This window comes from Atractosteus spatula, chromosome 1 (assembly GCF_055471065.1).
Source record: "Atractosteus spatula isolate fAtrSpa1 chromosome 1, fAtrSpa1.hap1, whole genome shotgun sequence".
Taxonomy (NCBI): Eukaryota; Metazoa; Chordata; class Actinopteri; order Semionotiformes; family Lepisosteidae; genus Atractosteus; species Atractosteus spatula.
This window is the reverse complement of record NC_142706.1, coordinates 12370427-12514605: the sequence shown is the minus strand read 5'-3', so window position 1 is coordinate 12514605 and position 144179 is coordinate 12370427. Positions and strand designations below refer to the sequence as shown.

General features: G+C 41.7%; 1 protein-coding gene across 4 annotated transcripts; it reads right to left on the bottom strand.

Annotated features, from left to right (window-relative positions):
- Positions 1 to 63894: 63894 nt before the first annotated feature.
- Positions 63895 to 131469, bottom strand: rnf38 (ring finger protein 38). Of its 4 annotated transcripts, XR_016091341.1 has the most exons (13): positions 129602 to 131462; positions 98391 to 98449; positions 78643 to 78836; positions 75999 to 76212; positions 74918 to 75070; positions 72519 to 72683; positions 71290 to 71451; positions 70049 to 70152; positions 68492 to 68576; positions 67355 to 67476; positions 66764 to 66863; positions 65231 to 66006; positions 64988 to 65135 (listed from the first exon to the last, which is right to left on the bottom strand). XR_016091341.1 is itself a non-coding variant. In XM_088920836.1 (12 exons), exons 1-12 carry the CDS (start codon positions 130212 to 130214, stop codon positions 65073 to 65075), a joined length of 2034 nt encoding a protein of 677 aa, XP_088776962.1. In that variant the 5' UTR covers positions 130215 to 131469; the 3' UTR covers positions 63895 to 65072. The 4 variants fall into 4 exon arrangements, 3 of the variants coding, with proteins under 3 accessions (XP_088776962.1, XP_088776140.1, XP_088778184.1); XM_088920836.1 differs by lacking the exon at positions 65231 to 66006 and having other exon boundaries at positions 63895 to 65135; positions 129602 to 131469; XM_088920014.1 differs by lacking the exons at positions 65231 to 66006; positions 66764 to 66863 and having other exon boundaries at positions 63895 to 65135.
- Between the last annotated feature and the right edge of the window lie 12710 nt (positions 131470 to 144179).

Here is a 144179-nt window from a genome sequence, read left to right as displayed (position 1 = left end):
ACAGCTGAAGTAGAGTGATTTTGAGACCAGGGATTGAGTACAGAACCATCTGAAAAAAAGTCTTGATGTGCAAGTAGATGAACTAAGGGCATTTGATAGCAGCAGTTAATTCCAACTCTGTTGAAATGACAACCAGCAGACACAGGTGTCCCACAGGACTAGGGTTGGAAACTAGTGATCTAGAATCCACCAGTCAGCTGTTCTTTTACACCAGGAGACATGGTAAGAAGAAGAATTAATAAAGAAAACTAGAAGAACCAAAACTAGGAATGCAGGGAGGAGGTGTAGTAGTAACAAGCATTGAGGAGAGAGAATGTGATGCCAGATGTTGCCAACCTAGGAAATAAAAAAACCCTAAGAAGTATTGCAAAGCCAAGATGAAGCAGGTCATGGAGTGTGGCAGTATGACACGTAGGAATTGGTGTTCTGTTTCTGAGGCAAACCTATTCAGTGATTTAGTAAATATAATTTAATACACTTTGTTCAACCATAGCTATTTGTCAATGAACTCTTCATTGACCCTATTTAAGTGTTGTAGTGAACTACATTAAAGGGTGCTGTAAAATTGAACTGTTTTTCAATCCAAGTTTCTATGTTCTTTAGATTTGCTTTTTCTTTTCTTCTGTGTGCGGCTCCATTTGTGATCTGAGCAGCATTACATGTACGTACTTGGCTGATATCACATGGATTACATAACAGGGTTTCATTGCTGCCTGCTTCACAAACAAATGAAGATAACAGTTCGTATGTGCTATATAAGCAAAAGCTTTTCTCAGAAAAGGGGAGGTTATTCTAGAGTATTTTGGATCAGAGCAGCAGATTTATACCTAATCTCTTCAACAGTTTCAGCTGACATTCATTTGATCCATGACGTACAGCAAGAGCCTTCGATTTATTGCCCTGTTATATCAATGCAAAGCCAATCACACTTGAAGGGCATGTGGGTGTTCCAGTCGTGGCTTGTGTGCAAGTCTGTTTTCTCTCTGGCGTGTCGTCTTTAAAGAAATGCCTGTTTTCAAAATTTGACAAAATATCTTAAAAGACCACTTTCAGCATCTTCTTCACTGTCTGTACATTTAATTAGTAGGCTTTACCTTTCTGTGGGAGGCTGAATAATACAAAACCTAAAATGACTTTATTTACAACAGAAAAATTGAAACCAAATACTAATACCCCAACTTTCTCATGTGCATTGGAACAGGGATTTCCAGTTCTGGTTGCACCTGCTAGTTTTTAATCTAGATAAGCTTAATTACTTAACTGAATCCTTAATTGAACCACAGTAACACCTTGTTTGATTGGAACATTAGTAAGTTGCTTTTATTAACCAATAGTGACTAAGCATTTAATTCATAAGGAACTCAGTATGTTACTTATGAAATGCAATAGTTAAAAGGAATCCTCCAACATGTTTAAGGGCTGAAAAACAGTCAAGGAGGCCAATCAATCCTATTATAAAGTCAATCAAGGGTTCAATTGTGTGAGTTTGGTTGGAATTAAAAACCAACTGGTGTGTGGGTCTCCAGAACCATGATATTAGAATATAAGAAAGGTTACAAACTCAAGGAAGCCATTTAGTCCATCTTGCCCATTTGGCAGATGGCAGCTAATGAATATGAGGAATCTCATCCTTCTGTTTTTTTTTAAAGCAGCATTGGATCACCTTCACCAACGTGGCTCCTGTTCTCAGCTTAACAAGGTGAGCATGTACAGTGCTCACCACCTGTGACCTCTGCTAAGAATCAAGATCCAGTGCCATTCTGGATTATATGGTGGTGCTCAATTTCAAATATTTTAAAAATGTACAGGTCGTGTTAATGGCCAGTGATGCTTCTTGGTCAAACTACGGCACTCTCGATATTCTATGTGTGATAGTCCCATAATGCATCTGTGAAAAACGGATTCTTTTGCACTTTCATTCTGTTCTGTGACAGAGATACCAGTTGTTCAATCAGAACTACGTCTTCTGTGGGCACTGTGGGACTCGCATTGTATGAAATGGCAGTGGGTCTGACAAGTGCACTTTTTGGAGGAAATCATAAACAGTCGTCATTCCCTCTGTGCTGGTACATGGGTTATAATAGTAACGTTGTGTTGAAATAACAATGGCCTACTCCCAGCAGGGGAAATCTAACAGCTGATTGTAAATTCTTATAGAAAACAAATAAATGCAAGATGTCTCCAGAAGGAAATCTCTCACCTCAGTACAGAATCTATGATTTGTCCCATCTCAGCCATAGACATGAAAAAAAAAGTGTTCAGCAAATTCCTGGCTTTTATGTACTCCTCTGTGAACTCATCGATGTTTTTCTTTTTTGTATTTGCAGTAGATCAGCTTTGATTTGCGTCAAGTTCTGGATGAGGCAATTGTTGTTCAGAATTTATGGAGCACAAGAGAGACGGGACTAACATAATGCTCTTGCACTCAAATCTGAAACACTTTGGGTGTCCTGTCTGGTTTGTTTATGCAGGTATGTACAGTAGCTAATGGACTCATCTCAGCAAATGGTGTTGGTCCTGTCTCATTGCAGTGCAACAGAGCGATGGCTTCAATGCTGTCTCTGAATCTACAGTTAAATATTTTGAGTGCATCAATGTTTTTTTTACATGCACTCATGAACCCATTCTGCCTTATTTTGTGCTGGAAATTATTCTTGTGCTTGTGGTCCATGTGTTTGTTAATTTAAAGTGTAAATGGGAAGAATAAATCATAACATTTAGTAATGTTATAATTAATTTCTTTAATGAACCTAAAGTTGTTATGATGTTTTAAAGCACTTTTGTCCAAGCCGGTTATTATATTATTCAAAAGCATACAACAGACATCGTGTTCATTTAAAACAATCCAACCATAGGTGGGTGCATTAAAGGACAGATACATTGTCACGATTATAGTTCCCCCTCCTTAAGGGTACTCCAGCCCTTTCACTTAGACTTTATTCTGTGCACCTGTTTCCTATTCCCAGCCCACCTTAAAAGCCAGGTGCTGACGCTCATCCGGGCTCTGCATTCTGTAACGAACAGTTCTTTCCGGACCCTATGCGGACGACACAATCCGACGAAGTGGGGAAACGTCATGCAGGAATACGGGGCTGAAGACAGGGGGGCGTGTCCAAGGTGCGCTGGTGCACGGGGGAGGTGCGGCCGAGGCGAACAATCCAAAAGAGTAGTCCTTAGAGAGTATCCAAAACAGAAAGGTAAGTCCAAAACCAGGAGATCCATCAAAACGTGGAATTCAAACACGAAGGCCGGGCCGGAACCGGCGGACAGGGAACAGGGAACAGGAACGGGAACCGAGGTTAAAACCTTAACGGGACCAGGCGCTTCCAGGTCCCGGACTCGCACGATACGGAAATCAGATGCAGAACCCGGATGAGCGTCAGCCCCTGGCTTTTAAGGTGGGCTGGGAATAGGAAACAGGTGCACAGAATAAAGTCTTAAGTGAAAGGGCTGGAGCACCCTTAAGGAGGGGGAACTATAATCGTGACATACATTATATGAACACAAGCATTCACTCTCGCATATGATCTCTGCCAAGTAAGCTGTGAAATAAATGTTAAAGCTGTATTTGCACATTTACAGTAAAATACAGCAGAAGAGTAATCCAATTACATGCATTACATTCAATTATTTTTTAATTAAAAACATTAAAAATAACTCATTTCATAAATTGCTGTTATAGTGTACTGCACATGGACACCATCATTAACATACTCTTAACCTAGTCTTTAATATGTTCTTTTGGCTATTATTGCACTGTGCAACATTTCTTTTGATAGCTTTGGTAGAGTTGCTGGCATCCGTCTTGTGAAGTTTGTGCATTGCTCAGGAATTCCTTCAGGCTATTCTTCTGACAGCTTAACACAAAGCCGCAAAAGTGGATTTTGCAAGGCTGTTTCATGGCATGACCTGAATTTTGTGTTTGTGTCACTTTGATGGGTTGCGTGAGAAATTCTGGCAAGATGTGTAGGCTAGCTCTGACCAGGGTATGACTTAATCCACAAATTAATAATATACATTTTTTTAAATACAGGTTTATTGTTGCCAGTCTGTTGTGGTCACAGAAAACAAATTGATATAATCAATCTTCAGATTTATTGTAGAGGGTTGTCTTACCCAGAGCTCTGTATCTGTAATATCATTACTGCTTAATATTTCTATTTCAGGCAGGGCTGAATTTTATTATGTGTGTATGATTTGTCGCCTGTTTTGTAAATAAGCTGACGAAGAGAAAAATATCCCTAAATTATCATGAGCAGTACAGTAAAAAGTGAATCGCAATCAATGTCCTACAAATTCATGGTATAAAATCCAAGTTATTTTCAGACAAATCCTGCAGGGAAACCATGAAATTCCTTCAGGAAAAAAAAAAAATCAATTGATGCTTTTTTGAAAATACCTTTTTGGAAAGGATGGAGAAGTGCTTTAATGCTGAAAATCTACACTGTTGTGGGATTTTGGACCTGATACCCTGAGACTTCTGTTAAGAAGTGAGAGATCCCTGGATGAATCAGCAATTAGCAACCGATTAGCTAATAACGTCTCTGTAAAAGACGTTCACCTAGTTTCATGACCTTGTTTCATGTAGTTTTCTGGCCATGATGTATGATCCATTCTCACTCATTGGATTAAAGCCAACAAAGAAAGCACTACCTCAATCATGGGACTATCTTCCAGATTTTGGGCAGTTGACGGTTATTCTTCTCTAGAACCACAGCAAAACATCAACATGACCTTCCAAGACCCTTCTCCTAGTCCAACAGGGAAGAGAGCTGCTGACATGCATCCTTGAAAACGCAAATCTGCTTTGGTTTTCACACATTCTGCCAATGAAGAAAAGAGCAGCTCGGCATCAGATGATTGATAGCTCAGGAGGGCCACTGAAGTGCAGCAGGCCAAGAAAATACTGGCCTTTTATAAATGATCACACCAGGGCATTTGTGCTCTTCCATTTGAGAAATCCTGCTCCCGGTTGATGACGCAACGCACGTTTTGATCCTTGATCTCTGGATTGCAGAGTAGAAGCCTGGTTGTCAGGCACTTAGGTGCTGTTACTGGAGTTGTGCCAGTTTTGTCATTTTCATGTTTAGTGCGATTGGCAACAAACCAGCTGGCTGGTAGTGGGTTCAGACTGTCTGTTTAAAGAAGAACCTCGGCAACTTTAAAGTATTTTCTTCTCTTCTACCGCTTTTCATACTGGACTACCAAATACGCAATACGCAGAGATATAAAAGACAGACTTGCTTTGTGAGACAGGCCCTCCAGCCACATGAGCTGTGATGTAACTCACAGTGAGAGACGGAGCCTGAGCCTCTCAGCAGTCTGACAGACAAGGCCATCACACACAGGCAGGTACCGCTCCCTCAGTGACCCACATGGTCACCAGTCAGGTCAGACAACATCCATGGATTTACAAATCCTTTGGCTTAAAACAAGAGGAAAATAATACTCGATACAATGGAATGTAAATATGGAAATAAATAATTCATGTAATCAAGATTTGTTTTTTTTTACAGTAGCCGAGGATATGACACGATACAGCAATGTGCCTTACATTTGGGCTTGTTTATGACTAGGACTCTGTGAAGAGATTATTAGTGTCTGACACCAGTTAAATATAAAATTCCACAGAACTGTTTTCCATCTTCTGCCTTACAGCCCTGGGTTCAGTCCTGGACCTGGGATATGATCCGTGTGGATTTTGTATGCGCTCCCCGCATTTGCATAGGTTTTCTCTGGGTGCTCCTACCCGGTTAACTGCCAGAGACCAAAAACAAACTGGTAAGTTAATTGGCTTTTGGGAAAACTGGCCATGTGTGTGTGCATTTGCATGTACAGACTGGCATCCCACCCAGGATGTACCCTGCCTTGCTTTAGTTGCTTGCTGGGATTGGCTCTACCTCCCTGTGAAAGGTCTCCCTTTTAGATAGTGTGTTTTAGATAGGGGGTCTCCACATGAACCTTGATTGTCTTCCCTGGATAGCAGTGGCAATAACTTCTCCCGGTCGATTCTGGTTGATCCGGTGCGCTCATTAACTGTTTTCTTATTTACCGGCATCCCGACCCAGGAAACGACCGAGGCTGCTACCAGTTTTATCCCGCTATAATTCCTCTGTGACTTGTAGTACTTAAAATCATTATCTCTGAATTGTCTCCTTGAATACTCACTGTCTTAATAAATCATGTGGGTCCATAAAAAGACAATCACTGACTGTCCTAGGAACTGCTTTTATAGGGAGCTAAAGTCTCTGGGTGCAGCCAAGTTAGTGATTTCCCTGTGAGAATCCGAAGAATGTGATTCTCCTAAATGAGATGACCCCACCCCTGGGGACCGTGTTTCCATCCCCAACTTTGCTACAGACCCCCACAGCCCAGAACTAGAAGAAGCGGTAAGAACAGGGATGTGTCACGCCCTCTGCAGCCAGAGGGCGCTCCTTCTCTGTCCTGTCCCTAGTTTCCTGCCTTCTGTCCTTCCGGTCTCTCTCTTTCCCTTTGGCTATATATTTCTGGGTCTTTCACTCTGCCCTCGCTCAGCATTGACTTTGGATGTCCTGAGACCCGCCTAGCACCAGGTCGCCCCACGTCCGCTACCTGAGGGCAAAAGTTTTTATACGGCATTCCTGAACTCTTTGCACTAATGAGCCCGGGCCTTTTTCCCATCTCGCCGCTACGCATATGGGTCTTTTTCCGCTCTCCTGCTGCCCTCGGGTAGTCCCTTTGGACGTCCGCGACAGGATGGGTGGATCTACAGGTTTTTTTTCTATTAAAGGTAAACAGGTGGCTAAAATACTTATTTATTAGCAGCACGGATCTAGCAACTTCACATTTTGCTTTAGAATTGTTTGCAGGACATTTCACCATTATAACCTGCTTCATTTTTCAGATTAGTCACTCATACTGTGTGATCAGATCTCTTTTCACCCAAAGTGGGGTTCCATTAGTTGGAAATTCACATTGAATTTTGTCAAACTTATCTGACGTATTTTTTATTGACTGTGTTATATATAAAATTTACAGGTAACACCTTTAGCAATTGAACCTATATTTCTCATAGTCTTCTTGTGCATTATATAATACTGTATGTTTGATATTTCTGACTATTTATGTATTGTTGTATGTACTAAGGTATATAATGGAGTAATTAAATATATATTTTACAGAATGTTTATTTTTACATTTATGTGTTAAACAGAAACCTAAACACACTCCAATAAGGAGTGACATAATCCCCCTAACTTCTTAAATGGTCTTCAAGACAAAACAAGCTTTTAAAATAAAACTAAAATAACAAGGCGCTAAAAGCACTAAACCTTTATCAAATTGATATTGCTTTTTTAATTACCCAGACAAAAACCATCTTGAATAGTTTCCAGTTTTATTTGAATCAGTCCATCGGTTGCATACATCCTTATTTAAAAGCTGACATTTAAAATGTTTTCATACTAGTGTCCTAATTTGCACAGCCTGCTCATTAAAATGTATAATCAGATGTGCACTGTTCTTATTACAGATCAACACATTGGACTTGTAATCAGTGCAAATTAGGATAATACTTTAATCAAGACATGTCACAGCTCTTTTGCAGAAATAGATTTCTGCAAATATTCAAGGAAAATAGAATTCTAGTCCTTACTTTGATTTATTTTTAAATTTTGGGGGGTAAAACAGGTTATAACCCTAAGCAAGAGAAAAATCATAAATCAATCAAATTCATTGATTACAATGATCAATAAAATTTGCATAATCTAGAGATAGAAACACCATTGAATACTGACTTGATCATATTGACTGAAAGCTGGCAATGGGCCCATTTAGAAACTTTGAGTGGAGAGTGGAATACTTGATTTAGTTTCAGATTTTAAATGCACAGTATAACAGTTTAACACCCCACACCCCCTCCAATTTATATGAACAGTTCTCTTCAGCTGCATACCAAGATACAGAATTTTAGGAGTGAGCCAAATAGACAGTGATCATAAATAAAATGCTAACAAAATTTTAGTTTAGCACAGTCCCGCCACCTTTTATGCTGCGAAGTGGATAATTTAATACATAGTCACGTCCTTTTCCATAGGGATTTGGAAACTCATGTATGCTGTCTTAATGCATATATCATTTCACATCAAGGAGGATCCGAAAAGTCAGATATAATTAAGGATGGATCTATACTATTTAACAGAGCAGCACCACTCCTGCCACCTGCTCTCCATCGTTATCCCAAATAAACATCAAGAACCTAAAACTCCCTACAAAGAAAATGAGGGAAACCCCAACAAGGAACCCCCCCAAAATTCTCCCAAATCTCTGATTCCTATATCGTCATGACGCAACCCTGACACAGCCAGTCCAAGGTATCACAACAAAAAAAAGTTTTCCAAGAGTAAAAGTGAAATTCTGAGCCCACATGGGAGGGATCCTGAGTCATTTAAGCACTGCAGTCACCTTTGTAGGTTCTTCAGCTTTGCTGCATGAGTATTCAGGATCATTCTGTTACCTTTGTTCACTCAAGACCAAGGTGAGCTTTCTTCTGAAAGCAAGACATCTGGGCTTTTAAGCCTCAGACTTCATGAGATGTTCCTTTACCTGCTCCAGGCAAAACGTGCTCCATTTTAGCTTGCTGAGGAGTTACTTTCAGCATGTGCTCGACTGAGAGTATGAAATTCGCCTTTAATTCTTCTGAGGACTCTGAGGGATCTTCTACACAAATACAATAAAAAAGATGAGAGAAAAATAAATGAACATTGGGAGCAGGCAGCGTTACTATCCCAGCATACCAGTCACGTGATCTTCCAATAGCTTCCACTACTGTTTTCTTGATATGACAAGGAAAAGATCAAGTCTTATCTTATTTAAAAACACTGAAGGCTGTGCACATGGTTAGCTTGGTGTCCCCTCTGTGCGATTAATTATTCATGTTCATGCAGGGTTTTGTCTGTGTTTGTTCAGGCTACTCAAACCCAAATGTTAGGAACTACTCCATGTGGGGAATTACAGTACTTTACTGGAAAACGACATAGCATTTCAAGCAGAAACAAGGAAGGAGGAAAATCCTTGGGAGAAAGTGAACGGAGATTGCCCGACGCAACTGTCAAAGTAAGAAAAAGAAGCAGCAATGAAACTGTCTGACGGGGCAGCATGATTTATAATATAAAGAGCATTTCACTTACTTTCAAGAGACCAGGTTGACATCTGCTTATTGAAATATTAAACTGAGCCTCACGAAGATCAGTACTATGAGGAAGGACTTGATTGCATACTCCTTTGGTAGAAATGCCTCACACTCCCAGTACATGCTTCTTTTATTCTGTATTTCTGTAGGCATCCGCAGCATTTGAAGAAAGTCAAAAGAAACTTGTGACTTCATAAAGTACCTATGATAAGACTAACAATTTATGAAAAGAAGAGCTCAACGTGGAGTGTTCCCAATAGACAACCATCTTAGCTAAAGACAGTTTCATTTTTTTTTCTTAGTCCTGCAATTATAAACTGTAACATCATGTCATTCTCATTAATAGATAATAAGTGACTGGATGGGCAGTAGCAAATATTATCAGCCCTCTATAATAAGGGTACACGGGGCATATTTTCTGCATGCAAATAAACCAAACCTTTCTCAAGAATCATTCTTGTTGACACTGGACTATTTTTATCTCTTGCAGCACATAACTGCAGGACGTCACAGCCTCTGCTGAAGAGGAGCACTCAGTATTATTTATTTATTTGTTTTTCAGAGTCAAGTTAATGTATTTTCAAGCTCCGTCTGTAGAGAGTCTAACACTTGAGTCAGCGGGTACTGTGGCTATCATTTTAGCTCGAGCGTATTTATTAACAAGTTACTTTCCATGTTTGCCACAGAATTGTGCCACATTAGCTCAGCTGTCTGCAACGGCTAGATTGACGCACACATTTCAGAGAGAATCAAGAATCATGGGATAGTACACACTAGTATCGGTAAAAACACCTATATATCTGTCCACTTTCAGTCACTGTGAGCCAGAGACAAAGGGCATAAGGTGGCACTATTCCTTGACCAGTCCCTCACAAGCATCAAGGAATGTACACATGTATTCACTCACACATGTACAGCTTGTCTTTGGTGTGTGAGAGGAAAACACAGTACAAGAGAAACCCTATAAGGATAAAACTCAATAAATATTTGTAGGATGCATTAAATGATTTGAATTGTTATATTATATGAAATTGCCCACACTAAATTCAATATGATTGCTCATATTGTTCTAGTCTGAAAAGTACAATAAAAAATTATTATTAGAGCTTTGCAGTATAAATTATACTAGTATGTTGTTCACAGTTCACAATTTAGTCTCTGTTTTAACTTTGGAAGGGAAAAGAAAACATGCAAACTGCACACACAAGATGTACCAGCCTGAAATCAATCACAGACTCAAGAGTTGTGAGGCACACACTCTGACGTCCACAACACTTTGCCAGCTTAGCCAGCCCCAACAGCCTGGGTTTAATCAGTAAGAAAAATGCAAAGGGAACAAGTAAAGGTTTATTCGATGCTGAAAAGAGAAGATAAGAAACACAACATTTCGGCTGTGGAGCCTTCTTCAGGAAGGCTCTGAAGAAAGCTCCACAGCCAAAACGTTGTGTTTCTTTTAAGTAAAGTAAAGGCTTTTCTAAAGAAGAAGGTTTTGAGTCTGGATTTTAATGAGTTTAGAGAAGGTGACTCTCTGATATCCTTGGGCAGAGAGTTCCAGAGCTTGGAGGCAAAACAGAAGAAGGCCCTATCACCCATACAATGTAGACGGCTTGGGGGACAGTAAGGAGACCAGAATTTGAAGAGCGAAGGTTGCGAGGTGGGGAGTAGGGCGATAATAGTTCAGACAGGTATTGAGGTGCCAAGCCATGCAGAGCCTTATACAGTATGAGGATTTTAAAGTCAATACAGAATTTGACAGGAAGCCACTGCAAGGACTCGAGGATAGGAGTAATTTGATCACTTGCACTAGACCTGGTCAGGATTCTGGCTGCTGAATTTTGGACATACTGCAGTTTGTTCAAAGTAGATTTGGATACGCCAGAAAGTAGAGCATTACAGAAGTCAATTCGAGAGAACACAAATGTGTTGATCAGCTTTTCAGCCATAGTTAGTGATAGCATAGGGCGTAGTCGTGCGATATTTCTGAGGTGAAAAAAAGATGTTTTTGACAATATGCTGCACATGTGGGTCGAAGCTCCCAGTACAGAACCATCTACAGATAGGGTTAGAGGATTGGCTTCACAAAGTCGATGGGGGGTGCCAATAAGCATGACTTCAGTCTTGTCACAGAATGACAAACACCCCAGAATAAAGCGTCATGGAGCACAATAGTGGCTTAGCCCGTTTGGCTGAGGGCTGGCCTCCAGGCCATAGGACAGGGAGAGCATAATTAATAATTAATTAGCGCATTTGCTTAATTCATCTATAACTTTCAGGTGTTCTGATCTTTAGAAACAGGAGACCAATTAGAGTAATTGGAGCAGAGTATCAGGTCTGGAGTCCAGTGCTGCATTTTCTGATATAGCAGTGGAAAATATCCGTGGAAAATCACAGGCAGCCTTTGTTGAAGTACCTTTTTAACATTTTCTTCTTATATTCTTATATTTCTATTTTTAATTTCATTTCATTTGCTGTAGCACCAGATATTCTTTAACTGTACAACTTGTGACATTGTTTTTATATTGCATCCCAAGTTTCCAATCCAACTTCTCAGCATTGCACATTTTTCTAATGAAATTATGCTGTTGAATGTCAGCCTTCTTGTATAAAAGCGTCAAATGAATCCATAATTTTTTGTAAGCGCAATACGAATACAGATCAATTACTAAAGTCATCTCTCTGAAATTATTTTTTTACATTTTCTGTAAATCACCAGTTTTAAAATCTCAATCATTCAGACAGAAATGTGACAGAGGGTTGTGTTAGAACACACCATCACAGCTTGACTCTTCCTCTCCAGATTCATCTTTACAGCCTGTTAGAAGGAGACCTTCAAACAAGCACAACAGACAGAAAATGGATTTTCAATTTAGCACACCCAACAGCCAGGGGACTCAGAGTCATTGCTGGAGCTGCCCAGCACTTTCAGATGCACGCAAGCAACATTCAGTTCCTGTTGTAGGACAAACCAGGTGCAAAAACAGAATGTGGACAAGGTCAGAGCCTAAGGAGAAGGGCACCAAATGATTTAAAAAAATGATTTAGTATGCAGGACCCCCCAGGCTTCCACCTTCAGCTGTTTTTTGAATGCTACATGGGCTTAAAGACAGACTGCCTTACTCCACCATCAGAGAGGAACTGCAGCCAAAATCATTACTGGACCCTGTTGTTGCACTTGATTTCATAGTTTACTGCATTAATGGGGTATTCTCCTAGCAGAATGATTGGCAGTTCAATCCATGCCTTTGTTAATCAATTAGATTCTGCCTGTTTAACCTTGTGGTGGTCAATTAGTTTGCAAGCTGCAGCCGGTTTTCGTAACTTCTATGTCTCAAGCTCATTTTGAGTCACAATCCCCACACATTGATTGATTAATTGTTTATAGTTAGGAAAACGCATAATCAGAAAACTGACAGTTTGCCAGAAGCACAGGTTAAATAAGGAACAACACTGCCTCATGGCATGTGACAGCCCCTCCTGTTATTCCATATGGAGTCTTTTTATTTTTATGGCAAAAAAATAAAAAGGAAATACTTGAGTAATAAAATGGTAGAACATTAAAAAAAAACAACAAAACAATTTCCTTTTTTCGCTAAAATGACCAATTTAAAACACTTAAGCATGCTTTCTGTCTTTATTTCGGTGTTAGTTCAAGTTGTATTTAGCTCTTTAAAATCTGAAATGCTAGAAAAAAATCATGTATTGTTGTCAAGAGACATACTTTAGGGTGTGTGATAATCAAAACTAGGAGATGAATAACGTAAGCTTCTTCAGAGGCTCTGTTACTAAGATAGCAATACATTAGTGACATTGTGAATGACTTCAAAGGAAAAAAATTAAAGTACACTTAAGTCGGGAAACATTATAAAAGTGGGTTGACACAAACTATTGCATTAGATCATAAAAACATCATGCATTAATCTACTTTAGCACTCCATATTTTAAATATAAAATTTGTCCAATTGCTAAACATATAGCATAAGGCTACTGAAACATAATCATAAATATATAAAAATATAAAGGCGATTATTTCATTTTTCAATGTATTAATGTATATTATATTTATATAAATATGAATATATTTAGCTGATAAAATATGTCTGACCATACACAGTGAACATTAATCAACATCTAAAACTTACAGATACAAAAAATCCACTTGAGCTTAGCATTTATTAAAATCTGACACATTCATACAAATAAATTTGAAATATTGTTCATTAATGGACAAACCCACATTTCTTTAGAAAAGAAAAGTTTGAAAAAGTTCGATCTGCAGTATGTACGTCGACATTATTAAATCATGACCATAATGGGGTATATTATCAATCATTTCCATGCAAGAACTGTTAAAGAAAGTACAATAGTAACAATTTAAGATAATAGGTATCTTCAGTCTTTCTCTTCATCTACATTAACTCTAGATTAATAGTCTATATTATTAGATTAGTAATTCCTATATTAACACTAACACTAGATAAACACCATACACAACAAATTAAAACTGATTTGCACAGGTCAGAGATTTTAATTTTGTTCAATAGTTTTGATAATTATATTAATAGCATTAATTAAGTGACTCAAAATAAACTGTTATTTTATCATTAGCAAAGCACATGTGAAGGTCAGTAGTCATGTGATCATGGTCTTCTGCTTTTCTAGAAAGCTCAACATTTGGAGTAATTAAATTGTCAATTTAATTGTCTTCTGTAAATTAGCCCCAGTGCTTGTCTGTATCTGTATGTGTCCTACAAGGGATTGGTGTCCCATCCAGGATGTATAACACTCTGTACTCCGACTCAGCTGCGACTCTGAACTGGATTAACTCATTCATGAATCCATTCCAAACGAATCCATTCTGAAATTCCTGGCTAGTGCTTAAAACAGCTGTTTTTCAGGGGGCATTAATTTTTTTAGTAAGTGATGTTTTCAAGTTTAAGACGTGCACATTGCCAAACACATTGTGTGGGTGTACTGTTTCTATTACAGTGTAGGTTTTGAGTATGTCACAAAATGAGAAATATCTTGAAATTATCTTGAGAAAGGTACTGTATTAATTCAATGACAGAGACCAACGGCTGTGATCTTCCATCTCTTTCCTCACTGCTTAGTGAACAGACCTCCTGCAAGACTGTCACTGCTAATCAGTCTCATTCATCTGGTCTAGCTTCCCCCATCAACCAGATGCAATTGATTTTTCAAAGTAAAGACTAGGAGCTGTTTTTGTCCCACAACCACACAAACTGTGTAATATTGAATTGAATGGTTGTCTGCAACATCAGTGGATACTCCCTTGTGCATTATTTGTCATTTGGCTAATGAAGTACCTATACCTGTAAAGCAAGGCATTTATAATCTAATTCAGGCACACAATGCAGCACTGCTACCAATTAATTAAAAACATTGACGCAGCATTTACATTTATTGCAATGTTGCAATTCACTAATTGACAAAGAACAGCAGGTAATCTTTTAGATGGCACTGTTTATTTCACAAGTGATTATCCTTGAACAGCTTTTCCAAATCCTCGCTCAATGTTAATTTTATGATAATAGCTGTATGTAACTTGGAGAAGAGCCAATCTGGCAGGCAAGAGTTGCTTAGCAATCTTGCAGACTGATGTCACTGGTGAGTTCCAGAGGCCTCTGGGTTACAGGCACTGACTTTAGGGTGCAAGCGCCCACAGCGAAAACTCAGGGTTGGCTGAGTACCCACTGGGAAAGTCTTCAGCTGTGGCAGGAGACATTGAATATCCGTGTTAGAGGAAACACAAGAAGAAGCGACAAAAACGAATGAAGCTAATGAGAAAATATGTGCACACCATTAGCATGATACACTGGAAATTTGTTGAAAGGAAGGGATAAAATGTGAAACGTTTACCAAGCAAAAGACAAAAGAACACATTGTAAATAAGGTCAGAAATGAGAGAAGGCACGTCTAGCTTTCTTGGTTGTTAGCAGTTGATTAATCCAAAAACCTCATCCAGTCTTTTCTTGAGGAGAAAAGCCAAGGCATTATAAATTGGTAACTTATTCCAGACTCACCTAACCTTTTGTGTAATACAGTGTCTTCTCATTTTAAAAGGGCTTTCACGTACTCTGTAGTTCCTCTGCAGGTTTAAGGGCAAGTAAATATTGAGGAGGACACAGATGGTCAAAGGGAATCGTAATAATGTATTCAAATGTTTGTTAAAATGGTTAAAAACGAAATCACTGTTAAATCACTAAATCAGCCATATAAAAGAGTAACCTAGCCATCCTTGTGAAGTCATTAAGCCAGCCCCCATAGGAATGACCATAGCATAAATACAACTACAGACAGGATGTCTTTGTCAGACGTCTTTGGAGAATGAACTTCGTCATCCATCATCCTCCATTTCCTTGTGCCATGAGAAGCTGCCTCATAGAAATTAGTCTTGAAACCCAAATCTGTCCAGATAATCCAAATTCTGAGTACTAGACTCTGATCTTGAATATAGAAAAATATTTTTTGTCTTATTTATTTGGAAGTTCTGTTTTCCTTCATTATGGGTTCCCCAGAATAAACATGCCTTTCCTATTTTTGTAATGCTTTTGTTTACAATAGGCAAATTACTTCCGATTCCCATTGTTAAGATCTGGCCCTGATTATTACTCTATCATCAGTGTCATGTCAGAAAATGAAAGAACAGTACCATGTAGCAGTATTCCCTGAATTAATGGGGTGAAAGTATACACTTTTATTTTTTGCTTGCATGGTAAGATGGTGTCAGAACCTGATTTTCTCACCTTGTCCCAGCTTTAACACTTCCTGTATTTGTAAGACTATTTACAAAATAAAATACATAGCTTAAGCATTTCAACTAAATGTATACTAAACATAAATACCATCTGTACCTAAAATTGAATGTCATTTTTAATTCATTCCTGCACTGCTCAAGATAAATATTGCATTAGTGCTTAATTGGTTAATTTTATAAATATATATGGGTAGATTTTACATTTTAGCAATATAAATGGTTAGTTATATTATGAAAATGGCTAGGAATTGCCAACACATGCTCTACCTTAAAACAATATCCAGCGATGGATATTTTGGAGTGATTGCGAGATTGAGCCGTTTTGATAAGATGAGAACATGTAATTGGGACACCTCTGACATGCACCAAGATGACAAGTCATGACAGCAGAACTGCTGAGTCCCTCATGATGAGGACAAGAAGGAACATGGCTAGCAGAATCCAGACATCACGAAAGGAGAGACCTGCAGGGGCAGCATGGCAAGGGCTTCTGTAATGTCATGCCTTGGGATATTTTCAAAGAATTTAAAGACGTTCTATATTTAATTGGGTCTGAAAGATTAGAGAACTCCTTCAGTAGCATCAGCATCCAAAGAGATCATACTTCATCCAGCCCAAGCCGTCTGCTGAGTCAATAGCTGGCAGGGAAGTGGAAAACCTCTGACAACTGTAACAGGCTAGAGAAGAGCCAGCCACACATATTTAAATGTGTACGAACTGACATTTCACCCAGGCTTGTTCTTATTAGTTCTCCTGTATCAGTTAAAGATAGTGTGCTTTTGTCTTAGGAACAGGTTGCAATGACTTAGGAAGTTACAAAGCTAAGACTTTGCAACCGAGAAGTCATACATATCAAATAACTTGTTTCAATGAAATTGTGACATTTGCTGGTAATGTACAGTACAGGTTGTGCTTTCAAAAATATATAAAACCCTCAGCAAACATCCATCTTCTTTAAGGTTTTCTTCTCAGGGGGTCGGGGTGAGCTGTAATTATACCAGGCAGGCACAGGGCAGGACTAGACTGCAGGGCACAATGCCAACCCATTGCAGACACCCATATAAAAGTGCTTAGTGGGGGGCATATAGAGACAGAAAGGAGAGCATGTCTTCAGACAGTGGGAGGAAACCTGAGTACCTGGAGAAACCCCACATGAACATAGGATAAATACACAAGCTGCACCAGACCAGATTCAAACTCAGGACCTTGGGAAGCCACAATGCTACCCACTGTACCACTATTGTATCACATTTCCCATCTTGAGCTTTCTCCAACGTTTTCTGTAGCACTAACCACTGTGTCAGGTTTGGAGAATTAATATTTGTATCCCTTAATGTTGTCTTTCCATAGGGGTTGTGGAACTTGCTTCAATTCCACATCAAGTCCATATTTAAAATCCGACTTGGAAAAAGAAAAGTCATTCTATTAAAATAAGAGCTAAATCTCTGAAAACTTGCCCCCTGTGTGATTTGTTCCCCTTGAACTGCCCTACCTATCCCCAGCTCTCAAGGTCCATAATCAATGTCACAATCATAATGGTCACAGAACAGTGGTGTAGCCTTGATTTTATATTTGGGTTGGCAGAGTGGAGGCAGGGACACCTATGGGGGTGGCATTTTGAAATGATATTATTTGCCTTCTAAAATAGGATGTACTATTAAGAGGTGTCCTACTATTCTTCTCTGCACTGTAATTTATTTGTAACTTAAAATAACAGGACAAATGGCCATACCGTCACATCCCCACTTAGCTACATGGAAGCGATGTGCAATGATCAGATGCATACTTACAGACAACATTGTGAGGGGACTGATAAAAAGATGTTGAGATAACCTAAGACAAGTATATCAATTTCTGCACAAGTCGTTCACAGAACACGTCTCAGCCATTGCCAGCAGCCATATTACCCTGCAACTCACAAATGGCAGCCCACTGAAGCTAAGCAGGTGTGACCCTGGTCAGTATGTGGATGGGAAACCTCCTAGGAAAAACTAACTGAAGGTTGCTGCTGGAAGAGGTGTTAGTGGGGCCAGTAGGGGAAGCTCACCCTGTGGCCTGTGTGGGTCCTAATGCCCCAGTATTGTGACACCTCCTTATAATCCCAATCTATGAATTGGATTCATCACTCTGTTCTCCCCACTAGTAGCTGGTATTTGGTGATTGTACTGGTGCACTTTGGCTGCCATCGCATCATCCAGGTGGGGCTGCACATTGGTGGTGGTGGAGGGGAGACCCATTACCTGTAACGCCGTGCTTTGAGTGGAGTGTCCAGAAAAGCTCTATATAAGTGTAATGAATTATTATTATCATTCACTATCACAAAGTCTTGTCTGACTTTGAGAACTAGCCGAGCTTCTCTAAACATAACAATGTGTGAGAAGCTGCTGCCTTTTGATTTTCTTAATGGAGGAAGAAAAGCGATAATTCAGCTTCAGACCTCCACACGCTAAGTGGTGTTAGTTATTGAACTGAAGTTCAGGTGGAGGTCAGTTTCTAATGTTGCCCTTCCACTTCGTTTCCCATAACAGCCTCCTGACAGACCACTGCACCATCACGGATTCTCTCGAGCTCCACTCCCTCCATCCCAACACCACCTTCACAGCAATCCTCCCTGGTCGTATCTCCTAAGTGTGAGGGGATGTGACGGTGTTGGGCAATTATGATGCGCGGGTGGGCTTTTTTTTTTTTACCCGCACCCGCCCGACCCAATCTAAAATATTTTTTTTTTTAACCCGAGCCCGCCCGGCTCGTGGGTGTGAGTCAACCCACGCATCACTATTGGGCAAGGATCAGCCAGACGAGTAATAACATCCTAACACTGCCTCTTAATTCGTTGTCTCGTTAGAATTTGACAGCTGAACAGATAAGCTATCCACCTGGTCAATGTGACCCGGACTGGGAAAGCGAAAGACTTTTAGCACAAAAAGTTCTTACTGTTTCGGCTTCTCTCCATTCCCCCGTCCTCTTCTTCTCTTTCAGGACAACCACTTATTTTTAGTTTTAGCCTAGTGAAAGCTTCTGCATGAAGTTAACCCAGCTGTCACTGGAGGGAGGACCTCTTTCTTTAAAGTTATTTCAGAACATCAGCCTTGAGGACATTTGCTAAATGAGGCTCTGGCACTAGAGCAGAATAGGAGGAGATGAGCCAAAACATCTGGGAGCAAAATGCATTTTAAGAGTTCTGATCAAAACTTGGAAAATACACAGTTGGGGAATTAAGCTGTGGCCACTGAATGTTATAAGTAATGTTGGTTAACTAGGTTCCTGCTTTTCATTAAAGATAGAGGAGCTCACAGTAATAACTGACCTCATAACAGTCTATACAGTCCGGGCAACAAAATCCTTGCTAATTCATTAATCTCTCAGCACTCAACCAAGAGATTTCACTTCCATATTAGACTCCTCCATATCAAGGGAAATCCAAGATATGTCTTCATAAGATGGTAGGATGTAGGATGATGGAGCTAAAGACCTTACCTTCAGAAGAATACATTAAAGACACCCACAAGAGGCACAAAACACTTTATTGACTGAAAACAGAAGAAATGCAAAAAGCATAATTTGTTCTTTTTTAACAGGAGGGCACAAAATATTGAAAAACAGTTTAGAGGAATGGGATCCAGAGAATAAATGGGAGAGTTTACCTTATTTCTCTGAGGGTTGCCCAATCCTGACCCTCAAGGGCAGGTTTCCATAGTACCTTTAGGTGCCTTTAAATCACCAACTGCTTAAAACCAGGGGGAAAGGCTAATAATATCCAATTAGGAAATGTTTGAATTAGGAACAACATGGGCTCATTCCAGGCTGAACAAAAATGAAAAGGCAAAAAATAACATCTTAATTCTTGAGCCAGAAAGCTAAGATCTCTTTATTGGCAAAATACAATTTCCTGTATTAGGAATTTGTCTTTTCACATGCCCCAACTTGCTCTTCATGAGACACACGGACAGGAGAGAAGCTCGGGGTCAGAGCACAGGGTCAGCCATCGGTGGCCTAAATCAGTTTATTACAGGTTCCATTGGACCAAGTTCTCAAGTCATCCAGCTCTTCAGGTGTGAAGGCTTTACAGTTGGCTCAAAGACCTCAAGGCTGTCATTATCGGGACACAAAAAGAGCAATAGGAAGGAAAATGAACACTGTTCCTTTTGTGTCTGTAAAAGCTATTTTGTAAAACCTATTTAATGCAATTTTAGTACTGTAAAGAGTCCACTGTACATTGATCATCAAGTGTTAATGCTTAGTATCTGAAACACAGGTGGGTCACTTGATAGACTACTTAAGGAGAGATAGAATGTCTTGTTTTTACTACTCAGCTTCAGGTCTCATAAAGTTATTATTGCAGTGGCTATATTGTACCGCTTTCTCTTATTTGGTCTGATTGGTTTAATTTGGTTTTAATTCCTCTGGGTGCTCCAGTTTTCTACCACAGTCGAAAGACATACTGGTAGGCCAATTGGCTTTCAAGAAAATTGGCCCCTGTGTGAATATGTGAGTGCGTTGTGAGTACCCGGAGATGGACTGGTGCCCAGTCCAGGGTTTATCTTGTGCCAGTTGCTTGCTGAGAAAGGCTCTGGCTCTCTAATGACCCTGAAGTGGTAGAATAGATGGATAGGTTATTCACTAATTCCTTAAGATTAGTTCATATTTCTTCAGATTTACAGATTTATCAGTGTCACACATCTGTTTGCGAGTGGTAGCCAAGAACTCCAAGCAAATCAAACATTTCCTAAGATACGTGTATCAGATAGCTGTAGGTACAAACATTAGCAACGTACTTTAAATAATGTCCTGAATTATTTAAAGATTCTTAAAAAGTAGAAAAATATATCCTTTTTAATAAAAGAGCGATTCATTACAGAGTATTTTAAAATTCAGACAAAACATAGGTTTGCATTGAAATTAATGTTTGCACTAGGATAACATTCTTGGCAGCTGCTGTGCTGGAGCTGACTGAAAAATGGGATAGATGGATAAGTCATTGAAATCCATAAAAAAACATAGGATGTTTGATTTTAACAGAGACCAAAGAAGGACACAGTGACTACTAATTAAGAGGTTTAAAAGGATTTGTCCTGGTGTATTACGTGCTAGAAAGTAGTAGTAGAAGTTGTTATGCCCTAGATAAGATACAGCATATGTATATATGTATAACCTACATGTATATATAAAATATTTTCTTGTTACATTGCTGCTTCAAATAAAATATAAGACTTTGATATGAGAGACTTTGTAAAAGATTCTGATTCAACATAGTGTTTTTACAGTAGATTGACACAAACATTGAATTAACACAAATAATGAATTAACAAATGCATTTATTTTTAAAATATTCTGTTTCCTTAAGAAATGTCACTGGTATTTTAAAATATTTCCTTAAGACATTCATAAAATGCCTAGAGAACATAAAAGGCGCAATATTTAACAACACGTCGCATCAAAATTGCAAAACTGTTGCCCAGATTATGCTATTTCTATGTCGGTGAGGGTGCCTAGGATACAGAGAGGAAAGAAAGAGGTTCCTTCCTTTTGCGGCCTTTGAGACTCCCAGCTATTGTTTATATAGGCTTAAAAAAGGCCAAGAGTTTGTTTTTGTTTTTATTATAGCCTTTGGCTTTATCAAACTCCTGGCCTGTTCAATGTTGACAATGGGACCCAACTGAAATTTCAAGTAATAAAATAGGTAGATAAAATGAGTCTACAATGTAGCTGCAGAAAAAGAGACGAGGCACCAGAAGCACTGCAGAGCTGATACATGTCTAGAGGGCAGATTGAATAGTAAATCTGTGAGTGCCTTTTATTCGGTACAATGGAACCAGTTTTCGTAGGTACTACCAGAACAAGGCAAAGGAGGATAGTAACTCATGGGACTCATACAGCATTTACACAAAATACAGACACAAATATTTGCACAAATTTTATTTATAATCACCAAACGTTTACTCTTTTTACACCTACTCTGATCCAGATTTGACTTGTCAATTCTTACTCACCTTGGTTCAGCTGTCCTACACGCAGTTTGTCGGCTTTATGCATTTTAAATGTGAGGAAACCACTCTAGATTTACACACGTTATTTTTTATATACTGTCCATATAATGAACGTTTATCTTTTTGAAATAGAAATCTATGGCTTCCAGGGTTTTTCATTTAAATAGTGCAGAACCTGATTTTGACTCTCACAGGCAAACAACAATGTGACACAGTAGCGCTGAATATTAACAAAAAAAAACTAAAGCTTAAAGAAGAAAACAGTGGTGCGATGACTATCTGCGTTCCTGGTTAACAATACAAAAAATACTATATTTTTAATCAGCGGGCTCGATCGTAATTATTAATTCATTCATTGTAAAAATATTGGAAATTAAACATTAACATGTTTACATATTTTCTTATTTATGATAAAGAGCATAATGTAGGAAATGTAAGCATCTAATGTGGTGTTTTCAGTTTTATACTTTTTTCCTTGTGGAAATCACTGCATAAAAGGCAATATGGGATCCCACTGACAAGGGAAGAAATGTTGCTTAAAATGTATTTTTTCTGCCTTAAAAATATAATTATTTTACCCCACCCCCACTCCCCACCATTCCTAAAGCTTAGACTCACGGTCTGTCCACTTGAGTTGGGGTTTGTGAGAAAGCCTGTCAGTTCACTTCAGATCAAATAGGATGTGGTACACTGTGCTTAAGCAGCATTTTGGTCATGCAGTATATGCTTTCTGTGAAGCTGAGGGCAGTGGAGAAGATGAGCAGAGCAGAAAATACAGAATGCCGATTCTACTCCAGCCACTGGCACCACTTCAGAGTCTCCTCCTATCTGAGCTACCGCAAATGCTTAATGGACTCAATTTGCTTGGTGACATTAGGGTTTTATTTTCTGTTTTTATTTTTTATTTTTTGGACATAGTTTAGCAGCGACCATATTTGACAGCTTCATTTCCCACTTTGTAGTCTGATCTCAGAAGCTCCGCAAGGATGGGCCTGTTCAGTGGTGGGATGGAAGAACTCCAAGGAAAACCAGGTTGGTGCTATGTGGACATGTAGGTGGCGCTCCTTCCTTCTGTACCAGAATTTACAAATGGGTTTCCCCGTGTTTTGATTGGAAGCACTGTGCTGCTACACACTACACCAAATTTTTTAATCAAATCCACAGTTCGAAAGATTAAGGGTGTTAACCCTTGTATCCTGGCTAAATCTCACTCCAGGTTTGAACAATCTGGCCGCCTTAAAGTTTCCTGTAATTTAAACAGGTGAAATAACCTCTTACTTCAGTATCTCAGATGTTGTGTAGTGGGGCTGCCGCATGTCACCCAGATGAAAGAGGTCCTCTCATGTAAGTGTTGCACCACCCTGTTTAAAAAAAAAAAACACTTTAAACTGGCTGTGATTCATCACCTTTCACAGAACTGATACAGAGCTGACAACTCATGTCAGGATTCTGTCGCCATGACCAAGCTGCCATTCTTACCACAGAGCTCAAGAAAGTAACACAGTAACAGAACCTAATGAGTATGCAGCACCAAATCCAGCACGTCTCCCATTGCCAAATTAACTGCACCACTGAGAGCAAGATTTCCAGTTCTAAAGAACACACATACTTACCAGACCACACAGCCCTTCCTCTTCTCTTGGCATTCCAGCGATGCAGTTTAGAGTAGCCTTCTTGATCCCGAAATCCCCAGCTTGTAAATATAATCAACCAGTTAGCCCACCTGAGCAAATAATTAGTCTGCAGGTCCTGCAGGACCCTCCACTGTCACGAACCACTTTCCTACGAGCACATCTCTCCCCACCAACACCCGCGCACTAATTAATCAATTGTCATTCCTCATGCTCTCCCCTATTTATACCCTCTCACTCCACTCAGTCCCCGCTCACTATTGAGAATAACCCTTGACTTTCTCTTGTGCACATAAACTACTCTCAAACTGATTTCTGTCTACCCAACCTCGTGTTCCTCCTGCTTCCACTGCGTCTCGCCTCTCGTTTTGGATTTGGATACTCTCGACCTGACTCTTGTGATACCCGACCTAGCTCTTCTACCACGACTACGACTTTTGCCTTTGGGATTTGGACACCAATCACGAGCTACCTACAGTCTCACCGCCACATAGGGTCCAACCAGGTGCTCCTAACGCCATCCTTGACATCCACTCAAAGCGCTTTACAGGTAATGGGGACTCCCCTCCACCACCATCAATGTGCAGCCCCACCTGGATGATGTGACAGCAGCCAAAGTGCACCAGTACTCTCAGCACACATCAGCTATCAGTGGGGAGGAGAACAGAGTGATGAAGCCAATTCATAGATGGGGATTATTAGGAGGCCATGATTGGTAAAGGCCAGTTCGCGGAAGTTTGGTTTTGTAATCTTGCCTACATTGTGACGGAATGGCAGGTTCAGAATGAGGCAAGATGGCAGCTCTAGCCTGAACTACATTCCCCAGAAAGCTGTGTAGAATATCATGCCACACTCTGTCACCTGACCAGCTGGGACAAGATGATTGGTTAAGTGATGGCTTGAAAACCAGGAAGCAGAATAAAAGGTGTGAGTGTGGGTATAGGCGTGGGCATGGGCCTGGTTATTAATAGTGAGAGACACAAGAACTTAATGTCTCAAGGAGAAGTTTAGGTTTTTGTTTTGTGTGATTTTGGTTTTCCCTCACACTATACATAGAGATCGCAAGTTTTGTGGCTGTATTTGTGTCTGTTTTCCAGAAATCCATCTATCAAAAGATTCTTCCTGAAGGCACCCCAACCTGTGGGTGTGTCATAACATTTTTAAATGCTGAAACAGTTTCAGGTGATTTGGATGATCAAATCCCAATTAATCTGAAAATGTGGGTCTCTCGGGTTCTTCGCTAAAACTGCATTACAGCATGAGTCCAGCTACAGTATGTCACTTGCTCCAGTTTCTTACTCATGATGTCCTTCATGAGAGTAAGGGAAGGAAAAAATAATAGCTAGCAAAAAAACAGATAATTGGACCAGATAAAGCTCAAAGGCAAAGACACTCAGAAGATTGTGCAGGTCTGAAAATAGCCATGGCTGCCTTGGAGCCATGTCGTCAGAAAGGTGTATTTACACTCTAAAAGGGTTTTTCCAGTAGATGTACGTTTGCAGCACGTTCAGCACTTTGCCTTGAGGAAACGGCTGAAACAAGAAACGAATAAGACAGGAGAAGGTTTGTGTAGCTGCTCACTTAGTTCTGAAATCTGCTTCAAGGTGAACAGAAATAATGCTCTGACAGCCTGTATAGGAGGGAATAAAAACCCTTCAGCCGCATTGTGAGTACTAATTCTGGGATAGGTGTAAAAAAGGGCCTTCATCTCAAACACTGAGGGGTTGTGGGTGATTGTATCCCTAATTACTACATTAGGTATGAAAAGATATTTTTTTCATGTAGTTTTAATATTGTTGCCTAAAATAATGAAATGTCTGGAAATGTTTTGCTTTTTTTAAGAAAATTGACAAGACTATTGATTATTGAAATCAATATGGTCTTACTCTGCTAGGCAACATAGAGAGATTCAGTCAGTATAGCCAAATCTTCACTAACCTTAGTGTTGGTGACTCTACTGTATGGGCCACCTTTGATTCAACTAGCAGTGTTTTTGATGACAACCAGTGAGTTAGAATTTGTTTCAAGACCAAAGGAAAGCCTATCAGATGGTTAATAGTAACTGCAGAATGATAACATAGCTGAGAGAAGATACATCACCTGACCCTCACCACTGAAATTAAAATTTATGTTTACTCACAACATTTTGTGAAAAGAAAGTCAGTCAAGAAATTACATATTGCAGGTTTTAACTGAAGATTTCTGGACCATGGGACCCCACCTGTGATTTTTAGTACAATGTGGTTTTAGATACTTTTCAGGCTTGATTATCAACACCCCTGCCAACTAAATGCTTACCAAGTCAGCCTTTTATTGGAGTGCCAGATCTACAAGGTGCTTATCAGGCTTGAAAATGAGTTCTGACAAGGGACGTCAGCTTTTATATAATCTGCAAATTGAGTTGATTGAATATGATGGACTTTTGTTGTTAGAAAACAGTATTGAGAGGGAAATCCATTTAAATTGAAAGGTTTATCCACTCTATGACACAAGATTCAATACTATCACCTCCTTCCATTTAAATGATAGAGATAATTTCTAATCAGTTGATAGAACATCTCACTGATTTCTTAAATGTTTCAAATATTAAAAATTTGGATGAATTATTTAACATTTTTTTTAAGATGACCTTAGGTATTTAAACTTCTCTCTTTGTTGCAATGACCCCTTTTACAATATACAGTACAATACAATCAGGGCCAAATTATCATAGAGATGTGTTGAGGTTTCTTTTAATATAATCACTATCTATTTTGCCTGAACATCTAAATTATAAATTAATCTGTAACCCAGGATTCAGCATATTTGAAAATGATCCCCTCATAATTACAATATGGCCAGAAATCATACATAAGAGGAGGCTGTTCTGTCCAACTTTCTCATTTGCCAATGGAAACTACTTATTTGAGAATAATAATCAGATGGTCTCTTGAAGAATTGCATGGATCTGGATTCAACAAAATGGTTGAGTAGTTTAAGACACGTGACCCTCTTTGTAAAAAAAAGTGCCTCCAATGTTCAATCTGTCACGATCGTAAACCCCTCCTCTTAAGGACGCTCCAGCCCTTCCTTGTTCTGTATTCATCCCCTGCAATTGCCTCCGGTTCCTGCCCCCCATCCTATAAAAGCCAGGCGTTCCTGCCAATCTGGGGTCAGCTTTGGAAGATGGACGCCCGGAAGCCCGCCTACCCGCGAGTCCAGGAGCGACTTGGCAGCACAGGCTTCAGCACGGCGTCCTGACCATCTGGGTCCGGGACTGGAGCGTCTGGTCCCGTTTTATTCCCCCTACCCTCCACCGGATCCCACTCCGGCTTTTAACTCTGTTTGTCTGTCAGGAAGGATCTACCGGTCTTTGAATATTGCTTCTCTTATGGATTTGCCTCGGACTCCCTTGGACTGTTTGCCTCGGCCACACCTCCCCCGAACACAAGCACACCGTGGACATGCCCCCTGTTTTTCTTCCAGGCCCTTTGCATGCTTTTCCCCCCGTGATTTCTTCACTCCTGCCCAGATTGTGTTGTCTGCATAGGGTCCTGAAAGAACGCTTCGTGACACAATCCCTAACCTAAAACCCCATACCCTTACCCAGCGTACTTTATTTCTCTGTGGTCTTTGGTGTAGCAGTCATTTGCTGAAGAAAGAGTTCTTCAGGCTGACAGGTCTGCCTTTACTTGTTTGTCTATGTCTTAGACACAGGGCAGTGTATCTTTTCATTGTGTGGCTTGTTATTGTTATTTTGCTAACTGCTCTGATAGGATATGCCACATGACATCCATCTGCATGACCTGAGTACTGCAAACCCCATGTAATGTTTTTGTTCATCAGTTCATCATCAGTCTTGAGTATTAACAAATGCTCCCAGCTAAACTTACTCTGACAGTGTAATGGAATTCCCATACAGAGGAGATTGCACCATTCCACTTCCCTATCAGAGCAGGTAAACCCATCCCTCACAATTTCATGCATCTGGAGCGCAGTGGCAGCTGAACGTTAATTTCAAGTAGCCACTTGGGTGCTTCTGCGAGCCTTGAGAGTTGCTTAACAAAGTGCCTCATCTGTGCATTTGGAAACTATTTCATTTCTTCATTCTTAATGAGTTATGTCATATTTGCTGATATTCTGCAATATATTTGTATGGATGATTCTACCAGAGTGGAGCCAGAAGTGGATTTTAATGAGCATGACATAAAATGTGAAATAATTCTTAAGAAGTAGGGATAATAAAAAAATTCCTTGCATTTAAGTAATGCCTTTTTATCCTAAAAAATGCAAAATCCTTTGGCATATAGACCCATTTGGAATGCAGCCCCCACCTAGGTGATATGGCTGTCATTATGCACCTATAGTCTCACTGCATAGCAGATTAGGTGGAGAACTTAGAAACATCTCACCACTTAAGAAGTAAATTTTTTAGATTGTGCAAACCCAGGCTTCAATTTAGACCATTAACTCCTCTCATCTTCTGGTTTATTTAATGATGAAAAGGATAGCACCCCCTACAGCCTGGTGTTCCCTATCCCTAGCATACAGAATATTATTTTGGAACTTTTTGTCCAGAGTAAAGTGATATCTTTTACATCAGCAATCTGACCTGTCTTTAGAAATCTCCCGGTACTGACCAGGCCCAGTCTGGCTTATTTTCAATTTCTGAAGAAACAAAACGATCCATGCTTACATTGACCTGTATTCGCTTGGAAGACATTGTTTTTTCCCAGAGATGTCTGGCATGGATTAATGCATACCTCTGTAATAGACAGCAGTGTATAATTTTAGATGGATATGAATCTAAATTTCTTTATTTTCACAACAGGTGTCCCACAAGGCTCAGTTTTAGGTCCTTTTCTCTTTTCTTTACCTACCCTTATTATGTAAAAATTAAAGTATTCATTTATAAGCAGATACTGTGCTTTGCACCTATAGCTCACTTTTATCACATACTGTATGCATGTTTCTTAATAAACTGACTTTGGTTTAGTGCAAAAGTGTCTACAATGAATTTGATTTTAAAATTGGAAAAAAAACGTTATGTTGTGCAGGACAAAAGTGGAGAACTGTAAAGGATGCTTTTGTTATTTATGCAAGTCATTGTAAAGCACTTGAATAGTTGAATAGTATTTGTATAAAATAAGTGGGTTTGAGGATTGACTCTGAATTAAACTTTGTGAAACAAACTCATTTTCTTAACATAACATTTTATTATAAGCTTGAAATACTTTATAGGTCTAAAACCTATACAATGAACATAAGAAATACTCTTGTATCCCAGTTATTGTTGCTCTTCTTGGGCTATGGTGACATAATTTGTGGGAATGCATCTAAGACTCAGCTGTCCACCCTGGATTACAACAATCAATGTCTATTTATTCTTGAACATCCTTATGTTCATGGTTATCACTTTTCAATAGGTGTACTGGTATCAGTTTCTTTTTAAACATATTAAAGTAAATGTTCCTACTTATTTATAAAAACTTGTCAGTACAAAATATAGTGTATTATTTAAGACAATATGAGCAAAATTAGGTTAAGATTCTATAAGTAAATTATGAGGCTGGAAGGAAGGCTTTTATTTATAAGGCTCTGATCAATTGGAATAACTTTCTGAACAAAGATCACAGACTTTAATTTGTGTATTTAAAAATAGAATATTATAGTACACAATATTATTTTATTTACTTTAGTTTTTCATTTTTCTTTTATTGATGTCATATTTTTGTTGTATTTTGTTTATCTATTTTTATATAGATAAGTGTGGTATATGTACTGTATTTTTTGATCCCATTGAAAGCAAGATAATGCATCTCAAGGTGTTTTAACCTATCAATAAAAAAAGGGTGATTTTATGAAAAACGACTTTTTGTAATTATATCTGGTCAAGATATAACAGATTGTAATGTTTCATAGCCGTTCAGGGACGCCAAATATGTAACGTTGTGGCTCTCTGAAGGCACCAGTTCTGTAGGGTTTGGGCATTTACTGAGACAATTATCAATTGTAGCAGTAAATCACAAAGTTGATTCTTTTGATGGCTTTAGAATCCAACCATGCGACATAACTCAAACAACGCACACACACAGGTACTAATACACGAGGATACATTTATTAATACATAGAATATGCATATAAACCTAACAGATATCGAGAGGGTTATCAGAATACAAAAGGTATATATTCAATCAGTTACGAAGTGTTACACATATCAAGAGGACATACGTTCAGTATATCATTCATTAAGACCGTTTCATAAATGAACTTGGTTATAACTTCTACATTAGATACTCAAAACAAGTACATAACTCTTAGGAATTAAATTGATATCAACTGTTTGGGATAACAATTGAATTCTCGAGCTGTAATGCATTGAAGTTGAATATTCATCCAATCTCTGGGGATTCATATCTCCTGCAGGCACAAACAATCAGCTGCAGGCTTGTTGCTGTCCAATCCGCGCTCTCTGGCTCCGTGCCAGGCTGTGCTGTGCGGCTTGCGACAGTGCGCTGCTGATGCTCACTGACCGGCTTTAACTAGCAAAGTTTGTGCATAGGAGAAAAGATGACTGTGGGTCCCAGCAAGTCAGGAAGAGGACCGGTTCGTTCCTGATGAAGCGCTAGTTCTGAATAGTGATTCAGCTGTCCACAGTTCTGACCTGTTCACGAGGCCTGCTGCTGGTTACTCTCTGGCAACCTCCACTCTAGACTCTTAGAACAAAGGAAAGTTCTGGCACTCGGACACACTGGCCGTTCCGTGGTTGTCCGGGCTGAGTCTCAGGATGGTCAGGAGGCGCGCTGCGAGAATGTCCTGCCCTTGGGAGCCTTCTGCTCCTGGGCCGTCCTGCCCTGGAATTCTCCTTTGAATTCCCTTTAGAACAGTCCACAGAATCCTCTCCAGAATCTTACTGAAACTTATTGAATCTCCCGAATCTTGTTGAATCTCTCAGGCTCTCTGTGTTGCCTGTTTTTACCTGGAGGAACTTCAGCTCGCTGATTGGCTGAAAGTTCCATGGGCATCAGAGTCCCACGTGGGTTACTCGGCCCTACCAGTCCCTGATTGGTTGATCAAGGTGAGATATGAGTCACTTACTCCTGACACTTAGTAATGCAGTCCAGATGTCCAACTGGCCCTCCCTAGACAGATAGGCGCCAATGGATGACCATTGATCATGATAGCCAGGCTTAGTTAAGTGCATCCCCCTTTGGGAGCTGTCCTGAGAAACCTTAAATCACCCTGCACTAATGGTCTCTCTGTGGCTGCACCACAGAGATGAACAGAGAAATGGGGCCTCATTTGGGAAGCTCAGAAACACTTAATTCTGCCTTATTATTAAGCCTCGCCGCTACAAGATGCATATAACATTTACAGTAGCAAAAACAACAATAAAACTGCAACAAAAACAGAAAGATACTGAACTGTCTTTTGTGTTTTGCAGTTAGTAGGTTGGTTGGAATTTTGCGTTAATAGTGGCAAAAAACTGAGCTGTGGTAGCTCAGGTAGCAAGGGCATCTAGCTCCTGACTGGAAGGTCCTGGGTTCAATCCCAGGGAGGGTGAAGTGATGTAGCTTGTTCTAATTCCTTCCAGATGGCTCCCAGGTCTGCTCAGCCTGCTATCCAAATGACAACCAGGAGTTAATCCTTCCAGAGGTAATAAGCTGGCCGGAGTATGATGCTGACCACATCACCTCCACCTCCAGTGTCAGATGGTTGAGAAAAATGGTGGCCCTTCAACAATGCCTAACCCATTGGCAAATTCAGCTTTCGTGAACTTCAGTTATGACGTAGGACACCTTTCTTTAGTACATGACTAAGTCTAGTGTCAATGATGCTAAATCTATCTACAGAAATGCATTGGAGGATAAATCAGTAGGGATTACAATCCTTGATGGTTATCCCTGATTAAGTCATCCATGATCCAACAAGTTATCTTACAAGAGAGAAGTAAGTGCATTATACAACAGCACGTGTCAAGAGCATGGAACACAGACCATCCTTACAGCTGCATATTGTTTCCATAATGTCCTTCCTTCCTCATAAAAACCTCTTGTACAGTTTCACTGAAAGCACTTTAGTTAACATGGTTTTTATTAAGGATGGACAACCACATACCTGTCAGGAACAGTTCTTTCCGGACCCTGTGCAGACGACACGATCCGGGTTGAGTGAGAAAACATGAGGAAAAAAGGCATGCAGGAAGTGGGGATGAAAACGGGGGGGCGTGTCCATAAAGTGCTGGTGGTCGGGGGAGGTGTGGCCGAGGCAAACGATCCAGGGACGAGGCCAAAGAGAAATCCAAAAATGGGGCATAAGTCCAAGGCCAGGCGATCTATCCGAGACAGAAGATTAAAAACCAGAACTGGGTCGGGACCGGCAGGGGGAATGGGAACAGAAACTTAAAACCATAATGGAGCCAGGCGCATCCAGGTCCCAGGCTCGCATGATGTGGAAACCAATGCAGAGCCCTGATCAGCGTCAGCGTCTGGCTTTTAAGGGGGAACTGAAAAGGGGCTGGAACAAGGAACAGGTGCAGAGAATGAGGCAAACAAGGAAGGGCTGGAGCGCCCTTAAGAGGAGGTGTTTGCGATCGTGACAATACCTATACTATTTTTTCTACAGAAAAAAAAACATCAACACCTCCACTACCTCCACTAATCCTAACCTTGTTGTTACTATACCCTCAGACCTTTCCCTTTCACAGGATGAGCGATCTCTTCTCAGCAAAGGCCTAAGTTGTGTACCAGTCCCCAAGAAGTTGGACATCCCCAAGGGAGTTTGAAGCTCCCTTGACTGCCCTCAGCAATCATCCACACCAGTCACTTTCCCCTGCAACAGAACTCGCTGCATCACCTGCAAATATATATCTAACACCACGCTCATTCAAAGCCCCTCAGGACAATTCTGGATCACTCAGATGACATCTCATACAACCTTATTTAAGATGCCCAGCTATCTACAGTACATTGGGGAAGCAGGAAGGAGACTGGAAGACTGTTTCAGAGAACATGCCAGGGCTGTGAGGATCAAAGACTTCTCCAAGCCCACAGTTTCTCATTTCACCTCTAAACGGCCATGATCACACTGATCTCTCCGTCTGCATTCTCAAAGAGGGGAACTCCTTTCCTGCAGAAAGACATCCAAAACCAAAATTATCCTGAAGCTAGGATCACACCTTCCCCCTTCTCTCAACAACAGACTTGTTTCCTTCTATTCCTCTCTATTCATGTGCAGGTTTTGACTTCACACCTCTCTTCACCTGTCTCGACTCCACACCATCTGAGGGCCCACTCTGCTTCCCTCCTGCTCCCGCCTCCTCTCCACTCCCGGCTTTTGTCCTCCAATGTTTTATCAACTGCCGATTTTCCTCCTTCTCTCACACCTGAAGAAGAATCCACTGCCGAAAAGTTGTTTTTCTTTTCTTCTCTTTTCAGCATGGAACTAACCTTTACTTGTTCCTTTGTTACCTATACTAATGTGTGTTATCACAGTTATGACAGTGATGGTGAAACATAAAACACAAACTGTGCCACTCTGTACTTTCCCTAGACTAATTGATTCATTAACTGTACCATTTCTAAATCTCAAATAATTCAAGTCATATTTTGCTTGAGAGAAAAGAACCCTAAAACAGATTAATGGCTACATAATAATCAAATGCTAAATTTATTTTCATCAATGACACTTTTATCAAGTGATGAAGGCTCGACAAGCTATATTAACATAATGGCAAAGACTGGCAGAAAGTTATCACTGAATTAAAGGTTTATTTTTTAACAAATTGTAATGAATTTAGCTGAGCGGAATAGGATTTTTAGAACGAAAACATGGTGATACGCAGCATTTAATTATAACATCAAAGTCAGCTGGAGATGACTGATTGATTTGAACAGAAGGGAAGCAGAGTTGCAGTAATCAAGCCCACAGGACATGAGAGCATACTGTATCTTCATGTTTCTGGATACACTGTAATGTAAATTAAAATTCTTGAAACTACCACAGTGGGCTACATTTTACATCATTTCATGGACTTTTGGAAAAAGAAGAGATGGCTTGCTTCAGATGTAAAAATACAAGAATCAGTTGTTTCCCCAATAAATCACATTCAATTGATTAACTGTTGAATCAAAGTATCTTCCACCTGGCCTTTGTAACACTGTTAGTTAAATTTAAAATGTGAATTGTGTGAATACCTAATGATTTGTCAGACCACTTTTCAGTTGTGCATGTACACACAACCATGCAGACAGCGTTTCTTATTTAGTAGCTTGTTACTAATCATGAGGCTGCAGGGATCTCTAAAAAGTTTTTGAGAAAGAACCAAATTCATTTATCACCTATTCCGGAAACTTATATTGCATCTCAGTATATAGTATGTTGGAACAACTGCTTAGTCACTGTTCCTTCATCTAATTTGAAATGTGTACTTACCTAAAACATATCTCTGTGGCGAGTGGTTAGCACTGCTGCCTCACAGATCCCTGGGTTCAATTCTGGACCTGGGGTGCTCTCTGTGTGGAGTTTGTATGTTCTCCCCACGTTAGTGTGGGGGGCTTCCTCTGGCCGCACCAGTTTCCTCCCGCAGTCAAAAAGCAAATTGGTAGGTTAATTAGTTTCTGAGAAAACTGGCCCTAGGTGTGTATGTGTGTTTGCTTTCTGATGTGTCCGTTGCTTGCTGGGATTAGCTCTGACTCCCTCTTCACTCTGAATTGAGAGAAAGAGTGTCTTTATTATCTCCAGCAGGGGCAAGTTGTTTTACAGCCGCAGTGTTGGTGTACAGACGGACGGAAGAAAAAAAAAAACGACAGGAACAACAATATACTGTAAAGGAACAAGTAATAGATTTTTTTTTTACTTGTTCCTTTGCAGACTACGCATGCTGACGCAGTTACCCACCTGAACTACAATATACTGTACATATTTACATGGAAGGTCAAGTGTTAAGTAACGATATGGCTGCAGGTATGAATGAGAACTTGAATCTGTTGGTTTGGGAGTTGGGGAGCTGGTATCTGTGTTCTGATGGGAGTAACTGGAAATTATTAAACAAGGGGTGTGAAGGATCATTGTACTGTAGATGAATTTTGCTTTACGTGAATAATGGAGGAGAGGGCTGGAAGATCAGCGCCAAAGCGCCTTCAGACATATTTTCACGTCTGCCCAGTTTTTTCGTCCCTCTCAGATTCAGGTTGCCAAACCAGCAGATCAGGGTAAAAGTTAGAACAGATTCAAGGAAGGACCGGTAGAACAAAATCAACCATGAATCATCGACCATAAAATACTTAAGCTTCCTTAGGAAAAAAAGATGCTGTTAACCTTTTTGGAGGATCAGATAAGTGTTGGCTTTGAAATTAAGAATTGGAAGAAGCGGTTAGAAAATGGATGGGTGGATATCTCTACTGTATGAGTCAGGAATTGCCAAGTTTATATTGCATGTACAGTATAAGGTATGCAATACGCATCCGGATTAATATTAAAAGATTCTGCATTTAACATTTTTATGAGTTTCTTCATATTGGAAAAATAATAGTGCTGCCATTTTCACTTCAAGGGAGTTCTGTAATGATTACATTTTAAAAAGGTTCTTTAAAGTGTTTTTGCTTTTTTAAAATAATGAAATGAGGATTGCAGGTATCTAAACCCATTCAACTGACAGGAAAAAAAGGTACAGTAAGTCACTCAATACAGATTTAAAAAGAAATTTAGAATAATGACTTGAAATAGCACAATAGTAGCAATACAATTCTTGAGAGCTTTCCAGAGTGCTGTAAAAAACATACAAAATACATGGAAGTAACATTAAAAAGAAAAACAACAACTTTGTGGTAAAATAAAGTATAAGACTAAATTGTACATTAAGAGTAAAGGTTATGGTGATAAAATGGGCCTTTGAGTTAGTTTTAAAAAGCAGTGGCAGTGTCTCTAATGGGTGTGCATAGTTAATTCCACAGACAAGGTGCTGCACAGAGGAAGGGTCTGTGGCCTATTGTGTGGTCTTCTGTAAATCAAAAGGGCTTAAATCAGTAAATCCCAGATTACGGGTTAGACTATAGTCATAAACTAGATCTTTCAGTGCCTTGTGCATGAGTAGGTGAATCTGTTCTAAGTCCACTCTAAATTTTACAGTTAACTGATGGAATTAACAGAGGACTGGAATTATGTGCTGAAGGAGAGTAATTGCATATAATTCTGGACATACTGACCTATTAATCACCTTAGAAAATACTCCAGTAAGGCATTAGTTTAATTTAAAAACAGTATATTAAGATCACCAAGAGGTAATATACACTGAAAGCTCTTGTAGGAACCTAGTATATGATTTCTCAACAATAAACCAGAACTACTAGCAGAGACCGAGGTTGTTCTTGGCTAAAAATCAGAGCATGTTACTCATATCACTTAACGAGATAAACGGTTAATTATGATTAAGAAAAATACAGAACAAAAATATTTTCAGAAGCATTGCAACTATATAAATATGGACGTCTCTTGTGCAGTCTCTAGATAGAGTGTTAGTGTTTCCTGTCCCAGGACATTATTATCCCCACTGGACAACATGTTATAGCCCAGTGAAAAGCTGTGGCATATTTCAGAATATCAATTATTTTAATTGAATCAATGTAAAACATGGTAATAAGAATGCCCCTGCTGATTAAGAAAGCTTTCATTACAATTGCCATGGAGTTGTGGATCTTTTCAAATCTGCTTCACGGTCATGTATATCTGATACGTGACCAACTAATAATGAAACACTGTGTTGTACTAACAGCTCTGTCAGACTATTTCTCTCCCAATCCAATACAGCACAGGACATTCCAAAGGCCATGGGCCAATTATTTATCTACCAAATAATAGAATACAATATCTCCAAGGCCACGTAGTAAAAAAAGACCTTACTGAATGACGTTCGGACTCTTACTGACTGCGGACAAGATGATTGAGGGTTTTGTGGGCCCTTGTTTCATGGGGTAAATCAGGAAGGATTTATGTCTGACCATCAAACTCAATCAGATCATCTCCCAGCCCGTGGTTTGCTTACTTAACTATATTGTGTCCACCATACCAGTGCTTGTTTTTTAGTGAGAACATGGAGAGAAAAAATACTGTACAGCAGTTTCAAAGGACCAGAGGAGACAGGGTTTTAAAGGTGATTGCGTTACATCTTTTGACCCTTTAAGAACTGAACTTCAGGAAAAAATTGAAAGGATTAGTTTACCTCATTTAGAAAATTCAGAAATTCAATTGCATACATTATATATATATATATTCCTTGCATTCTAAACATTCAAAGGATCTGAAATGAGAATTCTTCTGAGACAAATTGAGAAAAAGGATAGATCATGATTCTGTCTCGGAACTGAAGTAGGTTACACACAGTATAAGGCGTAATTGACCCGGTTAATGGTGATTAAGCTGACGAGGCCTTGAACTGCACCAGCTGACATGAAGGAATCGAGGGATGGTATGGAAAACTGTGGGTGTGATCAGGAGGTAAGGCATTGCTGCCTTGTAGCTCCTGGGTCTTCAGTTCAATTCTGGACTTGCGCTATAAATTCAGCTCTTCTTTGATTTGCTTTTCTCCCATTTGCCTTTCGGTTGTGTTTCAGTCCTCTTTCTCCTTTGACAGATTATCACAGTATCAAAACGATGCATTATTTAATCGCTGATGTCTAAATTGCAGGGAGGTAATAGTACATTTTCCATTCTGATGTAATTCAAGCAGTCAAATACATTTATTTCCCCCCTGCAGCGTATACTCAGCTTTTTCACTGAATTTGAATGCATCGTCTTCATACATATACATATGTTTAATACATATACTGTACATATGTCGAATACGTCTAATACATACAGAGTTGCAAATAGGGTGTACTCAGCTTTTTATTTAATTCCCCCAGAGATAACTGTTGTAGTAGCAAATTGTGTATTCTGCAGTCGAATTTGTTTTATTGAAATGGGATTGGAGCTTGGCTACACCGACAGCTAGAAGATAAGAGTAATTATCACCTTTTGATCTGTCTCCGTTAGAAGACTACCTCCTGTCAATCTAATTCATTCAGGAGCCTCATACACCAGCTTCTTTATTAAGGGTGTTCGTTAATTCTGTGGTCATCGCTGCCTTGATACACGTACGTTGGGCAAACATCATATGCCATTTTGTATCGTTCTGTTCTTTTCAGTACATCTTTCGTTATTTATGCAGATATATTTATTATATATTTTTATAACTGGATAATGGCCTATCTTGATTTCATTTATGTGCAGCTCTCTACCGCTGTGATCCATAGTAACACGTGGGTGGGGGAAACACGGAGGTTTGGCATCCAGTTCCTGATGCAGTCAAAGCCTTGTGTCGTGGGATTTCTGCTGCGGCTGAATTACATTATTTTATGGGCCCATAAGAGGATACCTTAGGGAAATGAGAGGAGATGGGTGAGGGGTGCTATATTATTTTTTATGTTTGCAAATGTGGGTGCCTGTTGGCATGTAGTTTAACGCTGCAGACCCACAGTTCTTGGGTCCCGTGTTGGATTTTGGCCTGGTGCTCCTTATGTATGGAGTTTGCATGTTCTCCCCATGGTCCATGTTGTGCGATATCTCAAAATTGCTACTAATGTGTGTGTGAAAAAATGAGAAAACTCTCACAAAAGGAACAAACGATGATAAAACAAGACAAACACCCGGCAACGAGTCGATTAGATGTAATTTGTAAAGGCAGTGGATTAGGTCCTGCAACCGTTTATATTGGCTGCTCATGTACATTGTGTAATTTAAAACAGATTGTCTCAATATAGTTAAAGAGATGAAGATTCGTCAATGTTAATTAACGAATGCTAAATGACAAGCTTTGTTTCTTCTCACATTTTACTACAGCTGCCTCACAAGTGGGTGATTTAAAATAAGAGTAATGCAACAACTTTAAGCACCTCCCTTTTCATATTTGTATGTGTGATTAACCTCTTCATATTTAAGAGCAAGTACATTTTTTTTCCTATGTTCTGCCTGGTTAGCAGTCTGATGAGCCTCTGTGAAATAAAAAGTTAATAAATCGAATCGTCTCCAGCTCCTCACTGGTTCATGAGCAAAGACAGGCAGTTCCAGGGGGAGTTTAAGGTGATCACAAAATCACCCCTAATATAAAACCTGCTGGACAGGGGTTCTCCAAGGGCAGGGGTGGTGACCCTTTATTCAGAAATTGTATCACGTAGGAGTGGAGTATGGACTTGAACCAGCAACACGGGGTGATGTCGTCTCCTCCACACAGTCAGTCACTGGTTCAAGTCCAAACTCCACTCTTACATTTCTCTTCCCAGCCAGGACATCAGAGACTCGGCCCCAGCACGTACCATGATATTATTGCCTTATTACTTATCACTTATGACTTTTTCTCAGTTTTTAATCTGGAACAGACCAGACTGGCTGTACGTAGGAGAGATGTTTTTGAAGGTTTAGCACAATTGTATCCATCCCTCTGCAGCCTGAAAGGCGGAACACAGGTGTTTGCTTTGAAAAAACAAAACTTAATATGTGCTTTCAGGTTGTTTAGTCGTCTTTCAAATATATCCTCCAAGGAATGTACTTCTGCTTTCAGAAAGCTCTTCATGATGGGTTATTTTTTGGATACACTACAAACTTTAGATCACTCAGGCCCCTTATCTACAGTATTTGTACTGTATATCCCCTACATGTGAAAAGGGAGCCAAAATATCAAGGGAATTGATGTTTGACTCTACATCCTAACCAGTGGTGAGATGGTGCGGTAAAACGCGGTAACACTTTTATAAAAATATTTTAACTTGAAGTGGTTTATCATTATTTTCCAAAAAAACACTGAAAATAATAAATATGTAACCAATTATCCAGGATACTCCGGGATTGCATTTCTGGTCAGACTAAGGACTTTAATGAATGCAGCAGAATTAACATTCTGCGATTAACATTTAGGTCAACAATGACAGCATTTAAGCAGAAAAATCCAATTTCCTTTTCCAAAAAAGGGTCTTTAAATATTCTGGATACTGACCCATTATGGAAGTTAGTTTGACTAGCTGGGTGAGGTGAGCTCATTTATTATTTTATATTAATATAAATAATAACACAATGAGGAGAAACAAGACTACATTATTGGAGACCAATATTCAAATGGAGCTGACTTATTTCCATGAAAAATATCATCATTTGCTGTTTTATGTTTTTCCTAACATGCAAATGTATAATCTACCACAAGTGAATTTCATTTTTCATGATCACATATTAAATTAGTCAGTTCATATTAGATTAGCACTCTCATGTCATGATGCATTCAATAGTGAAACAAAGGCAAGGTGACAGTGTCTGCTTCAACAACATATGATATGTGATTATTATGTTAATGTTTATTTAGCTTAACAAGTTTTTTTAATGAACTTCCCTTCACTAACAGCCATTTTTACAGTAATAAGACCTTAAAATATTGTGCCATGTTGCCAAATTGCACATGTAGTATTTGCACTGAACAACTATATCATTTATATTTATATCACTTTTTTACTCTCTCATTAGATAGAACCAGATACGTCAGTTCATTAAAACTTGAGATGTTATTAGTGGCTGCTTATGGCCATACCAAGAAAAAAATAAATAAAGAATGCCTATGGTTAGTACTGTTATAAACAACATTACAGCTATAAAGAATGCCTACGGTTAGTACTGTTATAAACAACATTACAGCAATGACTACTTAAAAGGGCATCTGAAAACAGAGTTTAGGAAGAGGGTTTTTCCAGGTTTAGTAATAGCATGAGTTTGTTCCTAAAGGAAAATGCTTGAGAGAACAGCCAGAAAGGGCACGTTCTGTAGATACAATGATTAAACGTGCAGACAAGGACATGGCTGTACAGTTACCATTCCAATGCCGTTTCCTTCAGAAAGAGCTAAGTCACCAACGTAAGACCAAATGTGGGCTGAAAGGAAGAATGAAAATTTAATTGGCCTAATAAGAGTGGTTTCTTCATAGCCTTTCGAAATGTCTGATATGGCACATTCAGTTATAGTCAAGAAAGCAGTTAGTGCCACTTTACTTTTTGGATATGAGTAACAGAGTTCATTTGGGAGCGTATTACAGTGATGTAACCCCCTAGGTCATCCAATAGCAATGAATTCTGTGGAACCAGGAGGCTGGCCTTTTGGCATAGCAGGATTCATCACTATTTAGAAGAGGCACTGCGTGGCTTTGGAATTCAGCAATTGAATTTCGACTGAGGGTGTGTTGCACGTGCCATGTAGGTAGTTTTATAAGTTACTGAGAGTATAATCTAACTAATTGATTCAATCAGGATGAACAGAATAAATCTATTAACACACTACTGTGTGGCCTCTTGTTCAGAATGATCTTTGCCCAATTGTAACATCCTCAACTCACCTTTGACTGTGATAAAATATTTAATGGAATCATATGGAAATAATACCCCGGCCTAAGGTATAGTCAACCTGGATTCAGAAAAGGTACCGCAGGTCTTGTTTAATCAACTTGTTAGAATTCTTTGAACAACGACAAATTATTGGATTACAACAGTTAATGGATACACATGAAGAATGTGATATGGTGTATTTAGATTTTCAGAAGGCTTTTGATAAAGGTTTATATAAGGTACATTCTCAAACTGCAAGGAGGAGGGATTCAAGGAAACAAGTTTTTGAATTAGTTGAAGAGGAACTGCAATGCTAGTTTTGCATTTCAGGGTTATAATAAATCAGCATTGATGAGTACATTTCAAACCACAATGAAACTGCCAAATACACAGTAGCATGTACAACGTACAATTTACATCACAAAAGAGACAAAGGTTCAATGCATAGTGCCATACTGCTGTCATTGTCTGCGATTCAGAACAATGCAACAAAACTTCAGCTGACACGAAAACATCCCTATAAACACACTTTAGACCAAACAATTTCTGCTACTATATGAATTTTAAATATTTTCATGAAACTGACACATACAAAGCGGCATGTTTTTTAGATAAACTTTATCTAAGCATTGTAAAAAAAAGAGTAACCAGCCAATGAGCTTATATACTCTCACATTTCACTTATTGCAAAGGTGCTCTATCATTTTCGTTTAAGATCGTTTAAGATCTAGATATTGGTAAAAATTTGCAAAGAGTGTAGAAATAGCTAATTAACTTAAAAAAGCCACAGAAAAAAGTTCAAGACTTGGTACATTTCATGTAGGCAAGTGCAGAGTTTTCCATGCAGAAAGCAAAACCTGAGATAGAGCAGACAGCTTTACATCTTCAACACAATACAGGGAAGCAATGAAAAAGGCAAGATGCTAGGATATTAGTTAAAATCATAGAATTTAAGTTAAGGAATGTTATGTTCAAATTTCATAAAGCACCACAAAGGCCTAATTTAGAATAACTTGTATCGTTTCGGTCACCACATTATAGAAAAGATATTGTTGGAAGAGCAAGCAGATACATTTCAGGTCTTAAGGGAAAATTCTATACTGACAGGCTGAAGGACCTGAACCTTTTAGTCTTGAAGGGAGAAGACTACGGGGAGACCTGATACAAGTATTTAAAACCCTCAAAGGCATTGACAAAGTCAACTTCGCAGACTTAGCGCAGAGTGGAAACACAGCTAGAGGATACCGGTGGAAGCTACGTGGATGTGCAATTAGCAACTACATTTCCAAAGCAGCTAGATGGGCTGAATTGTCTCCTCTCATTTGTAGCATTTCTTATGTTCAAAATGACATCGTATCATCACGTCATACAAATAATCTTCATAAACCTAGTATTATGCAATTTGCAATCTGTTAAACTGACAAAAAAAAGAGCTTCTTCAGAATGAAAAAGGAAAACCTTGGAAATATTCCACACAATATAATTACATTTCTGGTCTTAATGTAATGTCCTATACTCAAAGACCTAAATTGATCTATAGAGCACAGAACATTGCAGGGTGACCAGATTCCAACCCAAGGTGACCAAACTCAACCCAATGGGCTTCTTCAGAATCAACCCTGAAACAGAAACTTCGACGAAAACAAATCCACATGTAAAACGAAATAACACAAGCACATATTCCACATTATTTAGTCCTCTGAGCTGGGTTAGCATTTTCTGTTCCCTTCAACGAAAGAGATCTCCAAGACATTTGACTGGATTTTTATGATTCTTTCCTGCTTTGTTATAATTGTGACAACGAGATTTCATGAACCACTAATTGATGCGGTTCATTTTCTGAATTGCTAGAAATATTTTAGCTGTAGCTTTTCAGAACAGAACGGGAGTCTGGTTCTTCAGTGTCCCTCTTATGTAGTTTGGATGAGCCTCAATTCACAAGTAAATATAATGTGCTCTTCCATTATGAGTTCTTCATGAATAAGGCTGTTAGGGGAACACCTTCAGAGAACTGATAACCATGATTGTGGAAGAACTAATTCACTTGAGTATGCAATGATCCAGATCAATATGTGTGAGTACAGGGAGAAAATATAAGCAATGGAATTAACATGACAGCAGATCTGATCCGATGCATTTAACCACTAGATAATCAAAATGAATTCAACAAGGTAATTATCCTGAAAGTTTACGCTGTGCAGCCAGAAACAGTGAGGCATGAGGAGAAACAAGACTACATTATTGGAGACCAATATTCAAATGGAGCTGACTTATTTCCATGAAAAATATCATCATTTGCTGTTTTATGTTTTTCCTAACATGCAAATGTATAATCTACCACAAGTGAATTTCATTTTTCATGATCACATATTAAATTAGTCAGTTCATATTAGATTAGCACTCTCATGTCATGATGCATTCAATAGTGAAACAAAGGCAAGGTGACAGTGTCTGCTTCAATGGAAGTGACTGGACACTATCCAGCAGAGCATTGCCCAGGGCTGGGAAAGCAGGGGCTGGCCATCATACTGTACAGCATTGCATATGACTGGTCTCATATCACAACCAAGCGAATGAGCTATCTACATCTATCCAAAACAATAAAGTCTTCTAATTCACCAAGATAGAGCTTGAAATGCAACTGTTCAAAATATTCCTGGATGCACTGACGTATTCAAATTTACATATTTCCAAATGCGAAATAATAAAAATACATTCTCAAAATCCATATGTTTACAGGCTATTGAACCAAAAAACAAAACGTAACAGAAGCGGTAAAGCACTTAAGCATGACTAAGGTGTCTTTATCCGGAAAAACATAGGTCCAGATTAAATCTTCCCTGCACCTGCCAATCACAAATACCAAAACTGAATCTTTATGACCACCTGATTCTTACGATTGTATAGGCATTACAGTAACCCAGAATAAAAGTGGTTTTCCCGCCCACAACAGCTGTATAAAAATGACCACTTCAATCCATGAACTGTACAATCGCATAGATAAGTTGTTATGCCAAGTAGTCATTGTATAGATACCAGAGGTCACTGGGACATAGAGTTTGTTATAGGCCATTGAGTGGACATTTTGTATTTATTTCTTTTCTGCAGTCTACATATTTCTCTTTACATGAGGTAAAGCAAACAATGACAAAGATGAAGAACCAGTTGAGTACTCTAACTTCATTTTGGAGCAGTTTTTTTTTGTCTGTACTTGTTTAGTCTCTTTATTCACTGTTCTCTGTTTTTAAAGAAATGTCTTCTATATAGTCAATGGAACATATGAGATATCCTAGCCTGTAGATATTCTATATATTTAGTAGGGATGTGTTGTTGCACTCTATTAATGAATGAACTGAAGCACTCTAGCTATAAAGCAATGGCCTAGATGTTTTGGGTGTTATTAGAAGAGTACACTCCAAACATCTTTAAAAATAAGCCATTTGTGACCTCATAGTATTCATTCATTGTTTTGGAATTCATTTTTAAATCTGTTTAATGCACTTTCCTATACAAAGCTGACATTTTCGTTTAGTAACAACCGACTGTGCTGCATAACTCTCAAACTGCTTCTTTAAACTTATTGTACCCATTAATTGATTAGCAAAGTTTCACCCACACAATTAGTGCTCTTAAGCGTGAGAATCCAAATTTACTCATGTCACTGGAGAAAAAGAACACACTAAGTAACAACTTAATTAAACCGGTGCCCCTTAAGCCTTAGTTCAATTAGATTTAAAAGAATGAGACAGGTTATCAGAACTTTCCCCAGCGTTCGTTGACTGACAAATTATAAAGTGCAGTTGCAGGCCATTTAAGAACCAATTTAGAAAGCAGTTTTCTGTCTAACTCAAATTATGCTCAACACAGCTTTCAGTTTATTCTCCCAATTAAACACTGCAAGCCTCTCACTGTGTCACAAGCAAGGCTCCTTCAGTGAAAGTGTTGTCTCTTGTGATTTATATGTGTATCAGAGGTAATTAACCGAAATTCTCCCTTGGGTATTATACCTATAGTGTAATAGTTATAGTTCCATTAAATGCATGTTGAGCTTGTTTCTAAACAATGTTCCTAAATTATCAACTAAGAGGTATTGTATGCAGTCTAGATATTGTTAAATAATCAACTCATCCATACTTGTGAATAATCTATACTTTATTGTTTTATTAAACAAAAGGTCTATAATGTAAGGCTGCATATTCATCCAGGTGGGGCTGCACATTGGTGGTGGTGGAGGGGAGTCCCCAGTACCTGTAATGCACTTTGAGTGGAGTGTCCAGAAAAGCGCTATTTAAGTGTAAGCAATATGTATTATTATTAATTATTCCTAGTGAGGGTCAAAGAATCCTGGAGTCCATCACAGAAGGTGCAAGGTAGGACAATATCCTAGATGGATGCCAGTCCATTGCAGGCTGTACTCACATCAGCACACAGGGATCAATTAGAGAAACCAATTAGCCTCACCAGCTTGCCTTTGGAAAGTCAGAGGGATGAAACAAACAGTGACCCAGTCTGGAATCAAACCCCAAACCTTAGAGTTGTGGGACAGCAATGTCACAACATCCACCATTGCCAACCCCACTCAGAATCATTTTTTGGATAATCTAGAATAAGATGGATCATATATTTCAGAGCTGCTCACTTATATCATGATGTTGCATACATAAATGTGTTTACAAATGTGTATATACTATTCCCTCAAGTACAGCCACAAGCCTTACAGTTCTGGTAATGGAGATACAGGATGTGTCCAGGTGTATAAATATGTCTACAATAATTTATAGTCAATTTCTACAACTATCTCAGTTTGATGTACATCAACGATAACATTTTCGATAGGGTGTTTTAACTATGTTGTATTCAGACTACCCCATAAAAGCAGCTGAAGTCTGCAACAAAAAGAACTGTTTTTCTGTCAAAAGAAATGGTGTTGTTTATGCACAAATGCAGTTTATGTAAAAATCACTTACTTCAAAGTGGAACATAAGAAAGAATAATTTAAATCATTCTCATGGCTTTTGTGTTCAATTAAAAAAGCCCCAAAGCCTTTGTAATGCATTTGTCTGCTCAAACTAAAAATAAGGTTAATGCTTATTGCCACCTCTTCTTGAGAAGAGAAACACAAAACATTAAAGTTGAGATAGGTGTGCAAAGTACTAAAACTCCCCCAAAAAAGTGTTATACTGTGTACGGCAGAGAAGTGGAAGATCTGAAAAGTGAGGCGAATTGCTTTATTCTTGTAAATTATTTGCTGTGTGATTTGATTTGACATCCCTGGCAACCATTATCTTTCCCATTACAGCAGGATACAGGACATGTTCTCCATTTCCTTCAGATCGAATATATTCTTTGCTCAGCAGATGTCAACACTTTGGAATTTATTGCCCAATAGACAGCGTTTTATCTTTCAACGTTCTTTCAAAGCAGAAGAAGGGAAATGGCCAAAGAGCAACTCGGTAAACCCAGAGCATCAAAGTCTTCTGTCTAACTGAAGTAAGTTTAAAATGGCAGAGGCACTGGAGTAGGGAGAGGAAGAGCTCCAGCGAATAATAATAGGCACGGCTGTGACCATAAAAACATACGTTTTGACAGTTGTCAGCTTACAACAATAGAATAATAAAAGCTTGCATTTGTATAGTGCTTTTAATAATAATCATTCCTTAAATGTATATACCACTATTCTGGACACTCCATTCAATGCACTTTACAGATAATGGGGACTCCTCCTCCACCACCACCAATGTGTAGCCCCCACCTGGATGCCATAGTGCACCAGTACTCTCACCACACACCAGCTATCAGAGGGGAGAAGAATAAAGTGATGAAGCCAATTCACAGATGGGGATTATTAGGAGGGCATGATTGGTAAAGGCCAGGGGGAAATGTGGCCAGTACACCAGGGTTAACACCCCTACTCTTTTCAAGAAATGCACTGGGATTTTTGATGACCACGGATAGTCAGGACCTTGGTTTTACATCTCATCTGAGGGATGGCACCTTTTTTACAGTATAGTTTCCCCCATCACTGTACAGGACCCACACAGACTGCAGGGAGAGCGCTCCCTACTAGTCTCTTCTAGCAGCAACCTTAGCTTTCCCAAAAGGTCTCCCATCCGGGTACTGGCTAGGTTCACACCTGCTGAGCTTCAGTGGGTTGCCAGATGTGAGTTGCAGGGTGATAAAGCTGCTGGCTGTAACTGCTGCTTTTGTATCTCAAATGATCTCAAAGCACTTAACATATAGGAGGAGACCCACGTCTTCCATCACTTCATCCCAGCAGCATCCACCTGCGAGGCACACAGCAGACCTGCCTCCAGTTATTATCATTTGTGGTAGCTTTCCTCCCTATATTTTCAAATTATCTTGAGAAAACACAAACCGTTTTTTACACTTACAATAAATCTGCTCAGCCTGTGATATTTTTCTAAAACCTTTGACCTAACCCTCATGAGTTTAGTAAAGGTGACTGTGTGAGGGACAAGAGCATGATTTATTGCCAGCATGTGAAGCCACAGCATGGACACGAGGAGAATTCAGCACTGCTATTACTGGCCTGTATTCTACATCATTCATCTCTCCAATTCAAAGCTACCCTATCTTTCCAAATGGCAAAAAAGAAATCAAAATGTACTGTAAAAGTGTTGGAAGACAGGCAAAAAATAAGCTCAAATAACAGGAAGAACTGGCAGAGAATATAAGAGGAGTTAACCAGGAGTTGCCTCTCTTTGCTCAACATCCTCATCTTGCAAGGAATCGTGGCTAAAGACAGATAGCTCCTGTCATGAATGTATTCTAGAGAAAAATACTTTTTTAAGTCTCCACTGGTAACTGACAAATTCTGCTATAACTCAGCATAAATGCAGCCCCAGGACCTTTACAAATATACTTCCCATGAGTTCTTTAACACTGGGCTTCAGGGATCACTAATCAGCCCATAGTTAACAGGAATAGGTTAGTGAGGACTCTTGACGTGTCACAAACATATGTAGGTGTACATGAGACCAAATGGAACCTCTTTCTATTATATTATAAGGGTACTATATAACTGCCAGTTTTGACAGTTATATCTTTTTTTCTGTTTGTATTTGGCTGCACTCCTTGCTGCTGTTTCAGTCCAAACGGATGATGATACAGTGTCAGTGCAAGAGGGCACAGGAAAGTTCTCGGCAGACAGAACTGCTCATCCAGAAGACTTGAGAGCATTAGAGCTGAGTGTTAGACATTGGAGCTGTCAAACTGTACTCTGACAGTAAGCCAATGTAAGCAGCACATGACAACACTCTGAAGACATTAGTATAACCCCCGATCTACACATTTAATGCAGGTTGCTAACAATCAAATTACTTCTGATGACAACTTACCCATGGCTGTTCAATAACAATACCAGTGGATTTTATGGGGAGCAGTTGTGAGTTCAGGACTAATCATCATAATATACTGTACTAAAAGAAAAAACGTTTGGATTATTCAGAAAGAGGAGAGCAGGATGAGAGTGTGAATCTGTGAAATAACTGTACTTGGTCACATCCAATATGGAAAAGAACATGGATACTACAGTATGGCTAAGTCTTTATGGTGCTGCTTTAACTTAATGCTTTCGTATAAGTAATGGTTTATGAAAATTGTGTCTCTTTATGTCTGATTCAGTCATGTAGCAAAACGCACAAAATTGTTTACAGCGGTACAGCGGTGAGTACATACAAAATAATAAGAGAAAAGGATAAATGCTATACTTTGTTTAGTTTTAAATTTTTTCCAATCAAATGACCAAACATTAAAACAGAAGAGGTTTACAAGTTTCCAACATAAGAGTACCAGGGCAGTGGGAAATTTAGTCTTTCACAAATACTATAATTTAAAAACTTAGACATGTATAAAATCATTACCTAACTAACTAACAAGACACTTAACCATGAACATAATACAGATGCATTGTGGGAGCATCTGTGGGACCTGCTGTATACTGTAAATCACAGGGAGAGATGAGATTCTGACCTCTGACAATTTGACTTTGAGTGACCGATCAGTCTACATCCCCAAAATACCTCTCAATGGAGCAGCTCATCGGAGACCTGGGATTAAACATACTGCATACTAGAGTTCATCTCAGGTTTGGCTATTATAGGACACGAGAGAGGAATCTACCATTGCTTGAAAGGTTTATTTATCTTTGAAGTGTATGAATCCCTTAATTTGTATGTTTACCCCTGTATGAAAACCTAAATGCAAACTACGGAGAGATTCAGTTAGGCGATTCAGAATGTTTAGCACTTGGAATTCAGTTATCAGGTCTGTCCTCATCTTTTTAAGGTCACTTCCATTATTCCCAAATAAGGAACACTGCCTTCTTCAGTCTTTTCAACACTCTTTGGTACAAGACAGAGTGTTAACAATGCTGGATGGCACAGCTGCACAGCTGGGGATCTGGGAGGAAAATGTGAATTCTGCCTGAAGATTGTGTGTGATAAAATGAGAAATGCAGGTGTTCTTTAATTTCTCTTGATATTAGTAACCAATGCCGTTAATTGTAGTGAATTGCAGAGTGCTTGGATGAACAGGCTTTGAAATATCAGAGTATCTTATATATCATACAGCTGCACTACTGTATATATCCCACAGTACACAGTACTTTCTGTTCTTAGTAAAATCTAATTACCAGTTATGGGACACAACATTTTTTCACGGATGAAATCCCACACTCCAATCTGAGCTCTTTTTCGCTTATTAAAGGCAATCTCCAGGCAGTTCACTTGATTCAGAACCTTTCTCACTGAGTACTTGATCTTTAATCCCCTGATGAAGTGTGTATGTTTTGCAGAGCCCTCCAGTCAGGCCTGCTGACTCAATGAGGTCATGCTTGAACAACAGGAAGATAGTTTGTTTTTTCTCAATATGTTTTTGCTTTTGACCAACAAATACAATTTGTGCTAATTCCATCTACTGTATGCCAGCTACGCAGATCATGAAGACGTTTATTTAAAAGTGTTAATGCGTTGAGCTAATTTCACCGATGTGCCTTAAGCAGAATTTCCTGAAATAGCACAGGATAATTCAAGGGTCGGCTGCTTTATGAATTGTGGAAAAAAAAGAAAGACACAGTTTTAGATCAATTTTTTACTTCCTTCCACCATTTGTGCTGTTTTAGCCAAATTAAAGATTCAAATATATATGATGCAGCCAAATGCAGAATCTATTTATTTCTATAAGAAATCATCAAATCCATAAACTCAAATTCTCTGTAAATTTAATCCCTATTCCACATCCAAACTGTGCAGATTGGTAACCATTTCCTTTTAAATTATCACCATTTTTAAAATTGGAAGGATCCTTCTCATGTGATAATTTCACAATGGGATTACCTGCTCTTTCCTAACTTTTTTAACCTACACACTGCTTTCAGTATTGTTACAGCAGTTGATAAAGAGAAAGCATATTCTAACTATTATGATAGTTATTAAGACAGATATTAACTGAATTGTTTCTTTGCATTTTGCAATGGGTTAAATTATATGATAAAGGCAGCACAGTGGCGCAGTGGTTAGCGGTGTAGCGCTGGGGCCCTGGGTACAAGTCCTGGGCTACTATACGTGTGGAGTTTGTATGTTCTCCCCATGTTTTGCATGGGTTTTGTCCAGCTGTCCTGGGTACCTTCCACAGTCCAAAGACATACTGGTAGGGCAATTGGCTTCAGGGAAAACTGGAGCTGGTGTGGGTGTATGCGTATCTTTGTGTGCATCCCGCCTAGGGTGTACCCTTCTTACACCCATTGCTTGCCAGGACAGGCTCTGGCTCCCCTGCGACCCTGTATCAGATAAAGAGGTTAGAAAGTGATTGCATGGATGAATAATATAACAAGACTAAATTCACGCAGTGGAAGCATTATGTTTGCAAATACATTTGATCTTCAAAGAGGCCTCGATCGCGAATCCTTCACTTTCTTTGCAAGCCAGTGATGCGAATGCCACCATTTTGATGCCCATCCCCACTTAGACATATACTTCCTGTTAGGCTCTGCAGCTGACATACCAGTGATGGGGCTCGTTGGTATCTGGAAAACTAGGGATGTCTCACTCCTTTTAGACATGTGCTGGCAGAAATAAAAAAAGATGGTAATATGTGCAGTATATGCTATATATATACACTGTATACATAACTGTTCTTACAATATTTTTAAAACAACATATAAACTACAGAAAAGATCAAGGCACACTGGAAGAAATCGTCCTCAGTGAAATGACAGCTATCCGGACAGGTCTGTCTGACTACCTGAGAAGTTCTGTCATACTCTTGCATCATGTAGGCCGAGTGCGATAAAGGTGAACACGTTGGTATTTGTGAAGTTTAAAGGTAGGTATGAAAGGAGTTCTCTGTAAGGTTTATAAGGAAGACAGGAAAAGTAAACAGTGACTGCAAAGTAGCAGCTATTTGCACAACACAACTCTATTTAATTTCCAATTCCCAAAGCTAGAGGTTCCATCTAATCCAAATCATGAAACAGGTTACAAACTGCCGTCAGCTTCGACATGCAGTTTGGTCCCAAAGTTAGAGCTTGAAACGTGGTGAAGTGCAGTTCAACTTGCCTGTGGAAATAAGTCCAAAGACTCATTTCACTGTCATTGGACTGCCTTTCAGTTTCTGGAAGGCTCAGTGAGCTGTGCTTATTTATCCTTCAATGATTTCTCGCAGGCTTGTCTTGTGCATGTTTCCGAATGTCTTGTTTCTGGGTTTAATCTGTTACTTCCAGCTCTTGTCATGAAACATAATAATGAGGCATGTAGTGCTTATTAAGTTTTTGCTTGTGAATTGAGGAGCAGAAGAGTCAGTTCTTCTGCATTTCTATGAGGACTGGGCACAGATAACAATGACAGCAATTAAATAGCCTTTGATCATGTCGTTATAGTGAAGGAACTATTAACTCTTAATAGAATAGCTTTCAAATCATCTGCAGGGCTCATGGTCCATTGTGCGGTAGGGTAAATATACAGTACATCTGTCTTGTTCTTGGGCGAACAGTGGTGTATCTCTGTCATGAAGTCCTGTAGAAGAGGATCAAGAATCCCTCGGAGAGTAAATTGTGAGAGGAAACAAATTAACATGGTGCAAAGTGTCAGAGAAAAAGAAAAGTACTAAAAGAAGAAATGAAAGGGGGAAATGGGTGCCTTTTGCATAGAGAAAGAAGCATGTCACTTCATCATTACTGAATAATTAATCTTTAATTCCTTTTCGAAATCACTGAGCTACATTTGTTGTTAAACTACCCTTAAATTTCTGCACCAATTACCGCAGGACATGGCCCTTTGAGTCCATGCACAGAAACTTACAAAGCCTGAACAAATTACTCATTCCAACTGCATTCCCAAGAGCTAGGTCTGTAATTAAGTGTTAACTGGGCACATAGATTTTTATGGTCTACAAGGTCATCCAAATGACAGTGCCGAACCATAATACTGCACATTAGTTTTAGGGAGAAAGCAGTATCAGCTCTTAACTGATAGAGAACCATGTATTAAATCTCTTCCGAAAAGAGAAGGTGTCGACAACTTTACCGAGAACAAAAATGACATTTCACTTTTCAAAAGAAAGTTATGTTTAGCCTCACAGATATGACTTTTATTCTCTTTGTGTGTGTTAATAGGTCGGAGTGTCTTGTAGATTCAATGCAGAGTTATGGCATGAAAGCACAGTATGCAAAAGTGATCTTGTTTTCACCGGAGTTGGGTCGAGTGATTTCTCTTTTTAGTGCTTCCCTAATGCGATTATGCTAATGACATTAAAACAACGGAGGAAAAGCGTGCAAATACTGGAAAATGGAAAACGACAAGCTCTGAACTTTGTGACTCTCTGGTTAATTTCAGTCAGTTGAAAAGGACAGACCCATTATACTCCAGTCCTGTATGGTGCAGTGTTGTCATGCATTTACGCATCAAACTGAGTTGAACTGCGGCACAGAAACAAATACTAGGGGAAAAAACACAGCAGTGCATGAATTTTTCATACAGTTAGACGGCACGTGCTGCTGCCCTCATCTGCGAGATACTGGAGCGTGAATGTCCCCCTTCACATCTGCTTTGTGTTACTGCACAGATGACTTACTTCTTGTGCCGTGTGTTTGGCATTACGTCAATACAAAAAAAAAAGACCGGACGCTTTTTTTTAAAAGTCGTCTCTTATACAAAGGGTGGGATATTAGAATTCCTGTGGTATTAAAGTAAAAGTGTTTTGTCACAACTTGGATTTGAATACGAGATGATCACTACAACAAAAAACCATTCAAATATGACACTGCAATCTCAAGAGACTTAACAAAGACACTAGGGGAGCACTTGAAGCAGAAATACCTGCTGCTGCCATTACTGCAGAGTCCCTGACTAGAGAACTTTGGTTTGACTCGTCACATGAAGCACAGAGCAGAACACCTTCTTCCCTAAAGAGCAGAGCTGTAGGAAATATTCTGAGAAGCCATTTCGCGGCCTATACTGGCATATATGAAACACTGGGGTAAAAATTGCAAGGCCTATCAACTTTACTGTTGTTAACAAAAGTCTGAGGTAAAGGCTTTACATACCTGTTTATTATTTTCTTACATCAACATTTTGTAAACTTGGGTCAAATATTCTTAGCTTATGTCTACCAGGATTCAACTTTGTCAAATATAACAAAAGCCTATCATCATAACTGCTTTTTTCTTAAATTCCTTTTGCTCACACTTTGCACATTCAGCGTATTTTATGACGTTTTTTTTTAGCTTGTGTGCTTCAAATTTATTCTGCTATTCCCATACCATATGGGATGGTGGTTCTGGCTTCTGTTTGTCCAAGTAACACGCGTTATTTTTTGTGTTCATTCTTTGTAGTCTGTGTAGCCTGCTTGACTTCCCATTCGGGGTTTCCAAAGTTTACTAGTTATATGATTTGCGTCTTTGATTCTAGTCAGTGATTTGAATTACATGATACCAGACACGTTTGAATTCTGCTGATCGCCAGACTCTTTTTCAAGGAGAGTTGAGCAAAATGCAGAACTGTTAAAAGCAATTGCACCTCTTGGCTCTCTCACTAGTGTTTTTTACAGCTGTGTCATTGATAAATTGAATACACATATTCATATTCCCCTCATAATCCAAGTCTCTCTGTTTTCAGATCACATAAACAAATGCATTCCAACAGATTTGCATTTTGAATATTTTGTTAACTGCTTATTAGTAAATTTTGTGAATTATTTCATACGGGTGTCCATCACTTTTTTGTGTGGAGTTATCAGATGCCATTGCCTATGAAAGATGGTCTATAAAATAATTTATTATCATTCATATTCAAAGTTCTACATTAGAAAATATCGATGTACAGCTCAACTCTTATTCCATTGCTGAATACATTTTGAATAATTTATATCAAGGGCATGGCTAAGTTCAGAGGCAACAGCGTGCATACTCTCTTTTTTAACCGAGAGATCGCATGTATCTGTACAAAGATGAAATAGCTAGGGCACCACGAGCCCCGAGTCGGTGTTTGTTTGAGTAAAGTTTCAAGTCCATGTGAGGGTAAAACTAAAACGATGAGCCCGAAGGTCACAGAACCAGCACACCCAACAGATGATGTTTGTTTAAAGAGGGTATTTGTGATTGGGACACTCTCTGCTAGTTCTAATTATGATGATATTTGGTTGATTCTTTTATAACCCGCAATATTCCAATAATGAGTTCAGAGCCCGACCTACAACTCCTTTTAAATTCTGCCTGCGGCCTCCCATAGTCCAGTTTTGGTTAAGAGGAGTCTCTAAACTGTCCCCTATATTAATTTGTACACATGCCTTATCTTGGACCGATGTCCCCTCCAGGGTGTAAGCTGCCCTGTGCCCTTTGTCTGCCAGACTAGGTCTTATCTCACCATGACTTCATATTGGACTAAGTAGTAAGTGAATTTGGATAGATGGAATTTCATGACCTAAGAGGTGTTTAAGAGCCCTAAAGATTTGCATTCAATATAATCATTTTTCTCATCATCCTAACAGCAGCATATTTGTAAAATGCCACAGCATCCAACTACCAAGATATAAAATACTGATTTTTTTTTTCCTTTGACCTCTAAAGTAATCTCATCAATGCAACAAATATAACAATGAACACATCATCTATCTTCTTGGATTACAGGATTAAAGCCGAGATTGGGTTGTGCAGATTTTCTTTTGACAGGACAGATTTTTTTTAAATGAAGTATATTTTGGGGAACAATCGGTTTACAACCTGCGAGTCTGACAGCTACTGTATTAGTATGATTACAGAGAGTCAACATTTTGTGATTGAAAAACTGCGCATGCAGATGATAAAAGATGCTTGATGGAGCAGTCAGGTACTGAAATAGGCTATTTTGATCTATAAAATGAACAGCAAATCTCAATCTTTTAAAATTCCTTGGATTATTCCCACTTATTTTAATAATACGTGGATGGGGCTTTGTTGGAGATTATATGTAAAATAATTATTACACAGCATACCTACAGTACTTGTTTCATAGTTTAGGGATTCTTAACCTATTACAGCCTACAGCACACTTTCAATCAGTTCAGTTTAAGTTTGTTTCAGTGTCATTGGTGCTCTAGCGGCTCTGGTACAGTAAATCATGACAAAAGCACGTTGGAGCCCACACATGTTGAAGTTTTAGAAATGTCAATAAAACCAGATCCTATTTTAGAAGGAGCACTGCTGTTTTTTAATGGGAAATGACAAATGTAAAAACGTTTCTTTAACGCACGGCAAACATTCATTTGTGCTCAGCTGTTTTCATTAGCAGAACGCCAGCTTCTGGCTCGGCGCGTACGTTAATTTTCATATTCTTAGTGAGTCACACGATGTACTTGTGAAGGTGTCAAGCTTCATAATTGTACTAAACCTCCCTCACGGCTGCCACTTCACAGAACCATCTGTAAAGGCAGAAGGGTGCGGATTCCTCGATGAAGAAGCTTGTTTCTGGAGATGATAGTGGATTCCTCGAGCTCAAAGGCACCTGATAAAAACCGAATCCTGCGCTGTGCGATGAAAAAAAAAAAGTAAGTGGAAGTAGAAGCTCCCTTCACAGCGGCTGTCACAGTGATTTAGAAGATGGTGTTTGGTCTGCCAAGTGTTGTGGCGGGTGTGGGACCTGGTCTAGAAAGGCATTCTGTTTTACAAGGGTGAGAGGTAAAGTTTCGCATAGAAAAGAGCTGTTTCTTTTCCAAAACTGAAATTCCTGCCAGGAACAGAAATGGCAGGAGACAAAGGACACAGATGAGCGTTGGAGTGTGTTCATGTTCCTTTTCTGCCGAGCTGGGCTTCTTGGTCCTCGTCCACTGGCTCCTGGTTATTTCCGAGTGACCACCAAGACTAAGGTTTTGGCAACGTTTACACCAGCTGTTCTCAGCTTTTTTTTTTTGTAAATGTTTTCTGCACTAAATAGACACTCGTTTTGCACCTTCTTTGACTTCTTGTGCAGTTTTTTATTACTTTGTAGCCACCCTCCTCTCATACCCAGGTCTTTCAAGTCACATATCTCAAACACTGAACACTTGGCAATTTTATGAAATCACAAGACTTGGGCTGAGTATGTCATTAGCCTAGGAAACAACATGGCTCGCACTTTCAACAAACCTGGGTGCTCACTATTTAATATACAAATACGATTATATGCGATAAATAATATTGATATAAAATGTAAGAGGCCAGTATATAATCTAGGTGGGTAGCTGTGTCAGCATGTGTGGGCTGCCAAGGAACAAGTAATACAGTAGGTTTATTCCATGCTGAAAAGAAGAAAGAAATCACAACATTTCGGCTGTGGAGCCTTCTTCAGGTGTAAGCCCTTACACCCGAAGAAGGCTCCACAGCCGAAACGTTGCGTTTCCTTTCTTCTCTTTTCAGCATGGAATAAACCTATTACTTGTTCCTTCGCAGTATATATTCTATATTTGTTCATATCTTTAAACTTTTCACCTCTGTCTTTGTTTTTGGAAGTATCCTGTTTTATCTGTATTGTTCCAATGACATTTAACCGACAGAGCTCTAGTCTTACTCATTCAGGCAGAACAAAACTGAGACGAGACTGGCCTACAAGGACCAGGATGGAAAATATCTGCTACAAACTGAAGAAAGGCAGACGCGGGCATAACGGTTGTTACTATTGTAAGGTCAAGTCATCTCTTCTTTTAAAGATTGATGAGGAAACACCAAAGATAAATTGTTATCTTAATTCAAAATTAACACTGAGGGCCCCTCGTCAACAGGTGTGTGTACTGTAAATCAAGAAGCATCTGATTTGCAGAATTATGAAAAATGCATTTAAGGAAAGAAGCAGATGCAGATGTTTCCCAGAAGTGAAACACAGCTTTCAGCAAGCAGCAACTTTCTAGAAAAACTAAGTTTACAGCAGGAAAAAAAAAAAAAGATGTATCAGAAGGTTTACACCTTGCTTTGGATACAGTGCCGCTGTTCATAATCCATTCTTTTTCTTACCCTATAAAGTGTGTAGTTGCTGTATATATATGGTGTATATATATATCATTCTTGCTGTGGGTGATGGGTAATTAAATACTATGACTACTTTCAGCATAAGCCAAGAGGATTCCAATGATTCCAAATGAAATAGGAAGGAGGGTTTAAAACCACTTGGACACACTGTAGGGAAAAAAGAAATCACACAGGCTTCTCTCCACTTGTATGTTGCCACACTTCCCTTCCGATTTCCATCTCTAACTCTTACGTTTCCATTTGTCTTCCCTAGCCCTTCCTTTCCACAGAAAAAAACCATTTCTTTGTAATGAGGAGGTTTTGCTTATGCAGCATCACACATCTGATATCACACTCCATATTTACTGTAGGCTTTTAACATTTCAAGTAGCTCGCACCACATTAAAAGTGGGAAAAGGGGCACTGATGCACTGTTAAAGAACTGGGATTTAGGTGATATTTTAATGGGCAGGAGAACAGTACAATGCCCAGTTTTCTTGGGCTTTTCAGTCTAAATCTTTGCAGTTCTGCTCTGCATCACCGTCTCCAATCGCCCTATCGGTATATCGCCGAAGAATAATTTCAGGTGCTTCTGCACATACGCATGTAAATTAGTAGGAATATATTCTTGCTGCTTGCAAACTAAGGAAATGCATTTCTGCGCAGGCATTTGGATCACAGTTGGAGCCTTGTGTGCTTGGCAAAAATTAACATTGCCTTTTGACCAAAAAGGTAGAGACAAAGTTCAAGAGCTTCTACTTTGTTTTCTTCACTTCTCCAAATTCATTACGGCAACTACTTTTTAAACCAAAGTATCCACTGCACTCTCATAAGAACACAACTTATTACTAAATACGGTTTTCCCCATTGATGCTAAGAACATTCTGAGAATTTATGGAAAAGGTAGTTGTCAGTGTGTTTATCAAAATAGGTTCGGAACATCTTATTTAGCTGTTACTGGAGTTTAAAAGCAATGTTTCAACAGCACTTAAAGCCATTGTCAGTCACACTGTCATTTAAATGTGATAACATGATAAAATTCAGATGAATGTATCTATAAACTTGTTTGTCAAAAAACTCTTACACAGCAAGTCTTTTTTTTTTTAAAGCAGCATGCGATATAGGTTACTGCACTGCCACAACATTTTATTTTTAGGGCATTTTCACTTTACAAATTCTTACACTGCCATCTAGTGGTCCAAAGCACCATTGTCTTTTAAAATGGTATCCTTGTAAAACTGACAGGGAAAACACTTAAATGCACTAGAGGTAAAAATATATAAGCTTTAAATACATTTATACTGGAAGACAGACAAAAAGGAGAATTCCTGTATTCCCATATAAATAAAAACACCTGGCTCAGTGAAAAATGAGTGTGCTTGGACAAAGGGCACTTTGTGTGTTACATGAGCCATTGGTGTTGACTGGTCCAAATGAAACTACTTGAGATTAAGTCCAAACATTAATGCACACAAAGCATTTGTTAATTTTCTGTGTAAATCTTCTTGGGGAAAAACGACACCACAGCAACATTTGAATTTTTCTAAGATGTAATTTCTAAATGCTGCTACTCTTTTGTAGCCTTAAAAAACAGCTTGTAGCTTCCAGCAAGAGATCCAGCCTCTTTTCTGTGCCTATTCTTGCAGCAGAGTTTATCAGGCGACTGACAGAAGTTGGGCCTTTCAAAACTCATTCCAGACAAGCCAGGAAAGCTACAGTCCAGACTGCTCAGCTTTGTTGAAAGGATATTTAATCTAGCTGTATTCGAATCATCTTTTCACCAACCACCTTTCAACAGTACTCCAGGGCTAGAAATCAATACGAATAAATGCTACGGTAGATTAGAGCTTATCAAGGCTAGTGTCAACAGCTTATTAGTCCTCTTAAACAAAGATAGTTGAGCCTGATGAATTGGAAATGCTAGGCTATGCAAGTTGATATTCCTTGAAACAGACAGGTGCTTTGCTTATACGGCACCTAAAGTCTCCAATAACATTTTATGCTCTACTCACCATCTTCTTATCATTGTGGTTGCAGGCGTTATTCCAGTAACACACCGACTGCTTTGGCTGAAGGCTTGCAGTAAAGAGTCAGTAAAATAAGACGACGATTAACACTAGGAGCTAATTTTAGCTTGAATCAAACGTCTCCTCTTGCGGCTCCTTCATACAGCTGTACATTATTATCCAATGATTCTGATCTCAAAGGAGTTCTCTGTACAGTATCTTTGCTCTTAGCACTGAGTCTCTATGTACTGAGGTCACTGCACTCAACACTCCTTGACCATCCTTCTTCACATTCTCTGGTGCTCTCCTGACACTTCCAATTAGACCTGTTGAGCAACAGACTTACAAAAAAAATCAAGAACAACATTTCTGCTTCATCTAATGATGACCAATAATCACCACCATTTTAAATTGACATTAAATTCACTGTTGATATATATCTGTTTCATTTTTTGACAGGTGTACCATACATTGTAAAAGACCTGGGTCAACCAAAAGCAGCTTGCTTGGCTCAACTTGGAAAATACGCCTTCATCTCCCAGTGAATGAGCGGGGATCTGTCAGCGAGCTACCATAAACTCCCAGAATGCCCAGTCGGCACGCTGAGCCGTGGGTAAGAGGTAACAGTCTGCTGAAGAGTCAGATGTCGATACCATGTGTCAGGCAGCCTTTTACAGGCCTTCAGGGCTTCCCTTTCATTGACTACCCCCTTCTGAAAAATCCCAAAATGTTGAAATTAAAAAAAGATAACAGAAATCCCAATTCACAGATTTTAAACCATCAGAGATACCTTTTGATAACCAAGTCGTGATTGTCGGGAAAGGCACATATTATAAGTTGGTAATATACTACTTCAAGTAAACAGTTTAGGACAGGGATTGAAGAATTACAAAACCTAACTACAGACTAAACCCCTTCTGTTAAAAATATATTTCACTCCTTCACAACCACAACTGACTGCCGTGAACAACACTGCAGTTAGCTGCTGAAACACACTTGTGTAACTTGTGCTACGGACGCAAGTTTACTTAGCATGGCAGGTTTGATAAAGAGACCCAACAATGTTCTTCATGGTAACCTGTCTGCCAATCCCTTTCACACCCCACATTATTTCGTATTAAACCTTGAAAATAACAAGCAGTTCATTATCTTAGAATTTACTGTCAGTGATCATCTAATCGTTCTCGCCAGAAAATCTTCTGGAAAATCAGAATAGGGATATTTCTGATTACGTTACCCAATCTGGGAAAACATTTCTCAGGTAACACTGCTGAAGTCCCCCATCAAATCAGGTCTACTGAAGGGGTGAGACAAGACTCAACAAACATCATTAATCTGTTAGAAAAAATCTGACTGTTCTGAACAAGAAACACTGAGCATTATGAAAACAGATGTGTTTATTGAAAGGCTTTGTTTTACTGGGCAATAATTATACATATTTTGCCCCATTCAGTTCTTCTACAATTTAGTGATTAAGGTTTTGTCTGGGAGGACATAAAAGGTAAGATTATACATAATTGTTAAAAGGCCTCTAATGTTTTGGTTATAATTTGAGCCAGAAGACATCACTCCTACACCCGTGTCTTGCATAGCCCACTGTAAAGTATCCCCTTAGCTGTCCCAGTCCTTAGATGCCAGAAGTGTCTAAACACACAGCTTCAATTAATAGCAATTTTAATGACTCAAAAAATTAGTGGCAGTCACGACTCAAGCACCATTTCAGTAACTGCCAGTGGATCAGCAACTCCTGTTTTGAGTGGTTTGTGATCTGTTCTCCGCTCTGACAGACTTATTTTTTTTCTGGGGTTTGCCTGAAGGTTAACCAGGTATTGGGACAACTTGAAGCAAAGGGTGTAGTAAATTTTCATCTTCACACGATGATCACACTGCCACTGAAAGGAAACTGAAGAAGGGCTCTCCTGCACAGTCTCATGACACACAAGAAGCTTTTCATTTCGTGAGTGATGATACATTCTGTCCTACTCTCTCAATTCAATGGCGGTTCAAACACACGACATTACTGAGCAAAAAAAAACATTCATCAGATGGAAACACTAATCCTCATACCTGGTTTTGGTAATGGTTCTTTTTCAGGGCAAGAGGAGAGTCACTTAAATACAATTAACGCTCGGCTCATAAACCTTTCATAGAGATTCAGAAAGTATTTTGCCGTTCAGGTTTCATTTTCAAACACAACAACACTGGTTTCAAATGACAAGCGTCAGCAAACTAGCTGATCTCTACTACTACTACTACCACCTTTTGCTGATGCTTTTGTAAACATCTGCACCCTTTTACGCTGCTGGGTAACTTGCTAGAGAAGAACCTTGCTCAAAGGCACAAAATCAATATCTCACCTGGGATCTGAGCCCACAACCTTCCATACTGTGTGCAGAGAAGACAACTAAATGAAGGGAAATACCAAAAGGGAACAGTGATACTGAACATGATGTTTTTTGGGGGGGCAAAAGACCACTGGAACTGGTTTGTTCTTAATTTCAACCCAGGCTAAATCATTTAAAAGAACTTCTGCCAAAGGTTATGGACGAGCTTTACGCCAGCTGGCTTGAAAGCGCTCTGAAAACCACAAAGGCATTTCAACAAAAAAAACTAGGCATTTATTAATTATCCTACGGGGGAACCAAAAAATGAGGCATACCCAGGAAAAGCACAAATGTGTGGGAGCTGAGGCATTTCAGCGGGAGTCAGCAGTGTCACTTCTGTCTCCAAAATTGGAGCCTTTCGACATAAGCCAATACCAGGGCTGGGAGAGAGTGACCTTGCCAAGAACAACAAGCAGGTGTAAATATGCACCAAGTAGTATGTGCGTCTCTGGTACATGAACTCAGACCAGGCTCTGCCCTTCCGGCTTGTACCGTCATTGCTTCCACTGCTTATAGGTCTTCTAATCATTCTTGGGGGAAAAAAAACAGAGAACCTGGATTCCAAATAGTGGGAAGAATCCCTCTGGCCTGCAAAATAAGGGGAAGCTGAAAAGAAGCTTGGTTTTAACTCTGTGTTTCCACCTTGCACTTATCTATGCCTTCAGGTAAGGAAGTCGGAATCTTCTGTTCCGCAAAAAAAATCAAGACAGACGTTTCAAAAACATAACTGCCAAAACAGGCCAACGGGTTTGTTGTAAAAATGTGATTAAGACATTTGCAGACCCTTCTTTGATAAACACCAAATTTGTTTTCCCTTCCTGAAGCAATGCTATAATTGTACTTTGTGCCTCTTTAATGTCAATATACCTGAATGTAGTCGTGTTTGTATTTTAAAACATAACATCATGAAAGAGATTATGCTAATATACAATTTAAGCTTCCTCTTTTAATTCTATCATATATGCACTTGTGGCCCTGTGTGTATTCACACATTAATATCTCAGCTGCGGTTAAAATACTGTGAAGAACATTTGTTGATTAAGCCAATGTGAACATACACACTGATACACCCCAACACGCCAATAAAGTGACTTAAGGAGATCACCTTGTGGGTGTTTTCCAGGTTTTTAGAAGTCGAGAACAAAGTCAAACTGAACCCACGACACCCTGAACAATTTACCTGTTCTACTCAGGTCATTAGAAACCAATTCCAAGCTGTGATATTTTAGAGACTTCAAAAACTGAATGCAAGTTAACATAAAGAAAACCCGCCCTAGTTGAAAAAGTGACCCAAGTGATCAATTAGCAATAATTAAATATATTTGCATTAACATTTGTATTCAATCGACATGATGGTAAAATAATTACATACACAGTTACAGACAAAAAAAAAAACTGATAAGACCATCCCGTCACCAATCTAAAAGTGAACTCTGAGCAGAGCTCTTTAACACTAATTTCTAAGAAAGGTTTTGTAGGTACTGTACTTAAATGTTCTTACTTTAGCCCATATGCCATAAGTAGTACAGGTCTTCATACTAAATCACAGTGGGTAGCCCTTAATAGCACATTATATTACTAGGTTACCCCAGGGTAAATATTTCATATTGTTTACAATACCCAAATATTTTTCCCAACCTCTGTGCAGCCTCTCCAGAATTCTGCACGTCAATGTCAAATAATGACGCATAAAAGACATTAGTTGTGTTATTCAAAGAAAAATGATTTGCTGCTTTTCTATATATATATATTTAGCCCTTCTGTCATTAAAAAATGGTCCTTGACAATATCATATTTAATGGAGATGTGAAAATGCAGGCGTTACAGAATTTTGGTTGCAAACAACACAATTCACTATAAACGTGATAATCATCTTGTGATAAGACTCTGGCTTTGGCATATGGGATAGGGCAATAAGAGCCCTCAGTGATTCGCATGCATTGGCTGGAATTATATGTTTGAGAAACCAAACCTATTGATTCCTCCTAGTGTTTTACTGTGACAAGGTTCCGATTTTACACGAGATGTGGACGCCTAAGCCTAAAAAAAGATCTGAGTCCTGTGCCAAAAGAACCTCGCGGGTAAGAAGAGACAGCCAAAACAGCAAAAAAGAAGTTTATAAAATCACAGACATACAATAAGTCACATTGCGGACAGTGGTGCCTTCCCAACACCCTGATTTCTTCAGCACTGGTCATTGAGAGTTTGAGCCCTTGAAACCAAACACGGTCTGCGCAATCCCAGAATGCACTGTGTTGCAAAGGGAAGTTTTAAGACATCCGTTCAGCTGGAGAGCAAACTTTGTATGGAGGGGAAAAAAAAGAAGAAAAAATGCTCTTTACATTCCTCGAGCAATTGTTTTTTCCCCAACAAAAGTTGTGATATAATGGCGAAGATAAAAAACATCATGCATTTGCAATAGAAATTTTCCGATGAGGCTAAAAATTCACTTTTTAATTCCATGCCTTCGCCCTTAGCATTCGGTGTGCAAAACATTTGAGAGAAACGGAACAAAACAAAGATAAAGACCAGTGTACTGTACTAGTACTGTATAAATATCACAGGATTATGCGTTGCTCCTTAATAAAGCACAGGCGCGCACGCACACACTTCTTAACGCACGCAGAGACACCTTGTCTCTCACCATCCTGCCAGCCCAGAAAGAAACACAAAGGAATGTGAGGCAGTTACTCACAGACGCATACCACTCGCATATACACATACGCACTCCACTCACAGTATTCCCATTCCATAGTATACATCGCTGTATTGTTTCAAGCTCCCAGTTTTGTTCCTTCTTAATATATAGACATTTTTATTATTTTTTTAAACATTTTTTTTTCCATATATAAAAAGCACATGCTCAAAGACCACCTCCATTGTAATCTTTTACAGCAACGCTCAAAACTCGGAATGCTCACACGAAAACCAGGGAATGTTAGTGCACACAAATCCAAAAAAAAAATTAACATTAAAAAAAAGATGCAACAGGAAAGAAACAAAAATAATCTTTGGAGTTTCAATCACACAGTTAGTATAACAATCCCGCAATTTGTAATTCTGAAGACTAGTATATATATATAAGATATATAACTCAAAGTCACACAGTGCAAAGGAAGGTTCACGGACCCTTGTGTAAAAAGGGAGAACTGGAAGCCAGAAAATGAAAAAAAAAATAAAAACGAAAATACGGAGTAGGGGGATGGAGGCAATGTAAAAGAGTCTGTATATACATTTGAACGGAGAGATCCGAGAGGGAGCTGTGCCATTGCTCCGGTCATTCCGAATCCCGGTGAACCTCAGAGGCGTCGGCCCGGCAGATAGGGCAGGTGCGGTTCGCCTGGAAGAGAGAGGGAGAGAGAGAAGACTGGAATCAGTCCGCTGGGTGGCAGGAAACCGTGCTGGGGGCACTGGACGTGCCCGGTAGCTACTCGCCTGGGAAAGGCAACGCCAACCTCTGTCCAGCTGCTTCCTTGCGAAACATCGGGCTGCGGGGCTCAAGATTAGGGAGGAAATCGGGTCGAAGCAAAATCGAGTGACAAAAACCGCAGTCCTCCTTCTTGTGTGTTTGAAAACCTTGCGCAGGCTGTGTCCTACAGCTAACCTGAATATCGCTCCCACAATGCTCCCTGTGCCTGTTACAGACTGACCCACTGATGCACCTGTGACTATAAACAGTCTATAAAAAAAGGGTCAAGCTGGAGCCTATGTCCTTATCCAAAGGCAACAGCACAAAGCACCAAGTGGACTGAGTGACACCAGGGGGTGTTTCAGCTGGTTGAGTTGGGACTCTCGGAGGCCCATGGGATCTGACAGTCCGGCCAACAAGAGCCACACCTCTCCTCCTATCAGCAGTGGCAGTAGTGATCAAGCCGAGTTGATTTAAAAATCTGGCAATACCAGATTGCGAGTTTATGTAAGCTCATCTGCTGCGGATCCTATGTACCCTGATAATACTGCACTTCACAAACGGCCGTTCTATATTTTTAGCAGAAAAAACAATGCACAAGCAGAAGACAGATTCAAATTGCAAGAGCTATCTATTCTTCTCTACTGCTGTTGCCATCATCTAAACTTACTGCATTTGGAGGATTTTGGATGCTCTTGATCATTGGCAAAAAAGACTCACCCAGAGGATCTGCGACACTAAATTCTATTTATACACATAGCTTGAGTATTCATACCTTTCCAAAACAATACGACAGAGCAAGCTAGAAAAGAAGAATGGGAGAAAAGTGCACAGGTCCAGTTTGCAAAGTTGATAAGAGACTTAGCCAAAAAGGCTCACATCTATAATTGCTGCCAATAGTGCTTCCACCAAGGTTTTTTAAATTTTCTTTGGTATTGCTCCTAATGTTTAACTTCTTTTACCCATAAAAAAAGTGTTCAGTTTTAGCAATCATTTAGCAATCTCAATGCTCCAATAAAAAACATACATTGCCATTCCTTACCTTTAACTCAAATAGGGACAACTGAAATAAAAGCCTGTGACTTCTGTTGCATTTCTGACAGAAGGAAATCCTCGAGAGGTTACTGCTGAGCAACAGGTGATATACGATAAGGAGTGATGCCTCAGTTCATTGTTTTCTCGAACAGTGGCTGCTTTTTCTATTTTTAGTTGAACGTTTGACCTATTCTGGGACTGAACCAGATTGCGCACTGTGGATCAACCACAGATCACAAATTCATTAACAGGCTGTGCATTTTCTCCATTTTATTAAAAAAAAAAACATTCTTTCAGATACTACTCTAATCAAAACAATATTTGAATTAAGATACAGAAGAACAGTTACAAATAAGGAAAGCCTGTCTGGCAGTTGGAAGTTAACTGATTCCACGATCTCATCCAGCTGTTTCTTGAAAGAAGCCAGGGTATCAGCTCTGACAAAATGGCTGGGTGGCTTCTCCCGAGCTCCCACAATCCTGTGCGTAAAGAAGTGGCTCCCCATGGTTTCCGTGGAAACTTACCTTCAGCCATTTGTCAACACACTTGGCGTGGAATTCGTGGTTACACGGTAGGACTCGAAGTAGTTGTCTGGACTCAAAGTCACACATACAGACAACACACCTGAAACAGAACACAGCACGTACACCGTGAACATCTGTCTACTAAGATGAATATTCTGTGCCGCTAACGAAAGTGCCAAGTGCACTCTGCATTTGTATCCAATCTTTAAAAAAAACAGTAATTAACATTTCCATGGGGATTCAAGTGAAATCCTGAGAAACTGCACTAAGTTCTTTTCTAGGCCTGAGTCTCTTCATATGACAGTGCTAACACACCTGAACAACGCTCACAAAGGTCGGCAATATTAATCTCAGTGACAGACAGCAGAGGTAAATAAGGAGATCCTGAAAGATTTGGCCCTCTCTTGCAACAACAACTTTTGCCCTGCATTCTTTAAAGTTGCCCTAGTTTGCATCATAAAGCACCCTTCTCTGGTTTCTTGGGAAAAATCTACAAAGAAAGAGACGGGCTATACAAAAACAAATAAATCAGCTGATTATCTGGTGTCAGATGAGCCGTGCAACATGTCTTTATAGTGCTTCAGTACTCACAAGGTCTGCTCTGACTGGTGGTTGTTGGGATTGAACCGATAAGATGGAAGCTGTTCAATATCGGCTTTCATCAAGCCTCTGGGTTTGGCTTCTCCAAGACGCTCCGCCAGGTTCAGCAAGGCCTGGAGTGACACAGGACGAGAGCCATCGTTACAAAAGCCTGTGGTAAAATTGCCCCCTTCCAAACGTGATGTGGAGACCACCGTGTCGAACGCCAACCCTAACCTTTTCCAGTTGCCACAACCTTTAGCAATTACAGCTTGTAACACCATTTCAAAAGTCTAAAAAATAAACTAAAAACCATCACCCTCGCTCCGTCTTTTGCTGGGAAAGGGCTGGTGTGTCTGGTATGAGGTCAGTGGCTGTCTTTCATCGTCTTCTGATTATAACCACGACAATGAAGAAGAACGTTCTAGGCCATTCAGAAGCCATTACATACTACAACTTGAGAATTAAGTTTCTATTTCTTTGTTTTTGAAATTACTGTGTTTTACATTATTATAATAGTTAGATTTTGTGAATGGAAGCTTGTAATAATTCTACAATTATACCAAAAACTGTTCAGTTTTGAGAGTAAACGTTTTCTGCTCATTTGAAAGTCTGACTTTCTGCATGTTATGCAGTATTAATGTTAGCTGCAACCCTTCACACATATTGAAATGCAGCCTAAGGCAATTTATTTCATATGCTAATAAAGGAGGGACTCCTAAGAGCTACAATCCTGGCTTTCAACCAGTACATTTTTGTTCTCATGCATGCATTTGAAATTCATCTCATCAATAAACCTTGAAAGCAAGTCCACACGAGAACATTGACATTTATGACAGCCGCAAAGCTGTGGGCTTACTGACCAACGGCCACAACCTCTTGACAACTAAAACAAATATCTTCGCCTAGCTTCAACTCTTAGTTTTGAACATTTTTGGTAGAACATTTTCATCTTAGAAGACGACTACAGAAGCAAAGAATATGAAAGTAAGGATACAAATGAAATGAGGCCATCTTGTTCACTTGGTTGCTAGTAAGGATTTCATCTGGCTTTTAAAAGCACCGACAGCACTAGTGAAAAATGCTTGTCCACGCAAGCATATTGTAATCTAGAAAAACAGAACAGAATGTAATGAGAACAAGCCTTGCCTCGTAATTTTCTACTTCACCGTCATCCACATCAAGCTCTAGACTAATGGCAGGTCCCACTGTGGGCTGTACTGGAAGCATTGAGCTGAAACAGAAGAGGGAAGGAAGGACAAGGGGACAAACAATTCAGTTTCAATCGCAAGTTGTCAAAGTCACGTTCTTTGGCTTGTGATGTCACAGGTCACGTGACTGCAAGCTGTCAGATGTTGGGAGGTTTACTGGAAGTGTGAGTGCCCCTTCCTGTCAAATTAAAAGGTTTGTGAAAATCATTTTTTTTTATCGTGTTGCGTGGTGGGGTTTAGCTAACCATGAAGCCCAATACTTCATTTTACCATAAAGATAGCTGACATAAGGCAGAAAAACTCAGAGAAACAGCTTAGTCATCCATGCACCTTCACTGCAAGCCAGATTTTGCTTGATGAAGCTGCTCTGTGACTGTAAGCAAAAATCCACTAAGCCTGTCATAAAATAACAGTGAAGTACCTCCAGGGGTCTTGAGCAAACTATCAACAAAAACAAACGGCGTTACGATTGATACCTTTTCATTCTTTTTTATTTCATGTTCCTTTTAAATCTTTAGTAATTAGTATTTAATTTTTAGGGTAAATTAGGGCTACTGAATACTTAATGAATTAATTCGTATTTCATTTGGGCGGTTTTCAGGGTTAATGCAAATTTTAAAAAAAATAGTATTTGAGGGGGAAGGAAATGGAGTTTAATAAAGAATGGGTGGTTATACTCTGGGCCGTGCATTATTTCGTGATGTGTAAGCAAAAACAACCTAATTTTATGTCTGAGACACGCCTGTATCAAACTGTTTATAGAATCTTAATCCTTCAATCTGAGACTGATTTGTTTGTCTGTTCTTTTAACTAACATTCTTATTTCCGAAATACACTGTACCATAGGAATTTGCTAAATATTTCCAAGGATTATTTTTAAACATTTACTTTACATACCCCTATTATGTAACTGACAAGCACCAGAAACGAACTGCCAACCTTTTCTGTTGAGACTGCAGAAGAAGCACAACAGCAAGAGCAATGCTCTGATCTGGAACATGGATGGCAAAAATGTCCTCTTGCTACAAAACTAGCACACATTTAAAGTTACTCTTTTAAAGACAGTGCTGTGTTGAAGACACTGTGGTAAAATGCTGGAAACTCGGAAAGTAGTATACGTGACAACAGGAAATGCAATTTTTGTTAACTTCAGGAACACAGTGCACAGTAATGAAACATTTGGCCTGTGCTGTCCGTGCCACTGATTGTTCTAGAAAATTAAGCTTAAAAGGCTCTAGTACCTCAAATAATTAAGATAATAATGAAGAGTTTATAAAGGACATTAAAAGGGAATACTGTACCTAAATATTTATGTTTTCACTGTTTTATATATAAATATACATTTTTTTACAATATTTATGTAGAGTGTGTTAAAATAGAATTGTATCACCTTTTGATGAGTATCTTTTGATGGGTAAAAAATATAAATTTAACAACACTAAAAACAAATCACCTATTATTAACTACCAGATGTTCACAATTCTGCTTTACTTACAGGAAGTATGGCAGGAAGCTGGGGTGATAAGGTGGAGGGGGCAAAGGCTGCTGGGATCGATATCTGCGCCCAGTGATGCGTCGAGGCATGAAATGTGGATAAGGCTGTTGGAGAGACACGAGACAAACCCCGTCACCCACTCTCCTAACACTGAAGCATCTTAACATCATGAGGTTATACAGCACAGCATTTATACTGGCTCTTAATGAGCGTAGTTCATTCAGTGTAGACATTTTTTTAATTGCTTTTGCCTTTACAGACAAGGCACCATACTTATGTTTAGATATGGGGAGTGGACAATTACACCGGACCGTAATCCAAAGCAACATGATTGTGCAGGAGGCTGTCCAATATACCTGGGTTTGCTGTATCCGAAATAAATTTCTCAGACTGTCTTTCATGATATTGAAACTTGCATGTCATAGAAACGGCTCCATGGTTGTTAATCCATAATCAAAACAACAGTATCAGGGGATCCAAGTGGCTCCTCCTGTAAAGGATGGTTATGTAGGTTGAGCTCTAGGGGTCATAGTTTCCTAGCTTAAGCCTGTTTCTAGCTTGTGACTGGGTAGTGTCACCAGCAGACTGCGACTAGAAGTCCAGGTTTTGCTTGTATCCAAACGGTTTTAGTCAAGCAAGGGCTCTCTCAGCTTAGCTGGTACCCACAGGTCTGCAGTGACCTCAGCGAGAGACGAGCCACTCCTCCAATAGGATCGAACTCTCCTATGTGCCGCTATGGAGCTCACTATGAGTCAAAAGACAAACGGCTCTGTGTAACAGCACCCCTACAGGTCTCATTGATGGCAGTTTAATGCCAGACCCCCAGTCACAAAAAAAAAACATCTGGTGGGTGAATCCGCAATGCATGGTTGCATAATAAATTACTGATTCTAAATTTTTAAAAAATGAACAGCAAACAAGGAGTAAACATCCAAGTAACAGTAAACCACACTAAAATTCAAAATGTGAAAACCTTCCATTTTTAGTCTTCTGCATGAGCCAGTAATATGGTACCAATCGGACCAAACAACAGAACTCAAACTCTTCTTTGATCATTCATTTTCGTTTTCCTCCATTTTATCACTATGTTGGTATTTTTCTTCATCTTTCTGCAGTTCTTTGTTCCACGTTCTGTCGTCTCAGCACATTTCCAGCACAACTCTACGTCGTGGTTGCATATAAACAGTACCCTAAGGCAAATCTACAGAGCTTTGTGAACTTAAGCCGAGTGGGGAACTTACAACTCCGAACAGCTCTTGATGCAGGGGGTCGTGGGATAGGAACTGGAGTGGTGTGGAAGGGGGCAGGCTGGTGGGGTGTGAAGAATGAGGGTAGTTAAACCCTCCCCCCACTGACAGGTGGTCACCCAGGAGCTCCACCTCGTTCTCTATCCTTTGTAGTGGCTGCAGAGGAACAAAGGCAGGAAGGCCCGGGGGTAAATGTACTGATATGGCACATTGTATAGACTCCAACGTACTGGACACTGTGACGTACTCCAACGTACTGTACATACCGCCAGCCCACAGACCTAAGAACTACTGAACTTCTTCCTACATAATATCTGAACAAATACAGCAAATTTTACAGAGAACCTCACACATAAAAAGCTCAATCACAACATAAACTTCCACTAAGCTAAGTATTCCGAATACAGGCACCAGCACTGTAGGTGCTGTGTGTGTTAACATAACCCCAGAATTTTTGGTCTTATTATTGTTAAAGCAGAGAGCATCCTTACTTTGTGTTTTGCAGATAACTATAGGATTGCAGTTCCACAGTGCTAATTAACTATTATGTCTCGTCTCACTGAGACAACTATCTACTAGCGAACCCTAAGTACTGGACATTTGATCTGACGTTTATCAACAATTGGAATTAAAGCTCGTTTAAGTAAAACTTAACAGGAGCCACAAATTTCAGAAACGAATATATTTAGAATTAGAAACAAAACCCGCCCTACAAAAAAATAAACCTGAGCTAAAGTGTTCTGAAAAATCCAGAATTACAAATATAACTAGAATAGTCCTAACGCTAAGAAGCGTGCTACTGTTACGATCCAGGTGGAATTCGGGATCCAAAGTAGGACATTCTCCACCTCATTAACACATCCATCTGTGCGTTTTCTAACAGATTCACAGCCACCCAACGAATAACAGGGTTGCAGGAAGCCTGAACCTATTCTGGCAAGCAACGGGCGCAAGGCAGGATACACCCTGGATGGGACGCCAGTCCAACACAGGGCAAACAGACACACACTCACACCAGGGCCAATTAACCTATCAGTATGTCTTCGGACCATGGGAGGAAACTGGAGCACCTGGAGGAAACCCACACAAACACATGTTTGGGGAGAACATCCACTGAATTGAACCCGGGGCCCCAGCTCCACTGTGCCGCTCTCCCCCCACGAACACATCTTCCCTTGAAAGACCGATGCGGAAACAGGCAGCACGCCCAGCGCAACACTCACCGATCTCGACTGCTGGGTCTGGAAGGGGACGAACTGGCCGGGGGGAGGGAGGTGGGGCGGGTGGTGCGAGAGGTGGGGCGGGTGTATTAGGAAGGGGTCGCTGGAGATCAGAGATGGGAATGCATAGGGAACGGGCAGGTGCTGAACAGAGCACGCCTGCAGCATCTGAAACAAAGCCGAGAGAGAAAGCACTGTTACTTTCAAGAGAACGGTGTACACCCATACCTCTTTTTACAAATGGCCTTTCAAGAAAATGCGATACCAGGACGCGTGTGAATTGTTACCCACGTTTCGAATAATGAAAGCCAGCTTCGGAACTCTGAAGAAAAATGCGATTGGAAGAAAAACTCTCTACATTTGGCAGAGGTTTGGAAAGTGAAGAGGAAGGCAACTCATATCAAGTGTTCACGTCACATTCCACTAACTAGTGTGGGTGAAGGCTAGCACAGAGCCTTCGGAGTGGCACAGGAGACAAGTGCGAGACTGTTTACTGCGTCTTGCTTCGTGCCCTGTACAATATTGTGTGCACTCGTACTTTTTGTGAGAATATTTGTGTCTTAGACTTTATCATGGACAGTAAGGGTGTTATGAAAATTGTGAATGGGTGTTGAATTGCATAAAAAGCAAACGAAGTGCTTACAGTACTGTAGTTAGTTATGCTGACTAACTAGATAAGTAGTGTTATTACTAAAAACACAAACCACGGTATGAATGTTAATTATTGTTGGTACTTTTGTCATTTTTTTGGTGAATTAAAAATTAAAAGAAGGGGTGGCATTTTTGGGGTCCGGAATGGTTCAGAATTTTCCCCATAAGAAATAATGGAAAGAGATTTTTTGTTTTAGAAATTTTCACTTTTTGAAAGGGTTATTGGGAACGGATTATGTTCGCAAAAAGAGGAACGTGTGTATTCTATTCACCTTCATCTGAATCACAGAACGGAGACCGATATGTTACAGTTCTAGAACACAGCCATTTCCACGACAGTGAGAGATTGTGTCACGGGTTGGTCAATGAACTGCAATCTTTCTTTTTCAGACAGCCTTTTTTTCCCAAGATGAATAACTACACTTGTTCAATCCAGTCAGGAGCTGTTGAGCCCATCTTGGCAAAATATTTTTTAAAAATATTGTATCTCCAGGTAGTTTGTTTAAAAGAAAATTCTCAACAGACTATAAAAGGGCATTCAAGTGTTCAACACTGAACAAGCCCTGAATTACCTGATAATCACATGATTTTCTTTTACCTTCATTTCCAAATATTCTTAAGACAGCTTTGAATTGTGAGACATTTTATCCTTTCGTAATAATATCATATAATAACATTGGAAAACCATGTGCATCATTGCAGAATGACCTGTGTTACGTTTTTAATTAGAAAGTCATTACCCCAGAATTTGCCAAGCTTCTGGCACAGAAAACTGTCCTTTGAATAATTCAGAAAGCCAAAACGTCTTTTTAAAATTTCAGATTTCTTAAACTGCCATGTCCTATGTGTCTTCGTTTGATAAAATATCATCTTGCTCAGAATCCTGTAAGTTTAAATACTATTTGCCTTTGATATTTTACATTTGACAAAATTCTACATAATAAGATACTGCTGAAGTTGAACAGGCTCACCCATCCTGAGAATTACTGTTGCAGGCCACTAGAGGACACCCATGTACAGGTTACTGAGAAAACTGCTATTGACTAGGAAGGGATTTGCTGTGGAAATGTGTCTTGAGACACAAACACTGATCAAAATAAGTGACATTGACCTCATCCAAAAGCACATGGAGCATCACAGCTAAAAAGATGTAAGCACAGTGAGGTACACTTTAAGGGAGGGAAGCAAAGAGATATTTCATTGAAAATTTTAAGCTGTCCCTGTGTGTAGGGATTCCATGGACATAGAAAAAATAATTACGTGACACATCAAAGGCAGAAAATTAGATAAGACCTTTCTGTCTCGGTTCAGGATTCCCACTTCTAAAATAAAAATTATATGAAATTACCAGCTCCTGGTCATGCAATTAGTACCATTACTACCTGAAGCCATAGGATTCTGTGTAATCCTCGTCCAGGAAGTACCAAAATCTTTATCTGGAGCTGGCGTTCCTCAAGGTTTCCTGTCCTTTAGGCCTGCGTTATGACAGCTCTAATGCAGGGCAGGAAGATCCCAGTCCTGTGGGGCTAGTGTGTCTGCCTCCATTTTTTCATTCCAGCTCATCTCTTAGCGACCTAAAAACCAGCTCGTTCCCTAGCGGCCCGACGAGATCAACCTGACAGTTTCTCCCAGCGCTCCCAGCATGCAACGAACCTGCAGACCAGAGCCAGGACCGGATACCCCTGGTCTACTTTGTCCGTCGACACGCTTGGTGTACACTGGGTGCAGGCGGCAGCGTGCGGAGGACTCACCGGGGGTGGGACGCTGCACACGGGATAGTGCTGCCCGCTGAAGACCACCGAGCAGCCCGGGACCTGCTGCGTGTGTTGGCCCGTGCACAGGGGGATGCCGTGAGGCGCCACAGTGGTGACGGTGTACGACACTGGCACGGTGCCCTGGTGAATCTACACACAAAGCAAAGGGTTAAAGGTCACGTACAGCCCACCACAAGAAAACACCGCCTCGCAGACGATGCAGCGCTTTCTTTCAGCTGCTAAGCAACTGCGTTCGATATCTTAACCGCTGCGCCAGAGCTCAACCTGTTGACCAATGAACAGAGCAGAAGCCTGGACCTCACTCGCCTGCCTTAATTAACTTATTTTTACCGCAAATCAAGCAGAGGAAAGGAAACGCAGGAACACGTCTACATAAAGCACTGCTTCCGATTTCACAGGAATGGCGAAAGTGAGAGCGGAAACGGGAAAAGAAAGAGTTCTTCAACGCATGTACGTTGAAGTTCGTCTACGTAAAGAGGACAGAGGTTTAGTAAATGTTTTTCACAGCTACACTAAGAGGAGTATTTCATAAAGAGAGAAGTGGGACAAAGTTTTCTTTTACACAATGTTGCAAACCCACATTCATAAAACAGAGAAGTTTCCAGAAAGGTTCTCAGATTTTTTACACCACATGGGGAAGAGATATTTCTCTTTGTAGCTAGTGGCTTGTGTGCCTCGAGCAGCTAACAAAGGGATGGGTGGAACTGAAGTACCAAAGTTCCCCCTCGGCTGGAAGAAGACATGAAAGTTCTCAACTAGAATGGTGCAGTCAAAAGCGTGAAGCCCTGAACATGATGATCAGGTGATTTTCCATTGACCTCCATTTCCAAATATTCTTAAGACAGCTTTGAATTGTGCAACATTTTATCCGTTTATAATAATTAAAAAAACACAAAAATGTGGGGGAAGGCTTTCTTTGACACCACGCAAACCCACATTCATAAACCAGAGGAGTGTCCAGGTTCTCACATTTTTTACACCACAGGCGGAAGAGTTCGTTCTCTTCTTCACAGTGTGTGGAGCGCCACACGACAGACCCCCCCCGTCCGCGGCTCACCTGGTCGTGGATGTCCACCATGACGGCGCTCTGCTGGGGCGGGTGGGCGGCGGGGTGCAGGAGCCGCGGGGACATGTTCGGGGGGTGGAAGGCGCGGGGCTCCTCCAGGCTAGGGGGCTGGCCGTAGGGCAGGTGGTGGAAGTTCTCGTCCTGCCCGGCGGCGCTGTGCCTGGACAGCCGGTCCCTGCGCCCCCGCTGCCGCCTCACAGGAGGGCTGAGGTCAAGAGGAAGAGGACGACACGGAGGTCAGAACAGCACTGCGCCTTGAGGAACAGGACAGCTTCTTCTGATCTCAACCTTTAAAACTACTCCCTCGCCATGGCGACCTGAAGAGTATCCAATACAATATATGAGAAGATTATTAGCCATATACAATTTCTTGTATATATTTATCCATGAGACGCACAGACAGGGAGAGAAGCTTGGGGTCAGAGCATAGGGTCAGCCATTTATACAGCGCCCCTGGAGCAGTTAGGGTTAAGGGCCTTGCTCAGGGGCCCAACGGAGTAGGATTCCTCTGCCGGCCGCGGGATTTGAACCGGCAACCTTCCAGCCACAGGCACAGACCCTTAGCCACAGCTCCGCCACCCTTTTCTTCTTTTGTACATACATTAAAAATATACAATAAAAGCAAAGGAACAGGTAAAGGTTTACCTGAAAGGAAGAGACATTTCAGTTTTGGAGCCTTCTTCACACCTGTGTCTTTTTTTTTTCTTCTCCTTTCAGCACGGAATAAACCTTTACCCGTTCCTTTGCAAGCCTATACATGCTGACGCAGCTCCCCACTCAAACTTCTACAATAAAATCATATACTGGGGCTAGGAAAATAGCCTTGCCCAAGGCTACAACAGCTGTATAGCCCTTTGGACTGGAACGCTAGACCCTCGTGTCTGGAGTCTCGAGTCCCAACCGCTACATCAACCAAATTCAAGACGGGCTTCAATACAGCCGGACTGTGACCAAGCGCAGAAAGCAAGCCTGGTACAAATGGACATAGTGATGACTGAGCACTAGGTGGCACTCCTTACCTTGTACCACAAATGAAAACGCCCAAGCACAAGCACAAACGTGTGTGACAGACAGTACAAAACACAATACTATTACAGCAATATAAATGATTACATTTTTGTTCCAACAGATGACAAAAAAAAAACAAAAAGAAGAAAAAGAACTGGTATCATTATTAAAAATGATTAAGGACGACAAAGCTACACTGGAGCCTATATTCTATAGAATCGGAGCTCAGAGCTACTGTTCATACAGAATCTGTGTTTTTGCCAGTAAATCATAAAAACTTTCTATTGGGCACAGTGCTGAAAAGCTTGAACTGGAAGTCAAGAATCTGATGTCCTCCAAACCTGAAATTGTGTAAAAAACTAAAAAAAAATCAAGAACCACAAAGTAAATACCAAGACAACAGCCCCCCCCAAGTAAAACCAAACTGTAGGGGGCACTATAACAGTCCCTTTCTCACCAGTCTTGAGCAATTGGTCAGATTCGGTCTTAATGTGTTGTCACAGCTTGTTACGGTTCAGCTTGAACCTGCTGTGGTTAAGATATGAGCACTCCTATATAGAAAGCACAAAAATCTTGGTTCCACTAAGAAAAACAAATCTCGGCAACATTTCTAAACTGTTTCTGCCAAACAACTACTAGGTTTCATTGCAGAAAAGTTCCTTCTGTAACTCTGATCAGGGCAGCCTGGCTTGTGAACCTCCAGGCCCTGTACATTTTAGGACACTGAGAAGACTCCACTGTGTCATTCAGTAGGATCTGGCTGTCTTATCATGCTGGAGTGGGGCTTGATTTCTGCACACTGCCAGTGTCACAACATTTCATGTCCTACACTGCTGGGACACCTGTTATTTATCCACCCTCCCATTTTCTAACAGCTTCTTCCAATACAGCGTCACGGGAGAGCCGGAGCCTATCTTGGCAAACGATGGATGGGGCATACCCTCGACAGAATGCCAGTCCATCGCACTCGCACATCGCACTCAATCACGCCAGGGACAGAATTCCAGAAGCCAGTTAACGTACGGTCTCTTGACTGAGGGTGGAAACCCTCTTCTCAGCCTGCTGCCTGTTACTTGTGCCTTATCAGCTCTTACTAGCTGATGAGCAGACACAGGTAGCAATGACACCCCACAATGGGCATTTTTTCCTTCTCCGACTGGTCACATTTCAGGCACAAAGACTGATTGAGGTCAGTTCTGAAGCTCAGAATTCAGTACAGGATTGATACCATAAAAAAAACCCCATCTGACCTCCTAAGACGCAAAGGAAAACTTACAAACGTGTCCCAAACAGAAAACGGACAACCACGAGGCTCGACAACAGCAAGAACTCGATGAGAGCATAAACCAGAAAGGGCGGTGAACACGAGGAGAACGTACAAACTCCACACAGACAGCACCCCAGGTCCAGAACTGATCCAGGGCCCCAGCGCCGTGAGGCAGCCACGCTGACCGCTGCGTCGCCATGGCGCCCCACCGGTCATTTATGGTGGAGCCGAACACGTGGACCCGCAAAGAGAGCTTGGCGCGCGCGCGCGGTCCCGTCCCTCTGTTGTCTTTAAGAAGGCGCAGCGTCGCCGAAAGCTTCAAAGCCACTGCAAACCCCCCCCCACACCCCCACCGCGTACCTCCTCCTGTTGCGTGCCGGCGTGTGGCACCTTTCCCCTGAGAAGTGGTGCTGGTTGGGCCGGGCCGAGGGGGGTCTCCGATTGGCTGGCATCTCCCATGGCCGCATCGGGGGCGAGGGGGCGGGCGAGGCGGAGGAGAAATCGAAGACGGGGTGCGAGAGCCGCTGGCGCTTGGGGCTCGGGCTGTCTTCACTCTGAAATGAAGGAGGGGGGGGGGGGGAGAGTTGGAGAGACGAGGAAATCAGGCAAGGCGACGGACTGGAAAACATTCCTGTCAGAATCTCACACTGCAGCTTCCAAGTCATAACACACAGACCTGTAGAGAACGGTTCACTCGTCTTAATTAACCTTTACCGCCCCGGGCTCACTGCCAGCCTGTTGCCTGGGGTTCTCTTTTCAGCGAATGGCTTGTGCTTTTAGGCTGTGGCGCAGTGACACCGCACTACAGTGTGAAAATGTTAAGCGGACGTCACCAAAATCTCGAACACTGCTCATATTTTTTGTCAGCCCCCAACCCTGTCTTCTCCAGCCCCCCACCACGCGATATGACACTAAGAACCACCCTGGTCCTGGATGAACACAGCCTCTGCTCGTTTTCATTACAGCAGAGCTCTACATCTCCAGTGCTCAGTAATGGCTTCATTTATCTGCTTCTTTGTTCTCACAAACTTTTTTCTCCCAGTTCCTGAGTGTCACAAACACCTGAATTCAAGGGTACTGCTTTGACCAACTTCGGCATTAAGAACTTTACAAAGCCTCTTCTCAACCTGCTGCCTGTTACTTGTGCCTTATCAGCTCTTACTAGCTGATGAGCAGACACAGGTAGCAATGACACCCCACAACGGGCATTTTTTCCTTCTCCGACTGGTCACATTTCAGGCACAAAGACTGACTGAGGTCAGTTCCGAAGCTCAGAATTCAGTACAGGATTGATACCATAAAAATAAAAAACAATTTGACCTCTTAAAACACAAAGGTAAACTTATAAATATGTCCCAAACAGAAAACTGAAATCAATGAGCCTCAACAGGAGTAAGAACCATCTATAAGACCATAAACTAGAAAAGACAGTGATCCCCCAGGGACAGGGTGGGAAACTACTGCTCTATGATATCAAGAAAAAAAATAAAGCTATTGAGAGCATAAAAAAATGCCGGAGCTGCAGCAATGCTAGACCCAGCAGAGCTTGCTTCAAACTCGGCAGAGACACCTGAATATCTCTAGACTGATTTAAGAGACAGAAATAAAAGACACGGAGCTGTTTATCATGGCGTGAAAGACCGGCAACGAGAATGGATTACTGCTGCTTCAACACAAGTTGTCCACTGTCATAACAATATAATTACATGACTATAGCTATAAAATCACAATAAAACTATGTAAAGCATCAGTATTCACCAAGATAATCCTAGTACACGGAGAATAATGATCAAACTAAACCTGCAATTACTGAGTTTTCATTCAAAGCCTACACAGATAGCGCAACAACCTGTATGAAGCCACAACAGCCTAGAATTCAGTCATTCTTCATTCTTGCTGCCACTAAGTTGTGCGGGACCTTTAAAGAACACACAGTCCACGCCAACCTCAGCCGGACAAGCAGGCAAGTGTCGCAACATGCTGATGACGCGCACAGTGTATGCTTTGGCTCACTCTGCACAGATTAGTCAAGCTTTCGGTGATGTCACTTCCTGAACTGGAAGGTGCGCTTCTTGCTCATATCTGTGACTTACGCAGCAGCGTAATCGGACAGCACTATCATATCCCAAAGCAGGACGGCCAGCAAAAGGGATCAGCAGAGCACCTGGCACACATGTCAAAGCTCCGTCCTACAGCCCAATGACCTGCCTTTTGGCACTGAAGGAAAAGGAATTAGGGGTGGATCTGGAAGAATAATGTTCTGGGGCACTCATCCCCTTCGAAGGCAAAGGTCATTGCTCATCGCTTCTGAATAAAACCGAGTGATCATCTACACCCCCATGACACAGCACTGCTTTCCCTGCCAGGAGGGGTGTTGCTCAGGGATTTGAAGAAAATTGTCTCAGGAGTTCTTCTGAATCCAGTCAGTATTTAGGAGACATTCTGGAACTACTCCCGAGACCCTCTTCTTCCTCTGTGAACCAGAAGTGAGCTGGCGTGCTTGTTTCCAAACACACTTAAGAATTGCAGATTCTCGTAGACTCTACGCCACTGTGCATACGGGCCCTAGGTAGTGGGCCAATGCTGTAATAAGTGACATTATATTAGAGCTCCTTTTTTGGTCTCTATCTATATACTAACTGTTGTACATGTTCAAAGATTTGCTTGCTGTAAAATTAAAACGGTCATATATTCGTGGCTTTTGTTTACATTCATTTAACTTTAATGTACTTTAGCATTTACTGAGAAAAGGAAGTGACATCTATGATTCAATCTATGACCCACCTCAATGAAAATTTAATAAAACTGAGATGGTTTCCTTCCCATTTTCCTGAACTATAGCAGCAAACAGCCGAAATAATAAAATCATTCAGAAAGTTCTCCGTGTATCCCACGGGATACTGTTCCTGTGTGTGAAAAAGAGAAACGGGACAGCGAGCCTTTTTTAAAGCTCTAAAAAAAAAAAAAAGCTAAGCGAACTGAGTCAAAACACAACAGAAACAAATAGGGAAACGAGGCTGGTCACATTCAGGTGACTCAGGCCCTGCAGGGAGAGCAGGACTGGTTTGTTGGGGTTTTTTTTTTTAAAAACGTGATGAAATGTTCTTCCTGGGTGGGGCGTCATTTTCGCAATCTTGTCTCTTCCCTGTGAGGACACCCCTTGGGTTCCAAAACAGAACCTCCGGGCCTTTCTGGAGGTTTTTTTTTTTCTCCTCCCTCCTCAGAATCTGATGAGAAGAGACAGCCCCTCCCCTCCCACAGAGGAATCATTAGGCCAGTGTTGCTAACAGCCAGAGGCTACAGTGAAACCAGGGCAACACACCAACTCTATTCCAGGACTGCCAGACCAAAAGCAGCCTGCCCGATCTGCGAGCTGAAATACTGCGGCCTGCTCTCAGTTTCATTAAACCACGCTGACAATTTACAGAACAGGGGCTATTTGTAACCTGACTGCTAAAGCTAAGTGTTGTCTGTCCTTTGAGCAACTCTTCTTACAGGCTCTGGCTAAATAGGACACTTTCAGATACAGAGCTGGGCAGGAGGCTGCATTTTGCCTGAGTGCAATGATGGGCTCTGGGTAAATTAATCAAATCAGTGAAATACAAGCCTTTATTAGATTATATTAGTGATCTACTCTCAAAACAGGATGACTTTGGTAATGCTAGGGAGGGGGTGGATTTGAAAGATACTGGGCTGCCCTTATTGAGACATCTTTAAACTTTAAAAAAAGCAGATATTTTAAACTTCTAATTAAACCACTCTGCTTTTACCTGCCACATCAAGATGCTTGCTCTAGAAATGTGAAGCTTTAGGAAGCAGCACAGCCATTAAAAGTGTTGTGTGGTAAAAAGCACTCAATGTTCAAGTACAGAATACTCTATTCATGTTCACAGTGACCAAGTCACGAGGTCTCTAGAGTTGTTTTACAGGAGGGTTTCCTCATCCTCAGTTCCTCAGGCTTTCACCAGCAGATCTCCCTTAACCATCAGCAGCTCAAGACCTCAACAAGAAAATGGCTGACCTGAATCGCTTTCCATCACAGTTGAAGCTGGTGCTGATGTACCAGGGTCCTGTTACACGCTTTCAGACACACAGTCCAAGCACAGATAGGAGGACAAAACAGAGAGAGCCAGGAGCCCTATATTTATGCACAGATCTACCAGCTAGATCAGCTAAATCAGCTTTGAAATACTTAAAATCCCAAACAAGTTGAAACACTGATGCTGCTCTAAAGTGTACGTCATCAGTTTTAAACAGAGATACAAGCACAATTAAAGAGTAGCCACCAGAACAAATGCTATCCTCTGAAAAATACAAACTGGGTTTTGGCTATCCCAAATTCGCCATATTCAAAGACAGAAGACATCATCTGGGACACAGACGACCTTCCTGTGCTTTCAAGCTGTTTTGCACATTGCCAAGCCTTCACTCTGAGCTAAGCCTCAGTCTCAAGCCAGCGTTCCTCTTCTCACCAGAAGGGGACATATGTGGAGTTTGTCCAGTACTGCTAGATTACAATTTGACTATTGTCTTGAAGAGCCATGGTAGATCCCATCATTATACTCGCAAATGATCACATTTGTGCAGTTAATCAGAAACTTGCACAGATTTTTAAAAGCGTTTTGTACGGGGAAACATAAAGATCTGCACGCGTTTCAGTCTGTAAACGAATGGATCAGCTGCCTGCTCAAAATCGTTCAGCAATCACAGATGATTCTCCTTCCAAAAAGCTAACAAAAGAGGCATCCCAAATTAGTCATGAATGGATCAAGAGGAGGAAAATGGGTTCATGAATACTAATGCTACCATATCACATTCTTTTACGCTAGGGGGGGTCAAGTTTCATTTTTAAAGTGCTGCATACGTCCAAATATTTCTCCCCTAAAATTCCAAGTTGTACTTTACCATGTAGGTGAATTTATTTTTTTGCTTTAAGATGTCAGTAAAGCGCTTGCTTTTAAGCTTGTTGATAATAGGAAATAATAAATATGTTGACTGAACCTGTTGTTTTATTTATGTGTTAAATAATTCCGTGTTTTTCCATTAGGGAGATGTCTATGTTTAAAAACCAAAAATCCCATTTACTATACGTGATTGCCTTATGAAATGTAGTTTCATTGTGGAACACAGCTGGAATACATTTTATTTAATGGACTACACGACGGGTAGGGATATGAATTAGTGTTTTCTTGAAATGTACAGTGTTTTTTTGCATTCATTAGCAACTGTATCGGTTAAGTGTTGATGCTCAAGACAGGGTATGAAAACTACATTTCATGCAAAACGTTGTGGTTAGGTTTAGTCATAGACAAGTGCAGAGTTTTACAAGAGGGCGGCAAAAACGACAAGCAATACACTATAGAGATTGCTCTTCTTAGCCTGGGACACCCCACACAACTTAATAAAATTATTTCTATGATGTTTTAGTTTTACTTACTATAATGTACGGTAAACTAGCACAATACATTAAGTAGTGATAGGAAATCCACCAGTACATTCAGTCTGGTGTGTCAATACTGTCCACTTTAATTACACACATAGAGCTCTAGGTTAGGCTCAAATCAATAATTGAATGGCTTGAGAAAAATCAATGTTTTTTCCTATACTCCACACCAACATTTCTCAAGGCAAAATAAAAACCAAGAACGTAGTGTCCCAGATGCTCTCGTAAGGAGCTGCTGCCCCCGAGTCTCGGTTATTCTCGAGTTGTTCAAACGTTCCAAAATGACCATCAGTAGGGCAATGGCCTCCGTGTTACAAGCTGGAGTCCGCACTGGAGAAAAAGCTGGCCAGCTCGTACAGATCACCACGGTGTACAGTTACAACACGCTCGCTTCCTAGCCTGTATATATATTTCTCTTGTTGTGCTGTCACCCCTGTCAGGCTGTTGCTGTTCTGAGCTCCTGCTGCATCAACGATTACACCTCAGTATATGTTCGCTTCATTGGCTGAGCGTTCTGGAGGTGCACTCAGTATGAAAGACTAACATTGCACAACGAAGGGGGTTCATACTGAATCCTAAATGAATGGCATTTACAGTCACTAAACTTTTTTTTTTATAGCTCCTACGGTTCGGGCGTTTCTTCTACAGCACAGAAGTTGCTAATAAGACATTTCACAGGAGATGTCTCGGTGAATGAAGCAGCTCTATAAATAAATCATCCCTGCGACGGTGTGACTGGCAGGAGGCTAAGTTTTCTGTCAAGAGCAGCCATATCAGGAAGCATAGACACACGCAAAAGAGACATTTCATTTACACTTCGCCCGGGTCTCTTTTTTTTCCACCTCGCTGCTGTTGGTAAAAATCGACAGCTGGAATGGTCCTAACAATATAAACTATTGGCTAAAACACAAACTGTAATGGAAGACAAACTATAGTTTGTGCAACCTGTCTTCTTTACACAAGGTAGCATCCTATGACATCCAGTATGATCAGTCAAATATTTCGAGTGCCTTATTTACGATCTACTGTACCACCACACTTTCAGCTTTGAACCGCAAACGTTGCCGAAATGGAGGGCAATACTCTCAGATAAGCCCCTGAGAACCTATATTTTCCTGAGCAGGAGACATGGCAGGTGTGAGCTCGAGTAGCAAGGGCTGAGCTGCGGTCATGACATGTTTAAACACTAGCAGCACGTTTGGTGTGTGACGGGACGCCGTCTTCACCAGGTACTGTACGTCGTCTCGGGTTGTCATTTATCTGCTGCATCCCACAGTAAAACACCGCACCCGACAGACAGACCTCCATAAAGTTAGTACCATGTACACGGGGCTCCCCAATGCTGCCGGTATTAAACCAGACATTAATGAGAAACATGAGTTGTCCTTTATTAGTTATCATTTAATAAAAGATTAGTCATCTAGGTGACTAATTCTTATCAGACTTACCCACTATCCTTCAACTGACTAAGTACCCAACATTCAGAGACATTTCTGTAGGTGGACATAGCTAATATCAAGGGCTCTGAAATTCCTAATTTGATCAAGCAGGGCTATGGACTTTTTTTTTTTGCAACAAGCTATTTTATTCTGATTGATACTGAAATGTTCAAACTGAATAGTAATTTCAATATGGATATTTGACCGTTTACACTAAGAAATGTAAAGTATTCTTACCATCCGCAACAGAAGACAAACTTCATACAACGAAACTAAATTATTTTATTTAGTTTTATCATTCATTTGGTTGACAGTATTCCACCCCCCCCCCCAAAATGACTTATATATGCAATCATTCATACAGCTGGGTATGGTGTTGGCACAATCGGAGTTAGTTACCCGGCGGAAAACTACACCAGCAGTGGTCCCATACGAGATTCGAACCTACAACCTTCCTGTTAAAAGCCCAAAGCACCAAATGCTCCTCCACACTGAAACTGAAGGACTGATGAACACTACATCAAATGAAACCACTTACAGTATTAACACTAACTACTCCTTTTCCGTGTTAAAGTTAAAGGAGGGAACGTACATTGTCTGATTGCATTACTAAATCTCTGGAGTTACCATTTTAATGATTATGAAATAATGTTCAAAAAAGTTTGGTGAATTCAAGTGGCCTGTGCCATATTCTCACGTGATCTCTCTCTAAACACTGGGCACAGAGTTATAAAACACCCCTGAAAAAAATATATATTTACAGCTCTCTACATATGCAATTTCTTGATGTACTTCACATTCCATCTATTTTTATCCAATTCAGGGTCACTTGGAGCCCGAGCCTATCCCAGCAAGCAAAGGGGCAAGGCAGGGTACACCCTGGACAGGACACCAGTCTATCACAGGGTAGACACGCAGACACTTACTTAGAAGTCAATTAACCTACCAGTATGTCTTTGGACTACGGGAGGAAACCCACAAGAACATGGGGAGAACATACATACTCCACACAGACAGTCTCCCAGGTCTGGAAGTGACCCCAAGGCCTCAGTACAGAGAGGCAGCCAATGCCAACCACTGCTTCACGATGCTTCCCTTTCATTCACTTCTCATGTCAAAAAAGTATTTTGAGTCAAAACAGAATTCACACTGCTATACAATAACTGTATAGAAATATTCATGGGTCAAAGTTAGCTAGGACTCAACTTTAACCAGAGGCACTGGGACTTAATCAGACTTGTAAAAAACAAGTCTTTTACTATCCTAACTGAATTGTGTACACTCCCCCTTTACCAAATCAAATTCGATCTGTAGTTTGATGAGCACCTTACCTACTGTTTAACCAAGCAGTCTCTTGATTAAAATGCACAATTATAGCCATTAATATTTATTATAAAAATACTTAAATGTTCATTTTCCCTGTTTCGCTCCTCTTTAAGGATACCCTTTTTTACAGACTTTCCCATTTACATAATCAATGTGTGACATTAATATTTCAAGTTGCAGCATTGTGGGTAGCAAACCTAACTTTATTTTCCTATTACATGCAATTACAAGCATGTTGTCAAGGGCTGTGTTATAAAATACTGTGAATTCTAAAGGCAGGCAGGCAACAGAAAGCCTTACATTTATCCTGCAGAAAAGTAAAGTTAAAAGTAAGTAAAGCATACCAGCCTAAAGCTCAGGGGTTCCTGTTGGATGTCATTCCAGCTCTGGACTTAACTGAACAAACAAGTCTCTTGACTGGATCCCCTGCAAAGTTTTTTTCTGCTCTAACGCTTGCGATTTTAAGTTACTTATGATACGCGATACCTACAAGTCAATCTCCAATATGTTTAATGATGTTGTAAAGTTAACTAAGCATTCAGCAGTGGAACTGGAGAACAAAATGAGATTAAAACCAGCCGGCTCATTGGTTTCTCAGGTAGGCTTCGGGTACCCCTACTATCAATGTTACCTTAACCGGCCACTCTTCTGCATGGCTAAGGATTTTTTTAAATTAGAGATACCACTTCACATTGTATAACAGTCTGTTATCGGCAAGTTTCTACATTTTAAGCCTAGGACAACAAAGGCATCCAAAAACGACGCTACTGAGGTCTAAAGGTCTTAAATGCCACATCCTGTACCTTCAGGCAAAACAGATATTTGACTTCCTTGTTCGCACTACCCAACACCTACAACGCGGATTAGGAGAAGCTGCTCACAAGTCAAAGAATCTGGCCCCTTAATTTGTCCTTCAAGGTCTTAAGCTGTAAACGAAACAGGAACTGATATATCAGGTTTTAAAAGCATTAATATTTATTTTTTAATGCGACATGCTGGATGTGTTGTGCTATTCCAAGCCTTCTTCTACCACAAACTCCGTTACCAGCTACAGCTCTTCTGGAACAAACCCATTCAGGAGGAAGGAAGGGCACAGCTGGTGTTGCTCAGGCACCTGAAAGCTACTTTGCAACTGATTCTGAGTGTTGATATCAGGTGCCAAAAAGTGAGACCGAAAAAGGATAGAATACAGACCCATTAAAAACCCACTGGCGTACAGAAAACAGTGGCTGTTCCTTTTCCGATAGCTCGCTCTGGAGAAGCTGCACATATGTTAACTGCTGGAGCTGAACATGGAAGAGCGAGCTGATCCAAGACACAATAGACACCACTGTTTTTCCATTTTATCATTCATTGGAAAGCACAACGAGCAAACCTTTAGGCAAGCTAATATGATCTAAACAAAATATAGGGGGGAATAGTGTTAAGTGAACAGTCAAACCTTTCTTTGACACTGCACCTCTTTAGAAAAGTGGAACACTGTAATGCTATTTTCATATTTTGGGGTTTGAAAGAAACAGCATTGATGAGTGCATTTCAAACCGCAATAAGGTAAAAAGTACACAGTAACTTGGAAAAACCTCCAATGTACATCAGAAAATAGAATAAATTTCTATTAATTTCATTTTATTAATTTCTATTTAATATTCTATTAAAAAGCACAGTGCCATGTTCTGCGATTCAGAACTAGGCAACAAAACGTCCGGTGACATGTGTAGCCCTACGATTGTGTAAACAAGTAGGCTTGTGAACACATCTCTTTAACACAATAGAAACATTGCTCTCGATTTCGAGATGGTTTTGTCGAGAAATATTACTTCGTAACTCTGTCTGCTGATTATGCTGGAACATTCCTGCAGTGAAAACTCTGCTGCACAACCTGTATTTATTCGCTCGCACATCACATTACAAAAGTCATTACAGGCACTAGCGAGCAGGAAGGGCTGTATCACATCGCAGTTTGTGGGAACTCGAATGGGAGTTTGGACAACATGGTGCCATCCTTTCAGAATGTTCACAATTTCATGCCGAGTTCGAAATTTGTCTTTTTTTTTTGTCTATTACGTCAATGAATTCGTCACCAAAACTTAATAAGTGGTCTGAAAAATTCGGACGACAATTCCCCTTTGGAAACCAAATGAGCGGGGCAGTTTTCAGAAAAGGCTGCACCAGGAAACTAATTCTCAAAACATTTCAAGAATGAACATCTGATATTCGAAAGGCAGCTACAGAAAGCTTCATCTGAGAGCTCAAGCATTCCTGAACAGGGTGGTTTGTGTGCAGAAGGTCTAGAAACGTCCTTCATTTCCAGCCTTGTCCTTTGTCTCCCACTGAGGACTCAACAGCCACGGACTGCAGCTGCAGGAACTCTGTCAGGCTGGGGCACAGAGGAACTGCAGCACTCCCCCATGCTTTCAGACAGCCAAGTCGGTGTGAATCAGTGGCAAACTGAGTGGAGCTCCAGGCTAGGACCCCACAGTGTCAAGAGAATGCATCTTCGTTCAAGACGAACGGCGCGCATCCCGACAGTACAGCCAGTCTGCCCTTCAGCTGTGAAATGCACCATCCAGACCTGCCGCCACTCTTTCTCAAGGCCAGCCGAGAGGAAGAGAAGGTCCTGTCTAGATCCTCCAAGGTGCTGCCTCTCGGGACGGAGGTGTGATCCAAGAGCGTGCTGGGGACAGGGGAGCGACCCTCGAGCGACCTTCTTCAGCAAGCCCCCGGGGGACCCCCGGACAGTCCGCGAAATGAACTTCAATTCATGGCTCTGCGCTCCGTGCGACGCTTTGTCAAAGAGGGCTGCATTCCCCGTAATCTTTTGATCGAGGCTTGAAAATACAAAAGCTCTGCGTGCAGTGTTTTTGACAAAAAAAAAACAACAACAACAACAACCGCTCTCTACATCATAAACGCCAGGAAAAAAAAAAATCTCTGAATACTGTATTAAAAGGAATGTTTTATTTCCTAGCCTGAATTAAAAAGATTTGTTTGAGGTCTGAATACATTTTCTCGGCATAGATTTTTTAATTGCCTGTACTTCATATAAAAGTGCTCGTTTGTTCTGTGTCACTGCTGAGCATCGTCACTGGAAACATTCTGCTTTATTGATTGCTGAAAGGTATTTAAATGAACCTGGAGTGCTAACTGAGCACTTCTAAGAGCCCGACCAGGACGTCTCGCCTGGTTTTCAAAAGATTTGAGAGGTGAGGATGCCGATGGAAAGAAAGGCTTACCTGGTCCCGTCCACCTTCAATGATGATACAACGATAATAAGCCAAGGGAAAAGAAAAACATCAAAACATTGAGCGGCTGCATTCAAGGAAAGCTGTCTGCATTCCTTTTCAAATCGCCGAACTGATTATTAAATGCCGCTTTTGTTGGAAGCATTTGTAAAGCACACGGCATTGGACGAGAAAAGCCCAAGGGAAGCAGCTCGGAGTCAGAACCCTCAATTTAATCCTGAAGCGCGATCCATGTTTACTTACTGTACGGGGAGAACTCCCGCCACATGCCGAAGGCTCCAGATCACACATTACGGTGATGACCGCCTCAGCGGAGCGCACAGTTAAAGGAGACAAGGCGGTTCTGCTTTCACGGGCAGGTGGACCCGAATGCCTGCACCACCTTGGGCCGTTCCGGCTGGCGGTATTGTCGGCTGAATGGGGAGTCTCCAGCAGCCCCTTGGCTGTTAAAACCCTGAAAGTCTCCCTGGCCAAGCTCTCAAGTCTCAGCGATCAGTTTTTTTGCAGCCAGCTATAGCCTCTCTCCCCCTCCCCCCACACAACCCTGCTCCCTGCAAAACCTTCAGGAACGCTCACGTTCCCACTGTGAGCCCGGGGATTTCCTTAAAGCACAACCCCCCTTCCCCTTCCCCTTCCCTCACCCTGCCACCCCCCACACTATCTGCACTCTAAAAGAGAGCCACGGACCATTTCAATAAACCAGCCTCGCCGCGCTGCCCATTTTGAACCGTAGGCAGCTCAAATGCACACAGACAGGGAGTCCTATTATCATAAAACTTTTATAAGTCCGCCTGGGCTTATCAGAGAGAAAGGGAAAAGACAGGTTTGAGAGCACTGAGTTTTTTTTTACAAAAGAGGCCATATTCAAACGTCACATTGAGTTCCAGGAAGGGGGGGGGTGGATTTATTGGTTCTTCAACAGGACACAAATATCACAACGGCTCTCAAAATGGTCTTCTCCAGCACCCAAGGCACTCGCCTTTTCCTTCTCTCGAAATAAACAACTCTTTGACAGAACTCAATGATGGCTACACCGCATGTTGCAAGCAGAAGCCCCCACTGATGGGAAGCGAGAGAAGGGGCAATTTGCAAAAACAGATCGAAAACTCCACACAATGAAATGGCGTCCGTGCTCACTGCATAAAGACACAAACGCTCGATTCTTTTGCTCCTATCTTGTGCAATGGTTAATACATAAATAAACGCCTTGGCTCTTTGCTTTTTGTTTACTGTGCATAGAAATCACAGGTTTCAGCGACTTACTGCAAAAGTCAAGCAATGGACATTTCAGATTTTTCACCCCATTTTGAATGGAAACCATAGTGCAATTTTATTCCCCCCCCCCCCCCACTTGATTTCACAAGTTATACAAGAGTCCTAGCCTAGCCGAAATGGAATCAAGCCATTGTGCACAAGGAATTTGTTTTGTGGCAGCTCCTTAAGCCGTCCGCTCTAATGGGGTCGCAATTATCTCCAACACAAGGGCAGCATGTGCTGTGTGCCCATGAGCTATCCATATTAAACCACGTCAGGCGGTCTGATACCACATGGGTCACTGATGGAAAGTACAATCAACAGAAAGAAAAGGCCAATGAACCCTTAAAAAGCTACTCTCCAGTTTTATGACATGGGTAGGAGGATAGTTTCATGGAAAGGGAGCTAGCTACATTGCTTTAAAAACACAACCCACGAAAACATGTTCTTGCACTACACAATGCAGGGCAGCCGATTTCAAAGCGAAGCGATTCTGCCGTGGACCTCCAGCATATGTCTGAACACAGCTATGACAGCACTTTATTGTTAACCTCTATCACTCACTGGAGTCAAAGCTTAAGATTAAGGTAGGAAGAGGATGTTACTTTTTCTTTCTCCTCTGAAAACGATTCATAAGTTCCCAAGAAGAAACAGCTGCAGCTGAATACGCAGATTCACGCATAAACATTACTCATCTGCTGGGTTACTACAGGTATACATGCATTAAAACCAAAGGGGTTCTTAACACGTTTTGTTCCATAAATCCAATCACTAGCTTGTATGATAAACATCACTGTGCCATTGCTGTAAAGGAAGTACAGCACATCTCGTGAACCAGAGCTAAGAATTAAATGCCCTACCCACTCAGACATCATGTTAAAATACTTTTTCAAAAGCATAATAAATGAAATGCATTTTTTTACAACAGAGCATGTGACAGAAGACAGAATGCATACTCCAAAATACAGTAACAACAACCCGAGCCTCGTTTATGTACAGTGAAAACAACTCCCATTCCAAGAGAGAGGAAAAAGGCACCTACAGTCATATTTGAGTTTCGGCAAATATGTCTGACGGACAAAATTACTTACTGTGCTTTGCAACACTAGTGTTGCCATGCAGGGACTGTAAATCAGCCATAGGAAATTGCTCCTCTACATTTCTCAAGCCAGTTACTTAAATGCTCAACCTAGTTCTGATGTTGCTTTTTGGGTTCACTTCCATTTTAGTTTGTACAACAGATTATGCCCTCAAACTATTCATAACCGATTGGACAACCCACAAAGGGTGTGATAAAAGATGGTTTTCTTCAGATACAATTCAGTCCAAAAAAGTAATCAAAACAGTCTCTGTATTACACCCCATTTTCTTGTGCAAATCATTACCTGAAAATGCACAAAGTGGAGGTAAACGGGGCCAACACTAAGTAGATAGATAGATAATACTTTATTAATCCCGTAGGGAAATTGATGAATTTCATCAGTGCCTGGTGACAGTACAAGGAATGTGGTGCAAAGATGTCCCCATCACATGCGCACTACCGATTTTAAAACAAATTCAGAGCGATAGGATAGGGGAACATGCTTGTGCTCGCTGAAGAACGCTTTTTTTTTGTGTGTTCCCCTGAAACAATGCTCGCAAACGCATCAAAAACAGGACCATCTCTTGATGCAACAAGAAAGGCCAACGTCAAGACACAATGAAGGTTTTATTGTGTGGACTCAGTGGGACGGGGTCCGATATTCCGTTCCCAAACTTTGACCGTGGAAATCAAGCCAACAGATCCGTTGGGACTAAAGACCTTGTGATGCCCAATCCCGACCGTGCAAAACAGGCACGGCAGGGGGAAAAAAAAAAACAGGGCGTGAAGAGGGGCTCTTTCAAAATAAATCATATAAGGAACCCGAGGCCTTCTACCGGACCCGTAGAAAGATAAATAAATCCTGACAAGTTACCAGTCTTTGGAGCTCATTTAAAAGCCATTTGCATCTCAAAGACAAAGCTTTTGGAGACGAAAAGATTTTCAATACAAATAGCAACATGCAAATAATCATATGCAAATTGTTTGAAATACATACAGTGGACCTTGTCTTGCTCCTTTCGAGACCGGAGAGGAAGACGGGCCTAATTTGCCATGCGGCGTGTCTACAGGAAAACTGGGTCGTGTCAGCTCACGGCCATCTGGCCACAGCCAGGGTACAGAGCTGGTGAGAGAGGATAGGAGGCCACACAAATTAAGAGCCCCCACCTCCTCCTGAGAAAGCGTTCGTTATTCCCTTTCCTCTGCCTGAAATCCGAACCGATGGTGACCAAGATGACAGACACACAGTGTCCGGGGGTCCTGCCCTGACTCAGACGCAGCGCCAGGTGTGTGTACGTGCATGGTGGGGGAGGAAAGGAGGAGGTGTCTTAGTTAATGAGGGAGTTAATGAGATGCCAGTCCCCTCATACATACTGAGGTTCCTATGATAGCAATTCTGGATGGCACCCTTCCTGGCTAAAACTATGGAGAAGAGGGCATTAAGGTATTCAGGAAAGGAACACACAAGGACGTTATGACATTTTGAGGCAGTTCGGTCCTCAAATAAAACAAAGCAAAGTAAGGGGTTTCTGGTCTAAAAGTGGAAAATGACATAACGGTAAAGTAATTTTCAATTCAAGCTTGTTGAAAGAAAAAGTGACAGGGCAGCTCATTACCCCATTTCTGATTATTTTACTTGTAAGTCTTAAGTGCAACGGTATCGAGTCCGTCAGCGACCTCTTTTGAATGTTTCATTTATTTATAAGTTCTTCCATCGCAGCCCAGAGAAGAAGCTCGAGTTAATGTAGATGCAGCAATTTAGGAACAAACCGCACTTCAAAACACAAAGCAGGGCCAGGTCACCTCACTGAATGCAGAACAAGCAGCACATTTTCTTCGTACCGGGAACTCTTCTGGTAGCCTGAATTTAATAAGAGTGGAATGACCCTCTGCCTCTTCCTTTATTTTTTTAGTGATTGGGAAACGGAATTAAAAGCGACCAATGACAAAGCTTAAGAGATGGCCAGTACTACTTAGTCTACCTCAGTAGAATTTTAAACCAGGGAGCGAAACCAGACTGAAAGTGACATTTCCAAGCTGAACATAAGTGACAAAGTTAAACAAGCGAACCAAAACTGATACGTTCAGATGCGATGAACGCAATGAAAACCGCCCACTGTCGCTACACTACATTCCGAGAGCCCAAGGCGCGGTTTTCTGTCTGCAGAATACGTAGCGCGTTACTTTACTGTGCGACGAGAACAAATTGTCACGTTTAATGCAAGAGCCACCCATAGAGATAACCGCCTTTTCATATTTAAAACAGCATAACACCGCTCAGAGATTATCTGCCACTATTGCGTTAACAAAACGCTCTTAAATATTCCCATTTTCGGCACACATACAGATCTCTTCTTGGTGAAGAAGTTTTATCAGCACCTTGGTAAACAATTAAAAACATATCCAGCTGAAAGGGGCATCTTATAGCGAAAAAACACAAAACCAAGGTCGCATTGCTTTCCTCGTAGTCCGCTTAATGTAAGCATGAACTTTATCTTTGGCAAACAAGAAACCCCCTCTCTCAGCCTGCTACACAATACTGTTTATGCATGAATCAAGACAAAGCACAAATTTAACAAGCAAAAACAATAAAAACAATATATAAGGCCATGTCACCATCTGGGAAATACACTTAGCTTGTAAAAAAGCACAGGTGACACACAGCAATAACACACCTGGTTCACCCGCGGATTAAAAAAAAGATAAAGATAACAGGAAGCGTTTTGTACTTTAGGTTTTCAAATTAGCCATCCAACCTGGACGTCTAACGATTAAACCGGTTTGTCACCGGTCTTCACCACGGCGCTGAAACGCACAGCACATTTTCTGTTAGAATTGAAGTCAAAAGGCTGTCGAGGTACGAAAGAAAACATAACTCTCTCAGCCTTCACCGCACAGTTGAGTGACGGAGAGAGTTCAGAACCACACACAAGACATCAAAACAATCTCGATATAAAACATGGAAGCCATTCTCTACAAGCTACATTTAGATATATACTTTTTATGATATAGCCAGTTATTACGACAATTCTCTCCAGGCTCCAAAAATTAAATCACAAAACAAGTGGTAAATAATGAGTAGCAAATCTGGAGATGCATTAAGTAAGAAAACAATTAACATGTGCAGCAACTGCCAAAAATATCAACGAGCATATATTTTATTGACAATAAAACACATTCTGAACAAACCCAAAACTTAGAGAAAGTAACTTCTACTAAGTCTATTCCTATTGTTTTTTCTATTTGCGGCTGTTGATGGAAGAATTAAAATCTGGTCCATGCATGAGGTACTGCTTTAAATCCTCGCAAACCGATGAAAAAAACTACCACACCATACAGTATATCAACTGTTTGTAAACTGCTTTACCACGCTAAAACATGCCTACTTCGAGGGGGGGGGAGGAAAAGACACCAGGCTCCTTTTTTCCGGAACAAAACAGGTCAGAAAATCTCAAAATCATACGTTTCATGACATTCTGCATTGTGATCATTATTCATAATAATCCGTTACTATCCAGAATGGGTGTTGCATTTAATCGCCATTCTGATGTCCTCCTTCCAGTGTGTCGGTCGCTGGCGGGTGTGGACAACCCACAGCTGGAAGGTTTTTTCCGGCTTCCAGCTCGGTTGAGCGCCTGCCCGCTCTGAACATTAAGTTAACATGAAGGCTCTCCACCCGCGTCAAAACCCACCGAGCTGTGGGTGACGCGAAGCTTTTGAAGCTAGGTGCTCCTGCTTTTGACGCACACCCCGCGCATATTATTACTATTTTTTTTAGGAGTCAAATTATCTGTCCAAAAAAAAAAAAGTTCTCTTTCAATTTTCAAGCACATCCCAGTGACGCTGTCGGATGCAAACGACCCCCCGGTTGAACCCCGAACCCACGCGCGGTTTTTATCTCCGTGCATTCACTCCACGGCGTCAGCAGCGGCATCAACATACTTTTTTGTTGTTGTTGTTGTTGTTTTGGTTGTTTTTATTACCATTTTTAAAAACGCTACTGTTCAGTGACATTCACAAATGCAAGCTTAAAAGGTGCCCCCGAGTTCCGTTTATTTCACATTTCGCCCGGACCGTGCAAGACCGAGTACAGGATGCAAAGCAACTGCAGTTTTATTTCCGTGCACCTTCGGATCCGTCTTTAACTCCGGCTCCCTGGGATCGTTTCCCACTGCCGGACTAGATCACTCGATCACCACTGGGACTCGGGGCTCAACACCCTAGTATGCCGTTTGCACTGTGCCCTGCACACCGACAGCATGGGAGTGGGGGGAGAGACAGGTGTCCCCAGTGGTTTAATAGGCTGCATGACAGAACCAGGAGGCGCCCACTCGATTCAGATCGTTTAGTCATCATACATAAACAGGAATGACTACACAACCACTCACTTTCGCAGCCTTCCGCCACCCTCTCCATTTTGTCTCCGCTTCTGACTTGGTCCCTCCCCTTTCCCCACAAACCAACCAAGCCCGCCTGGCGGTGACGTCAACCCGGGGCCCGGACGCCATCACCCCCCGTCCAATCGCACTCGAAGGGCCCGCCTCCCCCGACCAACACCGGCCAATCAGAACGGAGAACGGAACAACTAGAAACAGCTGACCCTGTAAACAAGCTAGTGTGAGAAGGGGGCAGCGCAAGCGGTTCTTTGTTTTTTTTTAAAAAAAAAAACTGCACTCATTCCCAGCACTCGGCCGGCTATTCAAGCGGGCATAACCGCTTGGCCTCAAAATGCAAAGTGATACAGCCACACTGTATTTGCTGTGTACAGCTCCAGGACTGCCTGGAAACCAGCTCGGTGTGGCCTGGGGAATTAATGGGGGGTGTGTGATGGGCGAAGTTGCTGGGCTCGGCCCCCTTTGTGTCGAACTGACGCGCGTCCCATGTACAGTGTCGAGGAAAATTCTCATTTCCAGAAAAAAGGTCCCCACAAAAAAAAAACAGACAGACAGGGGGGAAAAAAAACTATAAGAACTTCTGTTGTACTGCTTCTGTTTACATGCCTGAAGATGGTTTCAATCCCTACAGCAACGCGTATTAAAAAAAATATATATTTTCCTTGTTTTTCAGGGGTAAATTGAATACTGCAAGTCTTGGCTGCAACACTGTCACGTTTTGCATCTCTAATTACCCATTTGCAACTCGAATTATCTATAGTTTTTAATGTAAGCTAGTTGATAAAGTCGTGTGGCAGAGTAGTTCGATATAAATTTAATACAGTTTTCCTATTAAATTCAAAACAATATCAGGAGAAGGTTATAAATAATTGACCGGCACGGCGTGAGTTGACGAATTGCGCAGGGGAGCTAGCAAGAAAGGCAAAGGCCGTATGGTAAAATAACTCTTTTTTTTACTTTGTACAGATAATATGATATGTTGTTGCTGCAAAATTGACTTATTTTCTTTAGATATGTTCTGGATTCTAAGAGGCTTAAATTCTCAAGATGATACGGTTTAGTCCGCGATTTGTTGGTAAGTAAACAATCCTTCAGCACACTCCGACCTCGGAAGCCGTCGTGTGGATCCGATTCTTGACTTGCATTGAATGCTCAAAGTGCAGTTTCAGACAGGCTGCTGCAGTTAAGAGTGGTAGTAGTTACCCGAAATATGACAAAGACGGAGAACAAGACACCAACATTTTTGTGTGAACTGAATGAAGGTAAATACTTGGACACCAAACTGTTTTTTTTTCTGGATTGAGCTGTTAGTAGCTTGCATTATGAAATCATAAAGGTCACAACCAAAGAGGCCATTTGGCAATAAGATCTGAAGTTATGAAACTCGGAACAGAGGAGCTGCATTCAGAGTTTGTTACTTTATCAGTAATATCAATCAATGTAATCCTGGCCTGAAGGAACCAAGACCATTAAAACTAAAAGAATAATATAACTTAAGCCCAGTTAATAGAAATAATTTAATTTTAATACTGGTATTAGCACATTGAACAGCTAGCTTAAATATTACACGCACTGTGTAATTCGCTACAAATGAAAAGTGTAGACTGACCACAGAGTTCATAAGTCCATTTTAATCTTTTTTTGTTATTCAAAAGTCATCTGCACTGAGTTAAATATATCTGCTTTTGTGGGTTACATCTGACATGTTCCCTTTACCTAGACAGGTTAGACCTTTATAGTAGATTAGAGGGAAAGAAAGCTGTTTAAGAAAATAAAACCCAACTATTGCAGATACTGCAATCTACTTTAGAATGCTAGCTTCAATTAAAGTTTGTATTTCAGCGTGTAAACAGACATTAGGGTCTCCCTGCTATCAAGCCATTTCCACTTTTAAAATTGCTTGTCAAAACTTTAGTTTGGCTGTCTTACCTTGTCGCCTTCTTCAGTGCAGGCATGCTCTTGGTGGGCAGGTTGAGCAACAATTCCACCTATTGGGGCAAAAAAAGAAATTGTTTTTTTAATTTCTTCAAACATATCCTGTAGCTAAAAGTTTAATTGAGTCTGAGTGGTAATAATCTTAGACACCCACTGTTACTTAAGATAAAACTAATACATCTTCACACAATCCTGTTCTGTGAAACCAGCCCAACACACAACCAACTGTATTTAAACATGGCAGTTTGTCACTGTGTTGTAAATAGTGCTGTATGCGAGTCTCACAGCTTCCTTCTGTCCAATAAAACAAAAGCAAATCCTGGGACAGCCAGTTTCTTCCTCAGTGTAAGCAGCATAAATCAATTACAGGGAAGGAACAGATTCATTCGAAAGATCAGAGATTAGCATGGATGGCATTCATAAAGTCTCCACTATCAAATGTTATCAGGTACTGTAAAATCTAATTTAAGGACTATCAAGTGGTAAAATAATGTATTATTTTCATTTTGGGAGAATAAGGTAATTAATTTATCTTTTGGGCAAATGAAAACAGAGTAAACCTTAATCCTCCAATGAGACCTTTCCTCTTTTGCTTTGAGTTCGTTGTGAGGCTCAACAACTAAAATTATTCTTCACGGGCAGAGGCAATGTTTTTACACACTACAATGCGCCTGCCACCTTTTACTTCTGTTCACTTTGAAGCTGGAAGTATCACTAGGTCCTTGTTAATATAAATACCTTTAAATGTCAATAGAAGAGGGAAGGATCTGGCTGGGATTCGATGAGATATCGGGGGGCTTTTCTAAATACAGCATATTGATTTGCTTTTACACTGCATTCATCTCTGCTGGAAAAGGTCTGAACCCATCCATTCTCTCTCAAATTTGAATAATAAAGCCGAGTGCTATTTTAACTGAAACATTACTGCGGTGGGCCTAGCATCAGATTAGGCATTTATTCATTATTCGTTCAAAACACAGCAAAAAGCTTTATATTGAAAAGAACGACCAATACTGTAACTGTTCACTACACGCACAATTTGTGTTTATTTTGTCACTTTCTACCCCCCTTTCCTTTTACTGCCTCTTTATCAGCAGAAACTGTTGCTTTTCAACTACTCGCATACCAAAACGTATGAAAACCACAACAAATGCTGGTGGTTCCAATTCACTGGAAGGTCAGGATAGCCCAAACACTATACAAGAAGAACTACTGGTGAAGGCAGAACTAAACATGATACAGTGAAATCCATAAAATTAGAATAAGGTAAAAAAAAAAGCAGTTTATTAAAACAAATCAAAAACAATTACCACTGGATTTCAAATTGGACACAGAGTACATTTTAAAAAATGACTTTGTTGTAAGTTTCCTAAGGTCGCTTATGGTCCGGGAGTTAAAATGTCAAAGCACTTTATCATTAACGTTTTGATACACACTTGCTAGTCATAATTTGTGGTGACAACATCCGCCCTTTAAAAATTTGTCAAGAACAAATTAACACAGAAAACAAATACTCTACGCACGATGCTGGTTTCTCAGAAGCAATTATGTTTTCTTATGAACAACGTCACACTTCCAATATTTCCACAGGGGTACCTCTCCCCATGTCCCCAAAGAAACCCCACAGTCAGATCAAAAGCAATGAAATCACCAAGTACCAGGGCTTTGACTGCGTCTGCAGCAACCAGACATCCAGCTGGACGTCTGAATCGCTCTTCTAAAAAAAAAATACATATTTCTTCATGCCGAAAGCGAGAAAATGAAAAATGTTGAGCTCTCGATAATGTTTAGCTTACGAACAAGATGTTCTATCGAATGATCAACAAAAAAAGTTCCCAACCTTGGAATATATTTTGTTGCAAACATCCAATTGGAGGTGCTGCTGCCGCTAAAACTCAACTACTGTTTTTTGTGGGAAGGGGGGCCAAAGCCAACATTTGTAGACGCAGGTGAAACTTCAGCCGCGGCTCGTTCAACTCGTTCAAAACAAAATACGAGACTACGTCGATTTTAGTAAACAGTACACTTCACATCGAGTTATATTTAATTACAAAAAAAATGTTGCGTACAATGGATCATCATTCTTTCCTCTGTTGCACCCTGTATGGCCACCACTAAGTCGTCCCCGCATTATCCAACCAGTTCGGCAGAATGAACAAGCGAATTGTTGTTTTCGTGGTCCGAAAACGTCCTTCCTTTTCAAACCCGTCAAACCTTCAGTTTTTCTTTGCTTAGCTTGTGGTTTATGTTTACGTACCGGTATTGACATATTCCCCAAAGTTACGTTTTGAACCAGGAGTATAACACCATATACGTGATATATATATACACATATATGTGAAAAAGTGTTTGCCCCCTTCCTGATTTCTTATTTTTTTGCATGTTTGTCACACCGAAATGTTTCAGATCATCAAACAAATTGAAATATTAGACAAAGATAACACAAGTAAACACAAAATGCAGTTTTTAAATGAAGGTTTTTATTATTAAGGGAAAAAAAAATCCAAACCTGTGTGGACCTGTGTGAAAAAGTGATTGCCCCCCCTGTTAAAACATAAATCAACTGTGGTTTATCACATCTTTGGAGAGCTGAGTTCAATTTCTCTAGCCACACCCAGGCCTGATTACTGCCACACCTGTTCTCAATCAAGAAATCACTTAAATAGGACCTGCCTGACAAAGTGAAGTAGACCAAAAGATCCTCATAAAGCTAGACATCATGCTACAATCCAAACAAATTCAGGAACAAATGAGAAACAGAGTAATTGAGATTTATCAGTCTGGAAAAGGTTATAAAGCCATTTCTAAAGCTTTGGGACTCCAGCGAACCACAGTGAGAGCCATTATCCACAAATGGCGAAAACATGGAAGAGTGGTGAACCTTCCCAGGAGTGGCCGGCCGACCAAAATTACCCCAAGAGTGCAGCGACGACTCATCCAAGAGGTCACAAAAAACCCTCACAACAACATCCAAAGAACTGCAGGCTTCACTTGCCTCAGTTAAGGTCAGTGTTCATGACTCCACCATAAGAGACTGGGCAAAAATGGCCTGCATGGCAGAGTTCCAAGACGAAAACCACTGCTGAGCAAAAAGAACATAAAGGCTCGTCTCAGTTTTGCCAGAAAACATCTTGATGATCCCCAAGACTTTTGGAAAAATACTCCGTGGACTGACGAGACAAAAGTTGAACTTTTTGGAAGGTGTGTGTCCCATTACATCTGGCGTAAAAGTAACACAGCATTTCAGAAAAGGAACATCATACCAACAGTAAAATATGGTGGTGGTAGTGTGATGGTCTGGGGCTGTTTTGCTGCTTCAGGACCTGGAAGACTTGCTGTGGTAAATGGAAGCATGAATTCTGCTGTCTACCAAAAAATCCTGAAGGAGAATGTCCGGCCATCTGTTCGTGACCTCAAGCTGAAGCGCACTTGCGTTCTGCAGCAGGACAATGATCCAAAACACACCAGCAAGTCCACCTCTGAATGGCTTAAGAAAAACAAAATGAAGACTTTGGAATGGCCTAGTCAAAGTCCTGACCTGAATCCGATTGAGATGTTGTGGCATGACCTTAAAAAAGAGGTTAAGGCTCGAAAACCCTCCAATGTGGCTGAATTACAACAATTCTGCAAAGATGAGTGGGCCAAAACTCCTCCACAGCACTGTAAAAGACTCATTGCCAGTTATCGCCAACGCTTGATTGCAGTTGTTGCTGCTAAGGGTGGCCCAACCCAGTTATTAGGTTTAGGGGGCAATCACTTTTTCACACGGGGCCATGTAGGTTTGGATTTTTTTTTTCCCTTAATAATAAAAACCCTCATTTAAAAACTGCATTTTGTGTTTACTTGTGTTATCTTTGTCTAATATTTCAATTTGTTTGATGATCTGAAACATTTCAGTGTGACAAACATGTAAAAAAATAAGAAATCAGGAAGGGGGCAAACACTTTTTCACACCACTGTATTTATATTGTATTCGCAGTTTACTGAAGCCGCAATAAAAAAAAAAAAACAGTAGTGCTTAACTGAACCCTACATTTGCCTGCAAACAAGCGCAGATCTCAAGTCCTAACAAAGAATTTTCAAAGACGGGTTCATCTTTGATATAGAAATGACTGGCTGGGGGACTGGCAAGCAGGAATGAATGACTTATAGTCTCTTAGTTGCTTCCCTTCATCAATCCCTTTTTTTTTTTTACGGATAAGCCCAGACACAAGAGTCATTTAGTTCAGTCCCCTGGAGCCAATTTCAAATTGCACCCAGTGTAGCAGTACAGAACGGAAGCATTGGGTCCGCTATGCACTCCACTGCTGAGATAACCCAAAACGATATCCCCAGGCCCTTTAAAGTGTCCACCAGATTTGTCCAAATGCCCATTAACCCAGCACTGGGGAAATGTTACTCTACACAGGATAGCTGGGTTAACCCTTTAGTTTCAGGAAAAAAAACCCAAACTGCAGCTAACAACCCCACAGCCATTTCAGTATTGTTTCTCCCCTTCCCAATATTCGATTAAGTAGAAGTTGCCAAAATGAGCTGATTGCGAACCTGCACCATCCTCTAATTTTGCACGAACGGAGGTTATTTTTTTCAAACCAAATGCAGTAGGATTGGACCTCCGGCCTTTCCGCCTGGTTTGGAAATAAATGGGGAAAACGTAAATGTCACATTCTCAGAAAAGGAAGCAAACAAACTCCAATAAGCGTCTCGCAAGTAAAATTAAAATGATTATATTTTGATTTTTGTGTTTCAAAGGTTACCATGGAATCGGAGCCAGTTAAAGCAGCATTTTACATTTTTAGAATGACTAACGATCGAGTTCAGCTGATCAATTACTGAGAAAACGCAGTTTGTACTGTGCTGTCTGTACCATCCCCTTCTTATTTGCTTCAGCACACCACAGATTCTGCCATCAGAAGTTCTGTAAAAGTCTGTAAAAAGTCTAAAACATGCTCTCAATGTGCTCGTGAGCTCCCCTTTAATCATTATTTTATGGAGGGATGTGTCCTGCTCTTTTAACACTGCAGAGCTTGTATTCTTAATGTGAATCCTAATGTCTTAGCAAATCCTTCTGGCACGTCACACAGGAGTAATTAAACCCTTACGTTTTGATAAAGAAAAACATCTGGATGTGATGAGTACTGTTTCTTTATAGGTTCCACCGAACTGCCCTACGTGTAATAAGATACCTGCAAAACCATGGGTATGCGTGGATGTCCTCAGCAGTATTCTCCCATTCCAGGTCTGCTCAGATATTCCCTATCCGCTGCTAGGAAGAAAAAGGCAGAGCAGTCTGGCAACTGCTTGTAGGAGAAGCTGTTATTAATTAACACCTTCTCCTTTTGTAGTCCTGGCAAGTGAGGAGAATGGGTAATACAGAGAGGAGTGGGGTATTCATTCCCTCCCAGTGATATAAAAATGGCTTTGTTAAACAAGTCAGACTGTGGTTCTCTCGCCCTTCCCCGCTGTCATTCATAAACACAAGTCCTGATGGCTTCTAACATGGAATCAATTATTCATCACGGGGTCATTCCAGGGGTCAGGACGCTATTTAGTTTGGTTCCCTCATTCCTTCTGCCAAACAGTCGGCCTGGGCCACTGAAAATATCGTGCCGTATAAGAACCCGGAGTAAAACATGGAAAACTCAAGGCTCACGGGTCTAGCGCATGAACCACCACTCCGTTTAAATACCGACTGCTGTAAGCAGATGTTAGCTGGTGTTGAGGCAAAACGGGGAGCTGCCTTCAAAACAGAACTGAGGGCAGGAGAGTGTCTCAGCTGTGTGCGGATAAGCGGTTTCGTATCATTACAGAACAACAGCCCCTCACCCCAGTCTCTCTAAACACATACCCCCCAGAAAAATTGAAGCTCTGGCCGTACTTAACACAAGCCCGTGCTCCGTGTGCCAGTCTCTGCTCTTTGATACAGTCAATAACACTTGGGTATCATTCTCCTCACACGGCTACTGTGCAATGAGAATCACTGGCTGATACCAACATACAAATGTTTTGGCAGTGTGCATGTCAAATACCTCACAGTGAAAGACTGCTTCACTGTATTGGCAAGGAACACTTTTTAAAAGTGAGTGACCAGAAAGCCAACAAGTCTGGCTTGTTAATAAAGGGAAACCAAACACTGCAAGGTACGTCATTTTCTGAACAACTGACATTTACTTCCCCTCCATCAAAAGCCATCATAGGTCTGATATACATATATGGCTTGAAAACTGTCTCCTTCCCCCCCCTCCATCTTCCATCCAGCTGTTTTCTAATTGCTTTATACAATATAAGGTTGCAAAATTGCTGGGCAAGCAATGGGCAGGATACAAACATGGGGGGGGAACATCCAAACTCCAGACACACAGCAGCCCCCCAGGACGCCAGTGCTCCCAGCTAGCAATGCCAAATGCCACCCTTGGTTCCAGCTTTTTGTCTTTAATTTGCTGGTGGTAGAGCGCCACCAACACCCGCAAGGTTTCCAGTTCATCTTTGGTAACCCGATCTCGCCTGCATCTCTCGCATCTTTAAAGACACAGGCCTCCGCTGGGCTGCTGGGCTAACCAGTCTGAGCTGAGGAGGAAGCCCTCTATTGTGCAAGAGCCTGAACAGGAGGCGTGGAAGGCCGGCGATCCAGAGGAATGAGCTGGCTGGCCTTGAGTGAACTCACTTTCACACGGGCCCAGGCTGTCAGCCTCGAACAGGTGTCCGTACCGACCCCTGAACCACAATGCAGAGAGCGAGCGAGCCTCGCGGCACACCTGTGCCGAACTCAAACCGCGGCTTAATTGACTGCTGGGCAGCGCTGCGACAGCACATAGGAAACCGTATCAAACCCCACACAAGCGACTGACGCCGCAGAGACCCCCCTTCGAGTCGGCCACCTGGCTGTGACAGCAAGGCGGTCAGCGACGAGAACGAGCACACTGAAGAACCCCGCTTAGCTGCAGCAAGTGCGGGTGGAAACGCACGTTTCAAAGCTCGAGGACAGGTGGCAGCCATATCTCACACGCGTGTGGTTCAATAACCACAACACCTAGGTGCTTCTGCTGCCTTAATAACCAGGGCTGCCCTGCAGTTCGTCCTTGCTGGACAACGGAGGGGGGGGGGGGGGGGGGGTTATCTGTCCGGGTCCTGTATGCGCAGGGCAAACAGAGCTGTCATGGTCATGAGGACTGCACCCAAGCCAAAACTCCTCTCCACCCTACTACTGGTTTGCACAGTGCTGTATAAACACACTCCTTCCTAAGCTGAGGCTATCCGGAACACACGACAAGTGTGTGATGAGCTGCAAGTCCCATGCAGCAGCGATCAGAACATACCCAGGTGGGTGCTGAACCTTGGTTGGACAAAAAGCACTTAACAGATGCAAGGAATTATGAATTGTAACAATACGCAGAAAAGAGGAGTTGGCATGAATTACAGTCCTGCGTGGCAAAGATCCTAATAAGCTGGCCCATTGCTCCCAATTTAATTCACCAGCACGTGGTACTATCGTGGTACCATCCAGCATGGCAGTTCAGAGCAAAGCAACATGCAGCATGTTAACGATGCTTCTGTGAGCATCCAGACAAAACGGTTTGAGGGTATCTCTAGACAATTAGGGTTTCAAAGGCTTTTTGCTTCGCACACAACTTTGTGTTGAGTTCAAATTAAAGGTGCACCTGCAGAAGATTAAACATCCAGGGACATCGTGACAGAATTCTGTAAAAATTACAGCACTCCTATTTATCTTCGTTATGTTCCAATTGAAAATATTTGGCCTTTGAGACAAAAATGATCATTGTACCCCATTTAAAAAAAAACAACAACAAACCAATGAAAAGATTCTGTCCAAGACAAGACTAAGCCTTTTTTATTAGTGTGCAAGATACTTGGTAGAATCTCAGAGCTCATCTGTCCACCGGCCCTGTGTTCCTTTTTCACTCTGCGGTTTTTCTACAAGCCACTTTTACAGGTAAAAAAAAAACCCGACTAATTCACACTCTGTGTAGCAAACTGTAAAGAGGCTCTTTCCAAGTCCAGTTGACCGCAGTGAAATTAAAACCCAGGCTAGAAGCAAATCTGAAAGCTCTGTGAAAAAAGATCCGGACCATTTTCACCTCAGTTCCCCGAGGACGAACACACAGAACCTTGAGTTTGCCTCCTGGCTGCCATGTTCACACCTGTTTTCTCCCACATGGCTCCTCCGTTCACCTCCCATGATGCTTTCACCGTCTCACCCATTTCAGTCAAGCCCAAGCTGTACAGAACATGGCGTCTGGTGCCAGAGGTCAGCTTGCAGGCTTCTTTTTCCTCTCTGGCTGGGGTTACAAGGACAGCAAAAGGCACTTGATAACTACCAATGGACCTGGCTCTAACGTTCAACCCCAGAGTTGTTCAAAGTCTTTTTTATAACGCCACACACTGCTTGTCCCACTTTTTGTCTTCAAGTTGTACGCTATTTAACTTGTTGGTGGTGGTACTGCTGTACTATGTTTATGTGTTTGGCGATTCCTTTAATGCCTCTGTATTGGAGCATACAAGTAAATAAGCATTTCACTGCACTTGTGCACATGAGAAACAAGCTGAACTTGGAACTAAAGGGAGGTCCTCGAATGGCAAGACTACCAAAGACTACCCGGGTGATTTGTTTTTCCTCCACCTCAAAAGTAAAAATCTTTTCCACTGCATGGAACCGCGTTTATAACCAAGAACGGGAGACACTTCTTTACCCCAAGGGTTATGGGAGTCTGGAACAAGCTTCCCAGCCATGTCGCTGTAGCCCTGGCATCTTCCGGGAAACAGCTGGATGAGATCCCTGGATCAATTACCTCACTAACTACAAAGCGGGCTGGATGGGCCACATGGCCTGGTCTCGTTGGGAACTTTTCTCCTGCTCTTCTGGGTGTTGCGGACAAAAGAGATTCCTCCTCCAAGGCCTCCCCCCCCGCCCCTCGCAGCTGTCAATCCGCTCGCTGCCCTGAACAAAACCGATCTGCTGTGCGCGCTGCTGGCGATGGCCTGGGAGGCTGCCGGGCCACAAAGGCAGGCAAGCTGGAGCTGCAGACCTTTAGACTCTGAATCGCAATGAGGCGACTGTCCCCATTAATCTTGATCAGCTCAAGGAGCAGTGGACACAGCCGGTGGCCGATGGCTGCCGCAGAGGGTGAAGAGGCAGGGCCGAGAGGACGCTAGCCCCCCAGTCCACCCACCTCAACCCACCGCTAGGAGGCCAAATACCCAAATACATCGCTCTCCAGCCATTAATCCACCCCTCACAGACAATAGAAAAAGAGGCATCACCATTACGAGACATGGAACCACACAAACAACCAAGGGATTTCTGGAGCTCCCTTACTGGGTGGGGGGGGGAGTTAGTATGTTTTTTGAGACATGCACAAACCCGGAGATAAGGGGGGTATGTGAATTTTAAGTTCAACTGAATACACGTGCGCACACAAAAATCTGTCCCTCATTGAAAATCCTATCTAAACCATTAAACTGAATGAAACCAATCATTTAGGTTAGGCCAACCCGAAAGAACAGCAACAGCTTCCTCGCGTCCCCACTGAGGACAGAACCAGGGCCGACATACACAAAGGGCAGTGATTTTGTTCAGACTATGGGGCATTTCGACGAAGAGCCCTGCATCTCCGTTCCCAGCGACGGCTTCAGATGAAGGCCTCTACAGTTCTGCTAAGATGACTTGAACTTCAAGCTTGGAAGCAGCGCGTTCGAGTAGCAAAACCTGGGGAAACCGCTCTCCCTGCATCCCAGTCTTTAGAGCTTTAGGTTCAGCAAAAGATCCAAGCTCAGGGTTCTCCGTAGTCATAACATCCTTTTGGCACAACTGGAAACTAAACAGCCACCAGAGACAGCTACCTCAGGGTGGACCATAAAAATACAAAAGCCAAAGAATGCAATAAAACCAGCCTAATTGGCCACTTGGCCTTTGTTTTGTTTTTTCCCTCCTCCACAGAAAAAGCTGTGCTCCCCATCAAGAGCACGGTGGTGACGTCACACACAAATAACCTTTTATCACTTCACACCTCGAATTAACACCAGGCTGAAAGCACGGCAGCTAGCGTCTCAGATAACAGCTGTGGCCAGAGGAGATTGAATGTGTCTTGCTGCACCACCGGTGACTTTAGTTTAAGAGGGAAGGGGATAAAAAAAAAAAAAATTGCAATTTGCCACGCAAGGTTAATTTAAATACAGCATTATAAAAAAAAAAGATGCATGATTCTTCTTACTAGCAATGATAAGTAGAGATTTCTTTGAGGACCTCTCGAAAACATTGTTAATAAGAGCGCCACCATATTTCAAACAGTATTTGGGTTGCAGCAGCTCCCCATATTGAAAGAGTGTACATTCGGATGAAACCAGTTATTTCCAGGATCCCGTTTTGGAAGGTACAGAAGTGGTTTATTGACTTTTTCATTACAATTTCAGTAGTCAATGTCAGTGCTCTCACAACAGGTAAAAGTGAAAAAACGGCCGACTGTCTAGTTTTCGCTCCATTTATATTTAAATGTTCTCGGCTGAAGTGAAAAATATCTACACATAAAAAACAGCCGAGTCCTTTCTTGCAGCACGCTGTGTAAAAATAAAATCTTTTTTTTTTGGTTCGGAAAAGGCCTCCTTCTCAGAGCGGTGAAAAACACTTGCCATTAATTTCAGCCTATGATGCTGAAAGATCAAATTTCCAAACACACTGTGTGCCTGGAAAACACTATGCTTCCTTACTTTTTCAGCAATTCCAAAAACTAAAAAAAAAAACCTTTCGGCTTGAGAGCTCTTTCGCACTCGCGTTTCAGGCTCAAGGGAGATCCGAAACTTCTTAATTCGACCCCTCCACCCACCGCCCCTCTCCAACGTAAGCCTTGAAACGCGTCTGCTGGTGTCGAGAGACAGCAGAGCCGTTCACTGCAGGCGCAGCAGGTGAAACAAAACCTGCTCAAGTTACTGGGAGAAACGAATCGTTTACAAGATGGCACAGCAAGGGCTTCTGTACAAATGGCGCCCCGAAGAAACGGGAGAAGGGGTTTTAAATCCTTTTCAATAAATAAGAATTATTATATATTTAATTGTAATCAGGAGGAATTTGTGTAGACTCAAACAGTAAAGACAGTCCCTATGATCTGCTTCTCAAGAGGCCTAGACGCTTTGGACTTGAGAAGAAACAACAAAAGCAGGTTGCTCATGTGTCATTTGGCACCCAAACAAACCGAAAACACCCCCACCCACAGAGCGCGCTACGTTTGCTACTCTGCCTTTCTGCCTTCAGAAAACGAAGCAGTCGTGCAGGCCGCACCTGCAAAGGCAGTCCCCACCACTGCACATACAGGAGACGGAGAGCTGCAGCCCAGCGCCCATATCTGAACATATAAAAGCAGGCAGCAGTCCATATATCCCCTGCCTGCTCCTAAGGGATTGTGCTCCGCACAAGGAGGGCTGCAGCCTGCCTAGAAAAATGCAGAAGGGATCAATGGCAGTGGGGGAGGTGGGGGCCAGCCTGTGCGTTCCCTTCACTACTATCGATTTTTTTCTCTTCTCTCCGGCAGCTCAGCTCCATTCCCCTGGCGCTCCCTCCCGCCTTCCCTCTGCCCTTCCCATCGGACTCCGGGAAACACGGCTCGGTTTAAAAACCGGCAGCACCCTCCCTCGCGCCACCGCCACCGCCGCCGAGCTGAAGAACAGTGCAGGGCCTGCGGGTTTTCGAAACCACCACGGGGCAGGAACACAGCCAGCCGCCCGCGCGCGCGCACCGGCATGGGTGGGCCAGGCCTCTACGGCGTCCACCTGCCCGACTATGGGCTAAACCCCGCTCCCTTGAGCTCCTAGGGAGGGCTGGACGACTGCCGTTGCAGAGCCAAGACAGGAGAAAAAAAAAACAACAGCAAGTGGTAGGGGCTTGGAGAGACTCTTTTATTGGGCAAATCCAGCCCCAGAATCCACTCGCTTCGATTGGAAATGGACATCTTCAGGAACCTTTGTTATATAGTAGAGAGCGCATAACTCGATAGTGTGTAGACTCGTCGTAAGATGTTAAGTGTGAAATAAAGTTGGTTTTGTTGGGGGGAAAAACAAATATCCCCCCCCTCTGTGTCAAGGTAAAGATGGAGCTTTTTAAGGGAAGTGGTCACAATTTCACTGGGGTCCTGCAGCCACCAACCACTCTCCTGTACTTGAGCTGCTCCTGGTTGAAGTCAACAATGGGAGAGTGTAGTGTAATAGTTTGTAATACCTTTGGGCTCACAACTGGCAGGTTGTGGGTTCAGGTCCCTCTTGTAGACACGGCTGTTGTGCCTTGAGTGAGGTGGTTTATCCCAGTTGCTCCAGTTTATCCAGCTGTGCACTGGGGACCAGCGTTAGTGGGGAACAATCTCTGCACTGGACCAGGATCCCTTCCGGGACTGGAGTCATATGTGCTCTAGTCCCCTCTACAGCTACAATAACCAGGACGAGCTCTGGCCCGATGAGCCTCTGTGTCCTTTTACTGTGCTGTGGGGTCAGTGCTGCACTGCAAGCATGCCATGTTAAGAAGCTGGAGTTAGGATCATGCGTACCTTATAGATCTTGGAGACAAGGAAAAGTTTCAATGAGATTTTACATAAGAAGTTTCCCAAATTTTAATGAGAGAACAGGGGCATTAACTGCTGTGCATATGAGCAGTGACATCTGAAAACACACACAAAACTACCTTTTCCCCACTAATGTAGCACACTACTACAGACTGAATATAACTGGGCTAGATTATGTGTGTCCAGTGAAGAGAAATTACATTAGGCTGTAGAAGTCACTCATAAGATCTTCCACTGGCCATATCTCTATTACAGCTGTACTCACAGAGTTTGAGGACTCTCTTCAACGGCCGTTTTTCCTATTTGTAACTACTCTGCAATCATAGCTATTTAGGGAGAGGACTTAGAAAAGCCTGGATGAGATTTCACAAAGGCAGCTTCCCTTCTCTATGCATTAGTTCAGCTTTGCCAGTGGGGACAGAGGTGATTTACTGTAAGTAGCATGTTCTCTTCATGCAGGTGTGGCAGGAAAGGTGAGATTGGCACACACAGTGCACTACTCAGCGAATTGAAAATCAGCCACAAATTAAAGGAGAAACCCCCCATTTTGCTAGCCATTTGCAATTAAGGCACCGAAACACAATCTTTGGTAGAAAACCAGAAATGCTTTTGATCCTTTTGCAAAAATGTTCACCGAATACCGGCCAGTGGAGAACAGGGTCTGCAGCCAAGACTGTTTTGTTCACAGCCCTCAAGGTAATTGAAACTGTCCATCTTCATCACAGAAACGTCTCTGAAAGTTCAAGTTCCTGGTACAGGAGGGAAACCAGTTAGAGGCTTCAGTTCCTGACAGTTCCTCTATACAGGGTCTCACAGCAAAGAGCGGAGGATAAAACGTTTTCAGACGAGATTTTCACCCATCTTGCCCATTTATTGATCTAAGGATCTCATCCAGGTATTTCCAAAAGGATCCTAACAAAGTGCTGATAATACTAGAGTTGTCCCAATGTTATAATGTATATGAAGTTGAAGCACCTCGTGGTTAGACTAAGACAGGAAGTTTTTTTATTGCTCTTTTCCAGTCTGTTCTCCTCTATAGTATTAAATCGGTTGTTTTTTTACAATAACCCTTAAATCCCTACGCGTAGTACAGTTTTCGTCTCAAAGCAGGTTATTCCCCAAACTCTCAATAAAATGAGTCACAAATTCAGAATGGCTATGCAAACACAATCCTACAGAGTACCAAGCAAGGTAAAAGAAATATTGCCAATACAGGAGGTCTTTACCTTCCTTGTATTAATCACTTGCGCTGAGCAGGATACCATACAGAGCTTCGTTTCTCTCTACACATTTCGGCATTTACGTCTCTCAAAGTCAGGTGGCCCTGACACAGGAAAAACTGTTACCATCTCAGGAAGGTCATGATGAGCCCATGATTTTTCAAATATTTATTGAGAGCATCAACTGTTCCTTCTTTGTCAGAGACGAATTAAGTGGGAGGCAGCTTTATTTTTCACTCAAAAAATATACATTTGCTAATTGTTATTATAACATACCCACCCAATTGGCAATCAAACCCCATATCCACACAAATTAAGTGCAGACAATCACCCCAACCCCAACCACTGTACCGCAAAAGCACCATAGTGAGGTACAGGAGAATCAATTCTGATAGGAGGAAAACCACGTCCTTCAGTGATCCTTCACAGTGAGTCTGCACCCAATCAGGGGGTTTGCAGAGGTCACCATCTATCACCATCCAAACTAATCCCATCGCTACTCACTGGTGGCATTAAGCAAAAGTGTTTCGCCACTTGACAAGTCACAGTCAGCGCTGACATGACCTAACCAAGGCTCGAACCTGCAACACATCGAGCACGGATGAGCGGACGAGCAGTGCGATCCCAGGGGGAGAGCCAGATGGAAATCCCACAATGTGATTACGAAACTCCAAAAATTTGACACACTACACAAATGAGGTCTCTTTCTGCGATTTTAATCCACTGTTCTTAAACCTTATTGTGCTGAGCAACAATTACAAATTACAATGGCATTACTAAGTACATCTGGGGTAAACCCACTTCCATAATTGAATTAATTGATACTGATAAACCATAAAAAACTTCATTAGTCAGACAAACAAAAGGGGTTTGTCATTCAGTGGAAGAAATTACAGTTTTTTACAAAAATTACAGACACGGTCTACCCATTCAAGTCGCTTTCATTCATTGAATAGAAAGGTATGTTCTGTACCTAGGTCAAAATAGAAGAGCATTTTTTTTTTAAAAAAGAAGTGTCCATATTTGTCAAAAATAAGAAACAGCGTGCTGAAAACTGATCAGACACTGCAATGATGTAAAACTTGCATGGTGTGCGCTCTGGAAATTCTATATTCTAGCATTTAGGATAATCTAGCATAGGACACAATGCTGTGTAACATTTTACTATTCAACAAACTAACCTTAAAAATTAAACCAACTCCTATACCCACTTATTTAGATTTGGTTTGGTTTCAATGCCAACAAGCAAAGATGTGAATACTAAAAGGAAATATATCCTAGAACTGAATTTTGCCACACAACATTTTTTATGTAGTACAATATATTACAAAAAAATAAAAACCCGCTCCTTGTATACGAACAGACAGACCACAAAACTGAAAAGTTTCCATTTACATTTCATAATTTTGTTTTCTGCCTTTTTTGTTACTTTACACATGAAATAGCATAGAAAAAGACATCATTACACAAAAATGTTATAATATTGTCTGGGAGTGACTTCTGCATATTTCAAGGTCAGAATCTAATCGTGATTAGGGCTCAAGATTTTCAACCGACTTGAGTAAAACCTGCGCATGGATTAAAAGATTTACATTCTTTTGAGGCATAAGATCTGTCGCTTTGATTTTTTGACCCCTAGATGACACACGTTACAAAGTTACTGCTCATTGGGGGTAGCTTACAGATCACAGACGTTTTCTATATCATAGCAGTACTTGCTGCATGTCTGTGATTTGCGGCCTGCCTGATGCCGATATTGATTCTGCTTATGTTGTCAGGGGTCATGGTAGCTCACTGGTAACAAGCCTAGCTCCAGTTCCAGACAAGTCAAAGCTCTTAAAGGAAAAGTAGAGAGGAAGCAAACAGGTGTTGAGAAATGCTACAAACCCCACTGCTGAAGTAAAAGGCACACAGGTGTGCGTGTGATTCTCCTGCTATCCTACAGATTTCTCTCCTCGACACACCACCCAATTAAAAAAAAAACTCAGTTCTTCACCCAAACACACATCGCAGCCTTTCTGCGTACATGAGATCTTCACTGGGGCTTTAATCGCACCAAGCTGTTTGGGATGATTTAAGATTCCCAAGTTTGTGAGCTGTTTCTATTTTCTATAGGGATAGAGAGGATCCTAAATATATAATAATCTAACAGACTGGAGTAACAAGTCATGCAGAAAACGCGTAGCTTGTGAATCGACAAAAGTCTGCTTCACCACTGTTCTGCATGCAAAAATATCTTTACTGTCTCACATTCCTATGGCATCGATATATTAATTCTCACTAGTGTGCATTGCCGATGTCTGCAACGCCCGATTTTTAAACTTGCATACTAGGGCCACAATGCTGCTCAATGGAATCACAAGTCAGGCGTGTGAAAAACTCTTTGAATCAGTATAATCATTGTGAATATTCAGATATTCAAAAAACATTTAAGAGTTAGCGTTATGCGTGCCACAACGCTTCAGAGAGTTTCTCCTTTTGCACGGATCAGATCTCGCCAGTGTGAGCAGTGTGGGGACACAGTATCTACCTTTACACGACGCTACCATAATTTTTTTAACATATGCATACAAAAAGCAAATCCTAAAGGATACAAAATCCTGTTGCATAAGGTGGTGACATTTTAAACATTATTGAATAGTATCTGCGTAGCAAATCATACATGATAAACATCACAGTACACAAATACTGTTCAACAGCCGTGCATATCATGGTCACTCTGCACTTAAGACACTCGACAATACCTGCAGACTGTCTTGCACACCAGCTCAGAGAGAGGCTAATGCAACAAGATGGGTCACTGTGATGAAGCACCCTTCCTGTGCAGAAGACACTGTACACAACCATTTCGAAATAAACCCCCTGAGCCCGTCTCGTCTTGCACTGAAGTCAGGAAGGAGGTGGATTCATAAGCAGAGACCTGTGACTTTCTCTTGCTCTTTTCAGACAGAGCTCTCTCAACGACACTCCACTGCTACTCGAGTGTCAAATAAAAGCAAAACACACCCTTTGCAGAGAGTCTTAATTGTTGTAAAACCTGAATCTCTTCTAAGACTTACTGCTCTGATGCAGATTTTCCACAGTCAGCTATGCCACGTTTTTTCTCTTAATGCTGTTCAGCATCACTGATAGGACAGCAAGCAATTCAAAGTAGACTCAATCTATCTAACCGTATTACATGATAAATGTCACCCCCTCCCCTTGCTATTTGTCTGCTAAAATAAAGACACGTGCTTCATGACATTTTACATTACGTCTTCTTCACTTTCGTCAAGCCCAAAGTGAATTCAGTTGTGTCACTGGGCGCTGTACATATCTGCGTGCGACTCACCGTCGCTTCAGAAGGAAATACTGACTCGCGCGAGTCCTTGCACAACTCTCCAGCTGGTGGAGGAGTGAGGGACAGGCCGCAAGAGAACATCAGACCCGGTCAGATGCAAGTTGTCAGCAGATTCTGAAAAAAACTTGCATAACTGCCTCTCCGAAGCAGAAGGATGTACACAACTGGGAGAAGTGCCCAGCCCAACATCCACATACTATAAGGGAGTAACAGCATGTGTGCTTTCAGGCCTGCTGTCGAAACCAATACCATAACTTCTTTCACAAAGTCGTTGTAGAAGATCCTCATGGCCAATTAGCTACTAGATTAGCTCAAGGCAGTAATGGCTTTGTGGTTTGCAAACGTTATGCTCTTCAAATCTTAGAACTAATCAAAATTGTATTTCACAAAACAAAAAGGTAAAGCTTTAAACTGGGTTTAAAATTCAACGAATTCAACTTTCTCACTCACTAATATTTGACAGAACGTCAGCTTTAGTGAGAGACCCTCTCTGCAGTTTCATATGCAGCACACAGTAGGGAGAAATGGATTCATCAGTTTTTAGCGCAGGGCAGATTTCAGACCTGTTCCACTAGACGACAAACGAGACGATTTATTTTTTACAGCACTGAAGGTAAAAGAGCACACCTGAAACAGTGCCCATGACATATTTATAAGAAGAGACAAAAATCAGTTTTCTCCTTTTCTAAAACACAAATGCAAATCTGGCAGAGTGCTTAACATTTTAAGCATCCAGCCCACAGAACGTTCTGTACATTCAAACACTATGTGTGTTCCTGCATTATTTTATTTAGAATGATGAATGGGTGCTATTGTGGATCCAACAAAAGGGGGGGGGGGGGAGAGAGAGAGAGAGAGATACTCAAGCACTTTTTCACAGCAGGGCAAACGAGTCTCAATCATCAATTTGTCAGACCGACCTGGATGCAAAGACAGCCGTAATTCGCTCTTTTCAGCCAGAACCTTGCCATCTCGTCCTCTTGCTGCAGGGAAATAATTTAAAATCCTCCATCTTACACTACAACAACGCGTACCACACAGGATATGCAAACTGGTGTGTCAGGGTCCTGTCTGAAGTCAGGCTCCAGTTGGGTGTCAGATCTATCCCAGCCCGGCACTGGGCTTATACTGTAAAATAGTGGGCTTGCTTTATTTCTATCCCCACCTGGGACCAGATTATCAAGGATACGGCATCGTCACTGTGAACGCGAAGACGCGGCCCAAAGCGAAAAAAAGGCTTGGGTTTCAACCTCCAGAGGTGGTATACAGTGACAGATTCCAGCGCTGAGCCATAAAGGATAAAAAAACACACACACAGACACACTTCCGTATACCGTTGACAAACAATGCTGCCAATTCTAACTTGGAAGGGGGGGGGGGGGAGCTCTCGATCCACGCCCGGCCAGCTTCAAATTTCACCTCGCGGCCGGGTCTGTGCGTCTGTTTCACGCCGTCTTCACCGCTTACTTAATCACTTTTTTTTTTTCCCCTCCCAAAATCTGAGAGGGTGGTGGGCACGCAGAGCGAACCGGGCAGCGGCAGCCTAGCCCCCTGCGCCAAACAAGCGGAAAGGCTTCTTCTCGATTCCCCCGCTCTGAGCGAGCGATGTTACCCGAGCGGGAGCAGCCGCAGACGCTGCCCTCGCTGTAACCACACGGAAGTCCTGTCTCCGGCAGCTGGGTCTGGGGTTTACTTTTTATCACGCACCTACCAGCTGCTGCTCGCACTTGTCATTTACATCTTTAGTCAATAAATAACGCTCGCCCTGCGATGTTTTCTGATACCCAGCCCTGAGCTCCCAACGCAGGCCAAGGCCCCCCCTAAAGCCTCCCTCCCCGCCAGCGCTGGAGGTGTCTTCCCTTTGTCGAGGTTCGGCAAAGAGGCCTCAGTTCAGGTTAAATAGGTCACAGACGCACACATTCTCTAAAGAGCTGGGGAAAAAAAAAAGAAAAGGGTGAGAAAAAAAGTCCCTGAACCACTGAAGAAACACAAATGACACCTCCACTGAAACCTGATACTCAGGTCGGGGGCCCCATCGCCGTCCTGAGGTCACCCCACGCCCCAAAAGTCAGAGTTTTGATGCCTTTGTGGGCTCGACTTCAAAAAAAAAAACAAAACAAGCTGATGTAAAGAAGCCTGTCCCTGTCACTTGCCCCCTCCCGCCCCAATCCTCGCGACCCCTATTTCCAGGGGAGGGCGAGCCTCCCACAGAGCCGAAACAAAGCCCCCCCCCCCCCCCCACCCACCCTCCGGGCCCGACAAGGCCGCGCTGTGAACGCCACTCAGGCCCACGCCGCAGCAGCCAGGCCCTGGAGGCCCCAGCAGGGGGAAGAGAAAGGCAACAGGATACCGGCCGGCCGGGCTCCGCGCAGCCTGACGGGAGACGGAGCACGGAGAGGAATTAACCCGAGAGCTTTTTCTGAGCTTTCGACACCCAGCCGCGCTGGAGACGGAACAAAAACCGCTCGGCGGGCCTGAACGCAAAGCCGCGCGTGGAAAAAACGTGGAAGAAGGCCCCGGCGCGGAGCTGATTAGCAGTTAGTAAAGCACAGCGTCTGGTTGTTTAACAAAACAGAGACCACCCATCCTAGCAGGGTCTTCCCCGAGACATTTTGTTTGACCAGCCTCTCCCCCACTCTAATTTGTTCACAAAGAAAGTGCAATTCCCTGTCCACCCCCCCCTCCCCATGTTTACTGGGGTCTCGCCCACTGGAGCACTCGCAGCCACTGATGACTTTTCAGACCACCCACAGCATCACGAGACCCTCTCGACCGGAGGTGGGGGAAAAAAAACCCACAACAACAACAACAACAAGTGCGCAAAATGAAGGATTCTTTGAAGTGTCTGGACACTGGTCTCAAAACCTGCCAACCACTTCAGAGGGATGAAAGGAACCAAACAGCGGTTTTCTTTCACAACGTGTAATTGATATTATGTAAAGGGCTATTTTAAGCAAGGCGACAACATCCATGGTGTCGTTCTGTGGAACGAGGCCCCGGCCCAGCAGAGGGAAATGAAGAAGAATCCCATTGTGCAGCAGTTTGGGCCACACCACGGTTTAGCAGCTGCCATCCCCTGGCACACATTCGAACACATTAAACTGAAATGCATCCAAGTGCTGGAAACTTAAGGGGGTGTGGGTCGAATTTTGTTTTGAAATCAGGCTGACAATGAAAACCCTTTTTTTTTGTGAACGTGAAACCAAAGACACCTGAAGTCTTCAAAGGCATCTGAAATGAATGAGGGGCAGAATGTAAATATTCGCTGCTGATAATGATGATCATTTGTAACTTCACTTTTTCCAGCATCTCCCTTCCAGACACATGAAATATAAATCAGATTCTAATATGCCACAATACCAAAACAATGCTCCTGACAATGAACAGTTCTCTAGGGGTGAAGGCATCGATTCTACCGGATGCTGCCATATTTCTGAGATGGTACTGGACCAAAAAGCTGACGGAAGATGAATGAGATGCGCTTTTGGTTCAGTAGTTTACAGCAACCTGAACTGCATTTGATGTTGATAGGTTATCATCTACCAAAAGCAGCCTGTAAACCCTCAAGGCTGTCTGAATTGACATTAGACGGGTCTGCTGTTGCTTTCCATAGTGTGCTGCATTCACACGCACATCGGGCAAGCTTTTTGTGAGGTCACTTTCATTCTCAAGACCAGCATTGAGGGAAAAGCCTGGTCTGCTACTACTTTACAATCCTCAGGAATTATGGGACATGGTGCTGGGATAACATTTTGGTAGAGAAGTGTTATTTAGACACATAGCACATGCAGGTATGCAAAGTCACACAGAAAAGCAAAAATAAAGTCTTGGATACTGAAAAAGAATTTAGTTTACATTCCGTCTCCCACATGCACATCCACACAGCACAAGAACAGGGCAGATTTAAGCTGGAGTCCAGTCGGATCTTCCTCATCACAAATCCATAGTTTTATTTAGTTTTAAAAAAATAATCCCAGATATGCACGTGAGGAACAAAAAATGCAACCGACATCTCTGCCCCAGGGCTGGACGCAAACTGATTCCACACTCGAACCCTGTGCCGCCAGCAGTAAGCCAGGCTGGATGCTTGCCGCTCTGGCTTGGTTTAAACCCTGCTTTGTGGCAGTTTCCAAAGAGAGAGCTGTCAGACACACAGCTGTTCTTCTGAAATGTGCCAGGAAATACTGTGGCTGCAGCAGCTAAGGTGCAATAGGCCTAGCAGCCAAGTACTCCCAGCTCCAGAAATCCCACTAATGTGGCACCTTAGCCAACACACAGGACACTGCTCCAAACACTGATTTAAACTGGGCTAGACTGCGGCCTGGACAGGAGCATGTCCAAGGTAGAACAATTACAGAAAGCTGTAGAAGTAATGCATAAGATCTTCCTCTGGCCAAGTCTGTACTAAACGTGAATGAAAATCAAGACTTCGCAGAAGCTGAAGCATGTAACTTGTTTTAGGACTCTCTTCAGGGAGCACTGTATTGGCCCTAAATGCTGGCTAAGGAGAAACCTTAGATGACTGAAGTTACAAACTAAGTCACTTCATAAATGTAAAGAAATAGTTTCCCTCCAACATGTTAGTAATAATTCAAAAGAATCAAAAACCGGCCTGTTTATACCACATAATGCAGTATCTGTACTAACTTAAAGAAATATTTTTTGACGCTCATGAATTATACCCTAAATCTTGATGCCTTACAACAATGCATTTAAATAATTTAAGTCAATTTTTCTCTTAAATGCTACGGGCAGACGTATCTAGAGTGTTCTTTACAAGTCACAGAGCTAGTCGGCTGCTCCGTCCACTTTTCAACACATGCAGTAAATGGAACGGTATCTTTTCGACCTGCCCAAAAAGGCCACAGATGGTTCACAGTACCACTGCACAAACACCACAAGTGAAATACTCACCACCAGAAAAAAAAGGGAGGCACAAAACACAGAAGCTCCGACTTCAAAATAAACAGCTGAACCCTTCGGTTTGCTTTCTTTTTACCAGGCCTGCGGCATGACAGAGGCTATACTGTAGCCCCGACTTTAAATAACAGGGCCAGAGACGACCACTGTACTGGAAAGTTCAGACTGTGCAGACTTTGCTATAATTAACCTAGATAAAGGCGTTTTGTTTTGTTTCCTCTTAAAAACAAGAGAAACTGGGGGGCAACCTTTATGTGGCTCTAGGCCCAGATGTACTCGTTGCAGCCTGGATTCTCCCACAAGAAAGTTTTGGCCTTGCCCTTGAACACACAGAGCCCTGCACTGCAGTTAAAGGGACTGCAGCACGCCTGACAGCCCTGACAGCTATTTTGCAGCTTGGCAGAAGAAGGAAAAAAAGCTCGCAAATATGCTTCAAAAACCAAAAAGTACGTGTTGGAACAGTTTAGCACAGTCGAAAGCCACTACTTGGTCCAACAGGCCTTGCCTTGTTTCTTTTCCTTAAACAACTCCCAGCAGCTGAAAGGAAAGCCAATTTCTGCAGCAGCCCACCACAGTTCCTCAGCACTTCATTTTCTTCTTCGCTCCCAGAAAGCTGTACTGTCATGTACAGCTGCCGTTGCAGACTGCTTCAAAAACTATTTTCAAGAGGCCCGGAGCAAGTTGCTGGGGTGTGAGGTAAGCTGCACGGGAGGCGCGATACGCCAAGGGTTGCAGGAGCATGGAACAAGCTACCCAGCCATGCTGACAAAACCCATCTTCCCCTGTAGGTTAGCCAATTGTGCCCCCCAACACCATTCATGGGGCAACGCTCACTGCAGAAAATCAGATCAACGTATCCAGAACGTACTGCCAGTGAACCAGAGCACCGTTTGCACGTGCAATTGCACTGTTAAGATCTAAAGGTCTATCAGCAGCCTAAGGGACCACTGCACATCAAAGCCACAAGGCCAGGGGCCTCCAGTGTGGCATCCTTGTTCAATAATACATGACCAGCATTGTTTACCAGGCAGGAGGTCCTCAGCTTTCTTTTCTGTTCAAAGGACCTCGTCCTCAAGAGACCCGCTCTCCAGCTCTAGCTCTGGGAACAAACAAAACAAAAAGGGTACGCTTCCAAACTTCAATTTTCACAGAAAATGTCATTGGCCCTTAATGAGATCTGCCTTTTTAAGAAGACTCAAGGCTGGAATCTCCTTATGAGGAACCCAAGCCTGCCATTTCTGGGCAGTTTAAGCTGCATTAAAAGGTCAGAGATGAAAGTAATTTCCAGCCTTCCTCCGAAACAATGTTCTTTGTTCATTTGTTCAATGTGCGGATCAGCAGACAAGGCTGCGGACGCACAGCTAGGAGGTTGCGGGTTCAAATCTGAGAGGGGGCACAGCTGCTGCATCCTTGAGTAAAGTACGCCACTCAGATTGCTCTAATTAAACACCCAGCTGCATAAACAGGTCAAGCAGCAGCTTAATTAATCAAAAATGTCATGATATCTATTAATACAGTGATTAATGATATTTTCCAATTTTGTTGAACTCGTCCCAGTGAACGACAGTTTTGGTTCCAGGAGAATCCGCGGACGTCCGGCGAAGGGGAGAGATGGGTCATATTTATATCCAAAAATCCAAAGATAACGCTGACAATTACACTTTAACTGTAGACTAATACACAATTATTAATACACAATTATTAAACTCAGTAGCACTGCTTCCACTGAGAGCATTTACAATGATGTGCTTTAGGCAGACATACACAGATGTGAGCAGGACATGACAAATATGTTTCTTAGGGGGGAGGTAGAGTTTTCAATAACAGCCACATCGTAAATTTTAAATATCAACACAGAGGAGAAATGAATATTTGGCTCTGCACATGAAAGCCCAGAGGAACCTCCAAAACTCGACTGCAAAGATTTCGCTTCTAAGTGCCAACTAAGATGTAATATCCCCCTGGGGAGGCCCCCTTGTCTCCCCTAATGAGTTACGAAGTCAACGCCAATTACAGCGAGTTCTGAAGAAAGTGCCACAGCTCACAGCGTGACAGCAAGACACGAGACACCGTGCAGCAGGCAGACACCACTGAGGTCTTAAAAAAAAAAACACAGAACTCGCACCTCTTCCCAGCTGGGAAGAGTGAATGACACTGTCATGATGCACAAGTCACAGTACAATATGTGCCGTGACACAGCTGAAGGAGCCGAGGAGTTATTTTGCGAGACGAGAGGGAAGGTAGAGAGGAGCATTTTCCTGCAGGGTGTTCTGCTCCACTTGTTACCTACTGCAGACACTGTGACTGCCAACCCTGGGTTTCAGGTCCTGCCTTATGACAGCTATCCTGCCTGCTAGCAAAGAAATATCCCAAATTACCAATAGACAGCATATTCCTCCACATCTAACTTACTACAATGGGTTTGCTTTAAGTTCACAGACATCACCACGTAATGTGTGACGAATCCTACCTGGTCTAATTTCCACAACTGAAAGGGTCCTGCAAGTCTGTAAGGCTGCTGATGACTGGTGTCTTTCTAAGCTGGGGTGGCTACTTATTTGAACCCTTGGGATTACTTTAGTATGGCAAAGAGGTGTTTGGTATTTGAGCACTACGGTTTATTAAATACTGAGGCTCCCACAGCTGGTCAGGTCCACATAATTCTGCTAGTTCTGCTACCTGACGGTGCAAAATGTACAACAATCAACAGGTTTTTTTGGTTACCTATATCTAAACGTTGTGATTCTTCTTAATGATCTGCCATAAAAGTTCCATTCAATGCCTAGTCTCCAACACACCCCAGTGCCACAGTCACTAAAAACGAATACCTTCATATTCACCAGTGGAAAATGGTAAAAACTAAATTTGTGTGTATACTTTTGTGGTATAGACATGCTACCTATTGGCAATGTTAAAACCTGTTCTGAAAAACCTTTTTGTAACTTAACTGTAACACTCTTGCATTATTGTTAAAAGTGTGATGCTGTGGAGTTTTAGACAAATATCCAGTGTGTGTTCATTTTCTAAAGTTTCGCATACACTTTAACTGTAGAAAAGAAAAACTGAATGCATTTGCTCAATATTTTAGGTATATATTCAATGGAATGGATTAATCTAGGTATGAACAACTTGACATTTTTAATGCAAGTTTTAACGTTTATATCGATATTCTAGTTTATGTAACCATGGCCCCTTAGCGGTTGGATTATAACTTAAAACATTCAGAAAATGTATTAACACTAAGACAAGGATTACCTGTAGAACAGAACTACACTGTAAAGCATTATTTCAGCAGTGTGGTTGTGCAGAGAGGTCATGGTAACGGACCATCGAATACAAGCCTTTATATGAAAAAGAAAAACTCAAATCACCAAAAATATGTCTTACAAAAGTGTGCATCTTACAATCACTTTCCAAAAGTCAGTAACATTTTTAGTTACGCGACCCCAGGGTTATGCGAGAAGGCATTTCCTGCATAAACCTCAACGTACATTGTTGTCGAGTGGGTTACCACTTGCCGTGTGGATGATTATTCAGTGTTCACATCGCCTTCAAGAACTGCTTATCCAACTCGGGGTCAAGGTTCCCCGAGCCCATCGAGGGAAATATCAAGGGACACGTCCTGGATGGGACAGCAGTCCATCACCGGGGACAAACGGACACAAACACATACACTCGCACCAGGGCCTAATTCACAGAAGCCAATTACTTGTATATCTTTGGACTGTGAAACCGGAGCACCTGGAGGAAACCCACACAAACACAGGGAAGACAGACAAACTCCACACAGACAGCACCTCAGGAACTGAATCCAGGGCCCTAATGTGATGAGGCAGCAATGCTAATCACTGCACCACCCTGCTGCCTGCTTATTCGGTACGATTAAATAAATAAACAATCAGAAATTAGCAAATCGCTCCAGATACCAAAATCAACAACTGTACTCAATACAGTCAATAACAAATATTTGTTCAGCCTCACACTGCAGCTTAGGAGTCTGGACACATTTTGGCGCCTTTAGTGCCAACGACTTCCAACAGAACCTGACACAGCAGATACAGCCCTGCACTTGTAGGAGATCTGCCCAACTCCATCCACAACTGCTACGGGAACTCCTGTTCAAACAAAGCCCAAATCATACAGAAAAGCTGGTCACCCTTTAACCTGAAAACAGCAAAAGCCTTTCAAGCCTGTGAGGTGATTTATTTCACTCAGTCCTGCACCTTTAATAAACAGCGAAAAGGCACGACACGCCGGCTTAGCCCTTAACCCAATACAACCCACGAGGCTACGTCCTGTATCGCGCATATAGGCTTGGCAGCACTTTTCGAAAGGGAATGGAGAGGCACGCAGGTATATTCATGACAGTCTGTATTTTTGGCCTTGCGTCAAAGATCCTGCTTCTGGATTACAGCCGAGGATTTCTCCCGTGCAATGCTGTCAAAGAGCAAGCTGGCTCTCCGAAAGCCCCCGCCTGCAAATCCTGTTCTTTTGGATACGTTTTAGGGATATTGCTGCTGCTCCAATTGCAATTTCTCTAACTAAACATTACAGCAGGAGCAGAATTTAGGAAAGACTTCTGAGGAGCACAAGCAAGGGAGGGCATGGCCAACCGGCAAATCACCCGGACAGGAAAGGTAAAATTCCAAGGTGGAACTTCATAGGAGGGAAGGCAGAATGACACAGAAAGCACGCGTTTACACAAACTCGGCAATTTTGACTTCTTAAAAACGGGTGACAAAAAAAGGCTCCTTTGCCATCGTAAAACGCACCGGGACCTAGTTTTGCTGCCTCTCGCTGGCAACTGTCAGCCGACGACGCGCCTCAAAAACAACGCTTTGTCTGCCACGAGCATCAGTTTAAGTGCTCATTCGTTTCAATCGCAGGCTCCGCTCAGCACGCACCCACGTGCGACGATGTCAAAAATGCTAAAAATACAGTAAGGCTATAAATACCCATCCATACACACACACACACTACCCATCCCCAAAGTCTGCTCCTTTCTCGTGCTTTGAAACCATTCTTAACATAGACCTCACGACTGAGCGTCTGAAGTCACTTGTTCAAGGTCTTCGCAAAGTCAGCGCAGAACCAAAGTCACAATCCACCGCCACGTTCGGGTCTCAAGCGCCGACTCTAATAAAGCACTGCACCGGCCAGCATAGCAGGAGACACGCTTAACATTTCCCCCAGATCGACAGGGGGCGACTTTCTGAGCCAGTGCAATTTTGGGCACATTCCCCCGACCCCCCCCACCCAACCGAGCACCGGTTCCTTGCAAATAAATGCCCAGGACACGTCAGGAAGTTACTTCACTCCCAGGATTACCTCTTTCTCTCCACATCCCTACACTAGACTGGCTTAAATATAGCTCACTTCCCAGAACTCAAGCTGTAGTCCTTTATACTCAATTCTATAAATACATGCTTTGTATACTGTATGTAGGCCCTCTATATTAAACGCATTCAGGGAAGCGTACATCACCCACTGAAGGGGAAAAAAAAAAGATAAACTTCCCAGCGGCTACAGCGCAGAGCGGTTTGAGTTAATTCAGGTTTACCAGCTGCTGGTTCTTGTGTGTGCCAAGACCAGGTGCGGGATATTTCAAGCTTATCTTACCTTATTTTGAGTACATTTGCATAGACAGATGCCTGAACTTAAAATAGTGCAAAACACACAGTTTATTACTTCAGCCAAATGTAGGTCCGTGCAGTCGACAGGCAGATCAAAATCCCCACACAATGAGAGTCTTATAAGTATTTCTCTGGTCTCTACACAGAGTGGCCTCCCTTTTTAGAATAATTCTTTTTAAGAACCCAAGAGGCAGGGTTAGGGTTAACATGGATTTACAAACGCCGTTCCAATTCAAAGGGCATCTCCCTATTCATCAACGCCACACCTGCTAATCCCATCTCAACCAAACATGATCCGCGGTCGAAGTCAACCTGCCCGTGACCTTAACTGGGAAGGCGGCGGGTTTCGCTACAACCGAGGAGATGTCCACACAAGCTCACCTGATCCAGTGAATGGATCTGGGGCGGATGAGGGGTCAGCAGGCATGTCTCTCACAGGTGGGTTGGACACAATCTTGATCAAATCTGCATTTGGCCCCCTGGCTGACTGGAGGAAGCGCATGGCATCCTTCAGTTTGGAGCTCTGAGTGAATAGCCGGGTCACCCACAGTAGAGTTTTAAAACTGCAGCAACGCATGAAGTTATGCGCACAGCCTCTTGTGACTCAGACATTCGCACTGTTCCCATGTGCATCAAAGAACGTACATGTTAATGTTTACCGTCCCAGGCAGGAATTTCCAGTTGATCTCTTGTTAATTTAAGCTTGACTTGCTTTGAGGAGAACTCGGTATCGGATACCCATAGCGCTAGCGATAGGGATTTTACATGCATGCATCTTAAAATGCCATTACAATTAAAAATGGGTCTTGATAGGGTCTATTAAGCATACACACACATTAAAATGAAAAACTACACAGGGTCACCAGCATACAGGGAAAGAGAGCTGGATTCTGTACAACACAGAGACACAAACACCGCAGAGCTCTTGGTGTGTGACAACACTAGGTTCAGCTTTTCCTGAGCGGATTTGCATATACAAATGCGTGAAGCCAACACGACACTGCATCTCTGCTGCTTTCCTGTTTCACCGGTACAATTGACAGAAGAGCCGAACCATCTCCAAATGGATCGGTCTCTCCATGCAACGGTCAGGTTTGCCTGTAAAATAACTGCAACTGGAGACAAACGATGGGTCAGCGGCTCTAAGGAGCTGTGCCAAACATGTGGCAGCCAACCCTTTGTAATAAAATAGAAACGGTCCCTCCCCCCATTCTGATGCCCAGAAAATCAGATGTACTTGCAAGCCCAAAACATCAGAATAGGCACACCAAAGAGGTCTGCGGCCAAACAAGAGAGCACATGGTCTCAAATAATGTGATCCAAGAGTATCCCAGACATGGTACCGAGAACAAACGTTTGCAGACCTAGCTATCCTGGATAGTGCTTTCCTTTCCTGATGATGACAATGACCCGTCGGACTCAGAGGGGACAAGTGTTTATCATCCATTCAACTAAAACCCTTGCTACAGAGGTCAAGGGACGAGCTTGAAAACTGGACATCCATACACTTGAGAAACCAATAAGGATCTTATTGCATAGCCTCTCTCTTCAGCTTTTCTTCAAGGGCTTCAAGTCATGCAAGCCAACACCAGATGCCGGTCTTTAAAAAAAGACCTTATTTTGAATAACTGTCAGCGCCGTTTTCTCCAGCAGCTAGGAATACCCTGGAATGGCTCGAGCTGCTACGCACTGGGTGTGCACACATCCCCTGGGCAAAAGCCCGGTGCAAATTCGCTAGGTAAATGCTTTGTTTCGACTTGGTTAACACACAAAATGCTTCACAGAAGGCAAACCTCTCCAGGACACCACAGAGGGCCGGTAAGTTCACAGGCAGTGTTTCTTACGTTGTAGCCTGGCTTTTTTTTCTATTCACACCGAACCCCTAGGCCATACAACTCCAGTTCAACTATATTAACTATAAAGTTATGCTGCATTACATGGGGACCAAACATCAGTTATCTGTAGTTGTGAATGAATGCATACAACTGGGACCCACACAGTGTGAACAGCAGCCATTGAGACCAGCCCACACACTCCAAGGTGGCAAGAAACAGGCAATGACACTTCCTCCTCTTTGCCTCCAGAAATGGGCAAACTCCTCTACTGCTGATGTGCTAACTGCTCCCTTTATCCAAGATGGTGCGCTGACCGTTCTTTTAGAATATCCCATCACAGGTCATCAGAGTTGCATCCAGTTTAAAAAATAGCTGTGCATGACATGATAATGATACTAATAATTGCTTACACTTATATAGCGCTTTTCTGGACACTCCACTCAAAGCGCTTTACAGGTAATGGGGACTCGCCTCCACCACCACCAATGTGCAGCCCCCACCTGGATGATGCGACGGCAGCCATAGTGCGCCAGAACGCTCCCCATACAGCAGCTCTCAGTGGGGAGGAGAGCAGAGTGATGAAGCCAATTCATAGATTCATAGATTGTGAAGAAAGCCTAGCAAGCTCACCTTCAACAACAACAAAAACTGCTGAGTTCTGGCCCTTTCGAGACTTTGGTACACAAAACTTCATACATTCCAGAGCAAATGACTGATTTCTCGACTCAGCATTATCAAAACGGTAAAACATAAACCATGCCCAACATACGTTATAGATTGTGAAGAACAGCTAGTTATCCGTAAACAGCGCTGTGGTGGCATTGCTAATGTTGAACTTGCCACCACAGAAAACCCTTGAACACCGCCCGTTAATTTCCCAAAAATGTTCCATCACAGCTTTGGTCCCCAATGTGGGCCAATGACAAAAAAACTCCACTTAAAATAGGGGAAGCCCCTTCTTATGTGACACCTCAGCTCTTCAGGGAAAAAAAAACAACTCCAAAGTATAATCACCAGTACTTACAACTGATAACACTGTCTTACTTTGTTTCTAACAAAACAGATTGATCACAAAAAAAGTTACAAGGGGTCGGAGACTATCTGGCCTATGTACTTGGCTTGGTTTAATAGATTAATTGATCCAGTGATCGGATCCAGACGTTTCTTGCAAAACAAAAAACCAGGATATCCACTTCCACAACACGACTGTGTTAATGCCGGCTCCCACCACTCTTAGTGTCGAGGCGCGCCTCTGATTCCCGAGTTATTAACTCACTTGCAGGTAGATCTGACATGTAAAACTCACTTTAAAAAACAAAAAAGTTGGCTGAAACCGAAGTCAGCAACTCTCTCGCCCTCAGACTCCACCGTTTGATTAGTAGTGTCCGCGCTGCAAAACAGCGTTCAGAGTGGACATGAAATGAAAGCAGTGCACCCCTCTGAAAAGTGGGAGCAGCCTCCGTGTTTTATTAAGACGGATTTCTTTCTGGATCAGGGCGCGGGTCCCGAGTTAAAACAGCAGTTCAGCCCGGACCTCCCCCACTCTGCATGACGAGATGTCGTAACACAGAGAAGCAGCCGTAGCTCCCACCGGGGTACCCCCCCCCCCCCGACCTCCGCACCCCCCAATTTTCCCTGCCTCTCGCCAAAACCACCAACGGGCCGGTCGGGTCTGCCTGTTTCCCCCCGGAGCTTACCTGCGGCCGGCGCTCTGCCGGCTCCGGGCCCCGCGGCTCTCGGGGCGGTGGTGATCGGGTTACCCCCTGGGGTACGGTGGTTCTCGGAGGGGCTGTGGGCTCCGAGCGCCACGCACCCGGAGTTGTGCTGCTGAAAGTGGTTGACTCCGGCGCCGGCGCCGCCGCCGCCGCCGCCACCACCACTACCACTGCTACTGCTGCTGCTGCTGCTACTGTTATTACCGTAACCGGCGTTGCTGCCACCTTGGTGATTGTTCATGCTGTACTGGTAGAGCCCGGACCGGGACCGCGATCGGGTCCTTGGGGGCTCCATGTGAGGGGGGTGCGGGGGGTGGTGGTGATAGGAGGGGGCGAAGGAGGAGAGAGTAGGAGGGGACTGAGAGGGAGAGGTGGGCCCGGCCGCTAGCAGCCTGCCGCCGCCGCCGCCGCTGTGGCTCCCAGATCCCCTGCCCCCCTCCGCTCCCCCACTCCCCCCGAGCTGGGCCTGGTCCTGCGATCGCGCCCCCCTGTCCTCGCAGACATGGCCCTGCTTGGGGACGGCGTCGGAAATCGGGTGCAAGCGGGAGTAGAGACAAGGTTCCTGTGCGGGCTGCGAGGCAGTGGCGATTGGCATTTCCTTTCGGGATTTTTCGGTTCTTTTTTTTTTTTCCTTGTGTGTGCGTGTGTGTTGTTTTCTGAAACACTTCAAAGAGAGTTCGGAGCTAGTTGGGGGGGAGGAGGGGAAAAAAAAAAGGAAAGCAAACACCAACCCCGGCGGCGCCCGGAAATTACTCCTCAATCGCGTGGGTCACCAAAACAGTAGAGGCTGTGAATTCTCCCCCCCAAGTGAGGAGCGGGGGTTTAAAAAAAGGGGGTAAAATAATAAACCGCTCTTTTGCTGGTTCGGCTGTTTCCTTTTGTTGCAACGCTTAAACCACCGATCGGCAGCCCAAGCCCAGCCGAGAGAGGCTTGAAGCTACAACCGCAGTTTTAGCTGGAGAGAATCCCCCAGGCGCCTCGTCTTCCCAGTTCTGGATTATCCTTGTTGTTGTTGTTGTTGTTGTTTTTAAATACAGGCCAGGTCTCCCTTTTAAAAAAACTGTAGCTCCAAAGGAGAAAACCACAAATCCTCCCTTCCAGGATAAACGAGATGTGTGTATATATACACACACACACACGCACACGGAGAGGGGTGAAGACCAAGCTCGCGTCTACTTCACTTCCGTGAAAAACTCGTCCATTGCATCGGATTTCGAGAGCGCACAAGAGATCCGTCTGCAGTCACAAATCTTTCCCTTTTCTGGTGGTGGTGGTAAAAAAAAAACAGAATCGGCGTCCGAACTAAAACCAAAAAGTTTCTGAGTTTCCACTTTTCTTCGTCTTCAATCGAAAGACGCGGCCAGTCGATGTTTTTTTTACTTACTCTCTCTCTCTCTCTCTCTCCCTCTTTATTTATCTGGTGACGGACTTTTTGTTTTCTTTCTTTCTTTTGACCGATCTCACGTCCTGAATGTGATTCATCTGCGCGTCGCGTTCTTTCTAGGAGCCCTCTGCCAAAAACATAAGAAGGAGGTGGTGGTGGTGGTGGTGGTGGTGGTGGGGGGGAGGTTGGAGAGAAAAAAAGAAAAAGGGGAAAAAAAACCGCTTGGGAGGTCTTTCAAAAAAAAAAGTAGCCTATCGCGCACACAGGCAGATGAACGGATCTGAAGGAGTTCGGGACCGGCAGCGCCGTCTTTCCAGGGTCCTCGGGTAGCAGTGTGCGTCTTGCCCTTTTCTTTTCCCCTCCCGTCCTCTCAGATTTAAAACCCTACCCCCAGCATGGGAACCCCAATCCGACTCGCTACGCCGAGCGTATCTGCCTCTGGTCGGTCGGTGTCAGTGTGAAATGTGACTACAGATCAATGGGATTTCAGATCTCTCTCTCTCTCTCTCCCCCTCTTCGCGCACACACACACACATACATACAAGGCGCGACACATCAAGCCTGGAAAGTCAGGATCGCTCACCAGTCGCGAAATACCACTCGTACGAAAACCGAGAGAAGGCGACCGGGTCGTGTTTAAATCTCCCACGACGTTATGGCGAAGAGTTTTTTTTCTTGAGAGAGAGAACCAAAAGGGGGACAAGGCCACTCTACTCGCAGGTCCTCCTCTCGCCTCCTGCTTCACTCGATTGCTTGCGCCTGCCCGGGATCCCTACATGCGCACAGCCCCGCCAGGCTGCTCAGCCGAAGGAAAGGGAGTTGTAAATAATTTACGAAAACTGTATAGTCTACAACCGGCGAAATGGATTGGACATGCCTGGTCATATTGACAACCGTCATATTTATTGAGGATATCGCCCTCATAATCATATTTCACAGATTACAGTTCATTATTATTGTTTCCCCCCCCCCCCCCAATACATGTATAACAGGCGCTATATAAATCTATTAACGTGCTAATTAAAAAAAATATTAATCTATTACGGCTATAGAGAGACAGAGGCATTCAAATTATTGTAATAGCTGGAAATCAAACTAATGAAGATGGGAACGTCATTAACCGATTTGTATGGTATTTTATTTACTTCACCTAAATGAATATTAATTGGGCATGTGTTCCCCAATACTGGGTAAAGAAAGACTTTATTTCTTTTGTAGTTTTGATTTGTTGTGCACTTTGGATCAAAGTACGGTACTGTGCAAAAGACTGATTTTACCGATGAGGTTTCTGTGCTACAGATGCAAATAAGTTTGAACAGCAGGAGAAATGAACACCTTGCTTACATGGTATGATGCACTGTACATTTTAAGATATCCTATCAAAGTGTAAATTTATAGCATTGTCATGCTAGAGTACTTATCATTTCTTTATCACTAGTGATTTAAATTCTCACACGCTGAGCTTTTCATGAAGGTAGACAAATAGGGTGATCTCATTGCTGCTCGATTCAGATATATCTAACAGTATTTGTTAATAACCATTTTCAGGCATCAGTAACATCATTCAACGGAACTGACTTTTTACATGGTCGGTGGAGTTTGAGAAAAATTGTTAAAAGACCTCAACATTACCAAGTACCGTGGAATGCACTCCACACACTGATAACAGGAAAACCAAGCGGATGACATACAGATGCAGAGGAACCTTACTGACAGAGATATTGCTGCCAGACATCTACAAAACAGTTCCTTGTAAAACCACATGAAAGCTGCAGAGAACCTGGTGATGTAATTCAGTCAAGCACAAATCAAGTTTCAGGGAGCACAATCATTAAAGTGCTCTACAGATGTAGTCTTTGGGAAGAGAAAGAAAAGAAAACAGTGTTGTGGAAAAAAGGAATTCAGCTAACATAGTCCTGTAAAAAAAATCATGTCCTAGTTTTTGACACAAGATGTTGTGAAGTGAAAAGAGTAATTTTGCATTTCTTGATTGCAATCCAGCTTCATTATAGCCAACAGCCATATCATGAAGGAAGCCATAACAAGAAGGGACATAGTGGTGGCACTGTGGCTAAGGATCTGTGCTTGTGGCTGGAAGGTTGCCGGTTCAAATCCTGCTGAAAGAGGAATCCTACTCTGTTGGGTCCCTGAGCAAGGCCCTTAACCCCAGCTGCTCCAGGGGTGCTGACCCTGCACTCTGACCCCAAGATTCTCTCTTCCTGTTTGTGTGCCTGTGTGTGTCATGGAGAGCAAGTTGGAATATGCAAAAAGACAAATTCCTAATGCAAGAAATTGTTTATGGCTAATAAAGGGATCATATATCACCCTGTAACTCACAATTTGCAGCCCACTGAAGCTAAGCAGATGTGAGCCTGATCAGTACCTGGATGGGAGAAAACTAAGGTTGCTTAGGTGCTGCTGGAAGAGGTGTTAGTGGGGCTCACCCTGCGGTCTATGTGACGGGGACACTATACTGTAAAAAGGCGCCGTCCTTCGGATGAGATGTAAAACCGAGGTCCTGACTCTCTGTGGTCATTAAAAATTCCGTCATTTAAAATCCCAGGATGTTTGTTGAAAAGAGTAGGGGTGTAACCCCGGCATGGTGGCCAAATTTCCCATTGGTCCTCACCAATCATGGCCTCCTAATAATCCCCATCTATGAATCGGCTTCATCCCTCTGCTCTCCTCCCCACTGAGAGCTGATGTGTGGTGAGCATACTGGTGCACTATGGCTGCCGTCGCATCATCCAGGTGGGGCTGCACATTGGCGGTGGTGGAGGGGAGTTCCCATTACCTGTAAAGCACTTTGAGTGGAGTGTCCAGAAAAGCGCTATATAAGTGTAAGCAATTATTAATTATAAAGGGCCACAGACAGATACATGTATAAGGAAACAAAATCCCCACCTGCTAACTTATGTGATAGTTCATGACAGCCATGTTTGTGATGTGTCAAAAGTATTGGAGAATATTCCAGCACATACTCCTGAAGCTAATCAAGGAATCTGTTCAGGGATAATTCAGCTTGGTTTTGCACTTATTGTGCTCCAGTTCAGTTGATCAATTCTGAGCGATCTGTCCAGAAAAAAACTGCAAAAGCTACACAGCTCATTCTATATCACGAGAGTTAGACACACTTTAAAAGGAAGTTCGGAAAGCCAGCAGATGAGCTGAATCGAGGAGGGCTCGATCCAGGAGCCAGGGTGTTAAAAAAGTGATACATGTCTGAAAAACAAGAATTGGAAAAAAACTATATTGATTGGAGTTTGGGTTTTGATGGAGATCACCTCAAATTCACATATATCACAACAATATGTGGCACAGACAGCTTGAGTTTGCATTGCGAACAGGTTCCTTTTTCATGCTTTTGACTTGTTTTAAAATTATATATTAGATGGCTCGCATCTGTTATTATGTAAGTTATTTAACGGCTTTTGCACATGGTTAGCTGTTAGAATCTTTGCTTCCTCACCTTTAAGGCTCTGCATGGCTTGGCACCTCAGTACCTGTCTGAGCTATTATCGTCCTACTCCCCACCTCACAACCTACACTCTTCTAATTCTGGGCTCCTATCTGTCCCCCAAGCCCGTCTATACTCTATGGGTGACAGAGCCTTCTCCTGTTATGCCCCAAAGCTCTGGAACTCTCTCCCCAAGGAAATCAGAGAGTCATCTTCTCTAAACTCCTTCAAATCCAGACACAAAACCTTCTTTAAAAGAGCCTTTACTTAACTGGTTCTGCTCTTTACCCCTCTGCTGCTACTGTATTCAGTAACCCCATCTACTGTCTCCTTTCATTGTGTATTCATATTGTGCGTTTTTTTATTGTTGTTGTCGTTCTGTAAAGCACTTTGAGAAGCCACCTTTAAAGCCACCTTATGACTTTGAACAAATAATTCTGTTTTTTAACATTCATTCACCCATTCATTATCAGAATGCTTCTTGTGGTGGTCAGAGCCTTGACAAGCCACGTAGCACCACCAGACAGTATTGTTGCTCCATTCCATGTCGCTATACCCCCCCTTATTAATGTTCAAAATCCATCTGCTCGTATAGCTTTGTGTCAGATACTTTTGTGACAATCTTCTATTTGGTTTTCACAAATTTCTTTCAGGAATGATTTGCACTTTTTTGCCCTCTTTAAGTTAAATCACAAAATAGACAGCAATGCCAAATCCGTGGTCTAGGTCCCCTTAAGCCTTTGCTCCATTTTTATGTTATCTGTCATATTCTCAACAAGAAGAGTGTACTGTAGTCATGCACTTTATTTCAGGCACATAAGCAGAGAGGGTCACCTTAATTCCAATGTGTGCTTTGTTCTGGTGCTCATTGTAAAATGTGAAAGTTTTAATTGTTAAGGGAGCATTTCCAGATTCATGAGTAAAGTGGACATGTGAGACTGCAGGTTATGGATTTAGCTGTGAATGCCCCCAGAGGTTAGAGAGAGAAGTTTGTGAACTCTTTGCAACACAAATCATAATACTGACAAAATGGGTGATTAACAAAAAAATGTGCAAAAAATAAAAAAACCAAGGCAGGAGCATATTTAACTATAGTTGCAAAGGATATAATTTTACAAACTGTTGTCATTACTGAATGTGATGATCTGGTATAAAGATTTCAAACCCTGAAAAAATGGTCTGTTGACCAGTGATTTAGGACTTGTCTGCTAAATGCATGAGGTATTCATATTTCAAAACTGCATTACCATGCTGTACCATGATTATTGTTTACAGTTGTTCGTTATTGTACTGTATGTGGTACCATGTAATTGTCTTCTATCTTCTCTAAAAATCCAATAAACAAATTGAACATAAAACTGCATCATCAATTGTTTTGAAACAGTTGCAAATCAATTCCTTTAATTCTTCAAAAGCAGTCATGGATCTAAAAGACATTCATTCTAAATATGACAAATGAAAACTTAATCTTCTTCAAGCTCAAGCAATGCATTTTGAAATTAAATATGGGAGATTCTAAATGTAGTCTAAAAGGGGAATTCTTTTTTTTTCAGTGTGGAATAGTGTTTACAGGTGGACTCTAGATCAGGACACTGTGGGTGTTGTACCCTTGAGTAGATTGTGTAAAGTTTTTTTTCCAGTAAATGGTCTGTCTTATAAATGGGTGCTCTCCAAATCATTAGAACCCATTTTTGAAACATTCGCTTCTTGATAACAATGGGAGACCACTACAGAGAAAAAGATACTTTTTGTATGTGTGCAGTTCTTCATTTGGTTAAATCACTAGTGTAAGTTAATGTTGGCAAAGTAAAGCATTATTTTGGTTGCTTGGATCTCTTTTAATATTTTATTAAATTGTAGGTACAAGTGACATAAAAAATAAAAGCCCAGTATTGGAAAAAAAAAATAAATGTTACTTATTGTGTGGAATGACTCTAGGCCCCGTAGGAGTATCGCGTTTATTCAACCTATTTGAATATAACGCTACTCTGCCATTTTCTGTCGAAATTCTGGCATGCAAATGACACAGTTAATTTTGCGAGCCTTCACACGGAAACGAATTAACAAGACCAAGCGAGGAAGATCAATTTTTCACCCACTGTGCCGCTGTTATTCATGAGATAATGCGATAGAAGGAAGAGGGAGGGGAGGGGGCAGAGGAGGAGACGAGGGGGTCTCCCGGGCTTCCCCATTGGCTGATTCAAACACGGGGGGAGGGGCATCTGGCGAACACCCCAGCTGCACAGTGTGTTGTCACGAGCCCCCTCGATCCCAACATTGATGAGAAGGATTGAATCATCACCACCAATGCAGGCCAAACAGCATGGAGCCTCTGCCTTCCCAGCACATGGGGGGTGGGGTGTACAGAGCAGAGGGAGGTGTGCTGAGGACCAGACCAGACAGGACTTCTGCAAATTTAATGAGGACAAACACTTCTCTTTCTTTAAGGCAGCCAGACAATAGCAGCCAGTACAGTGCCTATGCATTGTGGGTGATGCAGCAGGAGATAGAGATCTGTATCTCTTGATGCTGTTGCTGTTTGAGTAACTAAAAGAATATTGAGCTGCATGATTAATTATTTCTGTGTTCTGTCTGTTTCCTGCACACGAGAGAAAGAGTAAAACTAGAAAATGTTCTGTTTTATTTACACATGACATGGATTTGCACAGAGACAGTTTTGTGCCATGAGAGCAGACTACTGCCATCGGCGTATGAAATTTCAGTGCCCTATTGTTTTGTTTCATGGGCATAGTGATGATCCAAGTGCCCCGTTAAAGATATGAAACCAGAGTGTTAATGCTGAAGTTCCCTTAATAATGAGCTCAAATTTGTAAAGAACTGCAAGGAGATACTGCAGATAAATTTACTAAATGAATGCTTTACATACGGTTACGCCAATGTAAAGCTTACTGTTATATTCCACTAGTGTGAAATTAGTTGAAATGTACTTTAGGTCCCTAACCGTAAACCTTGACAAGCATTAAAAAAGAGAGATCATAAACGAATGAACTAAATTATCTGCAGAATATAGTGTTCAAGGCTCTGTTGCTTTGTGCTGGCTGAATGGGCATTGCAAAGGCAGGAGTTTCAAACTCAGGTCCTGTAGGTTCTATTGTTTTCTAGATTATGTACCAGCCTGGTCTTTCAAGCAATGACCCTGATTATTTTCTTACTTATACACACACATCCAGGATATTTCTTAAAGTAGTTTGCTGCTGATAAACTCTCCAACTCACTGTAAGTACAGTTAACTATAAAACAATTTGAAGACAGTTTAGAGATATTAAAAGATATTCTACAGTTTGTTAAATAATTAGACCCCCTCTGTAACTGAGTTCAAGCCAAACAAAAACTAGAAGACTCGGATACCTGGAATGTAGTTTTCCACTCCTGTCTTAAGGCTTCTAAAACCTTTTTAAACACCAAAAGTAATTCCCATGAATTTAGCGGTGCAGTGGCTCTGTGGCTAAGGATCTGCGCCTGTGGCTGGAAGGTTGCCGGTTCGTATCCCGCGGCCGGCAGAGGAATCCTACTCTGTTGGGCCCCTGAGCAAGGTCCTTAACCCCAACTGCTCCAGGGGTGCCGTATAAATTTGATAAATAAACTTTGATTGATTGATTGATTGATTGATAAATGGCTGACCCTGGGCTCTGACCCCAAGCTTCTCTCCCTGTGTGAGTGTCTCCTGGAGAGCAAGTTGGGGGTATGCGAAAAGACAAATTCCTAATACAAGAAATTGAAAGATGGCCAACTCAGTGATCTTCTCTTATCTTAGATAAATTGAAATAGGTGACATCTGAATTTGGTCAGTGGCTTGATCAGACCTATGCTAAAAAACCAATGTCAAGCTTAAAGAATGTGTAAAATAATATTTACACACCTGAAGAAGGCTCCACGGCCAAAACGTTGTGTTCTCTTTCTTCTTTTTTTCAGCATGGAATAAACCTATTACTTGTTCCTTTGCAGCCTACGCATGCATTGTGTGTATTAACACTGCACTTTAATGGATGGTTTCTCTCATTTCCAAGTGAACTAAATATTAATTTCCTTGTTTTTTTTGCAGCTGACAAAATGGTTCCAGTGTTACTATGACAGCTGTAACGTTACATAATGATTAGGTTTCTGGACTCCTTGCTGTTTGGACCTGGGTTCAAATCCCTGTTGCGGCACTGCTGTTATTGAATTTTGATAGTTTGCATCAGTTAAATGTCCAGCTCTGTAAATAAGTATGAAGATAAAAATTTGGATAAAAGCATCAGCCAAGTAAATGAATATTCTTTTCTTATTTTCCTGTCTGCTGACATTGTGTGCTGCAAAAAAAAAACATTTTTCTGTTCACATTGGGAGGATCCAAAATCAAATGATAGCCAATGACAATCAAACTGCAGCAATACTGCAGTTAAAATATTCAAACTTTTTTTTTTAATGACGCAGAAGTGAACATCCAGTAAACTGCGTTTAAATAGATTAAAAAGCAAAGTCTTTCAGCTTGGAAGACATAAAATGTCAAAAACAAAACATAAAAATGAAAATCCTCCCTTCTTCCATGCCTTGTCCCATTGGCATTACTAAATAAAAATGGTAAATGACCTCACCTAATCAGTTTAAGAACTCTCAAAACTAGAGGAAATGAAAAGTTTATGAATGCAATACATCTGATTTTAAGCTTCTATGTTTATATATCACGTTTATATAGCATAACGAATGCTATAGGCAGTTTTTTTTAAGATAAGCGTTATGCACTAATACCCTCTGAGTATGGTGCAAAAGCAAAAAATCCCAAACAAGAAAAAATGAAAAAATCCATGCATGTCAAAGTTCCTTAATAAAATATCTGGGATGTTTTTATCATCTGTTTTGAAACTAATATTAAAGAGCTTCGTAACAGACTGCCAAGAATGGGATAACGCAAGTGTCACTAGGGATGTGTCTGCCAAACTTCTCCGAGTCCAGACTATCCCGGCAAATGTGAATCTGAGTGTGTGCGTGTGCGTGGGTGTGTTTGTATGAGGAGTGAGGATTGGGGGCACAGAGGATTGGCTCAGGTTAAAAGGAAAGATATAAACCAAAACCCACAAAGAACATTCACTCGGGGTTTGTGGACCTACATCAGCACTTGGCAAATTCACTTAAACCTGGGATGCCAGAAAAACAAGCAAAGTATATAAATCAAATTTTTTTAAAAAAGAACGAGATTTGAGGCAGTTTCAATATCCAAGATGAAGTTCTGTCTGCGGTACAGCATTTCTCTTTCCCTGTCTCTTTGTCTTATTCCCAGAACTGCTGGAAACGTCACACAGAAAACTACAGCAAAAGCTATTCTGGTCAGCTCAAGAGGATCAAATGATCGTATCCTCACCAGTTCCTGGAGAAAACGAGGGCGGCAGATTGTGGAATGTGTGTGAATTGTAAAGAGGGGGGTGGTGGTGAAAAACAACAGTCTGGGCCTCTTGTCTTGTGGATTTATTACGGAAAAGGCATCAGGGAGAAGGCAATTACTGGACCTAACTTTCTAATGGTTTCTGCTCAGACAGAAATCATCAGGAAAAACAAAATGGTTAGGAAACAACAGCAGAAAGGAGGCTTGGAGTCAACAATGACATACAACAGTTTGTCTTTACTTCTTTATGAAAATGAGCAATATGTCCTATGCAGGTTTTTGCTCTGTCCTCAGGGAAATAATTAGCAAATTCTGGCATCCATACTCACCTACCCAAAAAACAAAAGTTTCTACCCTCAGACCTAATCCGGAGTGGCAAGAAGAAATGATATGTGAACACTTTTTTCACACTCCCCAAGTTTTGGCATCGTTAATTAATAACCAGCTTGCCAGATTACTACAGTCCTCATACTAGCATAGAAAACATGTTGACTAAACAAGCACTTTCATTGTCACCTGTTTCCCTTTCTGTGGAAACTGTGGAACCACAGAACATTTATTGGACACATTAGTTTGTTCTAATTAGTTACTGTCTGTAGTGAGCATCATTTGAAATGGACCCTCTGTACTTTGTTACAACTATTGTGAGTTGCACAAAGAAATGTTTTTTTTTCTTCCAAACTTTAGTGATTACACTCAAGGACCAACTTAGAGACAAGTACAGTAAATATCAAGCCTCTCCTGCAACATAAACTTATACAAATTTCAAAATTGCGGAGTTACCCCGAGTCTGGTCTCTGTTTTTTAGTATTCATAACCCTTTCTCTGTTGTTGACGGTCACGTTATTGAAATTAATAAGCTTGTCACAGTTATTATATCTTAAAGGGCTACAGACCATCCCATGGGTCTGACAGCTTACAGACATCTACAGTGTATTACTCTCCAATGTGGTATACTTATTCCTAAAAAAAAGTCTATATAATTCCATTTGTGTGTATTTTTCTATGCATGAGCTGTGTGTCATAAATTAATTGGAGAATGCTAAAAATAAAATATAAAAGATGTGATTCCACAGTGATTTAGGGAAAGAGCTCATATAAATCTGGAATTATGAAGTGCCTCTTGAATATTTATCTTTAAAAAACACTTGTTCTCTTCAGTGTCTGTGCCGATTTCCTTTTCCCACTATTTCCATTCACAACATGTCAAGGTAGTGCAGTGTTAAAGGCTTTTTAGCGAGAGGTGTAAGAGCGGACATTACACTTCCTTCTCAGACCACCAACTGTGATCCTTCAGTGATCCAAATTAAACTGCACTTCAAAGGAATGTAGAGAATTACAACCGTGCCGAAGCCTGGGCAATCATTAGTCATGAAACCACTGAGTCTGTGTGGGCTTGACCAATCTCTTCACAAAGCATCCCAGTAAAGCCAGTTCCCACAAAAGCTGTGTCCCAGAAACTGACCTAACAAAGCCATTGAAATGTACCACAGGAAGCCACCATCTTATAGAGAAAAGGCACATCTCTATGATCTTAATTTCCCAGCATTTCTTCTTGATGTAGTTTCTGAAGGTTCTAGCCTTTTCAGATGTATTGGTTGATTTATAATGTCGGCTAACACCCACTGTTTTACAATTTGCTAACACCGAGGTGAGATTTCAGACAACCAAATACCTTCATTATCTTTTGAACCATGACCTTTATGGAGATATCAATGGCCGGAAAGTTAGTTCATTGATGTACCGAACCACATAAATCACTAGAAACAATTTGTCAGAGCAGGCGTTTATGAGATCAATATTCAGCAAATTCACAGAAGAAATCTGCACCACTGGAGCTCATTCTGGGTTTTGTAGAGTAAAGTGGACTGGAGTAATACAGTATAAGAATGAAATGAGTTCTGACAGTAATATGTAATGATTACACCATATTTTCAGGCACATTAATTGTTGTTGGCAGTAGTGTATAGGTAATCTAAAACATGTACTTGTATTAAGCAAAATACATGCTTCAAGAGCAATTAGTTACAAATAAAGATCAATTTTCCTCTTGAATCCTGAGCTTTGTTATAAATAAATTGATAAGGACTTCAACTTTTCATTGAGGATTACCGTAATCATTTCTGAGTGGATGTATTCCAGTATGGGGATTGAAAATTCACTTTTTTCCATGAAAGGAAGCATTAGAACACCTTGCCATGGTTTATTAAAACTCAGCTTGACAAAATGATATCAGAGAAATAATTATTTTTGTGATCATGCATATTTATAGATTTTACAGGTGTCTTACATGCATCGTTTTACTTTCATTGTTGAAAAGCCAGGAACTCTCTAGCTTTTTGATTATGGAGTAGATGTGAAAGAAAATTTTATTTGGTGAATGACGAGTTCTTGGTAAGATATCTCTTCCATTTCAGGTTGGTCAAATAAAGTGAGATGATACACCTCATACACAATACGCCTGCTTGCATAATACACTGTATAATTAATTACGCATTCATAGCACTTGGATCCTAAGTACAGCATCTCTGGTAGCACAGGCACTTGTTCAGAGCACAGGCTAAAGAATAGACATGCCAATTGTTCAGATATTGCCATTGGCTAACAGCTATGTAATTAGTTTGGATGTGAGATATATTTGCCTCGGAATTCTGTTCAAGTTTTTCTTTACAGTCAAACCTACTCAAATTAATGTCAAATCACTTATCATCTTCAAGTTAAAATGTCCCAACTGTATTGATTGTAATGGAAATCAATGGAAACAAAGCTGGGATAATTTCACTTCAGCTACTGTCATTCCTCTATAATCATAATGACATTTGTTGGATCTTACAAATAATCTCCACCCTGCAAAATATCACCAAAGACTGGATATGTTATGCTGTACTTTGACTTCCTGTCTGGTACTGTACCCTTTTCAGTTATCGCAAATTAAATCAGAAGTCTCTAAAACCTAAATCTTAACCAATGAAAAAGCTTAAGTAATGCGTTCGGCAGAAATGAAGTAAAGGAAAAGGAGGAAAACAATTCTGGGCTTAACTTGGAATCTGCAGGTTAACTCCTCTGAAACATTGAATATAGTAAATAGTGATAAAAACATCCCAAGGTTCACAGAGGAAAGGAGGCCACTTGGTCCACCCGGACAGATCAGTGGATCTCATCACATCATTTCATTCCTGAAAAAAAGCCAGGGTATCGATTTGAACAACTTGACTGGGTAGCTTGTTCCACACTCCCACCACCCTTTCGGTAAAGATGTACCTCCTGTTAACTGTTAAATGCATTTTCGTATATTTTCTACATGTGTCCCCTGGTTGGCATTTTGTTGTTAAAATACATATTTTAGAAGATTTTAGAAGACTAAGATTGCTTAAAGGAATGTCCTTCACTGACAGGCTGAAATGTCTTCAGGTAACATGGCAAAAGTGCTTCAAGGTTAGTCATGGCACGACAAGTTCATTTTTTGTGATGACAATGGTTCTTAGTCCTCCTCTCCATACTGTTATTCAACTAGCCAGCAGCCATATCACCCTGCAAGTCACATCTAGCAGCCCACTGAAGCTAAGCAGGTGTGAGCCTGGTCAGTACCTGAATGGGAGACCTCCTGGGAAAAACTAAGGTTAGCAAGGAAGAGGTGTTAGTGGGGCCAGCAGGGGGCGCTCACCCTGTGGTCTAGGTGGGTCCAAATGCCTTAGTATAGTGATGGGGACACTATGCTGTAAATACCAGGGTGTTTCCTGAAAAGAGTAGGTCTGTAACTCCAGTGGCCTGGCCAAATTTCTCATTGGCCCTTACCAATCATGGCTTCTTTAACTCTGTTCTCCTCCCCACTGATAGCTGGAGTAAGCATACTGCTGCACTATGGCTGCTGTTGCATCATCCAGGTGGGGCTACACATTGGTGATGGTGGAGTGTCCAGCTCTATAAGTGTAAATCATTAAATAATTAACTGGGAAACTGATTCTAAAATGCTGCTTGCTGCTCTGGGGCTGACAGGGAACATCAAAGACAGGTAATCAAGCATTTCAGGGACCTTCAGCTCAGCTGGGTCCTCCAACTGGCCACCCTGACTGTGTCACTAGTACTGTGAATGCTGTCCATCAGTCTATGTGTTCTGTGCAGGAGGGTGGACTTTGCTGCAGACTCTCTGTTAAAGTACACAGAGAAATATTTCCCATAGGGTGCATAAAAATTCAGTGTCTGTGCCTGTTTAGCCCTAAGACCCCTGTTACTAGGCTGTGTGTACAGCTGTGGCTTGTGCCTGAGATCTGTTTGTTGCTAGGCACTGCCAAATGTGGGGCCTGCGAGCTTTAAGGGACAGTGCACAGATGCACCTAAT

What these genes read in the sequence shown, in the direction of transcription:
- rnf38 (XM_088920014.1), bottom strand. Translation starts at nt 130,214, where the DNA reads ATGCCAATCGCCACTGCCTCGCAGCCCGCACAGGAACCTTGTCTCTAC. An exon ending in CGGCAGAGCGCCGGCCGCAG is followed by an intron (nt 98,450 to 129,601) that starts GTAAGCTCCGGG and finishes TTGCCCCAATAG; the next exon opens with GTGGAATTGTTGCTCAACCT. An exon ending in TGGTGGACATCCACGACCAG is followed by an intron (nt 75,071 to 75,998) that starts GTGAGCCGCGGA and finishes CTTTGTGTGTAG; the next exon opens with ATTCACCAGGGCACCGTGCC.